We start from the raw sequence: 144,179 nt of genomic DNA on the forward strand, positions 1-144,179 counted from the left end.
CTTGAACTCACAAAGACCTGCCTGGCTCTGCTTCCTGAATGCTTGGATAAAAGTTGTGTGCTCCCTGCCCAGCCTAAAAGAGTTTGGGTTTGTTTTGTTTTTTGGTTTTTGTTTGTCTTTTTTTTTTTTTTTTTTTTTTTGGTTTTCGAGACAGGGTTTCTCTGTGTAGCCCTGGCTGTCCTGGAACTCACTCTGTAGACCAGGCTGGCCTCGAACTCAGAAATCCGCCTGTCTCTGCCTCAACAGAGGCAGGAGGGTAGTTCAAGGGTAACCTGAGCTAAATAACACCTTATTTAACAAAACAAAACACAGAGAGGGAGAGAGAGAGAGACAGAGAGAGAGACAGAGAGAGAGAGAGAGAACTAGAAGAGTCAAAGAACTAGATCAGACTAGCCTTGAGCTTGTGATACTTTGACAGTTTAGCATTAAAAATCTTTAGAACCTGATACTTTAGAACTAACTTAAGGGAGGTGGAGAGATGGCTCAGTGGTTAAGAGCACTGACTGCTCTTCCAGAGGTCCTGAGTTCAAATCCCAGCAACCACATGGTGGCTCACAACCATCTGTAATGAGATTGGATGCCCTCTTCTGGTGTGTCTGAAGACAGCCACAGTGTACTCATCAATAAAATAAATAAATAAATATTAAAAAAATAAACATATATTTAAAAAAAAACTAACTTAAAACTTGTGGACAGGTTCAAAGGCAGGATTGAAGGAACTTCAGACAGGATCAGAAAGACAGAACAGAGAATAGCAGAAATTTCTCAACCTAAAAAAGAGAGAAATTATTAGCAACTTCAGCCTATGGCTGCTAGTTCCATCTTTTCTGAGACTGTGGTAAGGGATGTGTCAAGGGAGAAGAGCATGACAGAGCAAAGCTAGTTCCTGGCCAGGAAACAGAGTCAAGATCCTTTGTTCAAAGTCACACCTGCAGAAATCCCCTTCTTCAAACTAGACCCTATCCTCTTCAGTTCTGCATCTCAGTGGTCTACCTGAATCTATGATTAAAGTCGATCTTTGATTAGGTCAGAATCTAATCAGCTCTAGAAAACCTCCAGAGGCACCCTCAGAGGTGTGCTTCATTAATATCCTAGGTGTTTCTTAATCCAATCAAGCTGACAGCCAAGATTAACCATCATAGAGTTTTGGTAGAAGAAGAGAAAGAGGACAGATGAAAAACACTCAAAGGAACCACCACTGAGCACCCTGGAAATATGACAAAAGGCATATGTGTGCAGACTCAAGACAGTGAACACAGTTCCAGTGAGCATGGAGAAACCAAAACACATGAATGCCAAGAAACCCTCTCTCTGCTCGGAAGTTCCACTCTCCACTTCCTGTCTAGCTATTGTCCATCAGATCTTTACTAAAGCCAATCAGCAAGTGAGGAAGGTGAATATTTACAGAATAGAAAATCCAGTGATGGGCCACAGCTCTACACTGGTACAGAATTAACAATGGAACATACAGAGACACACCTTCACACAGTGCACCCCAACGAGTGGTCGTGTCTATACTTATCAAGTCCAAGGTTTTGAGTTGTTTTCAGTCCCAGGGACAACACGAAACAAGAAACAAATCAATCCAGAAGCCTTGGTCTTTTTGTCAAATGGTGCTGGAACTGCTAGACACATGTGGCCAAAAAAGAACCCTGACCTTAACTCCACTTCTTATACAATTACTCAAGATGAGTCACGGGCAGAATTAGAAACAAAACAAAACAAAACAGATAGCCAACCGCAAATGTGGGAGGGAGCTGGGCCAGTGTCGCAGCCCAGCAGGTAAAGGGACAGCGTGAGCCTGACAACTTGAGGCTTGGAACTGAATCCACAGAGCTGCCCTTTGACCTGCACATGTGTGCCGTGGCATGTGCGCCCACATATACATTGCACACGCGAGTGCGGACACACACACGTAGAGAGGAGCCTACTTGTTGGGGGTTGGACACTGGACGGACACTGATGGATGTGAGAGAACATAAAGAGGGGGTTGTCTGGTGAAGAGAGATGGTTGAAGGGCATGCACATGTGAAAAGAGCTCAAGGGAACACATTCTTTATACAGGCCCAGGGGAGCGGGTCTGCTGTGATAGGTAATGTTGAGCGTCAATAAGATCTAGAATTATCCAGGAGACAACCTTGGGGTATACCTATGGCCGGAGCTTTGTATAGTTTAAAGCTTGGAGCTTGGGCCTTTTGCTGGGGCAGTCTCCCAGCTAATGTTTAAACTTAACCCAACTATTTTAGCCTACTACTCAACACCTAGTTCTATACCTCCCTGCGCTGGTCTGGGCCAAGTCTAGGCCCTTCCGTCTCTACTCTCTGTTCTCTTGTGACTCCATGTATCACTCTCTCTCCTTGGAAATTCTGCCCAGTACTTTCTGCCCCAGCTATTGGCCATCAGATCTGTATTACAACCTATCAGCAGCAAGACAGCATCTGATCCATCATTTAGATTGCCTTTAGGCAGGTGAGGAAGGACAAGCATTTACATAATGGAAAACCTGGAGATGGGCATAGAAATGACAATACCAGAATCCTGCCAGCAGTTAGCTCTCTGCAGTACAGAATTAACAACTGAAAATTCAGAGACACACTTTCATATGTTGTAAGAACAGTCACTGCAACATTCGCCTGTAAGGGAGTTTCTAGATTGAGCCGCTTCACACTCCTGCCACCATGATACCCTCACACTGTGAGCCAAAATAAACCTCTCTTCTTTAAGATGTTTTGGTAACAGTGATGAGGAAGGGGATGATACTCTTACAATCCTAGTTACTCAAGACTTTGAGGTGCACTAAGACCAGTCTGGAAAACTTACTATGTCTCAAAGCTAAAAAAAAAAAAAAAAAAAAAAAAAAGGAAAGTTTTGCTGAGTGTGGTGGCTTTAATTCCAGTACTCCAGAGGCAAAGACAGGTAGATCTCTGAGTTCAAGGCGAGCCAGGTTTACAGAGTGAGTTTAAGACCAACCAGAAGCCGGGCAGTGGTGGCGCACACCTGTGATCCCAGCACTTGGGAGGCAGAGGCAGGCGGATTTCTGAGTTCGAGAGTTCGAGGCTAGCCTGGTCTACAGAATGTAGTTCCAAGACAGCCAGGGCTACACAGAGAAACCCTGTCTCGAAAAAAAAAAAAAAAAAAAAAAAAAAAAAAAAAAAAAAAAAAAAAGACCAACCAGAGATACAGAGGAAAAACTAAACTAAAAAACGAAAAACAAACAAACAATAAATTTAAAATTAGGAATAGGATCTTTAAAGAAATGTCAAATACAAGTATACTTTTTCCCCCAAATACTGTATAACTTATGTTAACAAGGAAGATATATCCATTTATTTATTTATTTATTTATTTATTTATTTATTTATTTATTTATTTATTTTTTGGTTTTTCGAGACAGGGTTTCCTCTGTGTAGCCCTGGCTGTCCTGGAACTCACTCTGTAGACCAGGCTGGCCTCAAACTCAGAAATCCGCCTGCCTCTGCCTCCCAAGTGCTGGGATTAAAGGCGTGCGCCACAACCGCCCGGTCCTCCTTTTATTTTTTATTTTTCTTTTTTGGTTTATTTGAGACAGGGTCTCTCCATACAGTCCAGCTGTCCTGGAACTCACTGTATAGACCAGGTTGGCCTCAAATTCGCAGAGGTGCAACTGCCTCAGTCTCCTGAATGCTAGGATTAAGAGTGTGCATCACCGCTGGGCAGTGGTGGCACACGCCTTTAATCCCAGCACTTGGGAGACAGAGGCAGGCAGATTTCTGAGTTCGAGAGTTCGAGGCTAGCCTGGTCTACAGAGTGAGTTCCAGGACAACCAGGACTACACAGAGAAACCCTATCTTGAAAAAAAGAAAAAAAAAAAAAAAGAAAAAGAAAAAAAGAGTGTGCATCACCATGCCTGGTGTTAGATTTTTCGAGAATAGTTTAAACAGATAACGCCAGACCAAACGGTTCCACGAGGGGAGGGGATTTATTCAGGGTGGAGGATGGGGCGAGAAACGGGAGGAATGGCAGAGAGTGGAGAGAGAGAGAGAGAGAGAGAGAGAGATAGAGAGAGAGAGAGAGAGAGAGAGAGAGAGAGACCGGCCGGCCACGACCACGTGAAGAGAGAGGGAAGGGAAGGGAAGGGAAGGGGGGGAGGGGGCAGAGGAGAACCTGCAAGCGCAGGATCGAGGGACTAAGAGAGAGAGGAGCCTCAAGCAGCCCCCTTTATAGTGGGCAGGCCTACCTGGCTGTTGCTAGGTAACTGTGGAGGTGGAATTTAGACAGAATACTAACACCTGGTGTCAGAGCACCTTGTACTAGAGTTACAGGCGGTGGTGAGCTGCCAGAGGGTGCTAGGAATCAAACCCTGGTCCTCTGGAGGAGCAGTCAGTGGAATTAACTATGGGGTCATCTCTCCAGCCCGAAATATAAACCTTTTATCTTTCCCACCTAGCAAAACTTTTATGCAAATATTTTAATCTTTTCTCTCTCAGCCAGTAAAGCCTTTGTTTATACAAAGGCCTGATGTACTAAAGGGGTTGACCCCACCCTTTCTTTCTTTTTTCACTGAGCCTTTTAAAACTAGCCAATCTCGAAATACTGTGAGGTTGGATCGTAGCCAATGGGGAAAAGACTGTCACTACCAGAGCAGGAAAAAAAAAGTGCACTTCTTGCCTCTGCGTGTTTGCTTTTCTCGGAATACCCTCTTGATCAGGAGCAAAGTTTTGTCTCATTGAGATACTTTTAAAAATGTTAGTTGAGCTGGGGAACCAGAAAGCACTCAGGGACTATTTTATAGTTATATTAACAGCCACTGCCTGCCTTACATTTCAAACAGATCTAAATACAGATGCATGGCTTTGTGCACTGGCCATCTGTGCATTGCCTTGTTGAGTTATAGAAACCTTCCAATTTTAACATATTTTAAGACGTGGTGTTAAAAATTATATAGAAGGGCTGGAGAGATGGCTCAGCTTGCAGGCTGCTCTACCAGAGGTCCTGAGTTCAAGTCCCAGCAACTATATGGTGGCTCACAATCATTTATAATGTGATCTGATGCCCTCTTCTGGCACACACGTGTACATGCAGATAGAGTACTCAGACATAAAATAAATAAATAATCCTTAAATATATATTATATGTATTATAAATCTTTAAATATATAAAAATATTATCATGAAGCTAATCAAAGACAACATTGCAATAATAGCAGTAGATACAACTTTTCCAAAATGTCCATATTCTTATATTTTCTCACAAACTTTGAATCTGCATGATAGAAACTCCCAGTTGTCTTCCTTGAAGCAGCAACTTTACCACTTCTTCCTCTTGTTCTTCCTCTTCCTCCTCCTCTTCTTCCAGACAGGTGTAGCCCTGGCTGTCCTGGAACTTGCTCTGTAGATTAGGCTGGTTTCAAATTCACAGAGGTCCCCCTGCCTCTGCCTCCCGAGTGCTGGAATTAAAGGCGCACACCATCACAGCCAGGCCCATCACTTCTTTTTAAATGTTTGCCAGACATTTGAGTTTGTAAGCCAGTTGTCTTTTCACAGAGAAGTGACTTGGTGTGACACAGGAACTGCACAAGTGTATTTCATGTTTCTCGAAATGACATTTGGCTTGGCTACCTGGGTTTCCCTTTCCCTCTCATACATGCATTCAGGCGTTAACAAATTAAGTCATGTTGCTTTGTCAAGGGTGTTCTGAAGAGAACTTGGAGGTTTGTTCCACATGCCCATGAGGAGCCATCTGAGGAAGCATAGGGCCACACTGTGATGGAAAGGCTGTATGGCTCCCAGCAAATAGTTCATACACAAAATACAAGCAAAGTCTTTTGTTCTGAAAACTGACATGACCTTATTGACCCTGGACCAGAACTCAGAGACCGAAAGGGTCTAACAGGTTGTTAGAATGCTCCTGACCACTCCATAAATATGGGCTGTGTTAATGTGGCTAACTCCAGGACTCCCATGCAGCCCACCACAGCCTGAATCTTTGTCCTGAGAAGGTTAGACTGATTCCATGACAGACTTCAGATTGGCATGTAAGGAGACTAGGCCTAAAAAGCCCAGGCAAGTCAGTTACTAACAGAGAAGACTCCCTGTGGACCTTCATGCCCAGGTAATGGAACGTCCAGCCACCTGGCCCGAGGCAAGGACAATGGGTCAGCAGCAGTTTCCAGACTTCTTCAGCTACTTCCTCAGTGAGAGTTCCAGAGCTCCCCAGCAAGTTTCCAGCCCCCACACCCTGGTTATGGAATGTCTGTTGAGATGGCCCCAACAGATTAACACAAAGGTCACCTACCCAGGAATTCCCTAATGTGCTTTAAATCAGGCCTGCAGGTTCACTCGGGTGTCTCTATCTTGGTAATGGGGGACCCAGTATGCTGGACTTCTGCAGAATAAAACACTCTTTGCCTTGAGTCCGGGTGTCATTCTTCAGCAAATCATGGACCCTTAAGGTACCAGTCTCCTCACCTTCCCAGAACCCAGCCAGTCACTATTTCTCCAAGCCTGTCATTAACTGGCTCCCTTATTCCCTCAGGGGCTGTGGGCAAGGCTGAGAGAGCGCTCAGTCCGGCCTGCATCCTTCCTGACTGCTGTAGTGGAGGCCCTGACGTGGGCATGTGGGACAGCTGTTACCTGTCTTCCACTTCCTTTCTCTAGGGGCCACCTTTGACTGTGTTCCTTCTATCATGTTACTCTTTATTTTAATATTTATCGACCTTTATGATTTATTTTATAGGCGCATGTCTTTGTGCCTGAGTTTATGTGTACTCTGTCGTGTGTGCTGTGCTCATGGAGGCCAGAGGGCACGGGATTCCTGGGACTGCAGTTAAACGAAATTGTGAGCTACCGTGTGGATAAATTGAACCTAACCTAGGTTGTCTGCAGGAACACTTAGTATTCTTAACCACCGAGCCATTTCTTTACCTCACTGTTTTCTTCCTTCATGCTGATTTTCCTGGCTTCAATTACCTTCGAGGGCCATGTGTCTAACCGCAAACTGCTAATGCCCTGAATCTTCTTATCCAACCGATTGCCTGGATACCTGTCAACTCCTGGCCCATGCTCAGCCACACGCCTTCTCGCTGCATTGCTCTGTGCTGCCCTCTGCTGCTGAAAACGATGCATGAAAACTCACTTTATTAGGAGAGCCTGACACCTCGCCCAGACTGTTCACTATTTCCGTTCTTAACCGGAAGCCAGTGGTGGAAACCCCAGGGCTTTCCCTTGTGTCAGGCTGCTCAGCAAGCAGTATACATGCATGTCTATGTTGTACACATGCACTGTTTTGTCTGACTTCACTGTAAGACTCTATCTTTTTAAAAAAGAATTATTCACTTATTTATTTTTATTTTATGTGTATGGTTCTTTTGCCTGCTCGCATGTCTGTGTAGCATGTGTATGCAGAATCCAGATCCCCAGGAACTGAAGTTACAGGCAGTTGTTAGCTGCCATGTGGGTGCTGGGAATTGAACCTCTAAAAGACCAACCAGTGCTCTTAACCACTGAGCCATCTCTCCAAGTAACTGCAGGGCATTTCTACATAGAGCTAGGGAGGTGGGGCCAGGTAGACTCCTAGACTTGATGACCAGCCACCAGGCAGGAGATTCCACAGAAAAGGAGAAAATCTTTACATTTGAGAGGATTAGTGTCTAGAATCTATAATGAACTAAAAAAATTAAACACTAAGAAAACATACAATTTAAAAATGAGTTATAGAATGAAATATAATGCTCTCAAAAGAAGAAAAAGGCTAGGGAACATTTTTAAAATGTCCAGTATCCTTAGGCATTATGGAATGCATATTAAAATCGCTTTAAAAATCCATCTGGGGCTGGAGAGATGGCTCAGTTGTTAAGAATTACACAGAGGACTTGGGTTCAATTCCCACATGGTGGCTCACAACCATCTGTAACTCCCATTCCAGGGGATCCTACACTTCTTCTGAGTCCCACAGGCATGCACATGTACATGGTACACAGACATACATCCAGTCAAACACTCCTAAACATAAAATCTAATTAGCTGAGCGGTGGTGGTGCACACCTTTAATGCCAGCACTTGAGAGGCAGAGGCTGGTGGATCTCTGAGTATGAGGTCTACATAATGAGTTCCAGGACAGCCAGGGCTATACAGAGAAACTTGACTTGAAGAACAAAATAGAAAACTAAGAAATTCCGTCTGACCTCATTCTGAATGGTTTTCAATGCCCCTTTTGCTCCCGAGTTGTTTCTACATGCTCTCTAGTTGGTTTTAGCTCCTGAGGGAAGGTGCAGAGACCTTTATTGTCTATTAATAAGCTGTTGGCACTATTGGCTGTTAGAACTGTTGGCTGGGCAAGTTCCAAGCCATTCTAACCCTTTAAGGCTGCTAATTCCCAGACAAATGCCCCATTACTTGCCAATCTGACCTTGCCCTGGCTTGCTCTGATCCATGTGTGCCTCATGGTGACTCGTTCATCGCAACCTCATGGCAATCCTGTTCCTACCACACAGTCTCTCCACGTCTCCTCCTCTCCCCGTGGTTCTTCTCTACTTCCTCTCCACTTGGGATCCCTGGCTAGGATCAGAAGGCCAGCTAATTGGCTGATCAGCTCTTTATTGACCTGAAGATGATAGAGGAGAATGTTTACAAAACACCAAGACTGGTGATGCTTCATAAAAATAACAGTACCAAAGTCCAGTCCGGCCTGTACTCAACACTCTGATGCTACAGAAATCGGCATTTGAATAGTACAGAGACAACCCTTACATAGTGCACAGGGAGATAGTCCCAACAGTGTCTATCACCAAAACCACCAATAACAGAAAATATTGCCATATATGCGGGGATTGAGAACCCTTATACATATTTGATTGAACATAATTTAGTACAGTTACTTTGGAAACCAGTTTGGAGGTTTCCCAAAGTTAAAAATAAGTGGCCCTGGCGAGATGGCTCAGCAGGGAAGGACACTGTCTGCTCTTCTAGAGGACCTGAGTTCAATTCCCAGCAACTACATGGTGGCTTACAATCATCTATAAAGGGATTTGATGTCCTCCTCTGAAATGCAGATGTACATGCAGATAGAGCACTCCAACACTTAAAATAAATAAACAAACAATTGAATCTGTCATATGACCCAGACTTTCTAATCCTGGGCATACACCCAAGGGACTTCCAGCCTACAAGGATACCTGCACGACTACATTCCTTGCTGCCCTATCTGCAAAGGCTAGGAAGTGGAGGGAGTCTCGATGCCCGATAGCTGATGAGTGGATAATGGAGAGGTGGCACATATGCATAATACAGTACTATTGTGTCCTACTTAGCAAACTGTCAACATGACAGTATAGAATCTCAGGTGTGGAGGGGGGTTCAGTCTTCTCTGTTGCTAGGAAGTAGGCAACTGGAGGGAAGATGGTTTACATCTTGAATGGTCAAGTGTTGGACAGCCAGAATCAGTCCCCATGGAGACTGTCTTTCAGAATAGATTTCTTCTGGGGAATAGCAGAATGTGTGTGTTTTTCCAAAACTCTTGCTTCAGCAAGATGTGAAGAAGAGACTAGGGGAGCCCCTCTGATTCCAGATACGATGATGGAAGAGAGCCACCAGGAAACCTCCGGATCAGTCACCTCGTGGCCCCAGCCCTCCTCCAATGGCTGGCGGATGAGGAAGGTAAACATCTGCTCTGAGAAGCAGACAACTAGACATACACACGCGTGGAAGGAGGTCATCAGGAGGTGAAGAGCGGCTCTCGCAGGAGAAAATGGTGTATGTCCAATCAAGGATTGTTCTGTGTCCTCGAAGATGAATGAGGTCATGCTGGGAATTCCCTCTGCAGGATCTGGCCTGACTGAGATGCAATTCTACAAATGTACATGTTTGTCTCCTTATCTTTTTTTGTATAGTTTGCTAAAATAGTAATATAGATTTAAGAAGTAAATATTTTTAGGTTGCAAAACTTGATTTTTCATCTTTATATTATACCCAAAATCTTTGATCTGGAATAAAGGTCATGTATTTTTTTTTTTAAAGAATCTTAGGTGTGGAACTGTCATTTTTAGATTGGTATGCTGGATACTTTTTTTTAAAAATATTTATTTATTTATTTTATTGATGAGTACACTGTAGCTGTCTTCAGACACACCAGAAGAGGGCATCCAATCTCATTACGGATGGTTGTGAGCCACCATGTGGTTGCTGGGATTTGAACTCGGGACCTCTGGAAGAGCAGTCAGTGCTCTTAACCGCTGAGCCATCTCTCCAGCCCATGCTGGATACTTTATGTCAACTTGACACAAACTAGTCATTTGGGAGGAGAGAACCTCAGTGAGGTAAATGCCTCCAAATATGCAACCTTACAGGCATTTTCTTAATGTCTAATTGATGAAGGTGGGCCCATCATCACATTGTGGGTGGTATCATCCCTGGGCTGGTGGGCCTGAGTTCTGTAAGCAAACATGCTGAGAAGCAAGCCAGTGAGCAGCATTCCTCCATGCTCTCTGCCTGGAGACCTCCTGCCCTCCGCGTTCCAGTCATGTTCGAGTACTTGCCCTGACTTTGATGAATAGTGGGCAGTGATATGGAAGTATAAGCCCTTTCCTTCCTAAGCTGCTTTGGTCATGGTGTCTTATCACAGCATTAGCAACCCTAAGACAGCTTTGTGACATGTCTGAAAGGGATTATCTTGATCATTACTTGATACAGGAGGGCCCAGTCCACTGTAGGCAGCACCTCCCCTAGGCAGATGGTCTTGGTCTAGTGGCAGTGAGTGCAGAACACTATTGAGCCAGCAAGCAGTATTCATCCTGGTTTCTGCTTCAAATTATTATTTTTCTTAAGGGTTTAAGTATATGGGTGCTTTGTCTGCACATTTGCACACCAGAAGAGGTCATTAGATACCATGGGACTACAATAATGGTCAGTTATGAGCCTTAATCTGGTGGGTGCTAGGAATTGAACTCAGAACCTCTGAAAGATCAGACAAGGTTCTTAATTGCTGAGCCTTTTCTCCAACCCCCAAATTATGTTTACTTTTAAAATGATTTATATTTATTTTACATGCATGGTTTTGCTTGGATGTGAGCTGTAACTGGAGTTACAGACAGTCGTGAGCTGCCATGTAGGTGCTAGGAATTGAACTCAGGTCCGTTGGAAGAGCAGTCAATGCTCTTAACTGTTGATCCATCTCTCTGGCCCCCAAATTATATTTTTAAAAAGATTTATTTTTATGTGTACAAGTGTTGTGCCTGTTTATATGCATGTATACCAAGTGCCAAGGGAGGTTATAAGGTGGTATTGGATCCTCTGGAGCTGGAGTTACAGATGGCTGTGAACCACTGGATGGATGCTGGGATGGAACCTGCAGCCTCTATAAGGACAAGACATGTTCTTTCTTTCTTTCTTTTTTTTTTTTTGTTTTTTTTTTTTTTTTGAGACAGGGTTTCTCTGTGTAGCCCTAGCTGTCCTGGAACTCACTCTGTAGACCAGGCTGGCCTCAGAAAACCACCTGCCTCTGCCTCCCAAGTGCTGGGATTAAGTGTGTGCCACCACCGCCCAGACAAGACATGTTCTAAACTGCTAAGCCATCTATCTCTCCAGCCCCCTGCTTCAAATTCTTTTTTTTTTAATTAATTTATTTCCTTTACATCCCAATATCAGCCCTTCCTCTCCTCCCAGAACCCCCTCACACAAGTCCTCCCCCCCCCATTCCCCTTTCCTCTTCTCTTTTGTTCTGAGGTAACCAAGGCCCTAAAGGACAAACTGCATGCTCTCTCTCATATAACTCTTAGGACGGAGTGTCTAACATGGAGTACCTATGCAAGATGGGCATTAGGGAAGGGTATTCCTGAAAGGAGACGCGATAGTAGGACACAGGCAAAAAGGAAAAGAAGAGTGCAGTAGGTGGAAACTGTAGGCGGGTGAGATGGAGTATTAGCCAGGATAAAAGGAGTATAAAGAAACAAACTGGAACACCGAGATATGTCCATGCGTGCAAGTGTCTTGAGTTGGGGGGACCTTGCAGGTACAACTGCTCTTTAAATGGATTCAAGACTCCTCCACGGGGGTGTGGAAGACCAGTGCCTGTTTTTTTGTTTTTGTTTTTTTTTTCGAGACAGGGTTTCTCTGTATAGCCCTGGCTGTCCTGAAACTCACTCTGTAGACCAGGCTGGCCTCGAACTCAGAAATCCACCTGTCTCTGCCTCCCAAGTGCTGGGATTAAAGGCGTGCGCCACCACCGCCCGGCTAGTGCCTGGTATTGTAAGCTTGGCTAACAAGCCAGCTCTGTGGAGGTAGCTGCCCCTGTGGAATTAACTAAACTGGTGTAGTAGCATGTTGTTTTCTAAATACCTGTTTAAATCGTTAGACAAAAGAGGTGCCCAACTTTCATCAGAGAAGCATCTTCTTCTTACATTGAATGATGGTGAATGAACACAGAAGGCAGATGTTTAGCTGCCCAAGATGCAGAAAAGGAGTAAGGGATGTGGGCCCAACCCTGAACAACTTACTCATGCTATTGTCTTGAAGACTCAGAACACTGCAGGGGGGAACAGGAAGTATGTGATAGCTGGAAGACAGGGTGAAAATGCCCTTTCTTAGACTTGACACCTTCATTACAATCAACCATAGTTACCTGGCCCACACAAGACCAGTCAAGGAAGAAATTGCTTCCAAGGACCCTACCCTTTCATAAAGCTCTACCCTGTTTATTAAATCCCCTTTTCTACAAAGTATATTATAATAAAAGCCAATTTGATTCTAAAAAACAAAACTCAAAAAAAAGTGTGGGTCCATGATGGCCTAGGGTACGGGATACCTCAAACATGAGGAGTGCACGAATCGGCTCCCTCCCCACTCTGAACCTGGCACCATGAATCCAGCTCCCCACCATCAACCCCAGTAGAATTTATTACCGTCAGTTACTCACTTGTTTGACCTTATAAAGTGCTGTCCCCCAAGCCCCATCCTACAGCCCCTGGGTATGCGGATGAAGTATCTTACAACACCCCTGCCTGGTCAATGGTCCATATAAACCTTGCCCCAGAGATCTTGGCCACCTTCCTAGGGGGCATAAATAAGCTCTTCTCTCCCCCCCAAATAAAACAAAACAAAACAAAACAAAAACCAAAAACCAAGCTAGTCTTCCTGTACGTGTTCCCAGGTGTCTTTACTGGCAGCACCCTTGCTGCTTTTGGAGATCCTGTACTGCACTCACCCACACCTGGCTGAGCTTCCCACCCTCTAGTCCAGTTCTGTGTGTAAAACAGCCTTGCAGACAAGCATATGCTGACCACAGGCAGATACAAACTACTGTCCTGTCCTTCCCACCTCTGAGAATAAGGGACATCATTCCTATTCCAGGACATTGTCTCCTGGGTGCTGACTGTAGTTATCAGACATGCTTAAAATCAAGATACATGGGGGTAGCAGGAGGAATGAGAGGCTGAAGGCCCAGGCTTGGGCTGGTGCTGCCTAGAAAACAAGGACCTGTATTGGGGCAAGGCTCTCATTCAAGTTGGGTGCTGAGGCTTCAAATTTCCAGGCTAAAAGACTGTCATCAAGATAAGCCCATGTGAGCCGGGCAGTAGTGGAGCCCGCCTTTAATCCCAGCACTTGGGAGGCAGAGGCAGGCCGATTTCTAAGTTTGAGGCCAGCCTGGTCTACAGAGTGAGTTCCAGGACAGCCAGGGCTATACAGAGAAACCCTGCCTCGAAAAAAAACAAAAAACAAAAAACAAAACAAAACAAAAAAAGATAAGCCCATGTGGGGGGCTAGAGAGATGGCTCAGTGGTTAAGAGCACTGACTGCTCTTCCAGAGGTCCTGAGTTCAATTCCCAGCAACCACATGGTGGCGCACAACCATCTGTAATAGGATCTTAAGACAGCTACAGTGTACTCATGTAAATAAAATAAAAAGAAAACAAACAAAAAGAAACACAAATACTATTAAAAAAAAAAAAAGATAAGCCCATGTGGAATGCAGACTGAAATATAAAATGTGCAGTCCAGAGTTCAGAGCACTGTCCAGGCAGAGCAGCTAACCTGGTTCCCATCAAGTACCTACTTATAATGGCTGCTACCCATGAGGGGGAATAGAAAGCTGTGGGGCACACATCCAGTTGGCAAACGGCAGTTGGCACCCCCACTCCCATGAGAAGACTGTTCTCAGGGAGGTGGGGAGGAGGCGGAACACAGAGCGACAGCAGACAGGCTGGCCATGATAACTTAGTTTATGGGTCAAGCCGATGCAATGCAAAGTTGGTTGTTCCTTTTTCAGTTCCTTTTTTTTTTTTTTTAACCAAAATAAATAAATCAGGTCTGTCCCTGTGGATGTCATAAGAGGGAGGAAGGACAGCTGGCCCCTTGGGACACTGCCCTTGTCCACTGATCCGCTTTTGACCTGCCTTGGCACAGCAAAGAAAAGGATTCGCCAACAGCTTCCGTGTGTTCAGGGGAACAACAGAGGAAATTAAGTGGCTGGGGTTAGGACCAAGAGGCAGCCAGTGCCTGGGGTTCGGGACCCAAGGGAGCTTCTGGACCTTACTCAGAGCCAGTCACTCCAGGCACGGTAGCTAGGGCAAATCTTCCACATACAGCCTGAAACCCACGGTGGGTAGCAGAGCTAGACCTAACATCACTGCTAAAGCCTCTCCAACACTTCGTGCCAGTCTCCAGTCACTCAGCATCTAGAAGACACCCAAACCCTGCCAGCTACCGTTCCTCCAGGAGCTCTCAGCTTGGCCCTAGCAAGAGGAAACTACTCCTAGCCTTGAATCTGTGACGATGGGTGCTGAGGACTGAGTGCTAGTACCCTGGGAAGTCACATAGGGCTTCTGTTCCTCCCCTGGAGGATTACACAGGGAGGATGGGTGGGGCCAGAGCTTCCTTCCCTAGGATGTCCTGAGAGGGCTCCCTTTCTTCATCCTGCTCCTTACGGTCTTCATGAAAGGTGTGCAGCCTGAGAGAAATCAGCACAGGCTGGGCAGTATGTGGCCTGGGGAGCAGCTGAGCACTGGAGTGGACAACTTAATTCCTATGAGAACAGGGACAGTGTGTGGCACAGCAAAGGGCAGACGTGTGGACAGTGCTGAGGCACTAATCTTTAGTTGAGAAGCAAAGAGCGTCATGGACTTGGGGGCCATGGCCTGATAACTCCAGGAGCATCTAAGAGAATTTCTTGAAGGCGTCCAGGTCAAAGGCTGTGTCCAGAAAGCGCTGTAGCTCTGTCAGGTGAGTTTTCTTGTTGCCAGTGGCTGGAGCGGCTGCTGGGTCTCGGCCAGCATACCTGAGAGAAACAGAGAGGGAGCAACAAGGATAAAGTCAGAGGAGCCTGTTCTTCTCTATAGCTTGCCAGCAGGTCTTTCAGGCCTCCCCATCAGGGACTTGGGTTTTACCAGACAGGCTTCGCACGGTCAATGGTGGTCCGAAGTCTTGGCTTGACATAGTCATAGTAGCCTTGATTCTTGTGCTCTTCCTGGCACCAGGCCAGCTCAGCATTGGGATACTTCTGTGCCTCTTTCAGCAGGAGGTCAAAGGGGAATGGTGATAGCTGGAGAAAGCAGGGTGAGATCAACCAAGGGACACTCAGAGGATGGGTAGGGTTAAGCAAAGGGAGGCTTGGATTCTAGAAGGAAAAGCTCTGCAGCTACTGCAGGTAGGAAAGGTTAGGAATCTCAGTAAATCATGTTCTGCCAAAGTACCATAGTGCAAAGACCCCATAGGTGGGACATGACACCTAGCTGCTATGCCACAGGCTCTCACCTGCTCAATCCTCGTAATAGCCACCTCCTCTGTCATGTCCCTGGCTTTGCGCTCTCGGGTGAGGTCATAGTACACCTTGCCAGTGCAGAAGAGAAGTCTTTTGACTTTGTGTGGGTCCTGAGCTGCAGGTCCATCTTCTGGGATCACACGCTGGAAGTGGGTTCCTATAAGAAAATTTCCATATCTGGGCTGATTCTTTCTTCAGATCTATTCTACAGCTGTTATAAATGAACTGAGGGTTGTCACACAGTGGCTGGAATCTACAGTTTCTAAGAGTTACTACAGTTTCTGAGGGTTAGAGATACTTCTTCTTCACAAGTTTCTGATGTCTGTGCCACTTGCTCAGACTAAGAATGATGCAAAATCAGGCCTGGGGATATACATCTTTAACTCTAGTATTCAGGAGACAGAGGCAAGTAGATCTCTGGAAGTTTGAGGCTAGCCTGGTCTACAGTGTAATTTCCAGGCCAGCTAGGGCTATATAGAGACAATAGCACAAAAAATAAAAAACAAAAACCGAGAAGCTGTACAGAAATAATGTAAACAGGACATAGCAGGTTATTTTTAAAAGGCCTGCCTATTTTATACTTTAAGAACAAATAATCTGATGGAGGGGACCTGGAGAGGTAGCTCAGCAGTTAGGAACCCTGGCTTCTCTTCCATGAGACCTAGGTTTAATTCCCAGTACCTAAATGACAGCTCACAACTGTCTAACTCCAAGGGAGCTAGGAGTTCCAGGTGATCTGATACCCTTAAACATATACATAAATATAGAAAAATACTAACGCACAGAAGAAAAAAGAAATTAAACAGCACCCCCACCCCCAACATCTGTCAGAGGGCAACAACACCCCCACCCCCAACATCAGTCAGAGGGCAACAACACCCCCACCCCCAACATCTGTCAGAGGGCAACAATACTCCCACCCCCAACATCTGTCAGAGGGCTGTAGAACTGGCTGAGGGTTAAGAGCACCTGTTGTTCTTGCAGAGGACACACTCTGATTTCCAGCACACACATGGCAGATCCCATATGGATATTCTTCTGACTTCTTCAGGTACCAGGCATCCACATGGTACACATATATATGTACATCCAGGCAAAACATTTATATTCACAATAAAATATATTTTTGTAAAAAATTTTTAAGGTTTATTTATTATGCATACAGTATTCTGCCTGTATGTATGCCTGCAGGCCAGAAAAGGGCACCAGATCTCATTCTAGATGGTTATTAGCCACCATGTGGTTGCTGGGAGTTGAACTCAGGACCTCTGGAAGAGCAGACAGTGTTCTTAATCTCTGAGCCAACTCTCCTACCCTGCTTTTTCCCCTTATTTTTTTTTTTTCGAGACAGGGTTTCTCTGTATAGCCTGGGCTGTCCTGGAACTCACTCTGTAGACCAGGCCCCCCTAATTTTTAAAAAGAGTTATTTATTTGTTTTAATTATTAAGTACATTGTAGCTGTCTTCAGACACACCAGAAGAGGGCATCAGATCTCATCACAGATGGTTGTGACCCACCATGTGGTTGCTAGGTATTGAACTCAGGACCTCTGGAAGAGCAGTCAGTGCTCTTAACTGCTGAGCGATGGCATATCTTAAAAACCAAACCAAACCAAACCAAAACCAAAACCAAAACCAAAAATAAAACAGACCTGGTGGCACACCCTTTTAATCCTAGCACTTGGGAGGTAGAAGCAGGTGGATCTCTGTGAGTTTAAGGCCAGCCTGTCCTATATACTGAGTTCCAAGACAGCCAGCACTATATATTAGAGAGGCTCTGTCTTAAACCAACTATCTAATGGCTACTTATATAAACACCTTGCAAGTTTACAAATACAAAAAAGTTAATACACTCAAGAGGGCATATCCAAACAATTGTTGCAAGAACTAGTGCTCACAACACAGAAGTGACTTAAGAGACTGTTTTCATGATTAAACATTCAACTCAAAAACATAGAGTATGGATGGAAATCCATGGCAGAAATTATATTCAATGGTGAACGACTGGTTGCTGCTCCTCTCAGGCCAAGAATGAAGCTAGCATGCCCAGTCTCATCACTTCTATTCAACACACTACTGGAAGTCCTAAACAGAACATCTGGACAAGAAAGAAAATATAAGCGGCATCAAATACAAAATGGAGAGTGAGGGTGGGTGAAATGTTTCAGTGGGCAAAGCACCTGCCATGCAAACCTTGCATGGGTTCGGTCCCTGGAACCCACATAAAGGCAGAAGACCCAACTCCTGAAAGTTGTCTCACTCCCCCCTCCCTTCCCCGACTCAGACACACACACACACACACACACACACACACACACACACACACAAATAAAAATAAAATCCAAATGATAACATTGTAGAAGAGAGCATTACTCTCTAAAACTCATATAACAACTCAAGGAACAATGAATAACCAAATAAAAATTTTAAGACAAATAAAAAATATTCAGAAGAAACAGTTTCTGCTTTCAAAACGTACTACAAAAGCTATAGTAAAGTGTGGCCCTGCCCAATAGACTGGGACAGAATAGAGTACAGGAATAAGTTCTCACACGCAAGATCAGACAACTTTTACCACAGGCATCAAGGCCACTCCATGGTAAAGACTAGTCTTGACTAATGGTGCTGGAAAACTGGAAATCCACATGCAAAAGAATGGCAGGATCTTGAAGGATTATTTGTACACCCATGTTCAAAACAGTGTTACTCACAGGACCTAAAGCCAAATGCAGATTGTCTTTTGGATAAGATCAAGTGTGTAAAGTGGGATACTGTTCCACCGTAACAAGACAGGAAATGATGGCATACACTGTATCACATGTGAATCCTGCAGACATTACACTAATTGAAACAAGTCTGTTATAAAAAGACCTGTACAAACTGAGCACTCCTATTCTTTTTTTTTTTTTGGTTTTTCAAGACAGGGTTTCTCTGTGTAGCCCTGGCTGTCCTGGAACTCACTCTGTAGACCAGGCTGTCCTCGAACTCAGAAATCCGCCTGCCTCTGCCTCCCAAGTGCTGGGATTAAAGGCGTGTGCCACCACCGCCTGGCCCAGCACTCCTATTCTTTAGATCCAAAATCTGAAAACCTTCTGAATACCAACATTACATCCCAAGTGGAGTACTCATCTGCTTTGTGACAGGCTGCAGTCACAGCACAGGTACACTGGAGATACAGAGTGACTTTATTCTATGTATACAAGCTGCACACAAAACAAGTGCAGTCTGCATTTAGACTTGAGTCTATACAAATATTCCAAAATCAAGAAAAATCCCAAATCCAAACCTTCTCTAGTCCTAAGCATTTTGGAGAAAGGTTGCTCCTGTACTCACTCTAGTAGACCGTGGATGCCAGAAGGAAGGTGTGGGACTACTTACTGGGTACAGAGTCTCAGTTTCACCTGATGGAAGTTGTAGATAGATGCTGAGATGGCTGTACAGCAGTAAGAACACTCTCTAGTTAGACACTCAACACTTAAAAAAACGGCTGACAGTACATTTCACATTATGTAAATTTTACCACACACAAAAAATAGAAAATAACAAACAAGAGGTTCACTGTATAAGGCTCTAGGGGCTTGGTGGCTGAGAGGAAACTGTCTTTGTGGCCTCATGAGCCCAGGAGCATTTTGGGCGGCTACAAGCTTAATTAGCACCTGCTTGTCACTTTCCATGTAGAAGTCTCAAGCCTCAGACTCCTGTCTCAGCAGTGAAGTTGGCATGTTCTCTCCCTCTCCCACATCTTATCCGATTCGCAAAGAACTTACCAAGGCTTGTACTCCTGTGCTGTGGTGAGCTGTTGCAGGCGCCTATTTGTGATCCTAGACTCATCGTGGTGTCTTTCTTTGTTTTTGGTTTTGTTTTTTTGAGACAGGGTCTCACCATGTAACTCTGGCTAGCTTGGAACTTGCTCTGTAGAGTAGGCTGGCCCTGAACTCAGAGATTGGCTTGCCTCTGTCTCCAGAGCACTGGGATTAAAGGCATGAGCCACTAAGGCCTGGATATTTTAATGCAGTTCCAGGGGAACTCACAGTCAGAAGTCTTTATATCATGACTAAAAGCCAAAGGAGATTGGTAAGTACAAGTCCCATAAACCCTACAGAACAGCAAAGAACTCCCAGCACTAATACCCTCCCCAGAAACACCTATGCCCCCACACCTACCTGGAAGCATCTCATCAAAGCTAGTTCTTGCCTCAGGGTGGCGCAGGAGGGATTTGGGAGTGAAGACGATTAACTGAAAGACAAAATATACTCACAGTAGACTATATCTTAAAGATTTTAGAATGATGGTCCGAGATAAAGGACATCTAAGCGGTGACCTTTGGTAGACAGCCAGGATACCCTGTCTTCCAGATCTCAATGGGAGTCTCACTCGAAAAATGCAGGAAGAAAGAGACACTAATTTCTCTGCTCTTTACCTCCTCTGGTGGTTGTTTACTCTTCAGGGCCATCATCCTGGCCTGCAGCCTCTCCTAGGTGAGCTGAGCAGCTCACAAGTGATCTCAGAGACAACACATCTTTAGCTGGTCTATAGCTGTGACAAGGCTATTGACAGGGCTGTTCTGCTTTGTGGATCTGCAGGCTACTAGGGACACAATAGTCCTGAAGTTAGCCTCAAATGACCCCCTTGCAGGATCCCAGGGCAGCAGGACTCTCCCTGTATCCTTATCCCAGGTACCCTCTTTCTGATCATTTTGTTCACTTGCACAATAGAACATAACATCTACTCATGCTTCAACAACACCCAGCTCAAGAGCTACTTTCTGAGCCTCCTGAAATTCCTTGGTCCCTGCTGGAGGCTTTTTTCAACTCTTTTCCAGTCCACAGCCTAACTACATGAAGACCTATCTTATTTCTCAGTATACCATGACATGACTATACTTGTCTTCCTTGCTGGACTGAGGATTGTATCTCTTACAGGCCAAGCTCACAAGCACATGAGGACTTAGTTCGGAGTGAGAATGTTTAGTTCCCTGGCATTCACAGCAATAGGACCTGGCTTCTGAGACCACATCTCATCCGTATTACCCTTTAGGTACCACTCAACCAACCTAAAGTAAAAGACACCAGGGCAGTCCTTCCTTGTGTTTACACAGGAAGCTGGCACCCTGGTCGTTCTGGAGACCCCAGCACTGACCGGCTTCCGGAAGGGCAGCAAGATCTGTCGTCGTAGCACATGGAAGAAGTTGCCAGGAGTGGAACAGTTAACAACAATCCAGTTGCAGTCGTAGAGCTGATTGATGTCAAAGTTTTCTTCCTGCAGGTCCTAGAGCATGGAAGGAAATGGCCAGTGGCCAACAGCAGTTGTGAGCATTCTGCCTGGGGTAACAGTTGACAACCCAGGGCAGAGAGGACCTTCTCACAGGAGACAAAAGACTCACTGAGGACAGTGAGGAACAGGCTCCACAGGTTCCCTGAGTCTGAGCCCCACTTAACCCTTGGCAGCTCCTGAAGGCCACTGCTTAGCAGTGGATGGATGGGATAGAGTAGACACAGGTGCTGGTAGAGTCAAGTCTACTTTTCCTTAGAAGCTGACTCCTAGTAGTCCCAAGTTCTTTTAAAACTGCTTTAAAGCAATGGCAATGTCACCTAAGAGTGCAGGCTGAAGTTTGTTGGCTTTCTGCAATAACAGGAAACAAATGAAGTAGCCTATTCCAGTGAGATCAGAAGGCATGGGGCCACACTGGTCCACCCACTCTAATTCCTAAGGCAGAGAAGAGTGAGCTGAACTCTGACCCCTCAGGGCATTCGAATGGAATTCTCTCCTAGATGCCCAGGCAGCTGAGTACCAGGGTCTCCTCTACTCACAGGCAGGACATCTGGGTCATCATTGCACATCTGCAGAAACCGCTCTGGGCGGGCAGAGGAATGCTCGGGACCCTGAAACCAGACACACAAATTACTTCTCGAGTTTTCACATGCTGACATCTGCTGTACTTGCCGTTTCTTTCTCTTGATGTCAGAACTCATTTGACCCCCCCCCCCCCCCACTAGCAAAGCACAGGGCAGCAGGGCACCAGGGATGAGGGAACTGAGTGACTGAAAAACAGCATTAGCACCATCTGTTTGCTCAGAGATGGCCATGCAGGATGCATGCAGATGCACCACCCTTGCCTTCCAAAGTGTTAGCTAGTCTTTCTATCTAAAATGGGTGGGAAGCACCACCATAACCCTCTGGTCTTGTTAGGGATGAGGTCCTAGACGGTCTGTATCCAGGTCTTGAGTGCTGTGGACAAGAGAAGTTGTCTCACCATGCCTTCCATGCCGTGAGGCAGCAGGAGCACAATGCCATTCTGCCGCACCCACTTTGCCTGTCCTGGGCAGATGAACTGGTCAATGATGCACTGTGCCATGTTGTTGAAGTCACCAAACTGGGCCTCCCAGAGAACCAGAGCATTAGGGCTAGCCATAGCAAAGCCCAGCTCAAAGCCTATAAAGGACAGAAAAGGAAGAAAGACATGTTCAGGACCACCATGCAAGGAATGCAGAAGACTGAGGTGGGGTTGGGGTTGGCCTTACCCAGGACACCATACTCAGACAGCGAGCTGTTGCATACTGTATAAGGGGCCTGATTTGGCCAAAGGTGGTTCATGGGGATGCAGGTTCTTTTGTCTACATTCTGATCATGGAGCACATGGTGGCGATGGCTGAGGCAGAATGACAAGATTAATAAGCAGGAGTACAGATATCTGAGGAACTATCTGAGCCTTAAAGCACTAACAGGTCCATTGTGACAGCCTGGCTTTCTGCCAGATACTGCAGGGTATCACCCTCCCAGCATATAAACAGAGCATCCACAACAAAACAGGAAAGGTGAGGGGGCCTAGACATTGAGAATCCAGTGCCTTCTGGAAATGATTCTCTTCATCTCTGGAATATAGATTCCAAAGCCCTTCCCTTCCTTTTCGAAGTGAAGGATAAACAATTTTGTTACCTGAAGGTACCCCGCTCCACATCCTGGCCACTCAGCCGGACATGGATGCCTTCCTTCAGGAGTGATCCAAACGCCATGTACTCTGCCAGGGCCCAGTCCACAGTCCGGTTTGTCACAAGCTCTCTGCGAGTCTTCAAGATCCTGCTCAGCCCTGCAGAAAAGAGCATTCACAGCACTGCAGGCCCAGCTCCTGTGGATGGCTTACTTCCTGTGCTCCAATGACAAGCACGGAATGACAAGCACAGCCTTTGCCACCCAGTGTCAGAAGAGCAACGTGGTGACCTCTTAGTTGCTTTTCTGCTTCTTTCCACGTGAAGGAACTCAAGTAGGAGCTGAGTCTATCAACATACCCATGGGCTCTGGACAGGGGAGTTTCTAATGGGCATGGCTGGGAACAGTGTCTTCAAGAGGTGCTGATCTAGGCCAAGGTTTCCACATGGAAGTGTGGGATTGGTTACCTCCATGAATAGTAAAGTTCTCCACAGGTACAGAGCTGGCCACCTTCCCAATGTGGGTCAAGACATCCTCCTCCAGGCCAGTGGAGGGGCAGACCATGCTCCTGGGCTGTCCATCCAGGGTGAAAAAGCCTAGGAGAACAAACAGATGCCATCTATTTCCGAAGGGACATCTACAGAGCAGAACAGAGCAACAGCTCTGCCTTTCTAGAAACTTCACCACAGTGCCACATGGCTTTGGCAAATAAAAGGTTAAAGACAATAAAGCCTGGATGGCCTCCTTGGGGACTACAGAGGCTCTGCTGAAATAAAACAAGCACTATGTGTTACGGGTCTCTAGGAAGAGGGTTCATGGTTACATCACTTCACGAGGAGTCTGTCTGCTGTGATGATCCCTTGCTTACCAGGCCAGGGGGAATCCAGCCAGTGCTTGATGTGCAAGATCTTTTCATCTTTGGATCTGGCGAATGCTTCCTCACAGATCTTATCGTACTTGGAGATTTCCTCCTGGAAGAGTGGGTACATGTGGCTAACTGAGTATGGCACACTCATGTCGTACAGCCCTATCGCACCCTGGCCTTCCAGTCCTTCCATACTTTTGCACACCCAACTACATCTGTATTTACTCACACTTGCCAGTCTCCAACACACAAAGCCTCTTTAACATCTAAAACAAGCCTGTAAATTTTGTTTCTCATTCCCTACATTACCTGGCTGGAAACTTTGTTTAGTCCTGAACATTCTCCTAAGAACTGGCTTTATGTGTTTTAGAAGACTGGGTTTTAGAGCTGTACCTTCAGCAGCTGTCCAATCTGGGCCCGGGTACCATCCCATGTGTCTAGAACTCCTGCTCATGCTGTCTGCATGTGACAGAGTGCTCTGTGCAGATCATACAGGATCTTTATCAAGCTGGATGGACCCTGGTTCATACATCTCTCAACCCAAACAGTATCCACAGAGAGAACCTACTGCGAGGCACCTCATCTGGAATACCTTTCTCCACCTCTACTAGATCTACCTTCTTCAAAAAGCATTTTGATATCCTAGATCTTCATTGATGTTGAAATGCTGTAGTTGTCAAGACTTCACATGTTTTCACTTGGGTCCTAATAATAAGACTGGCTTGGAAAAATCCTCTCCAGCTTGCCACAACACCTAAGGCCTGACAGGACACACCTCATATTCAGGCTGGTTGACAACACCCTGGGATACTAGCAGTTCTGCGTACTTCTGCAGTACAGGCTTCTGCTTGCGGATCTGCTTGTACATGAGTGGCTGTGTAAACATAGGCTCATCCATCTCGTTGTGGCCATTTCGTCGATAACAAACCTAGTCAGAGTAGCAAGAGAGAGCTGTGAGACTGACTGGTCTGTGGAAAAGAACCCCATTGTGTGTGTGCGGTTATCCGACACTTCATCTGTGTGATACAACATGGCTGTCACTGCTTTGCCTTAACTCACTTCCTCTACAGCTAAGATCTTGTTTTTCTCTTTTACACAGTGGATTTGCTCTATCAAATGAGACATAATGAGAGCGACTTGGGAATACAAATTCTTGATTTGTAAAGCAGTCTTAGATAGGACCGGATGGGTTATACAGCCCTCACAGAGGATTATTCAGAGGAAAGCCTGGCTCCAAACAATCTGGTATCAGAAGGATCCTACCTTAAGTATGATATTATAAAGCCTCACGTGACTTAGCAAGAGTGAGAGGACAGGCCAGAGACTCACTTACCCTGGCATCACTTACCAGATCAACAACAACATCCTTGTGGAAGGTGTTTCTCCACTCAGCTGCCACCTTGCATACATACATGACAGCTTCAGGGTCATCTGAGTTGACATGGAAAATGGGAGCATTCACCACTCGGGCTACATCAGTGGGGTAGGGAGAGGAGCGGGCCATCCGAGGGTCTGTGGTAAAGCCAATCTGTAATTATGGAACACAAGATCTGGCAACAGGGTATGGAGGACGGTAGGCACTGCTGGGCACAGCCTATACTTCCTGCTGGAGTACTCTGAGTATGTGCCCTAAGCGGTGTCGTTGCTTAAATTTTGCTTGTTTTCTCCTACTCTGATAACAAAATTCATGTATGTTTAACATAGGGAATTTGGATGAGGGACTAAGTTGTAGTATGAACATTTTTATGTTTTCCTTTCCAGATGATTTTTTTCTGGAGACATATTTATGTAAACACACATAAGTATACATTTAAGTTTAAGATCTTGCTTCACTAATGCACAAGTCTTCTATTCCTCGGCTATGCCAGGGAGTGGTAGCATGCTTCTCTAGTGTGGAAAAAGCCCAGAACTGAAACAGGAAAGATGTCAGCACACCTATGCACTTTAGAGAATGATCTCCCTTCTCACCCCAACTGCTCTGTGTGTAGCGGTACATGTGTATGGCTTGTTCTCACGTGGGGCTATGCAAGCACACTGCAGAGGCTAAACATCAGCGGCAGGTGTAACTCGATCATTTGGCTAGGCTGGCTAACTAGATATTTCCATATCGGCTTGTCTCTGCCTTCCTGATGCTAAACTCAGGCCCTCACACTTGTGTGTCAAGCATGTTACCAAATGAATTATCTCCTTACTCCCTGACTACTACTAAGTTTTAAATTTTTTTTTTTTTAAACAGGGTTTCATTATGTAATTCCGGCTGGCTTGAAACTCATTATGTACATCTAGCCTCAAAGTCAAGAGATCTGCCTGCTCTGGGCCTCCCTGCTGAGATTAAAGGTGTGTAGTACCATACAGCTCAGTATAGTTGAAAATCCACGGATATTTGTGAAAATAGAAAACTCTGAAATTACCCAGCACCCGTGAGGCAGAAAAGATCTTTATAAATTTTAGGCCAGCCTGGTCTACCTTATGAGTACCAGGCTAGCCTACAGAGAGCTAAAAACAAACAAACAAACAAACAAACAAACACAAAAAAATCCACCCCACAAAAATCAACACAAATAAAACAAAAGTTCAACTGAACTATTCTGTAAGTCAGTGCTTCCACTCATGAGTGTATAGCCAAAGGGGCTAAAGGGAGTATCCTGCTGAAGAGTGTCTGTACACTCATGTTCACAGCAGCATCATCTACAGCAGGTAAATGCAGAGGCCACTCACCTGTCTACCAATCTGATAACTGAACAAAATTTGGTATATTCCTAATAGGATGTCATTCAAACTTAAGATGAGAGAGACAGAATAAAATAGTGGTTACAGGGAGCAGGGGAGGAAACAGAGAATAGGCACCGATTGTTTCATTTTTGTTTGTTTGATATTTATTTTGTGTCTGTCTGTCTGTCTGTGAGTGCCTGATACATATGTGTGGGTACCCACAGAAACCAAAACAAGGGGTTGAAGCTGGACAATTATGAGCCACCCAATACAAGTTCTTGAAACTCAACTGAGGTCCTCTGAAAGGGCAGCAAGGACTCTTAACCACTAAGCCTCTCTCTATCCCTGGACCATGGGTATGGAGCACGTGTTTACAGAGAGGAGTGAAACACAGTACGGATGTGTTCAATACAAGAGAGCAGTTCATTAGAAATGGTTAAGATAGTAAGCTCATTATATATTTTTCTACAATATTAAAAAGGGACAAAGTTTACTAGTGGAGCTTTTTAATTATTTTAAGATTCTTCTTTGTCCTTGGTATTTTTTTTTTTTAACCTACTAATTCTTGGTCCCTCCTTCTCAATGTTCTCTTTCAGAAAATGGTAATACCACAGCTGTGTGTGGTGACGCACACCTTTAACCCCATTACTGGGGCAGAGACAGTTCTATCTCTGTGAGTTCTTGGACAGCCTGGGCTACATAGTAAGACTATGCTTGAAAAAAATGAAAGAAGGAACAAATGAATGAAAGAAAAAATGCTAATGCTAATTCTACCCCTACTGTATAGGTAACAACCCCAGGGATAAAGTTAACATGTGTGAGGTGCTGAATCTGACGGCTGATCACACCACTCAGTGGCCGCTTTGTCATGTTGTGTGGTTCCCTTTGTCACTCATCAGTCCCGCTCACAATCTCACAATGCATCTGGACTTTCCTTGAAGTGCACGCATGTGTGCACTGGGATGTGTATTTGTGCATGTGGTGGGCAGAGGACAACCTCGGGTGTTACACTCAGGACTGCTTGAGTTCACCAATTAGGCTAGAGATCCTCTTGTCTCCACCACTGGAATTATAAGTGTGTGCAATTATGTGTACCTTAAAAAAATTAATTTATGTGTATGCATACTTAGTTTGCATGTGTGTGTATATGTAAACACACACACACACACGCATATGCATATGCATTGTATGTGCCCACACAAACCAAAAGACATGGAACTAGAGTTTCAGACAACTGTGAACTGCCAGGTTCACTGTTCACTGTGAACTGCTGGAAATTGAACCTGGGTCCTCTGGAAGAGCAACCAGTGCTCAGTAATTGCTGAGCCATCTCTTCAGCCTTCATATACAGCTTTTTATGTAGGAGGTGGGGACTGAGATTGAAGTGGCAAGTGCTTCCCAGTTTGAGCTATCCTCCTGGAGCTTTCTCTGGGCACTGGCTGATGGCAGTTCAGCCTCATATTAAACATCTGTGATGGGTACACTCTCTTAAGACATAAAGACTTCCTTCCTGCTTGTCCCACCGCTGTCATTTGTCTACTGAACCTTTAAGTTTCCATTTAGGTATCAAGTACTCAGAGAATTAATTGCTGTCACCCTCTGGCCTCCTTGTCCTTCTTAGCATTCTGAGTCTCTACCGCTCAATAAATTTAAGTTCTGTGTTAGTGGAGCACAGTAGCCCTTGCTCTGTTTTATGTCTAATATGGTAATTATATTGACATACGTATATGATACCATATATTGACACCAGCACACACACACACAAACACACACTCTCACACACACATACAGGATACCATATTTATATGGTATCTGTCAGGAAGAGTTACATGTATTGGGCGAGATGACCCAATGGGTGGACAAAATAGGTAATCGATAACTGGGCAGTATTGAACTGTGAGGATTAGAAGAATATTATTAATTGACGCATTACTAGAACAAAACCCCCTAAGATTAGAAGTCTGTTTTATCAAACAATCTGTAATGACTACCTTTACTAAGCTGTTTTAAAAGACTCTGTAATGACATCAGCAAATAGTGTGGTAAATACAGAGTGGATAATAAGATGTGTACAAAGGATTCCAGTTTCTTAAAGAGAAAACCAATTACCTATAACTGTAGCTCTAGACAGAAAAACTCAAAAATAATAATGTCCCCTCCTTAAATAATGTAATTAAAATCTTTCCACTGTAAAAAGTGGCTGTGTTATTCAAAGAAATTTTTTTTTAGTTCTTTGTGTGTGTGAGTGTTTTGTATGTGCACCAGAAGAGGGCATCGTATTCTTTTTTTTTTTTTTTTTTCAAAGATTTATTTATTTTATTTATGAGTACACTGTAGCTGTCTTCAGACACACCAGAAGAGGGCATCCAATCTCATTACAGATGGTTGTGAGCCACCATGTGGTTGCTGGGATTTGAACTCAGGACCTCTGGAAGAGCAGTCAGTGCTCTTAACCGCTGAGCCATCTCTCCAGACCCGGGCATCGTATTCTTAGGACTATAGTTATAGAAGGCTGTAAACAAGCATGTAGGTGCTGGGAACTGAACTCAGGACAGCTGGAAGAACAGCCAATGCTCCTAACTGCCGAGCCAGCTCTCTAATCTCATGTGTTATCCAAACTTAATAAAAACACACTTCTGTATATAATCATAAAACAGTTTAGATTTTAAATGACCAGGAGGACATATCAGGGGCTAATCAGACACCTGGGGTTACCTGGTTGTTGACAACCACATGAACAGTGCCATGGGTTGTGTAGGATGGCAAGTCGCTGAGATGGAAGGTCTCATACACAATGCCCTGGCCAGCAAAGGCAGCATCTCCATGCAGCAAGATAGACATCACCTGCAAAAGACCCCAAATGTTACGTCTAAAAAACAAGCAGTTGAGATGAGTTTCAATTTATTATTTCTGTCTGTGTTTGAGTGCATGATATGGGACGTGCACACACCACAGTGCATGTGTGCAGCTCAGAAGGCAGCCTTGTGGAGTTGGGCTCTCTTTTTCCAAACTTATGTAGATATGGGGGATCAAGGAGGCTCCTTTACCCACACAGCTATCCCATGCAGTAATTCACAACTAACAAAGTAACAGGAATTCTGAAGGCTCCCATCCTTTCTAGCCCCCAACTTGCTATAACATTCACATATGCCACCATTTGCCAGCACCTGCCCTGAATACAGAGAAAGGCACACACCATTGCATCATTCCTTCTGCATCCTGTAAGAATCCTCCTACGCCCTACAAAACCTCCCATCCAAGAAGCAACTCCAGCCCCAGCCACTCAGCTACCCCAGGAAATGGGTTTCTTCAGCTGTCATGTCTCTGGCTGCTCCAACATATCAGCCTGGTCTGGTTATTGCCTGCCAATTTCCCTTCAAATCATCTTCTTGGCAATGAGTATAGCAGTGATTTTGGTGGGAAGAACTGTATCTGATTCCTTCTCAAATCTTCATCCAGTCTCAGCAACATGTGGACCCACCTCAGCTAGTTCCTTGAGTGGCTAAAAGACAACTGTGATGGTTTGTATATGCTCTGCCCAGGAAGTGGTGTGTCACTGTGGGTGTGGGCTTTTAATAACCTCATCCTAGCTGCCTGGAAGTCAGTCTTCCACTAGCAGTCTTCAGATGAAGATGTAGAACTCTCAGCTCCTCCTGCACCGTGCCTGCCTCAATGTTGCCATGTTCCTGACTTGATGATAATGGACTGAACCTCCTAACCTGTAAGCCAGCCCCAGTTAAATGTTGTCCTTATAAGAGTTGGTTTGGCACTTGGGAGGCAGAGGCAGGCGGATTTCTGAGTTCGAGGCTAGCCTGGTCTACAGAGTGAGTTTCAGGACAGCCAAGGCTACACAGAGAAACCCTGTCTCGAAAAACCAAAAAAGGGTTGGTTTGGTCATGGTGTCTGCTCACAGCAGTGAAACCCTAACTAAGATGACGATGATCCTGACTTGGTACTCCTGCATCTATTAGTTGGCATTCGCTCCTTTCTCCCCAATTTATGATCCTGTGCTTACGATTCCCATCTTACCTACGGGTGCACAGAAGAGATCCTTAATACCATTAGTTATTCTGATGCTAACATTTATTTCAATGTGCCTTTCAGGGTGCCTTATTTCCTGGCACCACAGCAGGGCAGCCCCAGAATGTGCTATCTATTACCAGCCCTGATTCCTCCAGTAAAGGATGTGATCTTAGAACTCACAGCTGTTTGTTTACCAACACTAGTCTCTAAGCACAGAGCTAGTAAATATATGGGTATGTATACCCATATTTATAAATTATTACTTATTTATATAAATATATTTGTAATAAATATATATTATAAATAAAATAACATAGGTTATTTCTGTGTCTTTGCATACCACACCTATCAACATCTCTCCTTGCTACCCAGGGTTCCTATTGGGTTAGCATCTCTAGTAGGAACCACTCTTTGGCTATACTGTCCATGTTTCTCCCAGTCCCTTATACCAGTCAGGGTTCTCCAAAAACACACAACCAATAAGGCAAAGATAGGACTGCTTAACTGATTTTAAGGAAGTAAGCTGGCATGCTTAAGCATGAGGCAGGGCAAGCTGCAGATATAGGGAAGAGTTGAGGATACAGTAAGTCTGAAACTATTTAAGAGGCAGAATTACTTCTCCTTTTGGTACCCCAGTGTTTAAAAGACAAGGTTTCATGATCCAAGGCTAGTCTAAAACTTGCTGTAGACAAGAATATCCTTGTGTGAATTTCCTGCCAACCAGGGGCTAGCCAACTCCCTTGACTGAGATCCTAAAAAAGACCAATAATGTTGAATACTTCTCTGCAACCTTTCCCATTTTATTCCCTTTCAGGGCACTTCTAACATTCTAAACAATGTCTGCCTGAGTGACTTTTTGCCCACATTTTCAAATGCAGAAGTCACCCAAACCTATTTACAACCTCCTTTTATTACCCAGCACCAAACATGCGGGCCAGTCCCATCACATAGCCCTAGAGTCAGTCCTACGTGGACATGAGGCTACATGTAAGACAAGGAGCCTCACTGGAGATGTTTTGTATACACTTAAAAGATTCTCTGTGGCACCACCTAGCCCCCAAACTGGAACACAGTAAGTATCCTTTATGTGCCCGTGACACTGATTATCATCAATGAGAAATTGCCTTCGGCTCCCAAAGCTATCCCAGGCCGGCTCTGTCACCTTCCTCTAAGGTGCTAAGCCTAATACTGTGATTTACAGTTTTTCTTTTTAACTCATGTGAATGTGTTTTACATACATGTGTACCACATCTTTAAGAGCAATAAGAGTTCTTAGTGGCTCAGCCTTCTCTCCAGCCCTGCTTTATAGTATTTTAAGTATCAAAACCAGGTATGGTGGCACACATATATAACCCCAGCTTTCAGGATGGCTGAGGCAGAATCTCTTAGGTGAGACCAGCCTGTTCTATATTGAGTCTTTGTCTTTAAATAAATAAATAAAAAAAAGTACTGTAGACTCTAGTGAGATGATTGACTCTTCCTACCAAAACCGTCCCCTTCTCTAGAGTACTCTGAGAGGTCTGGCTTGCTGCTATGATCCCAAACCTCTCTCCTTAATCCATCTCTGCAGAACATTCTTTTCTTCCCACCTCCCTAAATCATACTGCTTCTTCAATTAAATATTTTAGCTTTTTCTGTTTTTTAATTGTGTGTGTGTGTGTGTGTACGTGTATACGTGTGTACATGAGTGCAGGGTGTACTGAGACCAGAAGGCATTAGATTCCCTGAAGCTGGCAGTAATTGAGAGGCCTGACATAAGTGCTGGGAACTGAGCTGCAAGAGTGTCATGTATTCTTAACCACTGAGGGTCTCTCCAGCCCTGATATGTATGTGTGCGTGCCTCATTCCTCATCTAACGACTCTACATGAAATGATGCTTATTCTAAAGCGCTTCATGCTTCATTTTGCAGTTCTGCTTCACTTACACCATGTCCAGACTTCCTGACATTTCCCTCCTTTGATTCATCCCTTTTCTTCCAACAGAATAAAGCTCCTTGAAAGAAGGTTAACAGTGGCTTTTTAATTTATCAATCAATGTACACTGAATATTTCCTTTTTTCATTTTTACATCACTATTAGTAAGAACTATACAAATATAAATTTGCTACAACTAAGAATTATATCCTGAGGTTCAATAATAACAAGTTTATAGTCAGATAAGGGTTTTTCTATTTGAGCAAGCCAGCTAACCAATATCCAGCACTCTCTGTCATGCAAAAGATGCCATGACAGTTTGGGGCAGTTTATTATGCATTTTTGGCCTCACCAGTGACAAGTCTCTCCTGCTATCTGTGCCCCACACCCTTTCCTTGCAGTCCTTTTTTCTGTCCATAACTAAAATTGGCTCCTACATCAATGCTATGAAGACACAAGGTACGCCTTCCCCAGTCTTGTGATTATAAGTATAGGAAGGGCAGGGCGGTGGTGGCGCACGCCTTTAATCCCAGCACTTGGGAGGCAGAGGCAGGTGGATTTCTGAGTTCGAGGCCAGCCTGGTCTACAGAGTGAGTTCCAGGACAGCCAAGGCTATACAGAGAAACCCTGTCTCAAAAAACCAAAAAAAAAACAAAACCAAAACCAAAACCAAAACAAACAAAAAAGTATAGGAAGGAAGTGTGATGACAAATGTCCTCACAGATCTCTTAGGGGCCTCACCTTTTTCCCTTCAGTGTCTCCACAGTAGAACTGTTCAGCTTTGGTCTTTCCCATCACTACAGGGTCGGCAGCCTCTAGGTGGGAAGGGTTAGCCACCAAGGACAGAGTGATGTTTCTGTCGGTCACACGGTTGATCCTGCGGTGATACATGCCCAGGTGGTACTTCATGTCCCCGGAACCCTGATGATAAAAATGACAAGTGATGCCAAGCAGTGGTGGACACACCTTTAGTCCCAATGCTTGGGAGGCAGAGACAGGTGGATCTTTGAGTTTGAGGCCAACTTAGTCTACAGACTGAGTTCCAGGACAGCCAGGGCTGAAAGAAAAAAACTTATTTTAAAAAATCAAAAAGACAAGTGATGTTGGTTGGAGAGGTTCATTCTTCATGGCAATTCTACACATGGGATTTTGACTCCTAGAGGCTAACTACAGGAGGATGGGGAGGCTCTCCCCAAAACTATACCTCCCAGGTACAAATATAGTTACTTGGGCAGAAGGAATATTCTTGCCCCAGCAGGAGGCTGGGGGTGGATGAGCTTGGCCAATTCCAATAAGGAAGGCAACCTATAAATGGTGTGTAAGAGCAGAGCTTCAGCAAAGACATTCTGAGAAACCTGTGGCTTCAGGGCCTCTCAAGCAGGATGAGACAACCATAGTGGACTTATCTCCATACAGAACCTCACCTCATCAGCTGCCTCCAGCTTTGAGTCAAACTGACAGAATATCTGCTCCAGTTCCTTCCTGATGACATTTGCAAGCACGTTCAGTCGTCCTCTGGGACACAGGGAACAATGAGTAAGCTCCAGGGCAAAATTGCTCCACCCTGTCCTTACCCAGGACACAGCATCTCCTTGGTTTGTAGCCCAAGAATAATTGTGATTCAAATCTGATATGGATACTAACTCTCTGGCCATTGGGCATGCCGAGCCATAGCCCACAGACAAAAGAAAGGTAGAAAGTATAAAACTACTAGCCCAGCTCCCTGCTTCTCCTAAATCTCAGAGAACAGTAATTGTTACAAGTGAGACAGCAGAAACAGCACTGGGGTTGGTTTACTTATAAGACACACTTTTTTTTTCTTTTCAAAAAATTTATTTATGTATATGAGTACACTGTTGCTGCCCTGAGATCCCATTACAGATGGTTGTGAGCCACCATGTGGGTGCTGGGAATTGGAACTCAGGACTTCTGGAAGAGTAGTCAGTGCTCTTAACCACTAAACCATCTCTCTAGCCCCAAGTCACACTTTCATTGTGTAGCAAAAGCTAGTTTAGAACTTAGTGTAGCCCAAGATGGACTTCAAGTTTGTGATTTTCCTGCCCTAGCCTCTTAAGAACTGTGACTGTAGGCATACACTACCATGTCTACCTGTATTTAATTTTAACAAAACTCCCTATAGAATGAAATACAAGTCTAACCATATTTGGCTTTGATACTGACTCTGTAGTCATCCTGACGTGGAAGTGTAAGGACCTTGGAAAGCATCCCATCTTAACACACTTAGGCACTCTCAGATCTCTAGCTGCCTCTCCATGAAGGAGCAGCAGGGCCTTCTGTGCCTTCCAGACCCTGAGGGCCTGCAGTACCTGTGCGGCATCCCCATGATCACATAGTCCACTCCATTAGCACTTGACATGTCAATGATTGTCTTGAGGGCAGGGATCAGCACCTCACAGCCTTCCAGACCAAAGCGCTTCTCAGAGGACCACTTTCGCTGGAGGAACTCCTCAAACCTGGAGAGAGAACCAAGCAACGTGAAGAGGGGTATCCATAGGGCCAGCCTCAATGTAAGCATTCTCAAATACCAAGAGGGTACAATGGAGGCCAACTCTATTCTCCTGGACAAACTTATCACATATTTGTTGCTAGAGACACTTTCATGCCTGGAGGACAGGCTACCCATACCTCATAAATGGGCCTGGGAGTCTATGGCTCAAACCACACCTCTTTACCTGGTGGACCGTACAAGCCTGGCCAGCAGGGTCCGCTTCTCCTCATTGGTGAACTGCATGATTCCAGGGGTCTCAAACTTCTGCCGGATCCACTGGCATTGCTCCAAATCATTAATGAACATGAACTCCACACCAATGTGCTGACAGTAGGCCATCTGTCCACATAGATACAGGGACACAAGAGTCACTGGTGAACATGAGCTGCATTCCAGTGTGCCAGCAATAAGCCATCTACCTGTCTATCACCCTCCATACCAGCAAGGGTATGTTTAACCCAGCCACACTGTATGACAATACCACTGCCCTTTTATTCTTTTATTCAGGCCAGAAAGAAGCAAACTTCCTTTTCCCACCCAAGGTGCTATGACAGAAGGCAGAAATCAAGTTGCAATCCTCCTGCTTCGGCCTCCCTAATGCTGGGATAAACCACACTTAGCTTCTGAGATCCTTCGAACATAGTCATATAACACTTTCTTAGGATCTGGGTTATCGCACACTGAGAACCTGAGGGGTAAGGGGCCAGGCTAATGAACAAAAAGTTCATTATCTTCATGGTAAGTAGCAAAGACCATGCCAGCTTTTGGACTGGATCCTTTTCTAAGAAAGGTAGGCTGTCTTTACAGTATGTCTACCATCCATGAGAAGAAAAGCTAGTGAGCTTGGTGGCTGCTTAAAGACTTAAAACTTTTAACCTCAACTTTCTAATAATCAACTCCCCTGGACACTTCTGGTCTAAAGAACGTAACAACACAGGAAAAAGGACATGACTTTTCTTTCTGAGGCTATATAGCCTGGGCTGTCTTCGAACTCACTAGGTAGACCAACTTGGCTTTGGACTCACAGAGATTCAACTACCTCTGCCTACCAAATGCTTGGATTAAAGGTATTTACCACAACCACAACAACAACAACAACAACAACAACAATGGCATGTGACACCATGCCTGGGTAAAAGCACAGGTCTTGAATAGACCCAACAAAACTTCTTGAATCACACCTGTAAAAGGAGGTAGCGGTCAGTTCTGCAAAGGTGGAGACTAGCAATAGAGCTGGCTCTTAGGGAAGGAAAGTTAAGAAGAGAAAAGAAATAGCCTATAAAACTGGAGGGATCTTATAAATCCCCCTTAGGGATGCCTAATTCCAGTATTCTCGCACAGACTCATGGTCCTTGCTGAGGCTTTATCACCTACACTGCTATCTTGGAGGCCCAGACCACAGGTGTGAAAGCAAAATAGGAGCAGTGCTGAGCTAGCAAAGTCGACAGCAGGGTGTATGGTGCAGTAACATCACAGACCCACAACCCGTCATCTTCAGAGAGCTAGAAGCCGAACACAAGCCCAAAGGCTCCATCTGGTTTAGACAATGAGCCCAGCTGGCATTGGTAGTTAAAGGCTTATTGAATTTATGGTCAGGTGCCTGTTCTTTGACAGTGGGGATAAAGCAGGCTTTGCCCAAACTTCTGTTCACAATATACTACAGCTTTTGTAGTCAAAAGAAAAATCATATTGCTGGGAAGACTTTTGAAATTAAATGTGGTTTAATCAATCTTCATGACATTTCTTTTTCCTTTTGGTTTTTTGAGACAGGGTCTCACTATGTAGGCTTGGCACTTTGCTATTAGACTAGGCTGGCCTCAAACTGAGAGATCTTTTTGCCTCTACCTCCCCAAAACTGGTGATTTATCATCTAAGATGGTCTTAGAATTTCTAAATTAGATTAAACTATCCATAACTTCATAGCTGTCACCAATCTATTATCATGTCTCAGTTCTGCACATAACCAGCAGAGTACGGTGTGCTTCTGTACAATTCAGCCCCAGAAAAGATCTTAACACCAAGTCTAACAGAGGCCCTCTTCCTAGCACCTCAACAACTGGCTAGCTGCCTCTCACTGCCCTGTGTGGCTGCTTACAGGGTAGTGCTAAGGACAGAAGACTTCCCTTGGTCACTACTGAGCTGACTCCTGCACAGTTGTCTGTTGCCCAGGTCCATCCTTTATGCCCTTTAAGTCTACTAGGCAGAACTTCCATTACTGAACAACTAAAAGCTCAGAGAAAACCACTGAGTCATTGAGTTAAAGACTCCAAACACCAACATTCTCTCTAATTTGTCAGCATTACTTTAGCCATTAATTCAGAGATGTCCACTCAGTCCTCAGCTCAGTTCTCAGGAGAACTCAATTTGTTTTGGAAAGTTGTATGAGTTTTGGGAGCGCTTAGCTTCCTGCTCTAATGAAACTAGCTTAAGGGAGTTAAGAAGTGCTCTAATTTTTTTCAAGAGCTACCAGATGTGACAAACATTGCATTAGCAATCTGAGGAAAAGGGAGGCAGTCCCTGAGTATGCTATGGGCTGTTAACCCCTTCACATCAGTATCAAGACTATTCAGGACTCAGAATTTTATGGGAAATAAACAAGAGATATGGCCACTCTTCCATTCCCACAGAGGTGGAAATGGAGGTGCTAAAGGACCTGGAAAAGAAAGGAATAGATCCTTTGGTTTATATGAGGTGGTGTATGTACAGCTCACCAAGATTCCTAGAAAGTGACACATGTTCTTGGTATAAATGGCTTTCATCTGATTGTTGTCCTGACAGAACTAGAATAATTAAGAAAGGTAAAGGTTGGGACATATAGAAAAGCCAAGTCACTTGGGTCATAGCTTCTATAAGAGAACTGGCTTATATGGGGCATTATCTGTGTGGTTTGGATGATAAAACTTCCCCATGTCAACAAGAGCCAGTAGTAATAACACATGAGACCCCAGAAAGCCTAAGCCTAAGCCTAAGCCTAAACCATAACTGCTGTCCACAGGGCAATCCCGACTCAACATAAGGAATGCACATAAACCTCTTATTGTCATACTGGTAGTGATACTTAACTTACATGTGATGTGTACATGTGTTAAATTGTGATATAATTTAACAGAGCTAAGCAAATATACCTTTAGTAAGCTCAATTTTCCAAGTAGAAACAGATGAGATAAATTTTCCTATTTTATTTGAGCCAATATATTAAACACATCATTTCAACAGTTAAAAGTTATTCAAGCATTTTGCCCATTTCAAGTTATGTAGGCCAGGTTGGCCTCAAACTTAAGAGATCTACCTGTCTCTGCCTCCTGAGTGCTAAAATTAAAGGCGTGCACCATCACCATCCAGCTTTAAGTGCTTAGTAGTTAATAGGTGGTTCCCATGCTGAAGAAGGCAGGCTTAGACAACATAATCAGTATGGTGACATAACACACAGGTGAGACCCACAGTTAATTCACATTGGATTAATCCTTAACATTTCTTCAAGTTTACCACTCCTTTTAAACTGTTTTTCCTGATACTGATACAAGCAGTTTCTACTTCTTGCTCTTCTAAGGGTCCATAGATGAGGAAGCAAGGCAGCTCCTAGCTGAGATGCTTTTGACATGCACAGAAAGTGTCCCATCTGACATTCATATATTTTCTACCACTCGTGCTAAGTGTAGACTTGGAACACGCAAAAGATGAGCTCACTGGAACAAACATTAATCACTGGAGGATGTGCCTTAGGTGACCCAGGCTGACTCTAATGTCCAACCAGGGCAGGAGCCCCTCAGAGATCCCTGACTGTGACTATGCTTCAAGCTGGGTTCATGAAGAGTATCAGATGTTACCAGCTAGATCTGAATACTATAAGCAGTAACATCTAATAATGGATCAGGGCCTCTAGGCAAATCCACTCCCTTCTGAAACAGGCACCACAGTTATCCTTATATTCAGAACAGAGGCAATAACTTGTCCAAGAGAGATGGGCAACACACAAGCAGCCTGACACAAGAGCCGGGCTTTCAGCTGCTGCGTGTAGTCCCCTAAATACTAATAGGGTTCAGGAAGGAAGACAGAGGAATGGGAGAAACGAGAGGAAGGAGCACAACAGGAGCAGCCACCACCGTGGAGTGCAACCAGTGGCTCTAGGCCTGGACAAAGGTGGAGGACATTTTCCAGGGTGACAACTTGTACCTGAAATAAAATCTAGAGGGATCTGAAAACAGTTTTTAAATCAAAAAGTAGGTTTCTAGCTATAAAACAGAAAAAAAAGTTAACTTTTAGTTTCTTAAAAACACAGAACCAAAACCGAACACATAGCCAGGTCTGAAATCTGTTAGAGTTTTCTAAGAATTGTTCTTACCTCCAGCCGACGGATGATCTCCCGAAGAGGAAGTGCTGGCTCCTGTCCCCCAATGAAAGTGGTGGTGGGCAAGTGGAAGACCTTGTCAAGGTCAGACTCGTGTAGGCCATAGAACCCTACAGACAATGAGGGACAAGGCATAGCCATGCAGGGGTCACAGTTTATAGGAAGGGAAGAAAAGGGATACCCCAAGGAGAAAAAAAAAAAAGAAATCACATACCCTGATATGTATGCAAACAAGCAATATTTACCATCAGAACCAGAAACCTTAACAATAACTACACACTAAGATTATTACTAGGTAAACCAGAATAAAGCTATTATGCACATATTAATTAGTCTGTTTTTGGCAATTATTTACAATTTAGAGTTAAATTTACTTGAAGATCCAAAGATAAAAGCCAATTTGGGGAGGTGGAAAGAGTCAAAAGAAATCAATCAAAAAGTAAATAAAAAACGTTAAGAGAATTAAAGTGGAAAATGAGGAAGTGATAGAGAACAGCAGACCAATACATGAGCCATGTAACAGTAATGTGAGTACATATTACACAGTGAGTGACAAAGCTGGGTTTCTAATGTGAGGGAGAAATAGTCACCAGGAACCAAGCGGCTGGTGGGAGACTGTTCTTCAGGATACCACTAGGGTAGCAGAGAAAGGGGAAACAACCTTTAGCCTTAGACTAAGGGCAAGCATTCCCCTGGACTGTCCAAATTGCTAGATATTCTAGGGGTATTCTGCAATGCTAGTTAATTACAGATCTAACCCTTACTTTCCCTATCCACTCTCCCTCAAGTAGTCACTACAGGGGAGATGCTTCTTCATCTGAAAGCTGTTTCAAACTGGAAAGAACAGTAGGAGGCTCTTTTCTTCAGCATCATGCTTGTTTCATCTTGAAATCAGTAAAGGAGCAAACTATCAAATGACACCATTAATTTGTTTCAAGTTTGGCACTTACTCTGAAATAATGTATCAATTTAAGAAAGGCAAAGAACAGTGTAAGTCACTAGTACTTGAAGGCTCCAAAAATGAAAGCTGAACCAGCAGACAACGTGCAGAGCCTGACATCTGATGGCCTGAGATAAAAACAGTCTTGTTTCTGCCTGAGTTAAGTGTAACTAAGGGTTGCTGTGAGACCCAGAAATCAGGGAACCAGAGTAATGCAAGAAGTCTGCAAACACAAGCATGGACACAAATCTCCAGGGTGAATTTCTTGTTTTGTTCTCTGACAGTTGTTATTTAGCTCTGAATTTGCCTTGCTATGTAGATTATGATGTCTTTGAACTTTAGGTAATCTTTCTGTCTCTGTAGTGGAATTACAGGTGTGTACTAACATGTCTGGTTCTCGGGGGATTTATAAAAACTCCTTGTCAGTCTTCAACATCAGTGGCCCAATCTCTTCATGATTCTCATTCAAGCTAGGTTGAGAAATTACATTTTCTCCCTTTTTTTGAGACAGGGTCTTTGTGCATAGCTCCAGCCGTCCTCAAACTCAGAGATAAACCTTCTTCTGCCTCCTGAGTGCTGAGATTAAAGACATGCACCACCATGCCTGGCTGGGGTATTACATCCTTAAGTCTTAAAAAGCTAATTATATTTTTTCCAAGCCCCTTTAATCCCATTAAAGCAAAAGGGGAAAAACAAATAAAAACAAACAAAACCAAAACAACCAACCAACCAACCAAACCAACCAACCAAAAAAACCCAAACCAAACCAACCCTTCCCCAAACCCCAAGCCTGAAGAAGCCGGTGGTGAGAGTGGCTGTCTTAGGCCCACTCACTTGTTTCCTATTACTGTATCATCAATAAAGGACCAGCAGTTATGGGCGTCTGGGAACCACAAAGCTCTTGCCTCTTATAACCCAGCTTACAAGCAAAAGCTCCATGGTATTTATGGAGAAAAACTAAAATATTTTCTGTAGCTGTGGTTTTTAAGATGGGCTCATGTTACACAGATTAAACTAGCTTTGATCCATCAGCAGTCTCCAGTAGCAGCCTCCTAAATGCTTTGATTACAGGTATGCACCACCATGCTTGGTTTAATAAAATCATTTTTGAGAAACTTCTTAGGTTTATAAAACTCAGCCCAGGCCAGGGATGGTTATTGTGATCCCAACACTTTGGAAGTGAAAGCAAGAGGATCAGGAACTCAAGGTCAGTGCTGGTTTCAGGAAAACTGTATCTCACACAAGCTAGTGACAACCACCAAGTAAAACAAGACAAAATACCAGAAATCTCCAGATCAGTGCAAGATCAGTGCACCAGAGTGTCAAAACAGTACACTATTTAGTATAGAAATAGCCGGGTTGTGATTGATGTTAACCAGTCACGAATTCACCAGCAGATAAGAACTGTGCTTCGACACCATCAGCATGAAGAACTGATGAAGGAGGCATGTGTTCTCTGATGCTCCTTTAGGTATAACACTCGGTTGTAATTCACAGCTCTTGGGTCTCATTGATCAGTATCAGAAGTGTTGGACCCATTTTTAGATCTTCAGTCATTTGAGAAATAAAACCCACACACATGCTTTGGGGAGGTGGGAAAAAAATCACTCTTTTCTTTCTTTTTCTTTACTAATTCTAAGTATAAACTTCAAACTTTGTTTAAAAAAAAAAAAAAAAAAGGTAAAAGAGCCCTGTTGAAAGGGTGAAGGAAGGCAAAGATAGTCAGGGAAGTCCTGGGTTCTCTTCTACTCTCACATCGCAGACAGGGTATAGAGAATGAGCAGCAAAGAAACCTCAGGAAAGACAGACAACAAAGCCCCACAAACGCTGCTCTATGTGAAGATCAGGAGGGGGCCGCTTCACAAGACCAGGAAACTGGAGACAATTCCTGCTGCACACTGTTCCACTGTCTCTCACTAACTTGTTATAAGCCTAAGCATCCACATCGAGGCTTTAGAGAAGACCCAGAAGGAGTCTGAAACTGCCTCCTCTCTGATGATTAAACAGCAACAAGGTAGTGCTCCTGACAGAAGCAGTGTCCAGAGAAGGTCTTTTATGACAGACCTATATAAGATTCCAAAATTCACAATACTAAAGTGTCTATGTTTCTATTAAAAATTTTTCAAAACACACATCAGAGCTGGTGAGATGGCTCAGTGGGTGAAAGGCGCTTGTCACCAAGCCAGATGAAGGAGTTGATCCCCTGGTCCCATGCAGTGCAAGAAGAGAACAATGCCTTCAAGTTGTCTTCCTATGGCCACAGCATCCCTACACACTAAACAGAGCTTGGTGACCGGCATGGCAGTGTATCCCAGCACCTGGGAGGTGAGCAGGAGGAACAAGGGGTTAAGGTCAGCCTCAGGTACACAATGAATTTGAGGTCAGCCTGGACTACATGAAAAAGCCAAAAAAAAAAAAAAATACAAATAGCAATCATCACTATCACCCTACTGTGTACAAATAGAAATGGAACCTTTAAAAGGTAGGCATATAATCCCTAGCACAACAAGAAATAAAAGGAAAGAAATGAAAAGAAGCAGAAATATTTTGGCAGAAGTGGTGGTGCATGCTTTTAATTCTACATTTGGAGGTAAATAGGAGGATCTCTGTGAGTAAGACACAAGCCTGGTCTATGTGACAAAATCCTGTCTCAAACAAAACAAATCTCAAAACAAACAAACAAACAAACAAAAAACCAAAAACTAAAAGCAAAACCAAAGGAAGAATATTTCAGAATGAGTGAGAAGCAATAGCTAACAGTCATCTCAGATACAGATGTTAGAATTATCTAGGAATCAAAGTCATCACAAAACCATTTAGATGAGTAATTATAAATACAGTGACAAAAAAAGCTGACTTACAAACTGAAATTCTTAACAAAAACTAAAATCATATTAAAAACCAGATGGAAGGGCCTGTGAGATGGCTCAATAGGCAAAAATGCCTGCCACCAAAACCTTATGATCGGAGACTAGTCCCCAGATGGCAGGAGAGAACCAACTCCTACAAAGTGTCCTCTGACCTCCACAGATGTTATAGCACATGTGTGCCCACACATGTACATGTACACAGAAAAATTAGTAAATACATCTTTTAAAAAGGAAACAAAAACCTCACAAATAAATTCATTAGATGGGCTCAATGACACAGGTAAAGAGACTTAGTGGATCTGAAGATGGAAAAAACAGATGCCCACCCACTGGATGAAAGCTAACATTAAAAAGCACGGAGGCCAGCCTGGTCTACAGAGTGAGTTCCAGGACAGCCAGGATACACAGAGAAACTGTGTCTTGAAAAACTCAAAAAAAAAAAAAAAAAAGTAAAGAGGACATGTGATAATTAAAGATTTTCCATTCATGTGGGGGCAATTTTCTGAAAGAGAGTACCTGAAAGAATACTTAGAAAATGACTGAAAACGTCCTTAAATACATCAAAAGAGTTAAACTCTCATATTCAGAAAGCTGATTGAATCCATAGGATAAGGCACATATGCCACAATGTATAACTTGAGAAAATTTAAAACAAAGGAGAGTCTCCATTTACAGAGAAAAACAATACAAAAAGAGATTTAGAGACAAATCCTGGAAGCTAGAAAAAAGTAGCACATTGCTCCGTAGAAAGAATCCTACAAACAAAATAAAGAGAAATTAAGAGATTCTTAGGTAAGAAAAACAAAGCAATGTACCCCCTACCTCCAGAGAAATCAGTTAAGAGCACAAAGGTTGGCCCTAAAAGAATGAGCAAAGGAAATTAACTCTTGAGACAGAAGGAGACAAGAAAAAGAAACAATCTCACAGAGACATAAAGCACACAAAGCAGGAGTAAGTATAACAAACTCTCCTGTTCATGGGTCTGCTAAATAAGCTTTGGTAGTTGAAGCAAATGTCTAACACTGTCTGCTGTGGCTCCATTTTAAATGTATGTATAAACACATTATAAATGGAGATAAAAGGAAGTAAGCATTCTACTCTAGCTGACCTGGGGAAATAATGACAGAAGTAGACTGGTAAGTTATATCTATATACTGTAATGCATAGAGCAACTAAAAGAGCTATACAATGGACATATTCATAAAGATGGGGTTTTAAAATAAGAGTTTAAAAATTCAGGGGCTGGTTCAATGGGTAAAGGTACTTGCCACACAAGACTGACAGCGTGGGTTTAACTCTTGAATGCATGAAAGGTAGAAGGAGAGAACTCAATCTGTAAGTTGTCCACGGATCTCCACATCTGTACCATGGCTTGCATACGCCCCTCTCATGCCCCTCATAACACATTTTTCTAAAAATTCATAGTTGAACAGAAGGTAAAAGCCAAAATTCTTTTTTTAACTGTTTTGCAAGAATAAAGATATTCTAAAGTGGGCTGGAGAGATGGCTCAGCAGTTAAGAGCACTGTTCTTCCAGAGGTCCCAAGTTCAATTCCCAGCAACCACATGGTGGCTCACAACCATCTGTAATGGGATCTGATGCCCTCTTCTGGTGTGTCTGAAGACAGCAACAGTGTATTCAAATAAAATAAATAAATCTTTTTAAAAAAGATATTCTAAAGTGGTACTTATAACCCTCCCTTTGGCTTATACAAAATAAATTGGAATTTTCCCTAGGAGTTTCTTCCTGGGAAAAGGAAAAGGCTGAAGCCTAGTGCCAGAGTGGTAACTTGTCTCCTGGCAACAGATTCCAAACAGTTCTGACAACCTGTCAAAGAGCAGCCCTGAGCCGATGACAGGCGGAGCAGAGCCAGAACAGGCCTCTGAGTTACGCAGAGCTCTCGTCCTCCTACTTAAACTTCATGACTTTATGTTAGGATCCCAGAGACAGTTTCAGGAGGGTCACTGAGCCTCGTCTCTTCTCAGTGGGACCGCACTGAATAAATCTTTTTTCTGTTTCTCACCATTACTTTCTCTCTTTAATTGGTCTTTCTGAGGATGAGTAGCTGAACCTAGCTTGTTATGGCTTCCAGGGCCCTGGCTGACACTAACAACTCCAATAACAAAAAGAGAAATACAAAAAACAGGAAAGAATAAAATAGTACACTTATACTCTTAATATATCAGTAACAACACTAAATATAAATAACATTAAATAAAAAGAATTGGCAGAGTAGATCTTTAAAAACTAACAAAGCAAAAACTCCACTGAAAAACTAGGACCTAAGCACATAATTGTTTATAAGAAACTTACTTATAATGCTGTGACATGAATAGATGGAAAATATTAGAAAAGTATATTATGTAACATCAAGCCAATACAAAGTAGGGAATGTAATATCAGATAAAGTAGACTTCAGAGCAAAACATTACTAGTGCCGGGCGGTGGTGGCGCACACCTTTAATCCCAGCACTTGGGAGGCAGAGGCAGGCGGATTTCTGAGTTCCAGGCCAGCCTGGTCTACAGAGTGAGTTCCACGACAGCCAGGACTATAAGAGAAACCCTGTCTCGGGGGTGGGGGGTGGGGGTGGGGGGACATTACTAGAAGCACAGAAAGATACATTATGACAAAAGAGTCAATATATATATACTGAGAAGACAGCAATTCTAAATGTAAAAACAGCAGATTTTATATAAACTTAACATATAAAAAGCTTGTATTCCCACTGAGGAGAAGGTAGGATGATTGCTACAAGTTTAGAGGCTAGCCTAGGTTACATAGTGAGTTCAAAGCCAACCTGGGCTACACAGTGAGATCATGTCTCAAGGGAAAAAAAAAGCTACAAACCAAAAATTAACAAGAAACACAAAGGAGAAATGGAGAAATCTATATAGCTAGTTGGAAGATTTCAAAATCCTCTCTCTTAAGAGTATTTTTTTAAAAATCAGAAAATTGTTCTAGATCTAGGAGAACAAACTTCAAACAAGACCTAACTACTGTTTACAGAACACTCCACCTAAGAACAAGCAACTTTCTTTTCAAATGACTGTGGGCCACACATCAAGACAGATGATAGACTAGGTCATTAACACTAACAAAATATGTAGAAGAACTGAGATCATAACAGAATCAAATTAGAAACCAATTAACACTTAGATACTAAACAATAAACACTAAATAAACCAAAGACATTCAAAACAAAACACCAATTATGGGGTGGGAGAAGGCACCAAATTTATCAAAGCTTGCAGGAAATCTAAAGGAGTACCAAGATAGAAACTTAAAGTAGAAAAATACATACACCAGAAAATAAACAAACAAAAAGGCTTTAATCAATAATCTGTTTCTAACCCTGGCCCCGGCCAGCCTGGTCTATAGAGTGAGTTCCAGGACAGCCAGGGCTACACAGAGAAATCCTGTCTCAAAAAAACTGAAACCAACCAACCAACCAACCAACCAACCAATCAACCAACCAACCAACTAACCAACCAACCAACCAACCAAATCAACCCTGGCCCCAGGACTAGAAAAGGGAAAAACAAAATCCAATAGACAGATATAAAAATTAAACGAACAGAAATTGAGGTGGTTGGAGAGCACAAAACAGTAAAAACCCAGGGAAACAAAGGACTGCTTCCCTAAGATCTGTACACAGACCCTTTGTAAAATAATGGCAAGGCAACTTACAGGTTGTGAATGAAACATACCACTAAAGACCCTCAAGATATCAAAAAGATAAAAAGGGACTATCATAAACTCTCTAAATATTTTACAGCTTAGAAGAAATGAACCATGGAAGAACACTTCTCAATTTCCCTATATGTTTAACCCAATTCCTAACAAAATAAGGCTTCATGTAGACAGAAACACTTATTCTAAAAGACTCTAAAACTGTCAAAATAATGGTAAAAATAAAGCTTAATAGTCACAATAATCTAAATGTAAAATTGGTGGGACGATATGAACAACTAAAAAAAAAAACAACCCTGAAAATCCAAAGTAGAGCCGCATAGATAAGACCTAATGATTTTTTTTGAAAAATGTATTATGCATAGTTATTCATATGTGTGAGACATGCATGTTCCAAGGTATGCATGTGGGGGTCAAAGGCTCTCTCCTTCCACCATGTGAGTCTCAAGGATGAAACTTGGATTTTTCAGGCTTGTTGCAAGTGCCTTAACTCACCAGCCAGATTTTACTAATTTCTGAGAAAAGTGCGAATATCTCACTCAAGAGAGACTTTCCAGCTAACAATGCCAAAACAATTAGAGACTACAGGCAAAGAAAGTATTTAAATAAATCTCAATTTAGACATTGATCTTATATATAAACACATTCAAAGTGGATTCTAGACTTATTTAAAATTATAAAGCATTTATTGCCCAGGCTGGCCTCAAACTTAAAGCAACACTCCTGCTTTGCTTCCCAAGAGGTAGGATTATAGGTACCGTCCACTGAGCCAATCAAAATATATTAAGGGGAGATCTCTGGAAGCTAAGGCTAAGGGGAAAGTTAAAATTGACAACAAAAGGACAATAGTATGAAAAGTTTAATAAAGTGTACGCCACAAAATGAAATCTTTTTGCTCTGTAGAAGACCAGAAGTCGCCGGGTAGTGGTGGCTCAAGCCTTTAATCCCAGCACTTGGGAGGCAGAGGCAGGCGGATTTCTGAGTTCAAGGCCAGCCTGGAACTACAGAGTGAGTTCCAGGACAGCCAGGGCTACACAGAGAAACCCTGTCTCGAAAACCAGAAAAAAAAAAAAAAAAAAAAAAAAAGAAGAAGAAGACGACCAGAAGTCTTTACCACGTGAATCCTTTAAAACAACTCTGTATCATTTTCTATATCATTTCATTTCTCTATCATGTGATACTACTTATCATTAGAACATTAACAATGTTCTGGGGTGTCTCTATATAACCAACCTCAAAATGTTAATACTGAAGTTCGATTTTTATAGCACTCATAAAATGACAACATTACAGAAATGGAGAAGACAAGAGCAGTTCTCAGGGTGCTTTGTGGCAGGGTGAGGCTTGACCCTGGTGTGATGTGTGCTACAGTCACAGGGATCCCACGGGGGGGGGCGGGTAACTACTAAAGGTTATGAAGTCATTAACTCTTACAGCTGCATGAGTCTTCATTTGTCTTAAAATGCAAAGTTTAATATTTCATAGATATTATGAATAAGACAAAAGGAAAAAAAAATGTCTTAAGAGAAGCCTGAAGAGAAAGAAACTGGCCATGAGAGTGAGGTGTAGGTAGAGAAGATAGCAGGCAGATGGCCCCAGCCTCAACTCTGGATTCCTCAAGTGCAGTCTCCCCAGAAACAAGGGTCACAAAACACCCCCAGAAAGCGTTTACTAATACTCTGGTTGTCTTTTAATCAGAGAACAGTTTAGAAACCTTGTTCAAAATGCCCCGGAAGCAGAATCTGAAGGAATCCAGAGTCTAGCAAAACCCACAAACACCACAGAGGAGAGGACAAGGCACCATGCAGAGCTAGTGTGGCCTCAGGCTCCCAGTTGGCTCCAGCAGGAGCTAAGGGTGAATAATGCTACAGACGGAAGTTTATAGCACAGCGATAGTGAAGCATGGATCAGATGAAAATGCTCTTCAGAACACAAAATGAGCAGAAACGAGCCTACCAGGTCACGGTTCTACTTGTTGGTTAATAACTAGGTGAAAGGAAAAATATTTTAAAACAATTAAAAAATTGTAAAACACTGATAGATGTTGTGTCAACTTTCCCAAAATCACATGCTAGGAAAAGTTGCACATACTAATCAAATGAAGTCCTCAACTCCAGAAAGGTCAAAGGCTCATTATTTTCATACCTCCTACTGTTAGCATTCGAAGTCGTTCCTTGAAAACTGCAAGATCTGAGAGGCAGAGTGGGGTAGCATGGGTGAGCGCAGAAGGAAAAAGACAGGTGAGAGTTAGTTTAAAACCTCAACACCAAAATTCAATACCATCACCACAGAAATAGGCAACACAGACACTGTAATACCAACGGAGGGATGGAAGGACAGATGGTTGGACATGGAGACACACACACACACACACAAACACACACACACACACACAAAAGGATACAAGGATGGGCTCTGTGATCAGGGGCTCAATCACTGAGACCTGTTTTGGTAAATGTGGGACCTGCTGGAATAAGGTAAATCAAAGGACAGGAAGGCCACTCTCCTGACACTGGAAAGCCACTAGGCAGCATCATTTGATCCCATTGCTCTAACCTAACCTCAGGAAGCCACTGACATTTCCGCATTTCTAGATCACTATGTGGTGAAAGACGGAGGAAGAGAAAGTGAAAAGACCAGACTTGTGAAGTAGCCACCTTTCAGAACTGGATTCAGGAACAGTCGACTATAAAGAGTAAGAGGATCTTCAGTCTTCCTGAACAAGATGCCAGAACTGAAACAGAAGAATTCAACACCCTATGAACCTTAACAACACAAAGCTATGCACACCTTACACTGCCTTCAACCTGTGAGCTTTCAGGCATTTCTACCCCAACTTTCCTGGACACTAGTGAACTCAAAACATATACCAGACATATAAAACTCTTCATCCAGATCCGTGGTCAGGGTGTGCAGATGAAAGGCAGCCAGGTTCAAACTTCAAGCAGAGGTTCAAACTGACTGAACAGATCCCAGTGAACAGGCAGTCTCATTAAGACACCTATGCTGTGCAAACACCAGGCAAGGTTCTGCCTTCTCCTAGGGGCATGCATCTAAGACCTGAGCACCCAAGCTCTGCACAAAAGGAGCAATGATCTTCTTACAGTGAGGGTGACAATTTTACAATTAGAATCAAGACAGACCAGACCAACAACCTGATCCTGCAGACACAGGGGAGGGCCTCAAAGGGAACTGAAATTGTTCATTCTTGTTAGAAAATCTGAATACCATATGGGATAGTGCTCCCTATCTGGGTATTGTGTTTGTAGATACTTTTCTTTTTTTGTACTTTGAAAACAAAGACAAAGGATACAACCAAAGAGTGAAAGAGAATTACTGTGTTGTCATTTATAGAAAGCACAACTGTCTCCCAGCATATCTGAGTACTTTTAAGTCTTCTCAGCAAATACATTTAGAGTGTAGACATGTCACTGTAGACAGCTGTTAGGGATACAGCTGAGTTACTTCTAAAAGATAAGGATGCACATGGGCTAGGGGTGACAGATTTACCAGTTCTTAGGCATACACAAAGAATCCCTGTTAACACCTAGCGGCTTTGATGCCCTTTGAATACAGCTCCAGAAGACTTGCTTGTAGTCACCTAAGGAAGGTTACTGGCTACTACTTGCCAGCGATCTGAGGTTACACAGCAGGCAATGCTAAGCAAACTGCTATTACTCCAAAATTTTGATTAAAAAGCAATTCTGATTTTAGGGGCTGGAGAGATGGCTCAGCGGTTAAAGGCATTAACTGCTCTTCAAGAGGGCCTGAGTTCAATTCCCAGCATCCATATGGTGTCTCACAACCATGTGTAATGGGATCTGATGCCATCATGGGATCTGATGCTCTCTTCTGGGGTGTCTGAAGACAGCAACAGTGTACTCATATAAATAAATTAAATAAATCTTAAAAAAAAAAAAAGCAATTCTAGAACTAGGTGGTGTAGCAAACACATGAAGTCCCAGCTACCTGAAAGGCTGAAGTAGGAGGGTCATTTGAGCACATGGTTTTGAGATCACTCTGAGCAAGAAGAATGACTGCAGCTCAAAAACAACTCTAGACAGACTGGAGGTTCACACTGAGTTCCCAGCTCATTCTTCTCAATGCAGCAAGAAAGTCAGAAGGTACAGGAATGCTGACATCCTGTGTCCAATGCCACAGTAGACAAATGCACATTCATTTAAGTAGCTACAATTCTGACATAATTTTGGACTTAAAATTGACTTTTAAACTAAATGTAAGCTCATATCCTAAAACTATTAGGAATTTACAAACACTAAAGGTACCAGTATGTTTGAGAATTTTCATATTTTCCTTATATTTGTTTACAAAATGTTAATCTGAATTTTTTAATTATAGAATTAAAGTCTCAGATTAGGAAAAATAGTCATTATGTCCGTGTGAGAAGTTACCATGGAACATATAACAGAAGTCACGGATGATGGCAGGTTTTTTTTTTTTTTTTTTTTGGTTTTTTGAGACAGGGTTTCTCTGTGTAGCCCTGGCTGTCCTGGAACTCACTCTGTAGACCAGGCTGGCCTCAGAAAACCACCTGCCTCTGCCTCCCAAGTGCTGGGATTAAAGGCGTGCGCCACCACTGCCCGGCCGGATGATGGCAGTTTTAAGCAGGAATTTAGTTTGAGTATAATATGTGAAAAATTGAGGACAAAAGATAATGAGAAGAAGATGTCAACTCTTCCTTCTTCATGCCAAACTGAGCAAGAAAAAAATGACTAGCACAGAGTGCAAAGCCTGAAACAACAGGTGCTACACTGCAGGTAGCAAGTGCAGCTGACTGGTTTTTGATTAAGCTGTGTATCTCCAAAGAGAGACGACGACGACGACGACGACGACGACGACGACGACGGAGGCTCACTGTCTGGACCTGCCCACTCATACCAACTCTGTCATTCTGAAACATACACTCGTTTACCTTGGCACCTAAGGCCGTGAGCCTTCTTTACCATCATCTTGGAAAAGCCTCAAGGAGCCTCCTGCCAGGAGACCATGGGATGCCTTACCTACACTACAACAGAAGCAGACAACACATGGAGCAAACCATGTGGAGGACAGGAAATGTGTCCACAAGGGAAGTCCACAACCTTGTACACATGAAAAATGTGTCTCTAGTCCAGATATCATGAGTACAATCATGGAATATAACCTATAACTAAGTAACTTCTAAAATTAATCTTTAAATTTGTAACGAAAAGCCTGTAGTCCTAGTTATTAAAGAGGATGAGGCAGTAGGGTCCTCTGAGCCCAGCCTAGGTGAGGGGTCCAGGGGTCTGGGGAGAGAGAAGTGGAAGGCATGGAGACAGACAGGAAGGAGAGAGATACCAGGTATGCTGGCTCACAAATAAAAGCCCAGAATTCCAGAGACAGAAAGATCATGCTGGCTGACACAGAGACCTTACAATATAGGTATGTTCCTCTATGCGCAGCTTAATTCATTTTTTCCCCCGCCAGAGCTGAGGACCAAACCCAGGGCCTTTCTCTTGCTAGGCAAGCACTCTACCACTGAGCTAAATTCCCAACCCCAGCTTAATTCCTAATCTTAGGTGATATCATCACATCTGCCTTAAAGACGAGGTGATTTGAGACACAGAAAGGTTAAGCATCTAGCTTAAGGTCATCCAGTCAGGGATTACAAAGCTTGTATGAATAAAAAGGAGAATCTGGGATTTGCGTGCTGTCTAAACTTACAGAAACCACCCATGTACAGCAAAGGTGGTTGTTCAAACTACTTTTCCTTCCATTTCAAACATCTAACAACTGACACCTTTTTAGCTTACAGATATCTTTATGTCACATTATTTAAAATTCAGAGATTCAGAGATGGGATGTAGCTAAATGTTAGACTATTTGTCCTGTTTACTAGAGGCCCTGAATTTGATGAGGTGGGATTTAAGAGGAAGGTAACCATGGTGGCAAAGGGCTGCATTAACCAACACTTAGAAAACCCAAGCAGAAAAACTTTCCAGCCAGGGCTATATAGAGTATAAGATCTGCTTAGGGGTCTATAATTTTTCTTATTAAAGTAAGTAAAATTTACAGGATCAGGTGGCACATCTTTGTAATCCCAGAGCCTAGGAGATGGAAACAGGAAAACTCAGGAGTTCAATGCCAACCTGGGCTACAGGGCAAGTTCTATGACAGCTTGGATGACATGTGACCCTATCTTAAAAACAAACCATACAACATCAAATGTGCTTTTCTCAGCCCTGACTGTTAGCTCATCCACATGCTCCTGGTCACAGGGAGTTGTCAGAGGATTGCAGAAAGCTCTGATTAATCCCAGCACTTGGGAGGCAGAGACAGGCGGATTTCTGAGTTCAAGGCCAGCTTGGTCTACAGAGTGAGTTCCAGGACAACCAGGGCTACACAGAGAAACCCTGTCTCGAAAAACCAAAAAAAAAAAAAAAAAAGAAAGAAAGAAAGAAAGAAAGAAAGAAAGTTCTGAGCCATTTCTATATACTTGAGCTTATGATTTATAAAGTCTTCAACTATGATCCTCACAGAAGCACAAAAACACTGAGGACATCATTCAAAGTGGATATGAAGCAAGGCCCCAAGAAAGGGGCAGGGGGAAGGTAGGGCTGACTACTACAATAGAAACTCAGGAGTTGGACTCTATTGGAATTCCTTAAGGTTTTCAACTCTTCAAAGACTGCTAAGCTTGCCTTGACCTACAAACCTGAAGGGGAAAAGGTAGCTTGAAGGCCCCCAATTATTCTAATGCACAGATAGAGTGGTACATTTCAATGCAGGTTCCAGTAGTATAGAGAGGGCCAGTTTTTTCCTCTGCTTCTCTCTAGTACATGTTTTATCATAAATGGAAAACTAGCATTTTGTGGTCCCTAGCCTGACTGATATAGGAGGTGCTCTTCTGAGGAGGTTCCTAGAAGGTCTCTGTTCACAGGGAGGGTAAGAAGTCCACAGGCAATGGCTCACTCTGAACCAAGCACATGGAGAGGACACTATAGGTCTAGAAGGCTTCAGAGTATTCACTGAAATGATGTGATACAAATGGGAGAATGAATTGTCTTAGGATTCCAACGTAGTGGAAGGACGACACAGAGAAGGCACTAAGACCACTAGGAACCATGCAAAGAGACCATGTCTAATGAGCACAAAATTTTCATCACTTGAATCCCAGAGCAAGGTTGAACTCACACCCAAGTCTACATCCAGAACTTGGCCCTATTCAGTCAGATTCAGAGGAGTTCCTTTACTTCACTCCAGCGGTATTTTATATGCATGTTTTTGTCCATGGTTCCTACCTTACAACTTTCTCCCCAAGTTAGGCCACAGATACTAGAGTTCCTCTTTCTCAAGGCAGAACAAAGATCCTTAATCTTCCCCAGTCTTCCTATCACAATTGACCATAAATTCTTTGATCTACTCTCTGATTGCAGTTCAGGCCTCATTTCAGAAGGTTCCTGCCCAATGCCTGAGAGGAAGGAATGCCAAGAAAATGGTAAGCATTAAGTCCCTGGTATCCAACTGCATTTTAGCATGCTGGTCCTTGCTTTGATCACACCTGTGCAATAAAGTCTCCACAGAAGCCCACAAGGATCACATACTGCAGGCTATGTACGGTGAAGCATGTGACAGCTGGACAAAACCTTGTCTATTGCCGAGATGGTGGTGCACTCCAAATCCATGCTACAGCGTGTCTGAGACACTTCTAGGCTTGCCCTAAGCTTCTCTTCACCTGACTGATTATTTGCATTCTTAAAATAGCCTTTATAGTACATGCAAATATTTTGCTGGGTTCGGTAAACTATTTGAACATTCAGAGTATGGTGACACAAACCTTTAATGCCAGCACTTGGAAGGAGACAGACTTGGGAAGTAAGGCCCCATCATGAATTTGATTCCAACTCCAGAAACACAGAAGTTAGATTGTCTTTACATTTACTTGTATGTCTGTTTGTCTGTCATCTAAATGACACCTTGGATGTCTGTCATCTAAATGCCTGTCTGTATGCATGTACAAACCACCATGTGAGTGTCGAGGTCAGAGTACTAACTTGCTGGAGTATACTTTCCCACCATGTGGGTTCCAGTGACCAAACTCATGCTGTCAGGCTTGGCACCAAGCACCTGCTGAGCCATCCAGCTAGCCTCAAATAACTGGTTTTCATCCATGATTCCTGGCTCATCATTTCTTCCCTAACACAGGCCACTGAAGTTAGAATTCTTATCCAACATGGATAATAAAATCCTAATCTTTTTCCAGACTTCCTGTTTTAACAAATAAACAAATTCTTTTCATGGAACAATGTATCAGAACTGAATTAAATGAGAGGAAGCTAGTACTGATTGCTTATTTGCTGGTGGGACAAAATCTCTACACCCTCTTCCTCTCTGGTTCACTCAATGTGTGTGCATGTGTGTGTACAGAGTAAGTCATTGAGTATCTCTGCCTTATTTCCTCGAGATGGGGTTTTTCACTTAACCTGGAGCTAGGCTAACAACAACAAAACCCCAGTAATCTTCTTCTTCTTCTTTTTTTTTTTTTTGGTTTTTTTGAGACAGGGTTTCTCTGTATAGCCCTGGCTGTCCTGGAACTCACTCTGTAGACCTGGCTGGCCTCAAACTCAGAAATCCACCTGCCTCTGCCTCCCAAGTGCTGGGATTAAAGGCATGTGCCACCACTGCCTGGCTCCAGTAATCTTCCTGTCTCCACTTTCTACAATGCTTGCACATGTTCATGTGGTCTTGTACGTAGCTTTGCATAGGGCTTGTACTTAGGTCCTCATGCTTGCATAGCAAGTGTTCTTAGCTACTGAGTGACTGGCCCAATACTACCTTGGAGATCACAAGTGTTTTTGTATAGATTACCAAGAAAAAGAAAAGGTTTGCTTCTCTATGTATTTCCTAAGTCTGCCAAAAGGGTATAAAATATAGCGGAAATCCTATAATATCCATTAGTGTTCTTGAAAACTAAAGAATAATTTATAAACTGCCAACGCCAATTCCAACGTCAATAATGTCCACTGTCTAACTGTAGCTGATTAATATCCAAATCCTTGGTTACACCTCGCCAATGCCTATAAGATCACAGAGCATGTGCAAAGACTCAGAGACTATTCCTCAAAGTGCCTTCAGAGACACTAATTTCATCTTCTCCCCAAGAGTATTAACAAGTTGGTGATCATCGATTCATTAGCATGCAAGGTGCCTATTGTGAACACTCTGGTCATTGGTAATTAGTTACATCATCATTTCTTTAGTACAGGTTAGCAGCATGGTGACATAAGCAAATTAACTCTGGAAGCAGCTTCAGTGAGTACTGCAATGCCAATTCACCTCATAAGGAGGACCAGGTACAGGTTGGCATATCTTCCGGCAACAGTGACAAAACCCCAGTTCTCCACACATGCACCTCCCAAAGGCCCTGGTCTCCTGACGCTGTAGGGAATGCCTCCCAAAGTTTCCTCAGTGTGATCACCAGCATTTACAAATTAGGAAACCCAAATAGTGCACCTTGCTCTGGAATTCGTTCCTTAGGAATGAACACTCTCTAGCCTGACCAGGCCCCACCATACTCCAGAATGGGACAGTCATGACAAGAGCAGCCTTGCAAGGCTGATCAGTGGCCTTACGAAAGGCAATGTTGTATAGAATGTGAAAAGCTGGAGTCAGAAGAGCTATTGTCTGAAGCAGTTGGCCAGGTTTTCTTGGTGCCACAGACCCTTCCTTTGAAAATTTTTTTCCAGATTGAGACTTTAAATAATCTGGCTGAATATTGAGAAAAATAATATCCTTAAAATACACTAAGACTATATTCCTACTGAATTTCAAGTGATCAGAACGAAGGAAACTTAAGAGTCTTTCCCCCCTGTCTGGATGTCCTGGCTAGCGCAGGCTGTGCACAGCAAGAGGAGCTCAAGCAGCGCAGCCGACTGCTCGCAGACCCTCACCAAGTTTGTCTGTGGATGAGATAATGTCAGCGGGCACGGAGGAGTCCAGATCAGCATCCAAAATCCCCAGGGGGTCCAGCTGTGCTACATGGTGCCCTCGTATCTATGAGTGGGCCAACGATGAGAGGGAAGGACACACACAAAAGGACAGGAGAAAAAAAAGAGGGAAGGGGCAAAAAAAAAAGTAAAATTACATTAAAATTAGCATTTACATATTAATTCTCACCCACGTTTGAAGAAACAGTTACCGGAGCATCATCAAAATTTACACAACTAATTCCGAGAGGATCAAGTTTTGCAATGTGGTGACCCCTGACCTGGAATAATAACATAAGCAAGTCATTAAGCAGATCCAGTGAGCTGTGGGGAGGGGTAAAAGACTTATAATTCATACAAATCTTTCTTAGAAAGGAACATAGCTCAATGAACCCATATAACAAAATTAGTTTTTTTCTTTTAATTTATTTTATGTATATGAGTACACTGTGTCTCTCTTCAGACACACCAGAAGAGGGCATAAGATCTTTTTACAGATGGTTGTGAGCCACCATGTGGTTGCTGGGAATTGAACTCAGGACCTCTGGAAGAGCAGTTAGTGCTCTTGACCTCTGGGCCATCTCTCCAGCCCCAGAATTAGTTTTTTTTAAAAAAAACAGTTTTAGAACAGTTGATTTTAAAATGCATGGCTGTGAGCTGGGCCTGGCAGCACAGACCTATAATCTAACCCACTCACAAGGCTGAGGCAAAGAATCAAAGATATAAGACCTGCTTGGGCAATTTAGAGCCTGTCTCAATTTAGAGAGCTAAGGATATATACAGTTCAAGCCCCATGGCAGAGCACTTGCTTAGCAAAACGAAAAGCCATAGGTTCAATTCCCAGCACACACACACACACACACACACACACACACAAACACACACACATGCACACACACGCACACACACACACACAACATTACTGTGTATAACTGCTCTTTTATGAGGATAAAAAAAATGAACAAATTTCTCAAGTTACAATAAACTTGGATATTTGAAAAGTGCTCCTGGAATCCTTCCAGTTTCTCTAGATCAACAGAATGAGACATGCTGGGAGAACTGTTACTTCAGTGTGGAGACAATTATTTCTCTGAGGAGGGATATGAAAGCTTAGGCTGTGACCCAAAAAGGTATAAACAAGGGACCATCTTATTAAGAGAAGGTTTACCTACATTATATTATTATTATATTATCTGTTTCATTGCTTATTTATGTGTGTGGAGGAATAAGGGTTATGGCCCTAATGACCATAAATTAAAAAAGCACTTGATTTGAACTATTTAAAAAAACAGAAGATGGGCCTAGATGGGCCTTGTTCAGCACGTAGAAGAATCTCCATATGATCCAGGTTCCATTCCCAGCACCTACATGGGGGCAGACAGCCACCTGTAACTCTAGGTCTAGAGGACCCAATGCTCTCTTCTTGTCTCTTTGAGCACCAGGCACACATGTGGTGCACATATATACATGTAGGCAAAATACACAGATACATAAAATAATACAAAATTAAAAATCAAGTAAGAGGATGGGCCGGGCAGTGGTGGTGCACGCCTTTAATTCCGGCACTTGGGAGGCAGAGGCAGGCAGATTTCTGAGTTGGAGGCTAGCCTGGTCTACAGAGTGAGTTCCAGGACAGCCAAGGCTACACAGAGAAACCCTGTCTCAAAAAAAAAAAAAAAAACAACAACAACAACAACAAAAAAAAAATTTGAAAAATGGATGGGATTTTCCCACCCTACCCTGCTGTTGTAGTAAATATTTAATCCCAATTTGGGGTTTCTATCCTGCCTATGACCATACAGTCCCAGTAAAAAAACAAAAAATGTTTACATTTACAATAAGCCTTTAAAGCACTAGAGCTGGGTAGATACCTTCTCCTCTCTTCGTGGTCCGTGCCTCTGAACCAAAACTCTCCCTAGCTCTCTTCTGCCCAGCCATATGCTGTAGGCATCTTTATTCACCCACCAGGGATAATTTGGGGGGCAAGGTTACATAGCATCACTTGGTCTAAGTAAGGATATCCTTAACCCTGAGGCAACCAGGGCCAATATTTGATATTACAGTACATAGCAACAGACCAAACCTCATTAGTTTTAAATTAAGGGGCAAGATTTGTGCAAAGGCTGGTAAATGTGAGAATTCACTTGTAGGCCTTTGGGTACAGAATTCAATATTATAAAACATAGTAACAGAACAAGCCTCAACACCATGTCTGTTTCTGTTTTGACGGTGCTGGAGGTTGTATACAGCACATAGATACACATGTGGTTTGCTCTATCACTGAGCTATACCCCATCCTCTTTTTTTTTTTTTTCCAAGACAGGGTTTCTCTGTGTAGTCCTGGCTGTCCTCGAACTCAGAAATCTGCCTGCCTCTGCCTCCCAAGTGCTGGGATTAAAGGCGGTTTGTTTGTTTTTTAAGTTCTAGATATTTCTGTCACAAATTCTTGCTAGCAATTTGAAAAGAACAGCAAGTTGATAGGCCACTGGAAAACTAGATTAAAAATGTTGCTGTAGCCAACTGTATGAAGGATATGGAAGGATACGAAGTACAGCATTTATAGCATGCTGTACTTCTCCTTCCCATGTGAGCACATACATGTCTCAAGAAAAGTCCTCAAGGAAGAGCATGGCAGGAAGAAGCCTGATGACCCAGGACGTTCCTGAGCAACCACCACAGGAAACTGAAGCATGAGGCAGAAGCAAGAGCTCAGGGCAAGCTCCTGGGATGCTGCTGCTGCATCCATTCTAGAGTAGGCCATGAGGCCTGGACTCAGTCCCATTGGAGCTTCTAGAAGGAAGCTACCTGGCTTGTTTTTCTATACTTTTCCTCCTTGTATCTATTTTAAGGTCTGAATTCTGGCTTTCCAGCCAAGGTGGGCATGGAGGAAGGCCTTTGTTTATTGTGCTTGGATAGAGGAAGGACAGGGAAAAGCCCAGATAGTCCTGCTGGCCGTATGTGTGAGGCTGGCTTCTTACTGGCAGAATTTAGATACAGCCTCCTCATTTCACCCACATTTTGCAGACTCAGTTCCTCTTCTCTACTGTCTGGCTTCTGTCTCTAAACTGTATGGATTGACTTTTATCCGGTATTCAGTTGTTAACTGAGATGGGACAACAATCCATTCATAGCACTGCCCCTCTCATGAGCCCACATCCTGACTTGCCTTGAGCTATTATGAGACAGAACATTAAAGTGGAAGATTTGCTCAACTAGATATCTTGTTTCTTCTTTCTTGTACTTGATTTAGCCTCACTAATACCAAAACAAAAAGGAAACAGCTGGAACTTGGAAGAGAAGAAAACAATGCACACCCAGAGAGGCCCAGGAAATTCTGTATTTGATATGGTGTTGCCGGCCAGCCCCTGCTCACCTGATATGCCCTGATGAGAGACTGCACCGCCAAGTGGTCCTCCACGAGTTTGTCGACGTTAGGTTGTGCTTCCACCAGGGACTGTGCATGGGCCATGGTAGCCAGGGAGCTTCGACTCAGGGAAAGGGGGCTCTGGTAGGCAGTGCCCGGTGGGGCTCCAGCATTGGTGTTTCGGAAAAAAATGTCCCATGACTAAAGACAAAAAAAGCACAGTTACATGACTCTCCCTTAAATGTCATATACAACCATCCTCTGCAAGCAGGCAACACTGCTATTTCCTCATATTCCTATTTTTATTTACTTTAGATTTCAACATTCTAATCTGCATTTTGTATTGTAAATTATGTTATTACTTAACCCACCTCACACAAGAAGTAAATTTTAAAATATTTAAAGATATATGTATTTTTAAACTTTTACTTATTTTTATCTGTGTATGCTTGCTTATCTGTATGTACACCATGTGTGTGCCTGTGGAAGCCAGAAAAGGGTATTGGATGCCCCAGAAATACGGTTCCAGGTAGTTATCAGTTGCTCAATGTGGATGTTGGGAGGCAAACTAAGTCCTCTTAGTGCTCCTAACTGCTGAGCCATCTCATTAGCCCTTATAAGTTTAGAGACAGAGATGAAGACTTATTTCTATGGAGAAAAAAATAAATTGTTAACAGACAAGTTTTTTGGTGGGGGGAACACGGTAAGTTTGAGGGCAGGATCTGACTAGGAGAGTCACTATCTAGCTTTGAATTCAAGATCCTCTTGCTTTGGTTTTCTCCACGGTGGGGTTACAGGCTTATACTACCATAACACATCTCTGAAAGATGAAACGCTGCCTTCTCTGCAATAAGAGTAAGAGAGGTGAATTTGACTTCTGTGCTCACCTTCCTGCAATCTCTGTAAAGATACTCCCAAGATAATGTTTCCAGGGTGTGGGATGTCTGTCTATCAAAAGGATTCTGTCTGTGCCTGGGGCAATTAGTAAAGATGACTTAATAAAGTAATTGTTTTATCATGCTAGGAATCAAACCCCAGACCCTAAACATGCTAGGCAAGTGATCTGCCAGTGACCCTACTCCCCACCCCCACCCTCACCCCATTTGTCATCTGGTTTTTGTAGACTTAGCTCTTTCATAATGCTATCCAGGTACAAACATATCTGATTTATGAATATATCTATAAGTTCTTGGTATATAAACCAGGAGGTTCTCTGCAACTACACAAAAGCCTGACTAACTCTTACAGAGCAGGATAGGCTCTCATTCTAAAATATTTATGAAGAGTTTTCTGAAATGCTACAGTAAGAACATATTCCTTTGGTATTCATTAAAACAATTTTTAAGGGAGCTGGAGAGATGGCTCAGCAATTAAGAGCACTGGCTGCTCTTCCAGAGGACCTGGGTTCAGTTCTCAGCACCAACATGGCAGGTCACAACTGTCTGTAACTCCAGTTCCAGGGGATCTGACATCCTCACAGATGTACATGCACACAAATACCAACGCACATAAAAATAGATAAACCTTTAAAAAGGAAAAAAACAATTAAAAACAAAAACACCACAACCATTTGGGCTAAGCAGGTGGTACATATCTTTAATTCTTGCACTTCAGAGGCAAAGGCGTGATTTCTGTGAGTTACAAGCCAGCCTGGACTACAAAATGAGTTTTAGATAAGCTAAGTCTCCACAGTTAAAAACCTTCTCTCAAAACCTAACAAGGAAACGAAAACCACTGGGAATATGACTACATAGCCTTATGAATATGGTAAAAACACTGTATGCTTTAAAATGACACTTATACTATATAAACTATACTACAATGAAAAATTTATAACAATTATAACTTTTTTGGTTAATTATGGAACTGACTGGGGAAGAGAGATGTGATGTTATCTTCAGATACCTACCATGAAACCTACTATAGAAACATTCAGACATAAGCTGATTGTTGGGAACATCAGACTTACAACTTTCCTTTCAAAAGATCACGTGTTTGCAATTTCAGGATGTAAAACCAGGATCTCAATCTTCCTCTATCAATTTGGCTTCTACCAAAATTCACTCTGGCTCTTTCTTTAATGTGAGAGAAAACAATATTTCTACTGAGGTGGTGGTGGTGGGGAATAGAACAGAGGACTATTAGCATCCCACTCAGACCCTGTCAGATTCTACATAGGATACTAAAAGATGACTACACATGAAACTTGATGGATATCCCTATGTGCATCTGACTTCATGGAGCCTTTCCAGCAGATCCAATGGACATCCCTATGTCTTGGAAGCAGAAATGACCATTGACAGCATACTCTGTCTGTCCATCCTTCTTCTGGAAGCAGACATTAATAAAGACTGCATACCTTGGCTATAGCTGCTTGTTCTAGAAGCAGAGATGACCAGGGAACCTCAACTGTCCATCCTTGTACTAGAAGCAGAGGTGATCAATGACAGACAGCACATGGGAGTGTCTATCCTCATTCTAGAAGAAGTGACCATGGACCAAATGGTTTAGTGGTCCATCTTCAAAATACACAGTCCAAGAAATCATTCGATAGTTCTCCCTGGCCTACACCAAGGCCTTCAGTAAAAGCCTCTCCAATGCAGCAGCAAACTGGGCAGGAGATAATCCAACCCTATCCCATCCCATCCCAGCACTGCATGAACTAACAACAAGCAGCTCTTTCCACATAGAACCTCAGGAAGGCTCTATCACTACAAACAAGACATAGAAACGGGCTTACTTAGTCCAGACAGCAAGTAGCCCATGAAGAGCAATACAACTCAAACCATCTTCTTTTTACCTTCATAGTACCCTGCAGGGCTGAATCAAACCCAGGGCCTCTTGCATACTAATCGGGCTCTCTACCATTAAACTAAATCCCAAGCATGATTTTTTTCATTTATTTTTTGACAAGGTCTCATATGTCCCAAGCTGGTCTTAAACTTGCTGCACAGCTGAGGATGACTTTGAACTTATCCTCTTGCCTCCATTCCTTTAGAGTGCTGGAATTCTAATGGTATACCACCATGCCTGGTTTCACAGGCTACTCAGAAGACTAAGAGACAGGAAGACGAGTTCAATACTAGAGCTGGGCATATAGCTCCACTGATACACAAGCATGAGAACCTGAGTTTGATCCTCATATAAAAGAGCCATGTAAGATGGTGTGCACCTATAATTCTTGTGCTGGGGAGGGGAAGATCATCTCTGAGGCTTGCTAGCCTGCCAGTTTAGTCAAATAGATCCTGTCTCAAAAAATAAGGTAGGGAAGCTAAGGTCAGGCCTCGGTGCTTTTTGCACAAGCACGAAGACCTGAGTTCAGATCCCAAGCACACATGTAAAAAGTAGGGGACAGTGGCGTCACAACCAGCTCTCTGTGACCTTCTTTTGTGTTTAGTAAAACTCCAGTGATTTTTCAATAAGACAATAGATAGAAACTCTGCTTGTACTAGAGCCAGGCAGGGAAACAAACCAACCAACCCAGGTTCATACCAGTTCTCTTGAGTTTCCAGTAGGAAGAGAGCTCCACTGGCTCTCTTCTCAGACAAACGGGCACTAACAGAGTGGCTCCCATACTGGGTTGGGACTGCCCGTAAAGCTCCCCTTTGCACCATGACTGGGGTAACACTAATAGGTTTTCTGAGGTGGGTAATCATCAAAGGCTTCAGTAAGCAACAAACTGACGACACCAACTTGGCAAAACCCACACTACATACACTGAGTAAATTTGAACAAGTTAGAACTTCTTAACTGAAAGTAAAGGCCATTATTTGGCCCACATGAGTGGCCACAGATAGCCAAAACACACACACATGTTCAAGGCCAGAAGCACCCTACCTGCTGACCACACTTTTGTCCCAGCAGCCTTAAACAACTTCCTTCTTGGGAAGGTCAAGGCCATTCCCATTTCTCTCTTGCCCCTGCAACCCTGCATCTTAGCCATGGTTCTCATTCCCCAGCCCTACTTTCATTTCTTCCACTCTGCTGCCATCATCCATGTCACTGTCAATTAATATCCTAGCTCTGGGTTTGGGGTTCCCTGTAGACTTTAGAGACCTTACTGACCACCTACTTCTAGATCCTCCATCGCCTTTCCTACGTTGTCCTGAGATGCCCAGTCATTCACCTCACACAGGTGGACTGCTAACACCTGCACTTATCCTATCTTGAAAAAGGTTTCCTTTACTCTAACATTCCTGCTGGACTCCTCTATGTATTTGTCATTAGTTTGTCCCCATGCTGCCACTGAGTGCCCAGCACAAGAGGAAACCTTTGTAAATGTTCGAAAACCTTAAGGGGAAAATGTCAACCACCCACCCCCAATCCCTGCTCAGTGTGAACCGGAGGACTAAGAAAAGTAGCAGCAGTAGCGGCATCAACAAGAATCTGCCCAACCCCAATCTTCTGGTGAGTGAGGAAAGTAAGCCTGAACAACTCACTTCAGTTCTGTTCCTCTGAACCAGTTACTCCCTCCTTCACTACCTCTGCTACCACCTGAACAACGCCCATGGTCAACATTAAAAAGGGCAGCAATGTCTACTTTCAAAAATGTCTCCATGTACCTGACAGAAGCTAAAAGGAAAGCAGCAGATGCCCCTGGGAATGCAATTTCAAAGCACACAAGCAAACACTTCCTACAACAGGAGTGGTTTCTTGTCCACGAGACAAAGATGAAGTTGGACTTTGGCTCCAGAAGGATCAAGAGTGGTGGTGGAGACTTCTGAGTAATGCTGACATGTGCTCCTGTCCCCAGGTCCACCACACCCATTTCTAAGGTCATCTGCCTCTCAAATCTCTTACTTGGCATGTTTTGCAATTAATAAAATCAGGAAAACATCTGTCTCTTTGCCTAGATTAGTAGTAGACTGTACAAAGTTCAGAACACTCAAATCTCATGGGAGATGAAGCCATTTATAAAAAGAAAAAAGTTAAAGTATCACATAGTAGGTGGGCAACATTACAAATGACACTCAAGGGATAGGAAGCTGTCAGGAAAATGAGGTCTGGACAAGACGGGGACTACAGGTAGAAGACGTGCCTTTCTCAGGGCACCAGTCTCTGCACCTAGTAAGTGGTTTTGGAATTCTCAGAAAATATACATAGCTGTTTTTCTTGAGCATGGTACATGTATGCATACATGATCATGTATATGCAAATGTAGGTCATGTGTTTGCATGGGGAGATAGGAATCAGGAGTATCATCTTCCACAAATGTTTTTTATCACAATCTTTTCAGACAGTCTCCCATTGTACTCTGGGCTAATTGGTACAGCTAGGCTCTCCACCTCCCCTCCAGGTGTGAAGGGACTGAAGGTGTGCACTGACCACAGTGCCTCTTTTTTACATGGATATTAGGGAATCAATTCAGGTCTTTGCTCCACTAACTGAGCCTTCACACTAATCCAAAATACACATTTTTTTAACTTAAAAGAGCTGTACAGTGTGTGTGTGTGGTGGTAGGGCGGGCACTATTTTTGTTTTGAGACAGGGTCTCACACTATATCCCAAGCTGGCCTTGAACTCAGGGATTTGCCTGCCTCTGTCTTCCAAACATTGGAATTAAAGGTGTATACTACCATGTCTAGCAAAAACATGATTTAAAAAAATCCATTTCTAGAGCCAATGATACGGCTCTGTGGTTAAGGACATTTGCTGCCAGGCCTGGCAACCTGAGTTCAATCCCTGGAACTCACAGTGGAAGGAAAGAACCAATTCCCAAGAGCTGTCCTCTGACTGCCACATGTATATCATAGCACCTACCCCCACTCTCAAGATAAATGTGAAAACAATTTTTAAAAATCCATTTCTGGTCCAATTCAAGAAACACCCATTAAAGGCTAACTATCTACATTGTGCTCTAAGGTTTTGGGAACAAGAAGACAAATTAAAATGAGCTTCTTACTCTCAAGAACAAGTTACAAGAAAAGAAACTATGTGAATTCACAGCATGTACAATGCATATGAATGCAAAGAAGAGACGGCAGCCATTTAAAGAGCATCTCAGGCCCTGAGGCTTGTGGAGCAAGTGGTTCCTAAGGAAGCTGAAGGTAGAATGAGCACATGCTGAAGAACACTGAATAGCAACATCAGGAAGGGAAGATGATATTGAAGGAAACTGCTGATACCAGGTCCTGGAACACAATACTTGGGGGCACATGGTTAACCACCTCATGGGGAGCCAGCACTGAACACTGGAAAATCTCTGTAGCCCAATGCTAACAGGAGGAAGCCAGCAGAAGAGGAGCTCATATCTTCCTGCCAACCTCCCATAAGTGGGCTTAGGGTCATAACCTTCCTGCCAGGATGACTTAAAACAGGGCAGATTTCAAATGCAAATAATTTTAATACTATGGTTGAAATAAAATGAAATCCGAGCTCCTACTTTATTTACAGAAAACCAAAAGCACTTAGTAGTCCTGTACTGGTGCTAGCCAAGTACTAACCAAGAACATGTGACAATAATCAGGGATATGGGTGGAGCAGGCTCAAAGGCCTACTCAGCATTGACAAATTTTTGATAAAGCCCAGCACTATCAAATACACCCTCAATTACTAAGTTCAAATACTAATTATACTTATTGTTATCAATATAAGCTATAGGAGAATGAGTGAAAGCCAGAAGAAAGCTTCCTTTTAGCTTTCTGAACCAATGAAAAGGCAGGCAGATAGATGTTCCCTAAGTGACCCAGTAGCCACCCAACGTCATCTACCTATAGGATGGCTAGTGCTACTTTGAGGGGCAAGCCCTGCTGTCTTAGTCACAACATGCAGGCAAGGTTGGATTCATGCTTTCTATCCTCCCTCCAAATCTATTCTGACTTGTAGGCCCTTGAGTTCTTCCATAAAATGTCCTGGGAATGATTTCAAATGTGAATATGTGACTACCTTATATGAACATGTCTCAGACCAATGTAAGAGTAGCCAGAGAAAAGACAAACTACAAATGTTCAAAAGAATTCAAGAGGAAGAGCTGAACCTGGGACACTTCTAGCCACTCAGTCAGTTCCTAGGCAGGAAGCGTCTTTCCCAGCCAGGGCAGGACTACTGCCCATTACCACTCCATCTCATGGTATGCTATGATCATGCTTACTGATACCCATTACAAGCAGCCAGTGAAAATGAGAGACCTGATGGAAGCATGCCTGCAATCCTACTACTCTTGGGGCTGAGGTACTGTTACAAAGTAGAAACAAACAAACAAACAAACAAACAACCAGAGCAATCATAATTAGATGTCAGTTAAAAATACCAAATGAATGTAAGCACCAATAACATTGTTGTTTTTATAGTATAGTACGGTGACAGAAGTTTCCAAGCTTTCTGTCTGGGCATGTGAATTAAATTGTAACAAAGCAAAGCTGCCTTAGCTCTGACCTACAGGGTGCACTGTAAGTATAAGACATGCTGTACTAAACTATAGGTGGCCACAGTGAAGCAGGCTGGCAGCTAGCCAGTCAGTCCTATACGCTCTTCCATCCATCCATATTCCTTGCCTCTTCATCTCTCAGGAGTACAGTCTGTCTCTCAACATGTTCCCGAAGACCTGAGTCCAGATCTCAGGGAATTTCCAACCACTCCTTATCACTGGAACTTCTCTACGAAGCAACTGAGGAGCAGGCCAGCAATTATTACCAGCTATGACTGAGGCTTTCACAGACCTTACCTGGAGATATCTTGGCTACTTGGGACTACTATGAGAGAGACCAGAGCCTTCAGCTGATTCAATCAAGAAATATATCACACTGATACTACTCAAGGGCCTAAGACCTGCTTCAAGAAAGCCTTGAATGGGGGGAGGAAGCCAAAGTATAGGAAGTCTCAAGACTGAACAGGCTGGCTGTCCAATGTGCTATCTTCTTCTTTCTAAACATTGACATTGGCCCCTTAGGAAACCTCTCCTAGTCCCCAGGCCATGTGGAAAAATGAGCTGCTTCTTGGACTTACAAAGCCAGCTCTTCAATTTTCTCATAAGGAGAACATTCTGGCTGCTCAAGGATAAACTGCCCTTAAGCAACTCAATTCTCTTTACTCTTGGTGCTTACCTTTCCCTTAAGATCTATTTTGGTTTCTCCCTTTCTATTCTGATTTTTTGTTTTTATTTTGCTTTAAAATATAGTATAAGGGGACAATAAAAAAAAAAGTGTATCCTGAAAGATGTAGTAATCTTCAGAGTAGCTTCTCCATTTCCACTTGGCTTGAATTAGTTCTCAAGGCCATCCTGGCCAGTCTCACTCTCCTACTGAAGAGGGTTCACACACTCATGGCACCTAACAAAATACAAAATAAGCAAGCACCTTTTGATTTACCTGTGAAACTTCTTTTAGATTCCTTTAGAACCTAAATATTATCCTGTCTGAGGGTCTTTCCTCTCAACCTGCCACTTGCTGAGGTTATAAGCCCTTGCTTGCTAAGTCCCCCATCTCCAACCCTGCCCGCCCTTCCTCATCTCTCATAGCTCAGAACAATCTGTACTTCCCTTCAGAAGTTCAAGGGTTCTCCTCTTTGCTGAGCCAACTCACACATACTGCTCATTAACAGATACCAGTCAACATAGTTCTTACACCAACAAAGTGGCCATGATCTGCAAACTGACACACAGGGGAAGAGGCTGCTTTACAATTCTTGCTGCTTTTAAGAGTTAATGGGTATCCCTAGTTGAACCACAAATGCATACCCATTAGAAGTGCGAATACTGTGTACTAGTCTGGGCTGGTGTAGTTTAACACAAAAAGCTACAGTTGTTGAAACCACTCTTGGTAGAAGTTGTTGAAGATCATTGAGAGGTAGCTTTCAAGTCCTGATTGTTGAAATTCTATTTAAGTTGACTACAGACTTTAAGTATATATTATTTTCATAATCATTCAAAATCAACTACAACCTGAGAAGACAGCTCAGTCAGTAAAGTGGTTATGGTGCAAGCCCGAGGACCTGAATTTGATCCCTATGTCCCATACAAAACAGAAAACAAAGCAAACAAAACAACAAAAAACAAAACAGGCAGAGTGGCACCCACCTATCTCTAGCATCAGAGACTTCAGGGACAGGAAACCTGGCACTCACTGGCCATCCAGCTCAACCTATTCAATGACCTCCAGGAGACTAAGAAACCCTATCTCAAAACATACGGTAAATGGCTCCTGAGGAATAATACCTGAGGTTTACCTAACTTCTATACGTATACTCATATGCATATGTGCACATATATAGACACATGAGTAATATACTTAAAAATAAACTGGGTCTCGGGCTAAGGGCAGAGCTCAGTGGTACAGTACTTGTCTAGATATATAAGGTACAAGGTTAAATCCTTAATACCACAAAGTAAAGGGGAAGAATATGTACCCAAATGGTAGAATGCATTCTAGAGTGCATACTCAATTCCTAGCACCCTGTAAATAAAAACAAATCACAAATAAAACAAAAAATCTTTAGGGGTCCAGGAGATGGCTTAGAAGATAAAATACTTGCCATGCAAGCACAAAGTCCTGAGTTCAGACCCCTAGCACTGATTTAAAAGCTGGGTATGGTAGCACATGCTTATAATCTCCACATTGGGAGGGAATGGGGTTGAGGTAGGCAGACATGCAGAGCTCACTAGCCAGCTAGTCCACACAATCAGTAAGCTCTGAATCTAGTTTGAGACCTTGTCTCAAAACAAGATAGGCAGCAGAAAAGATCCCAACACTGACCTCTGACCCACATATACACACCAAAAACAAAATAAACAAACAGAAAACACCCCAGAAAGTGCCTTTTAAATGCCAAAAGACATTACCTAAAATGTTTTCTGGCCAGGTGCAGTGGCATACGCCCTTTAATCCCAGCACCCAGAAGGTAGGTAGAAGCAAGCTGATCTCTGTGTTTGAGGCCAGCCTGCTCTACATGGCCAGTTTCAGTCCAACCTGGGCTACATAATGAGACCTCACTAAAAAATTTTTTTAATTAATTAATAAAAAAACCACTTTTCTGAATTCCTCCTAGAAATAACCAGTAAAAACAGCACTAAAGCAGTGCCCTGAAGACTGTGTGGCATAGCCACTCCCTTTCAAAAGAGCGGTGTAGGAAGCCCCCTCCACCACCATGTACAATGAACATACTGACTGTAAGATAACATGGAGGTCCCTGTCCTGAGCACTCTCAAGGCAGCACAGAAATGGGCAAACGTGTATCAGGGATAGAAATGGCCCTATTTTCCTAAGTGCAGTCAAAGCAGAGTCACTCTGGTGTAGTGAAAAGGTAGTGGACTCTGACTTGTATCGTTCCCCTGCTGCTTAGTTTACCCACAGAAAATTAGAAAATAATTGTGTCATGAGCATGGAAGAATGGGCAGGCCAGAAAGGGCAACAGGCCAAAGGAAAGTGATGGCTCTCCACCTAGTTCCTGAATGCAGAGTTCCTGACTCCTGCAGCAGCCACCTGAACCATGGTTCTTATTGGACTTTAAAGAGTGGACAAGCAAGACACATGAAAAACACCAATAAGAAATGGAGAGCTGGCTGGGCGGTGGTGGTGCACACCTTTAATCCCAGCACTTGGGAGGCAGAGGCAGGCGGATTTCTGAGTTCGAGGCCAGCCTGGTCTACAGAGTGAGTTCCAGAAGAGCCCGAGCTATAAGAGAAACCCTGTCTCGAAAAACAAACAAACAAACAAAAAAACAAAAAGAAAGAAAAGCAACAAACAACAGGGAGGAGAAGAAGGGAGGGAAGGAGGGAGGAGTGTCAATTAACCAAATTAGAGAGAAGGGAGACTTTGTGAAGTGGGGAGGGTCCACCAAGACAGGAAAGGGGTAGAGTGCTGCAGTCCTGAGCTGTGGGAAAGCGCCATGGCAGGGTGGGCAGGAAGGGGAAAGCAGGACCAGTGACCAGCATCTTCAAGACAAGTGCTGGAGCACTAAACAAAAGGCCCAGGTCCTTCTACCCTTTCAGGACTAAACCTATATTTATCAGCCAAGCAAGAACCTGGTAGCTGTGTAAGAAAGATCTAGACACAATACTGTAGCTTGGGTATTGTCTCTACAGAGTAAAACAAGACCAGGGGCTTGGCAGTGCTCAAGTACCTGCTTGTTTTAAGACTATTGAGATCACACACATGTCATTATGCTTGGCTAGTTCTGTTTTTAAAACATAAATGCAGATGTCATTATTCTATGTGTCCCCAATATGTTAAGATATTAAAGGAGCTTTAAATGCTAATACAGGCCACTACCAAAATTCTTAAATGCCTACGATAACCTAGAACAGATAGTCTCAGAGAGGGCCAAATTCAGAACAAAAGGACAGTAGACCCAGTACAGAGGTAGATCAAGTTAGAAGACAGAATACTGTGGAGCAGTACAGGAAGAAGGGACAGAGAGTTCTGACTCACTGCCATACTCTGACCACAGACATAATTTTCCCAATCACACATACTTCCACTTTTCTGTGGAATGCTGAGGACTGCTAAATCAGGGCCTCATGTATGAGTGTCAAACATAGTACAAATGAACTATACACACACTAGCCATCTTAAAAGTTGTTTTAAATATAGATGGTCAAGCATGCTGCTTCATGTCTGTAATCCCAGAGCCTGAGAGACAAAGGTATATGGATCTCCCAGTTTGCAGTCAGCCTGATCTATAAAGTGAGTTCCAGGATAGTAAGGGCTACACAAAGACTCTTGTCTCAAACCAAACCAAACCAAACCAAACCAAACCAAACCAAACCAAACCAATCAACCAACCAACAAACAAACAAACAAACAAAAAAAACCCTTTCTGGTACTGGAGATTAAAACATTCTTTTTTTTTTTTTTCTTTTATTTACTTTTGTGTCAGGTCCCCTGGAACTGGACTTACAGATGGCTTACAGATGGTTGTTAGCCAATATGTGGCTGCTGGGAACTCAGGTCCTCTGCAAGAACAACAAGTGCTCTTAAACTACCGAACCATTTCTCTAGGTCCTTTATTTAAAAACAGTTGACTCATGTATCCCTACCTGTGCTGTCCTCTGACTCTCTAGTAGCCACGATGCCCTTGGATTTCTGATTCTCTTCCCACTATCTCCCATGTATACACTGAGGTCATTATCTGTCATCACCATGCCCAGTTTACAAAGTGCTGAAAGGACTGAAACCAGGGATTCTACATGGCAGACTCTACCAACTGAGCTATACCCTAAGTATTCTTTTGTACATGCGTGCATGTGTGTTTTCATACACATAAATGTGTGTACAGAGGCTAGAAGCTGACATAGGGTATCTTCCTTGACATTTTCTATCTTATTTTTTAAGGCAAGGTCTTTTACTAGATGGAATTTGCCAGTTAGTTAAACTAGCTAACTAGGCAAACTCACAAGGACCTTCTAATTCCCACCCCAGCACTGGAATTATAGGTACATGCTGCCATGCCTAGCTTTTTATGTGGGTGCTGGAGGCAGTGTGTGTGTGTAAACTTAGGTCCTCATGGTTGTACACCAAGCACTTCACCCACTGGATCATCTCCCTAGCCCCAAAGCATTTTTAATAAAATGAAGTATTTCTAAGGACATAACATTCTAGTCATAGGTATTTCTGAAAATATCACTTAAATTACCGGTCATCTCCCTCAAAAAATATGCATACACCATGTGTGTACATAATTTGAAGAGGACTATTTAGCTGTGATGTCAGTCTACAACCAGGATCTCTAGTGGGCCCAGCCCTTCAATCAGTCCTCTTGCTCCTCCTTCCACAGATAGAAGGGGCAGAGCAATGAATGCCTCAGTCTCTAAGAGTAACCCAAAATCTTAGTAACAGATACAGGCATAAACTCTGCTCCAAGGACCTTCAACCTGTACACATCTTCAATTAAGAACAAAATCTTGCCGGGCAGTGGTGGCGCATGCCTTTAATCCCAGCACTTGGGAGGCAGAGGCAGGCAGATTTCTGAGTTCAAGGCCAGCCTGGTCTACAGAGTTAGTTCCAGAGAAACTGCACTACACAGAGAAACCCTGTCTCGAAAAACCAAAAGAACAAAATCTCTTATATGTATACTCTTCACCCTCCCAACAGTGTTTTCAAGAAGCGCTCATATTGACCCCAAGACTCCAATCCTGCCACCAACAGTCTCTATGGGGACCATGCAGATGGTAGCTGAGCATTCTTGCCCCACTCTCAGTGTCATGACAGACTTTCTTCAATATCCTGTCACCCTAATTATCACATGCTGCTGTTTCTAACAACCTTAACCATGCAGGGAGAAGGGAAAAACAAAACAAAACCCTTTTCAAGGAATACTGTCCACCTGTCTAGAGAACAAAAGCTATTATGCCCCACAGAAATCTCCTCCTTTAGTAGGTAGGCATGCCAGTGTATGCCCTGCAATCTCAGCACTACAACAGTAAAAGCAAGAGGATTCAGAGTTCAAGGACAGCCCGGACAACCTAACACATTTCAGGCTCCCTGGCTGTACTTCCTTCAAAGTCCACAAGGAGAAAATGAAGAGGGTTGCTAGGAATTTCAGAGCAGTAACAATTTAAAAGTTTGGGGGTAAATAGGTAAAAGTGTGGTATAGAAGGAGCTAAGGTGGGAGGAGTTAGGAGAGGAAGGTGAAGGAGGAGGAAGTCGATGGAGGAGCAGGAGGTGGAAGGACAATGGAGGAGAAGCACATGGCCTGGAAAAACCACAAGTTATAAGGGATCTCATAGCTGGGGAGTAGAGTAGTGTAATGGTAAATCTGCCCAACCTAGGCGTGCAGTTTATATCCATAACTATTGAGTTGTGTTTTCCTTGACTGGTCTTATTTGGACTTACTGTATCAGTGTAGCCCTCCTGTACAATAAAGTCCTGAGTTTAAAACAAACAAATAAATAAACAAACAAAAACTAAAAACCTAATCACAGGTCAATGGATACAGGATGTCTCTGGGTAAGATGACTATGATTCAATAGTGTAAATAGGCCCAGTCCACAGTAAAGACAAACATCTTGGCTGAGCATCTCCTCCATGAAGATGACCTCATGACTGTGCCATTTCCTTCCATTCTCCCAAAGACTTAAAGATGAGAGCAGGTTGGGGGGAGCTGTGGAATATATACTCTTACCATTGCACCACACTGCAACCCTGCACCAAGCTGGCTTCCATAGACTAAGAAATGACCATCAAGACCCATAAACAGTCATTGGCCACAAACAGAACAAACCAATTCTGGCACTACTAAGATGCCGGGACTAGCCTAGGGGAGGTGGATACAATGTGGTAGTTTTGGGGCTCTCTAATTAAGCACAGCACATCTCCACATAGTCTGAACTAGTCACCCTCAGAAAGGATTCAGGCAAATATTGAAGAAAATAGTCTAAGAAGAAAAGTGCCCACGTAGATGATACAGAGAAATCAAAGACAGGAGAAAAATAGAAACACAAGGATCTAAACAGCTGTTTATATAGAAGGTACATGTGGTATATTTAAAATGTCACAAATACACATGTTCTCTCATAGTAGTCAGGATGGAAGAGCATCTTGAGGTCCCATTCTTTCCCACAGACTTTCTTTCTTCAGAGAGCTTCATCCTAAAGCAACCTTCGGGGAGATCCTGGAGGGCCAGTCGTGTGCTTCCTCACATGTTCGCAGGATCACACTTGTATTTCCTTATCATTGTGTGCTTTGAGTGTTGAGCTCATTGCTGGATATAACTCAAGAGGACTGTGGTTTCCACTGAGGCCACTGAGTCTGACGCAGTTGACATGGTGGATGGTGCCGGATTCTAGTTGCCTGCCTGCCCACTGACTCTTCTGGATACACTCACTTACCTGGAAGTCAGTGAGCACCTGACCAACATACAGAGCAGAGGAACTACTCTGTGAGCCTTACCTTATGTACACTTTTGGGATTCTCCAACCAGGCACAGTACATTTCCTCCACATAGTTCGAACTAGTCCCACTAAGAAATGGTTCAGCAGCTACAGGTGCAGAATAGCACCGAATCTGTTGAAACGTCCTAATTGCTGCTGGTTTGTTTTGTGAAAATGTCTTAACAGTCTGGGAGGCTGTCAATGGCCTTAACTTAGCAGCACAAGTCCTTAAATGAAACATTTTGTCCCGAAGCCTTCCACAAGTACCTGTTTGAAGAAAAAAATAGAAAAGTTTAAAAGAATGTTAAAGACAGTAGCTTAAAAAGTATTCATAACAGCCAATGACTGTTTAGAGCCTAGCCCAATGCTCAAGAGCAAGACAGAGCATGACTGTCAAACTGGCATACCCACATCCCCTAAGATGCCCAGACTAGCCCCAGAGATGTAGGCACAGAGCTGCAAGCTTCACCATCTGACTGAGGATCTCTACATTAAATAAGACAGGAAATGACTGCAGAAAAGACAATAAGGATTGCTTAAGGATTAACGTTAACTGCAAAATGGCATTTTTTAACATATTCAGAAACATTGAGTATTCTCTGCTCTTAGTATTCTTGGAAGTAGAAGAATTTGACTTTGCTTATCCTCAAGTAAGTTACTCCTTAAGAAATAAATATATAATGCCAGAGAAAGCTTGGCTCCAAAAGGACAAATACCTAGAGAGCTTCAACCCTCCTTAAAATGACTCATCCTAAAGTTTGCCCTTTAGCAAATGGCACAACAGTCTAGCTAAAAATGACCAGAATACCTGCTTGTTATCCACACTGAGAGTAACATTCCAATCAGCTTAGTATATGTAGCTTGTCCTTCAGCCTTCCCTCTTACATATGTGGTAAGAAAACTGTGGGCAGGTCTTAAGACACAATTCCAGGGGCTTTGCCTAATGTATGAAGAACAATACATTAGGGCTGGAGTTCCAGTATTGATATGGTTCACAGCATTCTGTGACTCCAGTTCCAGGGGCTCTTGTGTCCTCCTCTTACCTCACGGCAATAGGTATGCACATGGAACACATATGTACATGCAGGCAAAACAAACACATAAAATTTTTAAAAACCTAAAAAATTAAAATAAAAAGAACACATCCATAGGGGAGTGATGGTACATGCCTTATTCCCAGGAGAAAGCAGAAAGAAGCAAGTAGATAATTGAATTCCAAACCATCTTGGGCTACAGGGCTACATAATGAGACTCTGTCTCCAAACAAACAAACCTCAAATAAATAATAAAAGAGAAAAAGAAAAAAAGAGGTAGAACCCTTTACATACAAAATTGAAAATGGATCCATGACTTAACTGTAAGAGGTAAAATTGGAGCTGGAGAGCTGGCTCAATGACTAAGAGAACTTCTACTGCTCCTTCAGAAAAATCAGCTTTGATTCCCAACACCCACAGGGCGACTTACGACCACGCAGATTCAGGGAATCTGACACCCTCTTCTAACCTTCACAGGCACCAGACATATACATGGCATAAACACAGAAAAAAATTTAAAGAGAAGATGCATTTGGGGGGAAAAAGATAAAAAAAGAAAGAGTGGTCTAGGCTCAAAGAAACAGTGCTTGTCTAGCATAGGCAAGGCCTTGGATTAGAAATCAGAAACCTATTGCAGTTGGGATGCTGATATATGAGAGAATAAAAAAATGAAAAGAAAACCAAGAAAAACAGATTTTTAAGTGTTAAATGGCATAACCTTAGGAAAGATAAACTTAAATATTTAGGCGTGTCAATGAGCAGACAGACCAGTGAGGGTAGACATAAAGAGGCAATTTCAAGAGGTGTTGCATAAAAACCAACACCTGTAATCCCTGCACTCTGGAATCTGAGACAGGAACATTTAAATGTTATTATATGTATTATGTATATGGAAAATATACTTATATATTAAATGGGCATATGTTAAATATAAATGTGTACATACAGGTGCATGCACATGTGTGTATAGGCCCAAGGTCAACCTCTGATGTTATTCCTCAAGTGCTGTACTCTCTTTTGGAGACAGTAGCTCACTTGTCAAATGAACTAGGCCTGCTGGCAGCAGGCCCCAGGGATCCACCCTCTTCTGCCTCCCAGCCCTAGGATTACAAGCATGTACTACCACACCCAGGTCCTTGCCCAGTAAGCACTTTACTGATAGTGCCACAGGTATCAATGACACCAACTTGCTATGTAAGCATTACATACTAGGCCTGACCTGTTCTGTCTCTTTGAACCAGAGTAGAGACAGTAATTACTGTTTTCTCTCTCATTTTTTTTAAAAAATTATAATACAAACATTAAAGTACTTTGTAAACTTCAAGTATTTCTATGACTAAAGAATTATAACTTAAAAGAAACCAACAGAGATGTCTGAGAAATTTAAGGGTCCAAGGTAAGTAAACATCAGCTACCTTGGTCTGACAATTACTCTAACATCTAAAACATTAGTAAAGTGTCTCCATTATTTAGCAAACCAGCCTACTTATTCCATTTAACTACAGGCTTTCATCCAGAAGCAAAACCAGACCAAAGTCAGACCACTGAGCAAGTTTCTTTAGCTAAGTCTGAAGACTGCTGTGGTCTTTCTCTAGCTGTGGCTCTGCAGCATCAGAGGTACCCAAGACTGCAGAGGTCTAAGCAGGTGGACTGGTAAGGGTGGGAGTGGAGAGGAACTATTAGGAGGTGTTGCATAATGGCGCATACCTGTAATCCTAGCAGTATAGAGGCTGAGGCTGGAACATCTGGATTTCCAAACCAGTCTGAGTTACTTACTTGGACCTAATTCAAAGACAACCACAACATATGTTCTTAAAGAGTGAAAACTACGAAGTCTTTATAGAAAGCATGATAATTTGTCAACATTTTACTAAATGATGACATACAGAATTTCTATTTCTTGATAAATTCAGCCCCAAACATAAATGTTAAATTTAAAACAAAAGTCTCTGAAAGGTTTGACAAAAGAAGTAAACTGACCTGAGCCTTGAATCTTGGAACCTGGAGACACAGAGAGAGCACTCCTCTTGTGTCACATGTCTCAGATTAATTAGTAGAGACGCTCTAAGACATGTCAACAAGGATAGACAAAGGAAGCCACAAAGCCTATGCTCTCAAGCCAAAGAACAGTGACAGATGAAGCAAGGTGGAAAATTTAAACAATTGTCCTAACACCATAATCCCATCCTCAGAGATGTCAAAATACAAATCAGGAACTTAATCTCCACCTCTACTCCAGCAACAATCAGCTGGGAGCCTCACTGCAGCAATGAGGGCACACTCCTTACTGAGTGGGAAGCTCGTAACTACAGTAGTAACAAGCTCTTAGACACAAGACAGCATTCCCTGCCATTTAGCAGTCAAAAAGACCCTGCTCTACTTTGCTTAGAAATTTAAGGGCCAGGTGTGGTGATGCATGCTTTTTTTCCCTAGCACTAGGAGGCAGAGGCCTCCTAGATCTCTCCTAGAGGTCACCGAGTTCCAGGCCAGCCAGAGATACACAGTGAGACCCTACCTCAAAAATAAATAAATAAATAAATAAATGAATAAATGAATAAATAAATAAATAAGAAAGATAAATTCTCATAACTTCTCGACTTTTATTAACACCAATATATGACAGCTGCTAGGACTACCAGATAGGGCCAGGTTGGGTAGTGAATGCTTTTAATGCCAGCAGTTGGGTGACAGAAGCAGACAGATATTTGATTTCCAGGCCAGCCTGGTCTAGAAAGCAAGTTCCAGGACAGCCAAGGCTACACAGAGAAATCTTGTCTCAAAAAACCACAAAACAACAACAAAATTCCCTAATTTGGTAAAATGTTTAAGCATACAGATTCAAGAAGATAAGTAGACCCTAAAGCCAGGCCCTATAGACATAGCAAGTTATGAAAATCTTGTGAATCACTACAATAATGCATTATGCTCACAAAAATAAAATTAAAATGAAAAGGCCTAAGGAGACTGCTTAAGCAAATGAGTGTATGTGCTCATGTAAGCATGAGGATTTGAGTTCAAATCCCTAGAACCTATTCTATGGGAGGCAGAGAGGGGAGGACCACTGGGGTTTGGTGTCAGTCTAGCTCCTAGTTCAGTGTGAGAGATCTTGTCTCAAGGGAATAGAAAAACTTAAACAATATAATTCTCATCAGAAGCTAGAAGAACAAGAAAAACTGACACAGTTTTCAAATACTAAAGAACAGAACTGTCAATCTGAAATCAACAAACAAAAGCTGCCAAGAAAGCACAACACTTTGATAAAGGCGCTGTCCGGTACGACAGCCCAGACCGGATCCCGAGGATCCATGCTGGATCTCCTTAGAAGTAAAGTGACTTTCTAAAGCTGTCCTCTGACCTAGACACACAGTGCCAGGTATGGTGAGGCATGCCTGCAAATCCCAGCATTTAATAAGCCACGGCAGAAGGATAACCATGGATTCAAGGCCAGCCTGGGCTGTATGTGTGTATGCTAAAATAACCCAAAGAAAGTCAGTAGAAAGAAAAGAGAGACATGATACTAGAAGAAACTAAGCAAAATGGAAGATTTAAATTTTAACATATCACTATAAATTCTAACGTGTCGTCAGAAGCCCAAAGGGCAGGGAGATAAAGTATATGCTTGTCTACAAGAGTCTTATTTCCAAGACAGCAAAGTAGAGCTGAAAACACACATTTCATGAAAATACAAACCGTATGTCCAAAATAGCCCCATTATTATTAGATAAAATAAATGGCACAGAAAAGGCAATTACCAGAGACTGAAAGGCATATAAATAATGAAATGCTCAATCTATCAAAGAGATAAGCAAGACTAAATGTGTATATACCAAGAAAGAAAGTGGCGGGCCTGCAAGATGGGTCAGTGTCACCAAACCTAACCACCTGGGGTCAGTTCCCAGAGGCCACAGGATGAAAGGGGAGAACCAGAGCTCACAAGTTGCCCTGTGACATCTACATAAGCACTGTCACACATGCATGTCTCCCTACCCACAACTAAATGTAAGCTTTTAAATGAAAAGAAAGGAAAGCTGGATAATATGTGATGCAAAGTGACAAGGATAGAAAAAGAGAAAAAGACAATTATAGTGTCACTCATTCTAATGCCACTTACTAAAGTAATCTACCTGGTTCCACCTTCAAGGGCAAGGCTAGAGGATCAGACAAACAGGGAAACTCCAACGGTGTCCTCTGCTCAATGTCAGAGCACAGGATGCACAGACACAAGTAGGGCCTGTAAGAGTAATGAAATCCACAGAAAAGCTGGGGAAAAAAATTTACTTCTGTTTTTAGTTACACGTTTCTACGTAAGGTCACGAACACTCACAATGGCTTCACTATATACTGACAACACTTACGTCTTAGAGACTTCACTTGAAAACTGCTTGACCCGACTGACCCTACTTGGGCCTGTAGGGGTGTTCCTTGAGTGACCTTTTGACGTCAAGGGTCTAAAACTCCACCCTCCAATGATGATTAACGCCGCCATTTTCTGATCTTACAGTCAGGAAGTCGTGTTACGCATGCGCACAGTACCTAGCCCATCGCTTCTCATTACCTTTAATCCCCCTTCTCCACACCTCACCCTGCTCCTTCACTGTGTAGATACTCCTATGCCCTACCCTCGACTCTCCTGTCTTAATACTTGTGTCCATGTGAGGATTCTTCCCGAATTTGTCAATTTAGAGACTGGCACACTGCTCGGTGGGCAAAAGGAACATGATCTGGTAACTCATGCGAGGGCACAGTAGCAGGCTTCCCAGTCACTCTGTGGGTAACTCACATCTGCCACACACTCTCGCGAGGAAAGCGGTGCGTGGATGGTGTTTCTAGGGAAACCAGTGTCACCTTGGCCGACAGCCTGGTTTACCTCATACCGGCAGGTGGGGCTGCCGCAGGCACCAAGGTCAGCGCCGTGACCGGGCGTGGCGAACACAAGGACGGCGGCCTGCTGGGGCCAGAGCACGCAGGACAAAAGAACGCGCGCGGGCCGGAGGAAGCGACCGGGCCACGTGACACGCCGCGACCTTGGGACTCTCCCGGACCGCCGGGCCACCTACACCCTAGCCCGCCGCCTTCGCGGCTCCGCCGCCAGAGCCAATAGCGCTCGGCCCCGCGACCCCCGGCGCGCGTCCGCGTCCGCCAATCTCCGCCCGCCTGGCGGACCCTGCCACGCCATTGGCTACGACGCCTGTCCGTCAGGCCTCGTCCCCCGCCCATCATCGCCGCCCTCCGCCAGCCCGGCTCTGTCCGGCTTCACACCCGTCACTCAGGCACTCCGGCTGCAAGGACGCATAGGCCTCACCCTCAGCCGCGAGCACCGGGTGTCAAGCGCCGAGCCTCCCAGCACTGGACGGAGCCCGTCTGCCGCACAAGGTTACCTGTCTCCCGTTCAGCTCCACCCGAGTGAGGCGCCGACACCCCACTCCGGGCTCCAAACTCTCAGCCCCGCCCTGGCGTGTGGCGTCAACGCGTAGCCCGGCCCCAGAGGAGCGGCCTGCAGGACAGGCTGTGGGCGTAACATGACGTCACAGAATTGGGTTTCAGTCGCTCAGGCTTCGCGCCAACGCAGAACTTTGCATCTAGCCAAAGTCAGCCTGTTGCTCACTGCCTTTCGGCTGTCATTAGAAGTTACACGTGAGAAGCTTCCAAAGCTTGTTAAGAACCTGGTAAATTCAGGGCGTGTGATGCAGTCTGATAATTGCAGCGTTTGGCGGACCGAAGCAGGAGTGTTGTGACTTTGAGGCCCACAGGCGTTGTATCCAAAACAAGCTGCACTAAATCATAGTTGAGTTGATAAAATTGATAACTGCACAAAATAATTAGAATAACAAGATCAACTATTTTGAACAATTGTTTTTGTAGCAGTCTTTGTGAAGATTAGTTAGTGAGGCCTAATGTATAGTAACCTGTGACTTGGGTGTTAGTATTCTGACAGGAAGCTGTGCTAAGATCTCCCTGAATCGTCCTGGCTCCGGAGCCTGCTATAAACAGAAAAAATCCACTAGTTAACATGCTGCACTTCACTAATATGAAATGTTCCCCATGTCAAGATGTTCAGCCAGAGCCTTAAGTCCCAGCACTCAGGAGACAGAGGCAGGCTCAACTCTGAATTTGAGGCCAGCCTGATCTACAGAGAGTGTTTCAGGGACACACAGAGAAACCCTGTCTTAAAGAACGAACAAACACCAGCACTTGGGAGGCAGAGGCAGGTGGATTTCTGAGTTCGAGGCCAGCCTGGTCTACAGAGTGAGTTCCAGGACAGCTCGGGCTACACAGAAAAACCCTGTCTCGAAAAAAACCAACCCCCCCCCCCAAAAAAGGAGGAGGAACAAACAAACAAAAAACCACAACCAAACAAAAATATTCAGCCAGGTTTCAAGATACACACCTGTAATTTCAGAACCGGGAAAAACTGACCATATGGATGTCAAGATGGACTTCACAGTTTTTGCAGGCAGCCTGGGCTACATAGTTGGATTAAGCCTCAAAAAGGAGGGTGATTCATTTCATACTCATGTCTTTCGTTGTTGTTTGTTTGAGACAATGGCATGTAGCTCAGGCTGGCTTCAAATTCATAATGTAGGCTGGCCTTGACTCCGGTTTCTTTTGCCTCCATATACCAAGTGCTGGGACTATAGATATAAGTCACCATACCCAGCTTCATGCTCATGGCCTTTAACTCCCCTCTTGTTTCTCTTTTTAACAGAAACAGTGCAGTTTATAGGCTCAAGGTTTTTGATGGGTAGTAATAAAGACTTTATGATTTGAGGCAGTTTATCCTTGCTATGTATGGCAAATGGCACCAGTGCTGAGTGAGCTGGCTGGGGAGTCTTTTGCCCTACAGAAATAGAAGTCACGAGTATGCCAGAAGCTCTTCAAGCTTTGGTAGCAGTGACAGGCCAGGGTACAAGGGCAGAGAAGCACCAGCAATGGTACACATGAGTTGTCTTTCCATGGACTTTGAGTATATCGCCCTACAGGTGATATTGCTCTTAGGCAGGCCTAAGAAGCCAAGATTCCTCAGCCCTTAGTTAGAACTTGCCATTGCAGCTTAAAGGCAGCCTAGGTACTCAAATTCCTCTATCCGGATTGCATAAAGAATTATAGAGGGGCTGGAGAATTGGCTTAGCAGTTAAGAGCACTGACTGCTCTTCCAAAAGTCCTGAGTTCAATTCCCAGCAACCATATGATGGCTCACAATCATCTGTAATGGGATCCAGTGTCCTTTTCTGGTGTGTCTGAAGACAGCAACAGTGTACTCATATAAAATTAAATAAATCTTTAAAAACATTAAAAGAGTTACAGAGAGGTGTTGAGTCTTTATGGTGGAGGGTCTTCCAGCCCATACTGTAATACTGGCTGATACTGAGGGCTAAGGAATCCTGCTTTCCTAGGCCTACACGAAAGGCTTTCTTTGTGTTATAGTCTCAGTCCAGAAGTAGTCAAGAAAGGACCACTCAAGAGAATCCTTTTAAAATTTGGCCTGACCAAGCAATTGTTTCCAATACCTTTAATCCCAGTACTTAAGAGCAGGAACAGGTGGATCTATGAATTGGCGGCCAGCCTGATCTATAGATTGAGTTTTAGGACAGCCAGAGCTACACAGAAACCCTGTGTCTTATGTAGGATTTTCATTGCTGGGAAGAGACCATGACCAAGGCAACTTTTATAAAGGACATTTAGTTGGGTCTGGCTTACAGTTTTAGAGGTTCAGTCCATTATCATCATGGCAGAAAACATGACAGCATCCAAGCAGACATGGAGCTAGAATAGCTTGGTGTTCTACATCTTGATTCAAAGGCAGCTAAGAGAAGACTGTCTTCTAGGCAGCTAGAAAGAATGTCTCAAAGCCAACCCCCCACAGTGACACACTTCCTCCAACAAGGCTATACCTACTCTCCAATAAGGCCACACCTCCTAATAGTGCTACTTTCTGGGCCAAGCATATTCAAACCACCACACTCTGTCAAAAAAAAAAAAAAAAAAAACAACAAACATACATTAAATAAAACTGGGTCTGCTGTTGCAACAGCACGGGATAGCATCTCCCAGTGACCTTGGGAAGGGAGCTTGGGCATCCTGCTTAAGCAATACATAGGGAGTGTTTGGTCCAATCCTAGCCATGCTTCTTACCACCAGCCACTGAACTTGTGTTTTGAATCACTCATCCCTTTACCTCCCTACCACCATCAAGCAGTCCTTCCACTGGGCCACCAGGGGAAATGCTCCCCATCTGACCTACTTGGAAGTGGTTTTACGGTCATTTAGGGTTCACTAAGGCTTATGATAGCAAAGCATGTGGTACACACTGTTCCAAACAGCCCTGCCTGCCTCTGGACCTTCTCAGGTCAGTTCAATCAGCTAGAATCATTGTTTAGTTTTCTCAGGGTAGCCATGGAGTGTTTCAGATGGCTGATACTGATAAACAGTGCTAGGGGAGGTGGCCGACCTTGTAAAGTGCTTGCTGCCCAAACGTGAGGACCTGAGTTCAGATCCTTAGCACCCACATAAAAAAGGGGATCTGCTCACTCATGTCTTCAACATTAACATTACAAAGACTGAGACAGAGGATACAGAGAGCTCCACGGTCAGGGTCAGCCAGTTTAGCCAGTGAGTGGGTGCTAGTTTCAGTGAGAGATCCTATTTCAAAAGATAAGATGGGGGGAAATGAGGAAGAGAGCCAACATCAGTCTCTAGCTTCCAGAGTGTCACACAAACATGCAGGCACACACAAATATAGCACAGATATATGGACTTCCCTGAAGGCTAGTGTGATCAACTACCCTTTCAAGTATTTCTTGGCCCTCCCCCCTTTTTTCCATTTGTATATATTCTATTCCAGGCTCTTGTCAGAATTCAAAACTTGTAGTTTTTGTCCTTTCTTTGTTGAGTTGTGGAAGTTATTTACATGCTTTGGGTATTTAAGCCCTGCCAGATATGCGATTTGCAAATATTTCCCACTCCCACCCCCATTTTGTACGTTGTCTTCATTTTCTTGATAATGTTCTTTAAAAACAAAACTAGGGAAGGTTTTTTTTTTGTTTTTTTTGTTTTTTTGGTTTTTTTTGTTTTTTGGTTTTTTTTTTTGTTTGTTTTTTTACCTGTTTATTTATTCTTTGAAGACAGGGCTTAACTATATAGATGGCCTAGACTGGTCTGGAAGTCCTGATCCTCTTATCCTTGACTTTTTTTTTTTCTCGAGACAGGGTTTCTCTGTGTAGCCCTGGCTGTCCTGGAACTCACTCTGTAGACCAGGCTGGCCTCGAACTCAGAAATCTGCCTGTCTCTGCCTCCCAAGTGCTGGGATTAAAGGCATGTGCCACCACCGCCCGGCTATCCTTGACTTTTAAAATTGAGATGGGTCCTACTTTTTAACCTAGGCTGTCCTTCAACTCCTGGACATAAGCCATCCTCCTGCCTTCATAGCTGGCACTTCATGCATATGCTCACACTCGACTAGTTTTTAAACCTTTGTTCTTACAGCTTTCATCTAGTCAGTCTGGGAGAGAGGTGAGCCCTGGCTTAGTTTGCTTTCTTTTTTTTTTTTTTTTTTTTTAAAGATTTATTTATTTATTATTTGTAAGTACACTGTCGCTGTCTTCAGACACCCATATGAGGGCATCAGATCTCATTGCAGATGGTTGTGAGCCACCATGTGGTTGCTGGGATTTGAACTCATGACCTCTAGAAGAGCAGTCAGTGCTCTTAACCGCTGAGCCATCTCACCAGCCCCTTAGTTTGCTTTCTATTGCTATAATAAACACCATGACCAAAGAGAAACACAGAAAGAAAGAACTTATTTTATTTTACAGCTGTTGAAAGGAAGTCAGATTAGAACCTCAAGGCAGATACATGAAGGCAGAAACTGAAGCAGAGACCACAAAGGAACAGTCCTTACTGTCTTGTTTCTCATAGCTTGCTCAGACTGCTTTCTTATACAACACCTGCTCAGGAGTGGCACCACCTGCAATGGCAGGGACCCTCCCACATCAATCATAACTCAAGAAAATGCCCCATAGGCCAGTCTGATAGAGGCATTTTCTCAATTGAGATTCCCTCTTCTAGAATGGTTTGGGCTTGTGTCAAGTTGACAAAATATAACTAACACAGCCCACATCTAGAAGTTGTTTCTGGACTTCTTGGTGGGGAAAAAGAGTTCTCTTGACACTGAAAAACCCATTGGGCAGTTGGAGCTTCACAAAGAGAGTGGACTTATTTGACAGTAGCCAGTGGAAGTCTCCTTTGCCTTCAGAATGTGACTGGGTTATCCTGGCAATTGTCACTGTGCAGCCGCTGCGGGGACAAAGTTGTTGGTGCTGTTTTAGGAGGTAGTACAACCATTTCATCTGTCCAGGTTCTACACCTACAAAGAGCATTCTTCAACACCTGCTTGTAAGGATATAATTTTCTCCAAAGACTCCATTCTTGACCAAGATACAAAGTTCTAGAGGCCTAAAAACTCACAGTAAAAAACCGTGTACAGTTGGGAATGTGTAGGAAGTGCTCAATTTCTTAAACGTCATCTCTCCATGTTTGTTGCTAAGCATAAAAAAGAAGTTAAAAATTTATTTATTTATTTACTTACTTACTTATTTATAAATAGAAAGGCTTTATTTGTAGAGGAACAGGAATTTAAATAAAAAGCCAAATCCTGTGCCATCATCTGACTCCTCAGATTCCTCCTTTCAGTCTTTCTTTCCTGCTACAAGAGGCAAAAGAAGGGGAGGAAGAAGGGGACGAGGACAGATGGAGATGGACACACCAACAGGGACACAGACACGGATGGCTAGTATCCAGCTGCAGGAACTGTGCAGCCAGAGACAGCAGAAACAGCCACAGCAGCAGGCATGCTGGCAAGCCTGCCAACACTCCGGATGACGACATCTTCAATGCTTTTTCCATTCAGTTCACTAATGAGCTTGTTGCTGCTCATCATCCCTCTTGATCCCCAGCTGTCTAGGATCTCTGATATCTTTGGTCTTGGAGGAGAAGTTGCCCCAAGGGCAGCCACCAGGCAAGAGGCCATGTATCACATGTTTGTCAGCTGGGGCTGACAGGTCTCACAATGTCTGACGTGTAGGGAAGCAGAAAAAAAGAAAAAAATTTTAACTGCTTTTTAAAAAATATTTATTTTAGTTATATGAATACACTGTAGCTGTCTTCAGACACATCAGAAGAGGTCATTAGATCCCACCTCTCAAAAGATCTTAGAGCTTGACAGGAAGGAACTGTATTGACTCTATAGATGACTCTGGGTGGTACTGACAGATGACATCTTAGCACTGGTGAATTTTCCAGTCAATGAATTTACGATATTTTTTCGCCTCCCTTTATTAGGCCTTCTTTAATTTTCTTTTTTTGGCAATGTTTTATAGTTTTTGCTTTACAAGTCATTTACCTCTTTTGTTGAATTTATTTCTACGGAGCTGTGATATGATTCTGTGATAGAATGCTTACTTAATATCCAGTAAGGAGCAGGCTCAGTTACCACCACACCAAACAACTTTTGTTATTGTTTCTTGAGAAAGGGTTTCTCTACGTAGCACTGGCTGTCTTGGAACTGTATCTGTAGACCAGGTTGGCCTTGAACTCACAGAGATCTGTCTACCTCTGACTCCCAACGGCTGAGATTAAAGGCATGAGTCACCTCTTGGCCACCGCAAATTTTTTTAAATCTCCCCTGACTCCTTTTTTGAAGCAGAATCTCACTGTGTAGCCCTAGGTAGCCTAGAACTCACTGTGTAAAGCAGGCCAGTCTTGAATTCATAGAGATTCGCCCACCTCTGCCTGACTGTGCCTCCCAAGGGCTGGACTTAAACACCTGTGTCACCAGACCCAGATTTGTAAAAGTCCTTTACCCCAAGATGCTTTACCCTTTCCAATGGATTTACAGGTGGAAGATCTCTTCATTTTCCTTTTGGGTTGGTTTTTATTTGTGTATTGATTTTGGGGTATAAATGTGTGCCTTGAAACTGAACTTACAGGGGCTGGAGAGATGGCTCAGCTATTAGGAGCACTGACTGCTCTTCCTGAGATCCTGAGTTCAATTCCCAGCAACCACATGAAGCTCACAACCGTCTATAATGGGATGGGATGCCTTCTTCTGTACTCATATAAATGAAATAGATAAATTAAAAAAAAAAAAAGAAACTGAACTTACTAGTTTTAGCAGGTTTTTTTTTCTTTTTTTCTTTTCTTTTGTTTTGTTTTTCGAGACAGGATTTCTCTGTGTAGCCCTGGCTGTCCTGAAATTCACCCTGTAGATCAAGCTGGCCTTGAACTCAGAAATCCGCCTACCTCTGCCTCCCAAGTGCTGGGATTAAAGGCGTGTGCCACCACTGCCTGGCCTTTTAAAAAAAATTCTTGAATTTACTATATATAGGATGATTCCAACTGTGGATAGAAATAGTTTTCCTTTCCAGTTGGGATGCCTTCTGTTCTTGCCTCTTACCTGATAGTTCTGATTAGAGCACCCATCCAGTACTGAGCTACAGTGAAGTGTGGGTGCTTATCTTGCTCAAGGCTTTCATTCTTTCACCTGGAATTTGCTTTCTGTGGGATCTTCATGGATGCCTTTTAAGAAAACTTCTGGGTATCAGGCATGAAGCAGGATTTAAAGAAAACAAAACAGGAAAAACTAAAGGGACATGGGGTTGGGGGGCAGGAATCCCCTCATCTGGAATTCAGTTTAGGTTTTCTTCTGTCCAAAAATCAAGAAACTTCAACACAACTGATAAAAACCAAAATTGCCTACAGAAAGTGTGCCCTTCCCCCACTTCAAATACATCTCAAATATGTGTTTAAAACAGCAAGCTAGGAGCTAGAGAGACAGCTCAACAGTTAGGAGTACCTGGTACTTGTTGGAAATTGGTTCTAATGTTTTGTCTTTTTTTTTTTTTGATATTTTATTTATTTACAATACAGATGACATCCTCTTTCCCCATTTCCCCTCCCTAGAACCCCCATCCCATCCCCCCTCCTCCTTTATGCTTTTATACCATTTTGATTACATGCATGTATTAAGGTTACTTCTAGCAATACAATAAATGCAAATAATCAAGGAACAAGCAAGACAATAAACACAAATAGTCAAAGAAAAAGCAAGGCATTAAACCCAATTACATGAACACTCCTGTGATCACTGTTTCTAAGGGCCTATCAGGATGACCAAAGTATCTGAGCCTATTTCCCTGTCCTAGCCCAAGGTCATTTTCAGGTCTGAAGCCTACGTCCTTGTTCTAGACTAAAATTTAGATTCCTGTCTGAAATTACTTCTTTGTTCTAGCCTAATATTTAGATTCCTACCTGAGATTACTTCTTTGTTCTAGCCTAATGCCAGATTCCTGCCTCAAGCCTACTTCTTTGTCCTTGGCCAATGTCATATTCCTGCCAAGCAACCCATTTCCTTGTCCTTGGCCCATGTCAGATTCTTGCCAAGCAGCCCCAAAGGCTCTCTGTCTCTCCCCCTTTTTTATTTCATTAACAAAACTGACCCTGTCTTAGGTCATTTTGACAAGAATGCCTTCCTCACCCATCATGGAATATACATTATCAAAAGCAATGTACTTCTGTCTTAGGTTACTAAGGCTCTGTGCAGAATCTTACCCATCTTTGGCTTGCCAGTCTGTTAATTTAATAACTCTGTCTGGGGGGGTCTATTTTCAGGTTCAAACCATGTACTTGGCTGCCAACATGTTGTTAAAGAAAAGCTTTAACACAATGGGCAGGAATAAAAGTATTCCCACGACAAAAAGGGTTAGCATGATCAAGCTATATATGCCATTTTTGAAGCTTGACCAAAATAGAAATACTGACCTCAGGCCATGGGTAATTTTATTTGCAGAATCTACTGCATCAACGTTCAGCAGAGCAGCATTCTTGAAATTCATAACCTCCCTATGTATTGTTAAAACATCCTGAGAGGTGTTAGAATTATGCCAAATGCTCCACTATCTTCGTAGCAGCCTTATTTATATTAGCCAGAAGCTGGAAAGAACCCAGATGTCCTTCAACAGAGGAATGGATACAGAAAATGTGGTACATTTACACAGTGGAATATTACTCAGCTATTAAAAACAATGAATTCATGAAATTCTTAGGCAAATGGATGGAACTAAAAAATATCATCCTGAGTGAGGCAACCCAATCACAGAACACATATGGTATGCACTTATTGATAAGTGGATATTAGCCCAAAATCTCACAATACTCAAGACAAAACTCACAGACTACATGAAGTCCAAAAAAAAAGAAAGAAAGAAAGAAAGAAAGAAAGAAAGAAAGAAAGAAAGAAAGACAGACCAAAGTGTGGGTGCTTCAGTCCTTCTTAGAAGGAGTAACAAAATACAGGAGCAAATATGAGACAATGTGTGGGGTTGAAACTGGAGGAGAGATCATCCAGAGACGCTCCACCTGGAGATCCCTCCCAGATACAGTCACTATATGTAAACACTGTTGTGGATGTCTGAAAGTGCATGCTGATAGGCTCCTGATATACCTGTCTCCTGAGAGGCACTGCTAGAGCCTGACAAATACAGAGGCGGATGCTCACAGCTAACCATCAAACTGACCACAGGGTTCCCAGTGGAGGAGTTAGAGAGAAGATTGAAGAAGTTGAAGGAGCTTGTGGCCCCATGAAGAGATCGACAAATACCAACCAACCAGAGCTCCCTGGCTCTAAACAGCTAGCCTGGGAACACACATGGAGGGACCCATGTCTTTAGCTGTATTTGTAGAGGAGGATGGACTTGTCAGGCATCAATGGAAGAGGAGGGCCTTGGTCCCTTGAAGACTGGACACCCTAGAGAGGGGAAATTTGAGGGAGGGGAGGTGAGAGTTGGGGGCACACCCTCATAGAAATAAGAAGAGAGAGGATGAATTAAGGGGTTTCTGGGGGTGGGGAATGGGGAAAGGGGATAACATCTGAAATGTAGATAAATAAAGTACCCAATAATAAAAAAAGAAAAACAAACAAACAAACAAATAATGGAACTGGCTATGGCAGTTGAACATTTGAGACTCTCTAGCAGCCATTTAACATTACCGATATTACGGGGATTCCTAATAATTGTCAAGGACAAGAGAAGGTGGGACGGGCCCATGGAACTCAAAAACAATATCTTCATAAAATAAAAAAGGGGGGATAGATCCCTGTATACCACACATTTATTTAAATCATATTCTTTTTATTTTTTATTTTAAAGGTTTTTTTTTTTAATTGGATGCTAAGGAACTTTCTGCTGAGTGTCTACTGCACTCTACAACTAAGCCTACTTATGCATAGGTGAAAGGGAAGGATCCACTTACTGGCATAAGGCATGATCCTGATCAGGTATTAAATATGGGGAAAAGGGCATGTTTGTGCTTTTTCTACAGGATGCTGTAGGGGCATGGTGGCCACCAGAGTGATGGGTGAGACATGCTGATGCCAGGACAAAGAATGATGCTGACCTGTGAGCTTGCTGAGTGCCCTGACAATGGTGACTGGGAAGCTAATGTTTTGTCTTAATTTGGTTCCCAAAAGTCGCCCTGCCAGACCTGAGGGTCCCTGCCTCCAGCTGGCTTACTTGGTAAAAAATAATTGCCGTTCAGCCAATGGCTAGGCAGGGAGATAGAGGCGGGACTTCTAGATTGCGAGGTCGTGGGACTGAGAGAAAGAGGAAGAGGAAAATTGCCATGACTTGGAGGGAAAGAGATCAGATTTAAGATCTTCAGGAAAGAAAGCATCCAACAGTGTAGATGGAAAGGGAATGATACCCTATGGGGGTCGGGGGGAGTGCCCAGAAGGTAACAGAGCAATGACCAAGCAAGCAGCTTAGTCAGTCAACAGGGTCTCGAGGGAGGGAATGAGGATTAAAGAAAGAAAAAACAATTAGACAACATTATGACACGACTCCAGTCAGTGCTGAAGCTGAAACACCTATATTTTTTCCCAGTTTGCTTTACCATTCTAGGTATATGTAAAGAATAGGGTCAGTTCTTAGATCAAAGACAAAGTAGTCAAACAAAGCAATAAATAAAGTCCCATGATCACTGTATCTAGGGACTTATCAGGATACCAAGATGAAAGGTATATCATACATTCCTTGGCTCTATTCACCTTAAACCTAATTTCTTGTCCTAGCCCAATGTCAAATTCTTGCCAAATTCCTAGAAGCAGCATCAAGGGCTCTCCCCAGGGCAACAAAGATAAAATATAGATTTAGAAGGTTGTTAAACCAGGAATAGTGGAGGGAAGTGTTTGTTAGCGAGGAGGTTTACAACTCTCCACCCATTGAGCTGGTCAAGTCATATCAAAATTAGTTGGCGTGTATGTGTCTTTCATTCTTGAATCCAGAGAGGTCTTGAGTGAGTGCAGCACCTTCCACCTGCCTGGAGCCAAAGTGGTTTAACTAATTTACCACTACAGGGGCTCTTGCAGAGAAACCAGGTTCCATTCCCACATCCACAGCTGGCACAACGGTCTCACAAACACCTGTAACTCCATCTCCAGAATACTGTACTCCCTCTTCTGGTCTCCATATGCTCCTCATCCACATAGCATGCGTAAGGACAAGCAGGTAAATGTATATAAACATAAATAAGGACATAGTCATAAAGCATCTCACCGACATGACTGCCCAAATGTGAACTGAACAAGGACACCAGGAATGGACAAGCCAAAGTGGTGGAGAGACCATGAGACCTCAACTCTACACAAAGAGCTACAGGCAAGGGAGAAACTGTTTTCCTCAGGGAAGAGCACGTGGTTATCCAACACCAAATGGTCAGCCCTTGAATCATACATACAAATAACATTGTACAGACTGAGCAGGTTATATTTAGAAAAAAAAATATATGTGTGTGTATTGAATAGAGACGCAATGGTGAACATTCTGAGTAGTTCTCTACTGAACTGCTAATAAGACTTTCTGCCCCAGATGTGCTCAGGGGACAGAAGGTCTCATGCCAAATGAGGGGTATTTGCATAATATCCTTTTTGCTTTAAACTTGGGAGAGGAGACATCTTACCTGTCGCATATATATATATATATATATATATATATATATATATGGCAAAATATATATGTGTGTGTAGAAACCCTGTCTCGAAAAAAAAAAAAACAAAAAAAAAAGAAAGAAAGAAAAGAAAAGAAAGAAAGGGGGTTGGAGAGATGGTTTAGCAATGCAGGCCAAACATATTAATTTGAAAGAGTTTATGGGAGTGTTTAAAGACAGGAAAGAGAAGGGAGACATTTATAGTTAATATCAAAAGTTAAAGCTGGGAGTGCTGCTGAGTGCATTAAATCCAGCACTTGGAGGCAGAGGCAGGCGAATCTCTGTGAGTTCAAGGCCAGCCTGGTGTACAAAGAGTTCTAAGACAGCTAGGGCTACTCAGAGAAACCCTGTCTCAAAAAGCAAAACAAAACAAATATTTAGAAAGGGGGCTGGCAGCCGGGCAGTGGTGTTCCACGCCTTTAATCCCAGCACTTGGGAGGCAGAGGCAGGCGGATTTCTGAGTTCGAGAGTTTGAGGCCAGCCTGGTCTACAGAGTGAGTTCCAGGACAGCCAGGGCTATACAGAGAAACCCTGTCTCAAAAAACCAAAAAAAAAAAGAAAGAAAAAAAAAAGAAAGAAAGGGGGCTGGAGAGATGGTTTAGCAATGCAGGCCAAATGCCAATGGACATAAAATAAAAGATAAAAATAAACTATAAAAATCAAAAAAGAGCCGGGCGGTGGTGGCGCACGCCTTTAATCCCAGCACTTGGGAGGCAGAGGCAGGCGGATTTCTGGGTTCGAGAGTTCGAGGCTAGCCTGGTCTACAGAGTTCCAGGACAGCCAGGGCTACACAGAGAAACCCTGTCTCGAAAAACCAAAAAAAAAAAAAAAATCAAAAAAGATATGAACATTAAATTAAAATAATTACAAACTGCTTACTTAGAGCCAAAATATCTGTGGCATTGAGTTTAATTGTATTAGCGCTCCTCTCTCATCCATGCAACTCATGAAAACACCTCACAATTTCAGTCACAAAATTAAATTATTTTAAGAAAAATAAGGAGAAGCCAGGCGGTGGTGGTGCACGCCTTTAATCCCAGCACTTGGGAGGCAGAAGCAGGCAGGTTTCTGAGTTCGAGGCTAGCTTGTTCTACAGAGTGAGTTCCAGGACAGCCCGGGCTACACAGAGAAACCTTGTCTCGAAAAACAAAAAGAAAAAAAAAAGAAAAAGAAAAATAAGGAGACCAGACCATATATTTTTCCTTAATTTTTAAACTTTATATAACCCATAAACTTTAATGTAAATGACATCCTTTGACTAGTGGAACTTGGACAGCCACGGAGTTACACACATAATTTTTTAAAGGACACCTAAGTCTTTCCCTCACAAACTCTGAACCTGCCAGGAATGATGGGTGGCACATATCTTTAATCCCATCACTTAGAAAGCAGAGAAAGGTAGGTTTCTGTTAGTTCCAGGCTAGCCAGGGCTATATAATTAGACTCTGTCCCAAACAAACAACAGAAAAAAAAAGGAAAGAAAGAAAGAAAGAAAGAAAGAAAGAAAGAAAGGAAGAAAGAGAAGCATAGTATCTTTGGTGTGTACTGATTTTCATATATGTCTCTCTATAGGTCACATTTAAATCTAAAGTGTGCACTAACTCATTACTACTTAATAAATTTTCTGACTCGATTTTACTTCTTGACATTCTCTTCTGTGATATAGTTTAGGAAATGGCTTTACTTAAGGTCTGTAGCCTGCATATAATATAGACTTTCCTACATTACCCTACTCTGCTTTCTTAGATCCTAGTTACTCCCTGAGGAGGAATGCCTCCATCTATGCAAGGAATGCCACAGGTAAGATGTCTCCTCTCCCAAGTTTAAAGCAAAAAGGATATTATGCAAATACCCCTCATTTGGCATGAGACCTTCTGTCCCCTGAGCACATCTGGGGCAGAAAGTCTTATTAGCAGTTCAGTAGAGAACTACTCAGAATGTTCACCACTGTGTCTCTGTTCATGCTTTGAACCCCGAGCTATCTTGAAATAAAAGCTTCAAAGAATCCACCTTAGATAATATTCTATTGCTGTGTAGAGACACCATGACCAAAGCAATTTACGGAAGAAACAGTTTATCGGGGCTTACAATTTTAGTCAGGTTCATGACCATCCTGGTGAGGAGCATGGTCACAGAAGGTAGCCATGGTGCTGGAGCAGTAGCTGAGAACTTACAACCTGATTCACCAACAGAAGGCAGAGAGAGAGAGAGTGCTAACTTGGAAAGGCACATTGCTTTTGAAACCCCAAACTGACACCCCTCCTCCAACAAGGCCACACCTCCTAATCCTTCCCAAACAATTCCACCAACAGGGAATCAAACATTCAAATTATGAACACAGGAGGACCATTCTCATTCAAACCACCACAGAAACCCAGTGAAAGGTTCTTGACAGCATCACCAAAAGTTACTTGGTTCTGTTGAAGCTGTAATTCAACTTTAATTCCTCTACACTGGTCGCTGGTGAGTCAAGACAGCAGTGCCTAGCATGGAGTGCTTTAGGCTACTGGTGGACGTGTTAGGCTGTATCTCTCTGCCACTGCTGACAGCCATGATGGTAGTTCTAGTACTAGAAGATTGAGTCAGAAGGATCACGAATTTGAGGGCAGCCTAGGCTACAAGTTACAGACCAACCTGAGCTGCATAAGACCCTATCTCAGAAGGTAGACAAGGAAGAGAAAAGAAAAAGAGAATTAGTGAGCTGGCATTGTAGTTCAGTGGTAGAACACATAGATAGCACATGAAAGGCTCTGGATTCTATTCCCAGCAAAAGGGGAAAATTCCTCTAATCTTAATTAAAATTTTAGAGATTGATTTTTTAAATTATGTGTTTATTTGTGTGTGGTGCTTGGTTTGAGTTTGTCTTGGTTTGGTGTGGGAGTTATTTGGGGTTTGTTGTGTGAGAGTAAAAATTAAAACAACTCAGCAGAGACCACCAACAGCTTGCTGAAAATAGCCATAATAAAAATATCAAGCCCCTCTAGGGACAAGGTGACCAAAAATGTAGAAACAACCAAGGACATATCTTGACCAGTCTAAACATGCCCAAGTGAGTAATGGGCCACCTGGTGTTTATCCTAGAAGGTCTAAGGTTTCATGATCAAAAATAGCAAGTCATCCTGCCCGCCAAAATGATTGCTTACGCAAAAGTGCTGATGTTTGAAATATCCAATTATATGTAACTGCACCAGAATTTCCTGCTTTCCCCTTCCCCCTTGCACTGTTCCCTATATAAGCCCTGAGCTCTTGGGGGTCTGGATCGATTCTCTCACCTGCGTGGGATGAGTTTCGATCTGAGGGCCCTCGTTAGTATACTGCCTTTTGCCATTTGCATCAAGTCAGTCTCTCGTGTCTCCTTGGGTGTGCGCTGATCGTGACTTGAGTTGGGGGTCCTCTTTGGGGGTCCTTACAGTTGTTGTTGTTGTTTTTTGTCAACCTGACCCCAGCTAGAGTTATCTGGGGAGAAGGAACCTCAAGTGAGAGAATACTTCCATAAGACAAGTCTTTGGGGCACTTTCTTGGTTAATTATTGCTGCAGGGGAGCCCAGACCTCTGTGAGTGGTAATATCCCTGGGAAAGTGGTCCTAGGTATATAAAAATATAGACTGAGTAAATCTCTTCTCACCAAAATATAGTCAGGTCTACACAGCAAAACCCTACTCCTGGTACCAATTTCTGTCTTAGTTATGGTTTCTAATGCTGTGATAAAATACTACAACCCAAAGCCACTTGTGAAGAAAAGGGTTTATTTTATCTTATAGTCCTCAGGTCATACTGATCACCAAGGGAAGTTAGAACACAAACTCAAAGCAGGAACTTGGAACCAGGAACTGAAGCAGAAGTCATGGAGGAATGTTGTTTAATTGTTGTTTCCTATTGCTTACTCAGCCCTACTTTTTCTTATAACTCAGAACCACCTCACAGGGTTGGCATCACCCATGGTTGGCTGGGCCTCTACATCAATCACTGATCAAGAAAACACCCAACAGACTTGCCTTTAGGAAACTCTTTTTTTTTTTTTAATTTTTTAGTTTTTTCGAGACAGGGTTTCTCTGTGTAGCCCTGGCTGTCCTGGAACTCACTCTGTAGACCAGGCTGGCCTCGAACTCAGAAATCTGCCTGCCTCTGCCTCCCAAGTGCTGGGATTAAAGGCGAGTGCCACCACTACCCGGCTGGAAAATCTTAATAGAGAGCTTTTCTCAATTGAGTTCTTCTTTCCAAATGACTCTAGGTTGTGCCAGGTTGACAAAATAACAAGGACACTGAGCAAGTCAGAGAGAACAAGCCAGTAAGCAGCAGCATCCCACTATGGTCTCTGCCTCAGTTGCTGCCTACAGGTTCCTGCCCTGAGTTTTCTTCATGATAGACTATAAACGTTAAGCTGAAATAAACTCTTTACTCCCCAAGTTGCTTTGGTCATTCTCTTTATCATAGCAATAGAAAGACAAACGAGAACAGTGTGCATGTGTATGTGTGAGTATATGCACATGAGTGCAGTCCCTGCAGAGGGCAAAGGTATCAGATTTCCCTGGAAGTTGAGTTCAAAGCAATTATGAGTTGCCAAATGTAGGTCCTGAAAACTAAACTGAGGTCCTCTGTTTTGGGGTCCAGGAATAGCCTCATAAACCACACAAACACCAATCTCAGTCAGATAGTCAAACTATCTCAGGGGATAGTTTATTGAGCATATGCCCCAGAACTGGCCAACTGGGGCCATAGTTCAGATTCAGGAGCTGAACCATGACATTGAGTTAAGATTCTACAGGGTTTTAAAGCCCAAAGTCCACAAACATCTGTGCCAAATCAGGATTTAAGGATAGGGGATTTTCTTAGAAACATCTCTTTTTTTTGTACATTTATCCTACTCCCATTGGTTGGGGTATTCAACTGTGGCGGGGACTTGCCTTGTCTAATATTCATGTCCTAACTTGTCCACCAGAATGGGACTCTTGTAACATTGATGTCTTAACTTGCCAACCAGCATGTCAGTTTCTGCCAAGTAGGATGTCAGTTCCCAGGGAGGTCTTGGGAACTTAAACTTTACTTGACCACTACTCAAAATGGAAGTCTTATTTCAAGTAGTTTCTTGTACTGATGCAGGCATCTCTCTTATGTTGGGGGTCCATCCCAGGTATAGCTTATAAAAGCAAATACCATAAAAACTTACACATAGGTGCAGGAAGTGCTGCGGGTTAGTTCAGGGCCAAATTTATTGTGGGTAACTATACAAAACAGTTCTGACTTCTATCAAGATTGGTTTCCAAGGATACAGAACATAACAGGCTATGTAATCAATCTTGGCATTAGAAAGTTTCCTAGTAACAGCAGAAATATATGATAAAGTTTCCTTATAATGACTAGCTGGGTAACTGTTCCTTAGGCCTTAACATTTACCTAAGCCTTAACATTCAATTCAGGCTTTAATTTTTTACGTAGGTCCTAACTCTGTAAGAGCAGGAAATGCGCTTAACTGTAGTGACATATATTTTTGAGAATTCTGAAATTTTGATTTTATTTTAAAAAGACAAACATATACATAGAAATAGTCTAAGAATGTGCTTCCATTGTAATCCCAGATGTAGGGATGTGGGGTTGCTTCCAACTGTCTGCAGCAGCTGACTACAATTGCCTTGTGCTCTAGCAGAATAGTGGTTTTGCCAGCTGCAGAAAATTTCTGCAATTGTATGATGTTCGGAACACTGGAAATTTTCAGAGGGTATATAAATGCTAGATCCCTGCTGCGAGGCAGTGTCAGTCAGTGGTTGTTGTTCATTTAAGGGGGTTGGTTTCAGTTTGTTCATAGCTGTGCTCAAAGAAACAAAAGGAAAGAAATTAGGTTCAGGATTTTCTCTCTCTCTCTTTTTCTCTCTCCCCTCTCTCTTCCTCCCCCCTCCCTTCTTTCCTCCAGCAACAAGAAGAACCCATAGAGTAGCAAAGACCAGCTATACCTAACCACTGAACTGTCCCTCCAGTCTCTAATCTTAACTTTTTTAGTATTATTTTAATACTTCTCTTAGTACCTTTACATCACTGCGGCCAAACATCGGAAGCTATTTTAATGGAAGGAATTACTTATTTTAGTTTACAGTGTCAGTGATTTCAGTCTGTAATCTTCTTGGACTCCTGTTGAGGCAGGAGCCTGTGGAGGAAGTTATTGTTCAGTGTGTGTGTGTACTCGTGTGCATGCACATGTGCATGCATGAGAGAGAGCGAGAGAGAGCAAAAGAGCAAGAGAGCGAGAGAGTGAGAGAGCGAGAGCAAGAGCGAGAGCGAGCGAGAGAGAAGAAAGCACCAGAAGTCAATATCTGTTTTGACACAGAGTCTCTCTACATAGTCCTGCCTGGCCTCAAACTCACAGAGGTCTGCCAACCTCTGCATCCTGAGTGTGGGGATTAAAGATAAGCACCATCACGCTCAACTTCATTTTTTTTTTTTTTTTGAGAAAAGGTCTCTCACTAAACTTGGAGCTCGGTGGTTCAACAAAACTGGCTGGTCAGTGAGCCCCGAGGGTCCTCCTATCTCTACCTCCCCAGTGCTGGGATTACAGACGCACACTGTTGCGCTTGGCTTTTGATGTTAGTGGGGATCCCAACTCATGTCCCCGTGCTTGCACAGCAAGTATTTTACCAACTGAGATATCTCCTAAGCCTAACTGGGCATCTTAATAGGAGATAGGAGGCAGGAATGAAGACAGATTTAACCTTCAAAGGCACATCCTTAATTTCCTACTTCCTCAAGCTGGATACACATCTAAATATTTATACAGCTTCTGAAAACAGAACCACCAGCTAGGAACCAAGCCTTCAACATATGAACCCCCGGGGGATTTTTCATATTCAAACAGTATTAATCATGAAGGATTATTGCATTGTGTCCAGTGCCATTTCTTCATTAGGTGAGATAGACATGTGTTCCTCTCCTTTCTATAAGGGTGATATATCATGTTGATTTCTGTGCTGGGTAGTCTTATTCCCACTTGACACAAGCTAGAGTTTTCTGAAAGGAGAGAAACTCAAATGAGAAAAGGTTTCCATAAGATCCAGCTGTGAGGCATTTTCTTCATTGATGATTGAAGGGGAAGAGCCCAGCCCATTGTATGTGGGGCTATCCCTGAGCTGGTGGTCCTATCTATAGGAAAGCAGGCTGAGCATGCTATGGGAAACAAGGCAGTAAGAATCAACCCTCCATGGCCTCTGCATCAGGCCTTGCCTCCAAGTTCTGGCCTTGTTAGTATTCCTGTGCTGGCTACCTTCAAGGATGGACTACTGAGGGACCCTCACAGCTTCTCCAGTATCACACCTCCTTACAGCTTCCCCCTCCCGCCTGGCGTCAAGGCTGGGCCAAGTTCCATTCTCCACTCACAGGATTATTCTTGAGTAAAACATTCTCAGAATGTACTGAATGATAGTCACCTGACCCTTTGGAAAGTCCCCGGTTGAGTTCAAATGCATGTCATGCTTGCTAGCCAATAGATTTAAGGGTCAATATGCTTAGCCAATAAGTTTGAACTGTAACCTTGCTGATGTACCCCTACAAGGTATAAAAACTGCTTGTAATAGCCATTTGGGGTCGCCTTCAACTGATTGAGGGTTGACCCCGAACACCCCTGGAAAATAAACCTCTTGTTTTTGCATTGATCTGCGTCTCAGTGTCTCACTCGGGGGCATCTCGAAGTAAATACCACTGACCGAGACTGAGGGTCGGGGTCTTACACTATAATGTGGAAGTGTAAGCCCAATAAACCCTTTCCTCCCCAAGTTGCTTTGGTCATGGTATTTCATCACAGCAATAGTAATCCTAAGTAAGGCAATTTTCATATGTCAAAATTTAAGGATTGGTCTCCAGGTAACAAACTGGTCCAACACCCCCCCCCCCAACTGTAGGTCCCTAAAATTACTGTAGAATAGCCAGAGAATGCAGCATGCTGGTAAGAGGGACCTAACCAGAAACAACCTGTTTGGTTCCAGTCTTCCCTAGAAACAGGATATCCTTCAGTGTTTAGCCAAGTGTCATATGGTCCCCAGGATGGGAGGGAAATCCTGGGGTGGAATTCTTTCCTGGACTCTCAGCTGCAATAAAAACAGGGCAACTACAAATAAGACTCCACCCACTTCAGGAAGTTACCTGAGCCCAAAGGTAAACTTGTTTGCCATCTGTTGTCCCCTGGTGCTTCATATGGTTTCATTGTGCCTGTGTTTGGTCCTCTCTGAGTTCAGACAAGTAGCAACTGTGCAGTCTGAAGTGCTCTGGGCTGAAATGTAACAAACACAGGACGGACTTGATCTCATGGGGTCCTCCTACTATGCTGTTGGACTTGTTTGCTCTCACTTTGTTGGCGAGTTTTGCATTGATTCCCCAAAGAAATAATCACCCTTCTTTCCTTGTGATGGCCTTACCTAGCTTTAACCTCACAGTAATGGTGGTGCTCTGTTGGGAGCACAGCACGGAGGTCCTTGTGTGCACGGATCTCCAGAGAAACCAGGAGTGTTGAGCACACAGGATTGTCCTCTCAGAGGAATGGATATAAAACCTGTTCTTCCATCCAGAAGGGTGGGAATTGCAATTAACAATCTGGAGATCTGTGTTACTATTGGGCCAGGCCATATCAAGTTCCAATAGCGAGGATCAGAGATTCTTAGTAATCTAAATGACTCTTACCTCTACAGCCCTAAAGCTCCCACAATCAGGACCAGAGGTGGTAAATAGCCCAAAAAACCTCTAACTATTTGTGTAACCAAGATCAAGCCAAATCTCCAGAACCCATCTTCTTGGAAGAAATGACACGTGCTCTGAGTTGAGTTTCAAGGTAATTATGCTTCCTTGTGCATTGGGGATTGTATTATACAAGGGAACTTTTTTCCCCCAAATTATACTGTGTCTTAATTTGTTGGGAATAAACTGCCTGGCAACAGACCACCTGAAGTTTGATCTAGGTTAATGAAGTCAATTTTTTTTTTCGAGACAGGGTTTCCTCTTAATAGCCCGGGCTGTCGTGGAACTCACTCTGTAGACCAGGCTGGCCTCAAACTCAGAAATCCACCTGCCTCTGCCTCCGAAGTGCTGGGATTAAAGGCGTGCACCACCACTGCCCAGCAAATGAAGTCAATCTTAACAAAGTTTTAATTCTCATCTCTTTCTCATTTGCATCCCTGTCTGCTGTGACCACCTGCAGTCCCCCCCCCATCAGTGTTTTCTCACCCCTCTTCAAAAAGTTTAGAAAAGATTGATACTGTTTCTTTGATAAATGTTTGGTGGAAGTCACTGGGGAAGTGTGTGGTTTGTCTTCTACTGTTTTGCCTGTTGGAAGCTTGAATCTTTTCCAGTGCAGCTAGTGAATAGAAAAGTTTTGCTCGGTATGGTGGTACATGCCTGTAATCCCAGTGCTTGGGAGGTGGGGTGAGGAAGATTAGTTCAAAGTCATCCTCTTATTTGTAGTGAGTTTGAGGCTAGCCTGGACTACATACATGACAGCCTGCTCAAACAAAATAGTTAGAACTTAATGAGGGATTCACAGACCAATTAAGAGTGCAATCAATCCCCACACCTCTTTTTCACTTCCTGGTTCATGTTGTAATCTTTCTTTTCCATGTGCTCCCATCATTTTGGGCCCATCCATCCTGAGTCCTTAGCAGAGCTGAGCAAGTACAACTTGGAGTCAGACTTGCTAGAACTATGAACCAAACAAACCTTTTTCTTATAAAGTTACCCACCATGCTCACTTCGGCAGCACATATACTAAAATTGGAAGCATTCAGAGAAGATTAGCATGGCCCTGTGCCAGGATGACATGCAAACTTGTGAATCATTCCATATTTGTGAACCACCAACCAGAGAGCATGCGTAGGACAGACCTAGGCCCCCTACACATAGGTAACAGACATGCAGCTTGGTCCTCATATGGGACTCCTAACAGCAGGAACAGGAGCTGTCTCTGACTCTGCTGCCTGCCCTTGGGTCCCTTTTCCCTGTCTGGGATGCCTTGTCTAGCCTCAATAGCAGGCAAAATACCCACACACATAAAATAAATAGATAAATATTTAGTTAATAGTCATCTGGGCAGGGGAGATGGCTTATCTTGGCACTTGACTACCAAGGCTGATGAGTTTTACTCTTGTATCCTACATGGCAGATAAGAACGGATTCTCACAAGTTATCATCTGACCTCTGTGTACACAAGTGTGTGTGAACACACCCAACACACACACACACACTAAATGAAAAAGTGTTTGGGGGTTTCATATCCAAGGGTATGTTTTGTGGTTCACCGTATAATGTAATGTACTCTGTTTCCTTCTCTGTGCCTTGGAAGTTATCTATGATTATCCATAGATAACTTGCTGTGTATTTATGTATTTTCTTATGTATCAGCAGATAAGAATTGAGATTAATGCATATGAAGGAAGACTTCTGTGTCCTGGTCACCACTGTTTCCCTTGGACAGTTAGGTACTGCACATGACCTCACCTCGCACATTGGCTGGATGAGAGAAGGAAAGAGCCAGCCTGGACATAGAACCTCAAAGGACATTGAGCAAGGTTGCTCCAGTCTTTGAAGAAAATATAATTTCATTGCCTAAGGTAAATTTTCTTCTTATTTGTGTGTATGGGTATATGTCTATGTACATGTGTGTGTGTGCAGGTGCATGTGAACAGCTGTACACACATATGCCTAACAGCAATTGCTGTTTCTTCAGGACTGCGTTTTGTTTCATCTTTTAATTTCTTAAATTACATTTTATCTCTTTAGTGTGTGTGTCTGTGTGAGCACATGTGTATGTGTGGATGTGCCATGGCCCACACGTTTAAGGACAACCTTCAGGAGTTGGCTCACTCCTTCTAGCATGCGGATACTGGAATTTGAACTCAGGTCCCCTGGCTAGGCAACAAGTGCATTAACTTATCAAACTCTTGAACAAGGTCTTTGACTGGGATCCAAAATTGCCAATTTGTCTAGACTGGCTGCCCAAACCCCAGAGATCTCTGAGTCTCTGCCTCCACAGAGCTAGGATTACAATCATGTGCTGTCAGTCACACTCACCTGCTTCCTCCTCTTCTCCTTTTCCTCCTCCTCCTCTCCCTCCTCCTCCTCCTTTTAATGATTTATTATTTTGTGTACATTGGTGTTTAGCCTGCGTGCCTATATGAAAGGGTTGGATCCTTTGGTACTGGAATCATAGACAGTTGAGACCTGCCATGTGGGTGTTTGAGAATTCCTTTGGAAGAGCAGCTAGTACCCTTAACTGCCAAGCCATCTCTCCAGCCCCTGCCTCTGCTTCTTCTTTTGTTTTTTGGGGTTTTTTTTTTTTTTGAGGCAGAATTTCTCTGTATAGTCCTGGCTGTCCTGGAACTCACTCTGTAGACCAGGCTGGCCTCGAACTCTTGAACTCAGAAATCTGCCTGCCTCTGCCTCCCAAGTGCTGAGATTAAAGGCGTGCGCCACCACTGCCCGGCCCTGCCTCTGCTTCTTAAGTGGTGGTATTAAACTCATATACCAACATTTATAACTTTGTCTTACTTAAAACCTTTGAGATATTATTTTATTATTATTATTATTTATTATTATTATTATTGTAGTAGTAGTAGTAGTAGTAGTTTTTTGAGACAGGGTTTCTCTGTCCTGGAACTCTTTTTGTAGAACAGGCTGGCCTCAAACTCTGCCTCTGCCTGCCTAGTGCTGGGATTAAAGGCCTGTGACACCATGCCCAACTTGAGGTTTATTTTTATTTTATCTGTGCTCTGCCTGCATTTGTATCTGTGCATCACATGCTCATGGCACTTGAGGCCCAAAGAAAATGTCAAACCCTTCTGGAACTGTCCTCCACTGGATTTTGACAGAAATCACAAGTGGTCCACCCAGTTGCTTTATTTCACTTAAACTTTACTAATTTATTATTATTATTACATATTATTTATTATAGCATTAATAATTATTAAATATATAACATAATTATTAAGTATATAATATATAGTAATATGATAATTGTTGAGGATGATGATGTTTATTATTAAGATGGCTCGGCAGTTGAGAGCACTAGTTGCTCTTCCAAAGGTATGAGGAGGTCAGAAGATAACTTTTGGAAGTTGGTTCTCTCTCTTCACCACAGATTCTGAGACTAGAACCTAGATTATCAGGCTTGCCTGGTGGCCATCTTGCCAGCTCTACTTGATAGCAGGGATTTTAGTTTGTTTGTTTTATTTGACAGGGTCTATGCAGCCCTGGCTATCCTGGAACTGGTTATGTAGATCAGACTGGTCTCAAACTCTCAGAACTCTGCCTGCTTCTGTCCACTAAGTGCTAAAATTAACTGTATGTGCCACCAGAGCCAGTCTACATGATTGCTTTTAATGTTGGCTACATTGTGTTTTACTGTTCATTCCAGCAGATAAAAGCTGAGTTAGATACATAGATGTAAAAGTCAGAGGATTTTATGTCAAAATTCAAACCAGTAGTTTTTTTTTTGTTTGTTGGTTGTTTTTTGTTTTGTCTTTGAGACAAAACTGATATTTTATCTCTATATAAAACTGATATTGTGTAAAACTGTGTGTTTTGGGCTGTATCTTGCCTATTCATCTTATGTCTGTAAATGTTTGGCTCCTTCTTGAATGTAACTGCAGAAATATGATGATTCTGTACCTCATTGTGCACATAAACATTACCACCTGCTTAGTACCACCCATGAAACATGGACCATAAACACCTATTCCTAAAGTACCATCTATAAACTTACCCAAGTAGATTGGGACCATGTGAATGTACTGGTATGTAAAAACAACATCAGACTCTCAGCCTTAGTGCCAACTTCCTTAAAACTCCTTGGCCATGAGAACGAAGTGGCTGAGGAAGCTAATGAGCAGGCTGAAGCACAAGAGAAGAAGGATGAGGCAGAGGTTCAAGTGCACCCTAAGCCTGCAGGAGCAGAAGTAAGGGATGCTGAAGGCTGGAATACTGTAGAAGTTGTTGGATGAATACTGTATGTTGCTGTCGATGATAACTCTGATGGACCTTGAAAGTCATCTCACCAAGATCACCTGGGAAACTGACTGTCTTTCTTACAACTAAAACAGTCCCACTAGCCCTCTGCCCTGGACCTTTGGCATTCTGGACTAATTCTGTTCTCACTTGTGGCCAAGTGTTTCTTGTGTACGATAAATTCTCTTATTCTCAGCTGAAGAATCAAAGCAAACAGTATCAGAAAACCAAGGACTGGGAACTTACCAAACATATCAGACTGAGCCAGGGTCCAACATCCTTAACTTAACCCCATATAGAGGACCACTACTAGCCAGACAGTGGTGGCCCATGCTTTTAATCCCAGCGCCTCAGAGGCAGAAGCAGGCAGATCTCTGTGAGTTCAAGGCCAGCCTGGTCTACAGAGCAAGCTCCAAGATAGCCAGGGCTACAGAGAGAAATCCCAAAAAACAAAACAAACAAACGAAACAAACAAAGAAAAAAGAAAAAAGGAAAAAGAAAAAGGGAACTCTCTTCATACTGCAAAGGCAACTGCCCTATTGACCTGCTTTCTTATTATGGGAGTGTATTTCAAGGGATTGGCAGGCAAGGGACTCCTGAATATCCCCCAGCATTCAGCTCAACTAGGTCTCTGCTGCTATTCATTTCCTTGGTTCATCTGGACCCAGTCCTAAACTTTTAATCCATGGTCCTGTGATCCCACATTTCAGTTCTGCTCCTGCTTGGCTCGACTCTATGACTCACAACTCTATGAACAGCTCTGTGACTAGTTAAGTTAATCTAACAGAAACCTCTTTGAAGTCCTTGAACTATTGTGCATCCTTTTAAACCTTTCTGTACAGCTTCTCTAACACATGCGCACACACACGTGTACACACACACACACACACACACACAGAGTTCTAGTTTGCTTTCTGTTGCTATGACAAACGCCATGACCAAAAGTAAATCGGGAGGAAAGAGTTTATTGGTTTACAGTCAATACTGAGAGAAGCCAGGGTAGGAATCCATGGCAGCAATGTGGAAGCAGAAACTGAAGTAGCGACCATGGAGAAGTGTTGCCCACTGGCTTGATTCCTCTGGTTTGCACAGCTACTTTTGCTATACAACCCAGGACCATCTGCCCAGGGATGCCACCATCCACAGTGGGCTAGGCCCTCCGTCAATTAACAACCAAGAAAATGCCTCATAGACAAGCTCATAAGCTAGTCTAAGGGAGGCCAGTCATCAGTTAAGGTTCCCTCTTCTCTGTTGTGTGAAGTTCTGATGCTAGGACATATACATAGACATAATCATTGTATGATGTGTAATGTATGACCTGAGGGCTAGTATTTAAAACCGGATAAAAGAACCTTTGTTTGAGTTGGTGGTAGCTCAGTTGGTAGAGTGCTTGGCCAGCTTACAGGAAGCTCCATCCTTAGCACCCAGCAGCACTAGGTGTGATAACACACTGCTCAGAAGGCTGTGTAAACTAAGATAACTGTGAATTTATTGTAACTCAATAAGTCCTGCGATTGTGAAATGACACAATGTGTTATCTTCTGTAAGATGCTCAAAAGAAAGGTTTATTTTACTTCAGGTGCTGGGGACTAGAAGAACTCAGGCTGTTCAGGTTAACCATCTCAAGTCGCCTAGCACCCTCCACCGAAAAGTACTCTTGCTTCGCCTTATACAGGGCGCAGGCGCAGAGCGGTGCATAGCAAGGACATTCAAGCCCAAAGACAAGGGACAGAAGCCATGGGCAGCTTCCCTGCCCAGGTTTTTTCCTCTCTGTAAGGCTAGTCTACGCTAGGAGTCGCTCAGGCGCAGAGCAGTGCAAGCCTAGTATCGAGGAGTGTACAGTGAACTGAGCTGGTTAAGGGAGCTGCGGGACTACTACACTGCGCAGGCGCACTTTCCGTTTCCAAGCCGGTGCGCAAACGCTGAGCAGTGCGCAAGTGTGCACATGCGCAAGATTGAGACGCGATGGCAGGTGTCGGGGTCCGACCGCTGCAGAGGATGGTGCGATTTGTGCTGCTGGTGCTTACTGTGTGTGCTGCGGGTGCCCGTGGGCTCTATTTCCACATCGGCGAGACTGAGAAGCGCTGCTTCATCGAGGAAATACCCGACGAGACCATGGTCATCGGTCAGGGGGCTGAGGGTGGAGAGGCCCTTTGTTTTCACCTGGCCCTCGGAAGCACCCCTCCTTCCCTGCTCGACCCTACCCTCCATCCTGAGGGTGCCTTGAGGGCACCAGGTCCCCTGCACAGTGCCCCGGGGCCATTTGCTAGGGGCCAGATTGTGACTGTGTGTTTACCCCATAGGCAACTATCGAACTCAGATGTGGGACAAGCAGAAAGAGGTCTTCCTGCCATCGACCCCCGGCCTAGGCATGCACGTAGAGGTGAAGGACCCGGACAGCAAGGTAAGCCCCCCACGTCCTCGCTGAAAAGGCTCTAGCTGGTGTGAGCTATCCGTTAATGTCTTTATGGGATGTAAAGTACCACCGTAGTCCTGAGAAAAAGTCTTTAGGTACCTGGTCTTGCATTTTGAGAGATCGTTGAAAGTTGGGGCTTGATGCATATTCCAGGTAGTACTGTCCCGGCAATACGGCTCCGAGGGCCGTTTCACATTCACTTCCCACACACCCGGTGACCATCAGATTTGTTTGCACTCCAACTCCACCAGGATGGCTCTCTTCGCTGGAGGCAAACTGGTAAGAGGCCCAGCCTTAGAGTTTCTCACTTGATACCAAAGTTGATTTATTGCCGTCTTTTATTTTTTTCTTTTAATTTTGCCTTTTGGGGGGAGTGGGTGGATACAGTTAGAACTGGAGGCTTGCCCTTCTTCCTCATTCAGCCGGAGACAAGAATTGGACTCCATAGCAGTAACAGATGGTGGGCGGCACCCCCTCATTCAGTCCTGTTTCCTTGTAGCGTGTGCACTTGGACATCCAGGTTGGGGAGCATGCCAACAACTACCCTGAGATCGCTGCTAAGGATAAGTTAACAGAGCTACAGCTTCGTGCTCGCCAGTTGCTAGATCAGGTGGAACAGATCCAGAAGGAGCAGGATTATCAGAGGGTAAGAGATTTACACTTGGAGGCTGTGATTGACCTTTAAACCCACTGTGCAATGTGTATGCTGGGGCCTCCTGTACTCGGGAATGATGTGGGAGTTACCAGTCTACATAGGTGAGGTTTGGGTTTGGTTTTCGTTCCTAGCTTTCTGTATATGTCTACAGTGCTAAGAATTGAACCCTTGCCTGAATGTTAGGCAAGCTCTCTACCATGGAGCCACATCTTCAGTCATATGTGTGTGTGTAAGTTACATATGTATACACATACATAAAATTTATTACATTTACTATGATTATATGTTATATATAAGTATAACAATTTATATACATATATATGTGTATATGTTCTAAAAGCTTACACCACTCAATATTTCCAGGTGGTCTGCCATCCAAGTACTAACCAGTCCTGGCTCTTCTTAGCTTCTGAGATCAGATCTCAAGTGTTCAGGATGATGTGGCTGTAGACCCTTTAATATTTTTGTTTGTTTGTTATGAAATACATATAAAACTTACCATTTTAACTATTGGTAAGTGTGCAGAACTGTGGCAATACATAGATTCATATCGTTGTAACCATCACTACCATCGTCTGTATAGCCTTGACCTTCCCAGAGACTCTGACCCCGTTAAGCACTCCTCTTCCCTAGCTGAGGTTTGGATGTTTCCTCTGTGACCCTGATCAGTGGTAAACACTGACTGCCCACTTCCCGTGTTCTGCTGCAGGTCTACTTTTTGCCTGTGGTCTTGATCGCTAACTCAGCTGCATGGAATCCTTTTGTGACTGTTTTAATTCATTTAGCACAATGTGTCCAGGGTATACCTGCCTTGTAGTTTGTCAGAACTCCTGTTTTTCATATCTGTTTATTTTTACAGTGTTAGAATTTTTTTTTTATTTTTTTTTTATTTTTTTATTTTTTCTTTTTGGTTTTTCGAGACAGGGTTTCTCTGTATAGTCCTGGCTGTCCTGGAACTTACTCTGTAGACCAGGCTGGCCTCGAACTCTTGAACTCAGAAATCCACCTGCCTCTGCCTCCCAAGTGCTGGGATTAAAGGCGTGCTCCACCACCGCCCGGCTTCACTGTTAGAAATTTAACCTACCTAGGTCATCACACATGCTAGATAAGGGCTCTGAACCCCGTCATGCCCCATGCCCTAACCCTTTAAATATTTGTCTTCTTCTCAACTATACGTATCTATGTATGGGTTTATGTATGTGTGTGTGCAGGTATCCTGTGAGTTCAGAAGAGGGCTTCAGATCCTTAGGAGCTGGAGTTACAGGCGATTTCCAGCTACCTGACATGGGCACTGAGAAATGAGCTCAGGTTCTCTACAAGAGAAGTATGAGCTCTTAAACACTGGGTTATCTTTCCATCCTGGAGAACTATCACTGTCTCTCCCTATCCTTAAGACAGGGGTTTCTCTGTATAGCCCTGACTGTGCTAGAGCTTGCTCTGTAGTCCAGGCTGGCCTCCGCTGCCTCCTGAGTGCTGGAATTAAAGGCATGCATGCACTACCACTTTCAGCTATAGAATTCTCCTTTCAAGGTTGAATAATAGTCTGATGTATGTATAGACCTCATCTTGGTTTGGATAGTTATGTCTAAATTGTATGAACCAGTCTAGGAAGAACAGTATACAATCTAGTGATACCCATGTTTGCTTGTTTTCCATGGCCTCTTGCTGGAGAAAGCATGATATCAGTCCTAACAGAAATGGTTGTAGAGAACGTAATTTCCTTCCTAGGGGCAGTCTCAGTGGAAGGACTAGCCTCCAAATGGAATTACAGGTGGTATTCCAGAGGCATTTGGCCTAAAGTTGTGCAGTCACACAAATGGAGGGCCTTGTAATAGCAAGTTCTGTTTTCCTACCCATTCTAATTCTTTGTTCACTGTCCCATGCAGTATCGTGAAGAGCGCTTCCGACTGACCAGTGAGAGTACCAACCAGAGGGTCCTGTGGTGGTCCATCGCCCAGACTGTCATCCTCATCCTCACTGGCATCTGGCAGATGCGTCACCTCAAGAGCTTCTTTGAGGCCAAGAAGCTGGTGTAGGGATCTTGCTGTATAACCTTTCCCTTTTACCTCAATTATTTGATAGTTTCCCCACCCAGCCCCTTGTCCACCTGGATTTTGAGGAGGAAAATGAAAAACAGTGTGTCATTGGTATCATGGCATTAAGCCATTCAGATCAGCTACCTTTGACCTTGGTTTTCCAAGAAGCAGACGTTGGTCTAAGCTTTCAAAACCTGCCTTAGGGTTTGGGAGAAGTTGGAATTAACCCAAGATCAAGTCATTTCTTTTGCCTCTGGTGATTCTCCTCTGTTTTTGAAGAGATGACCAAATGCACTTCTGTTTTTTGTTTGTCTGCTTGTTCAGTAAGCAAGTGGCATGCCCATGGAGGAGACCCTGCGTCAATGTTCCTGGGTCAGTCCTGAGTTCTCCCAATGGCTTTGTGAATGTAAATAAGGGGCAGTTTGGGGCCCTGAAGGATTAAGATGTTTTTCTATATTTTAGAACTATTTTTGGATAAATTATATATTTTCCTTCCTGATTGAATCATCATCATCACTGCCTGTAACTAGCCAAAAACACCAGTCCAGACCTTATCCATTCTACTTATTCACACAGTTTTAATAACTGCCATGCAGTGATTTCAGCAATCTGGGGCCAGAAAGCAGATCCATGTCAGAAGGCCAACAAGAGTTCTGTTGAATCCTTGTGAGTCCAATCCCACAGGGTCACAGCACAGGAAAGAGAGGGGCAGAGTAACTCGGAGCTGTGCACTCTTTCCTCAAGTTTCACTTAAGCAGTGGTAGATGTTTGAAGGTTCGTTTTTGTGTTGGAACTCCGTATGTAGCCTAGGCTAGCCTAGATCCACCGTGTATGAGAGCCTATGTGATTAAAGAGACATGCGCCACCACACCTGACATAAACATTTTCTTTAAGGGAACCAGAGTTTGGTTCTTTATGCAGATTTTTTCCAATGAAATAAACATAGTATGAAATAATAGGTTGTGGGGTGGATATGGTGAGGCCAAAAAATGGTGGGGTGGTGGGGTGGGGGGAAGGAAGGTTGCTACGAGACTGCTTACCTTTGTCGAAAACCTGGAGTAGACTTGAATGGGCATTCATGCTAAGGATTGGCCTGGGAATGGGTGGGATGATTGGTTAACCATTCTGAAAGGTCACCCTAGTAGATGTCAGCAAAGAATAACAACAACAAAAAGAAGTTGGCTCCTGAATCATAAACAGCTCTGACTGAACTTCACTCACCCACTTCTATAGAAGCCTCATGCAATTAGTTGCCCATTCTTGATATTTTATTTCATAGTTTTATTAAATATTTATTTGGAATATTTATTAAATTTCTTTTTCTGACTTATAGAACTAAATCTCCCTTTGGTTTTTTTGTGTATGTACTCTACCATATATGCAAACATATTTTCCACTTAGAGTATATGCAAGTTTTTTTGTTTTTGTTTTTTTTTAGTTTGTAAAGAGGAAGCAAAAAAGTGAAAAAAATTCTACATATCCCTCTTATTTCTATTCTAGATGGCCACTTAACCACCAGAAAACTTCCTCTGGTACTTAAAATAGCTTTGTAGTTTTCTTCAGGTTAGAGTTAGTATTAGAAGTTAGGTGTTAGAATTATTTTGTTTTTAGTTTTTTGAGACAGGGTATTTATATATATAGCTTTGGTGTATGCCAGGGTGGCCTTAAACTCACAGAAATCCACCTGCCTCTGCCACTAAAGTGCAGGGATTAAAGGTCTATACTACCATGCCAGCAAAGAGAATGTCTTGGATTGTTCTTGAGACCATCCTGAGGTAGAACTTTAAGTCAAGATCCTCTTGGTCCTGCCTCCCAAATGTTGGGATTTTATTTGTGTGGTAATGTGCCCAGAAATAAGATCTCTTTTGAATGACTTGGATGTGTAGATCCATAACATGAGGCTCTTGAGAAGGGACATGTTTCTGCTCTGATTTCTCAAGAATTCTAGCCAGCAAAGTAGACTGGACCTGAGAGAGCGAGAGGCTAGAAAAGGCATCAATAGGGGTTTGTCCACAATAAATCTGTTGGAGTACATATCTCTGAACAAGCAGGATTTTTCTTGCTGATTCCTTTCCATCACCCCCCTTCAATCCCCCACCTTGGAAACTTAAACAGATTTCTGGTAGCACTCATTTGTGGCCAGATGCAGGCTTGTATATGAGGGGTATAGTAAGCAAGAAAATGACTGACTCAAATGTATCTCCATCCTAACACCTGAAACTAGTGAATGCCATCCAACATGGCAAAGACTGCTAATCAGATAACTTTAGAGAGTTAGTCTAGATCAGTGGCCCGAAGTCTGTAGGCCATGACCCCTTTGAGGATCAAATAACCCTTTCACAGGGGCCACCTAAGACCAACAGAAAAGACACATTTACATTATGATTCATAAATTACACTTGTGAAATAGTAACAAAAATAATGTTATAGTTGGGGGTCACCTCAACACGAAGAACTGTATCAAAGGGTCGCAGCATTGGGAAGGTTGAGAACCGCTGATCTAGATCATCAGGACGAGCTCGCCACAGTCACGGGTGCCAGAGTCCAGCTTTTGTAGTTAATCCCACCTTAAGTCTCCCACTTTTTCTGTCCTTTGCTGCTGATTGAGAATCTAAGGCATCATGTGTGCCAGGAAAGTGCTCTACATTGAGCCAGTTTTCCACTCAATTTTAAAGACCCTTTATTGGACTTTCCTTCAGCTCACTTCATTCCCGTTTTTAGGAGTGCTTTCCATTTCTTAATAGATGGTCACTATAAGACCCTGTTGGTAAATGTTTTTAGTCCCCACCAGTCTCTTTTCTAGTATTGCCCTAACAATAGTTAACAGAATGGCTTAAGAAAAACTTTTAGCTTTAGGAGACCAGACTAGGTGACCTTCAGGCAAGCTGTTTATTAAAGAACAAGAGAGACAAGGTGAATGAAGGGCGTCACTCCGCTCAGGAGGGAGCAGAGTTCTTTTAAGGTCTCTTGTGAAGAAAGCGGTTGAGGACCAGGGATAATGTCCAGAAGAAATGGGCTCAAGGTCGACTGACATCACGTAACTAGATGTAGAAACATATCTCTGGGTTTAGAAGGTGTTTAAGAGATCCCAAGGAAGCATGGTAGCGCACACCTTTAATCCCAACACTAGGGTGGCTAAGTCAGGTGAATCTCTGGCCTACCAAGTTCCAGGCCAGCCTACATAGTGAGTCTCAAAAAACAAGAAAAAGTTCCAAGGACATTCCCTGGTAAGGAATTCTGGAAGAATGGGCCACGTTAGCATGTGTTAACAGTGTCTGACTGCAGCCCTTCTGTTTTTGGTTTTCTGGGAAAGATGGTCCCAGGAAGGGATCGGATCAACTCGGCTCTTCTGCGAGCTTTGAAGGATTGCAGGGCGTGTGGCAGTATCTGTAAAAATCTTGATAGTAGCTGGAGGCCTGATCCAACATTTACCTTATGCTAGCAATTTGTGCCGTGATTTCTGCCCAGTGATATTTGCCTCTGTGGTTACCCACAGAACAACCCTAATTCCTCTGCGCATGTGCCTACGTGGCGGCTAGGTTTGGGATCTGCAACCCTATAGTTGCCTCTCTCAGTAGCTCCCAAAACGAGCCTTACTGCCTCCTCTTGGCAAAAACGCGGTCGGATCCTAACCATAACCTAGCAGTCAAAGTCCTGCCCACGTCACTCTGTGGGTCAGGGAAGGCTGGGGCGCCGGGGAAGAGGGACCCATAACTCGGAGACTGTCAACGGGACAACATTGCGATACACGCCTGCGCAGAGCCACACCACAAGTTGGCAACGCCGGACCCAGGAGAAAGAACTTCCAGGAAGTGACGTATCCTCCGGAGCTGATTGGTTTTTGGTTTGTCCCGCCCTACGCGTGCGCACTGTCAGCGTGGAGTCACGCCATGGAGGACCAAGAATCGCTGGGTTTTGAACACATGGGGCTGGATCCCCGGCTCTTGCAGGTATGGGGAAGGGCATGGAGCTGGGACTCGGCTTGCTTCTGCACTCTACGCCGGTTGAGCCACGTCCTCTTCCTTCTTAGGCTGTCACTGACTTGGGCTGGTCGCGACCTACGCTGATCCAGGAAAAGGCCATACCTCTGGCGCTGGAGGGGAAGGACCTCCTGGCTCGCGCCCGCACGGGCTCCGGAAAGACCGCAGCTTATGCTATTCCGATGCTGCAGTTGCTTCTCCACAAGAAGGCGGTAGGTAGCGAGAGGAGCAGTGAATATGAGGCAGGACTCTCCAAAAGGCTAGGGAAGGAAGTGCCCATCTGTGCAAAGGTTCCTATCGGTCTTTTATCTGTGTTAGGCGGGCCGTAGAGAACTTGGTCTGTTTGCAGCATAATCTCTGAGCTGAAGTTCAGGTTACTTGGCTCTCAACCCAGGCCCTGGTTCCACTGCCACCAATCTGTTGTTGAGTAAACTATTTTTATCTAGAGAGGGCTCATCAGCTCCATAGTATGATAAGTAAATCATACTTTCAGACATGCAGCAAGTTCTAAATTTCAGTGCCTGCGAACTGTTCTGTGTTGTGAAGTGGGCAGAATTAACAGTTTATCAGAACATAGCAAGTTGATTGTGTTGCAGTGCATGGTTCTGACTGTTTGGAAGAAGTGTCAAAAAGCATCAGGCAGATCCAGTACTTTGAACAGTCTTTAATTCATGCTCTTACAGACAGGTCCTGTAATGGAACAAGCTGTGAGAGGCCTTGTCCTTGTTCCTACTAAGGAGCTGGCACGGCAGGCCCAGTCCATGATCCAGCAGCTGGCCTCCTACTGTGCTCGGGATGTGCGAGTGGCTAATGTCTCAGCTGCTGAAGACGCAGCTTCTCAAAGGTGGGTGAAAGCTGCAGGCCTCTAAAGGAGGAATGCTATGCAAAGATGTGGCCTTGGTGTTGTGAGTGGCAAGGCAGGGCGGGGATGCCAGGGTTGAGGTTCTGGCTGCTAAATTCTTGCCACCCAAAACTTGCCACCTGCAGAGCTGTGTTGATGGAGAAGCCAGATGTAGTGGTGGGGACCCCATCCCGAATATTAAACCACTTGCTGCAGAACAACTTGAAACTCCGGGACTCTCTGGAGCTGCTGGTGGTAGACGAAGCTGATCTTCTTTTTTCCTTTGGCTTTGAGGATGAACTCAAGAGTCTTCTCTGGTAAGGAAGAAACGGAAGTACCTTCTAGACCTGCAAGGATCTAGGCGGGACTGGAGTGGGATGGCTGGGTTAGAGCCTTATCAGGCCCTGTTCTTTCTTTCAGTTACTTGCCTCGGATTTACCAGGCTTTTCTCATGTCAGCCACTTTCAATGAGGATGTACAAACTCTGAAGGAGCTGGTGCTACATAACCCAGTAAGTGGTGCCAAGGAGGTACTATCGTTAGGTCTGTCATTCCTAATTCTTAGTCACTGAAAGGAAGTCACTTAAAGTCATTATATGTTTTTTTTTTTTTTTTTGGTTTTTCAAGACAGGGTTTCTCTGTTTAGCCCTGGCTGTCCTGGAACTCACTCTGTAGACCAGGCTGGCCTCGAACTCAGAAATCCGCCTGCCTCTGCCTCCCAAGTGCTGGGATTAAAGGCGTGCGCCACCACTGCCCGGCTAAGTCATTATATGTTTATAGGTTTCCCTAGTCCAAACTATGCTTTGCCTGGAAAGCTTACTTGGGGTCACTGTCTTCAAAAGGAGCCAGATTCTAAGACCAGAGTTCTCTTCTTGTGTACATATCAGTCTTCAAAACCATCATGCAGGCCTTCTGTACTGTGTACTGTCACCTCCCAATGTTTGTCTTTGCGGTGTACTCTGATGCTACTATCTGTAGTGTGTTTCTATATACCACAATCGTAATGGTACTTTGCATTCTTAGGTTACAGCCCTGGGAGTGGGTTGGGGTGGGGGATGGGGTGATGGCTCACAAGCCAGAAATCATTAAAGACATGTCTGCCTTGCACTAATGTAGGTACTTTGGTTGGTGAGGCAGTGGCCATTAGAACCGCTTCTCTTTCTTTCCTGATCACAGGTCATCCTCAAGTTACAGGAGTCCCAGCTGCCGGGACCAGACCAGCTTCAGCAGTTTCAGGTGGTCTGTGAGACTGAAGAAGACAAGTTCTTGCTGCTGTATGCCCTGCTCAAGCTGTCACTGATTCGGGGCAAAGCCTTGCTCTTCGTCAACACTCTGGAGAGGGGTTACCGGCTCCGTCTTTTCCTAGAGCAGTTCAGCATTCCTTCCTGCGTGCTCAATGGAGAACTCCCACTGCGCTCCAGGTCTGCTATGGTCTGTCTTGATAAAGTTTAGAAGAAACGTGGGAGGAGAACCCAGTTGATTCTTTGCCTTTTTATGAGATGGATTTTACGCTATATACATAGTCTACGCTAGCCTTGAATTTACAGCAGTCCTCCTGCCTCAGCTTTCTAAATGCTGAGATTAAATTTGTGGGCCGCCTCACACAGCTTGGTCTTATTTCTTCTGTCCTCCCCTCCCCCCACCTCTTTGCAATGTGAGGGATTGAACCCAGAGCCTTGTTAATGCTAGATAAACACTCAGCCACTGAGTTCTACACCTAGAGAAGTTCTACACCTTGTTCCTGTTTCTTAAGCACTTGCTGGGGCCTGTACTCTCAGTATGATGACAACTCTGAAATACTTAACTGCTGCTCCATTACAAAAGAGAGAAAGAAAGAGAAAGTATTTATTGTTGTGTGTGGGTGTTTTATTGCCTGCATTGTTTGTGTGTCCCACCTGCATACCTGATGCATATAGAGGCCATAAAGGGTGCTGGATCCCCTGACGCTGGAGTTACAGATAAAGTATTAGCTGCCATGTTGGTGCTGGGACTAGAAACTAGGTCCTCTGGAGAGCAGCCAGTGCATTTAGTCGTTGAGCCATCTCTCCAGCTCATTGCTTTATTTTTCAACTGTGGAAGCTGAGGCATAGATCTGAAGATGATAAGGGAGATAAAGAGGAGAGAGTAGGGAGGGAGGATGGTTAGGATGGTTAGGATTGGGAAGACTTTCTTGTGTCTGTCAGGCTGATCATTCCTCTTGGATTGCAGGTGCCACATCATCTCACAGTTCAACCAAGGCTTGTATGATTGCGTCATAGCGACAGATGCTGAAATCTTGGGACCCCAAGTCAAAGGCAAGCGGCGAGGCCGTGGATCCAAAGGAGACAAGTGAGTTCGTGGTTCTCTTTTCTCCGAATTCCCCCAAGAGGACTGTTTTTAGAATCTGTAAGACTGAAGCCAGAGTGCGTAGAGTGAGTGGGTTGCCAGACAGTGGTTATACCTGGCAGTCCCACGGCCCTTGCTTAGCTTCCTGGACAGACATAGAGAAGCAGGGCAGTAGAGAGCGATTCCTGCAGTGCAGCACAGAGTATCAGGCTGGGCATGGGAGGTGGTCCAGGCAGCCCTGGGCATGTGGCCATGATGTACAGAGAATATGTGTCTGAGGGGGGAAAGGGACACTCTAGGTGTTGCCTGCTTGAAGAGTCCAGGGTCTCAGAGGTGGTTTATGGGTCAGTGTGTTCTGCTATTGCACAGAGCACAGAGCACAGAGGTCAGGGCACAGGTTTAGCCACAAGTCAGAACTCCAGGCCACTCATCAACACCCCAGCTCCTGGAGTGAGTCTAACGTCTGACAGTTTGGTGGTCTTTCAGCTCTGCTTAGAGTAGATGGACTAGAGATAACACCTTCCCAGAGGATGAATGTCTGTCTGATACTAGGTTATTTTCTCAGGGCCTCTGATCCGGAGTCGGGCGTGGCCCGGGGCATAGACTTCCACCATGTGTCTGCGGTCCTCAACTTTGACCTTCCTCCCACTGCAGAAGCCTATGTCCATCGAGCAGGCAGGTAGGAGGATGGTGTGGGGAGCCAGAGCATGCAGAAGGACAGACCCTGTGGGCTAGTGGTGCATGCTTGATCTCCTCCCTCTGCAGGACAGCCCGTGCCAACAACCCAGGCATAGTTCTGACCTTTGTGCTGCCTACCGAACAGTCTTCCTTGGGAAAGATTGAGGAGCTTCTCAGTGGAGGTAAGAGCCCTTGTCTGTGACAGTGAGTCTAGGAGCCAGGCTTCTTCTGTCACACCTTACAGTCAACTCCAGCATCTAGTATGGTACTGTACAATGCAGAACATGAGGGGTGAGACAGATAATGACAGTTTAAGATAATAGCAAGAGCCTTTCTTTTTCTTTTTTTCTTCCTTCCTTTCTTTTCTTTTCTTTCTTTCTTTCTTTCTTTCTTTCTTTCTTTCTTTTTTTTTTTTTTTTTTGCTATTTTCAAATCATAAAATGGTGCTCAACAGGTGGGTCTGAGGTTAAGAGCATTTGCTACTCTTTTTTTTTTTTTCTTAAGATTTATTTATTTATTTATTTATTTATTTATTTATTTATGTGAATACACTCTAGCTGTCTTCAGACACACCAGAAGAGGGCAGCAGATCCCATTACAGATGGTTGTGAGCCACCATGTGGTTGCTGGGAATTGAACTCAGGACCTCTGGAAAAGCAGTCAGTGCTCTTAACCTGTGAGCCATCTCTCCATCCCCACTTGCTGCTCTTTTAGGGGACCCAGGTTCAGTTCCTAGCACCCATTTGGCAGTTCATAGACATCTGTAACTCTAGCACCCTCTTTTGACATCTGCAGAAACCAGGCATGTAGGCAGTATACATATGTGCATGCAGGCAAGACATACAAAAAGTGAAATAAATAAATCTCTTTCTAAGTCCAAGATGAATAGGAGGAGGAAACCTTATGGCAACACCAAGTATGGTATCACATACGGTAATCCCAGCACTTGAGAGCCTGAGACGGGAAGATTGAGAGTTCTGGGTCAGCCCAGGCTACGTAGCTAGTTGGAGGCTCCCCTGGGTTATATAATGAGGCCCTGTGTAAAATGCCAAGAAATCTGTAGTGATGATGACTCCTACCACTGTCTGTTACCGTCTTTCCCTGGCGACGGATACTATGTTCTTTCACATAGTGACTGAGGTAGTTTTTCCAATGTCATGTTCACCGATTGCTTCGTAGTCAGGGACTAATTAGATACTTTGCTCTGTCTGGACTCAGATGCTTTGAGTGGGTGAAGTGTGCCTTGTCTGCAGGCAGCAGCCATCATCATGAGGGGTCCTGTGGCCACAGCAGCCTTGCCATGAGTGGGTGGTGGGCTGTGAGCCTGAGGTTGCGATGCCACATCGGGCTCAAGCACACCGCCCTGACCCAAGCATCTTGGGATCTGCTCTTAGACCAAAGTATAGTGATGCTGAGTAGCATTTCAGGGTACAGCCTCACTTCAGAGAAGAGCAGGAGGCTGCCAGGGAAGGCCTTACATGGGCCCTGCCCTCAACCCTTACTGCTGCCTTCTCCCCAGAGGGTGAGGCCCCCAGCCTGCTTCCCTACCAGTTCCAGATGGAGGAGATTGAAAGCTTTCGCTATCGCTGCAGGGTAAGCTTGACAAGGGTGAGGAGGAGGGTAGTTGAGGAATGGGCTGTGACCCACGGTTTATGTCCTATTGCTGAGCACACCCGGGTATAAGGCTGTGTCACCCTGTCTACCCACAGGATGCCATGCGCTCGGTCACTAAGCAGGCCATTCGAGAGGCGAGATTGAAGGAGATCAAGGAGGAGCTTCTACACTCAGAGAAGCTCAAGGTGAGGTTAAGCTTAGAGCTATTCTTTCGGGCGGCTGGCTAAGTCTGAGTAGTGAGAAGCAGAGAGGTGAGCAGCTTGCTGGCCTCTGGCAGGGAGAGACGAGAGACCAGCTGAAAGACAGTTGTTCTGCTGAGAGGGTGGTAGACACAAGCTCACATGTGCGCTTGGTATTCATTGTAAGTGAGCATACATAGTGTGTGTATATACAACACTATTTGGAAGCCCCATAGGGTCCATACTGGGATCCTTAGGATGTACCAGCCGGACCTAGATGTCATACAGACATGGGACAGAGTGAAGAGGCTGTTGGTGTTGGTGAGGAACAGTCTGTAAGATGATCCTAAACTTAAGGGATTCAGACTGCCGGTTTGTATCTTAGAGAAGGAAACAGATATGTCCTTGTGTAGGGGATATCCTTGTACCCGTTTTGGGGACTCAGAAGTCTAGCATCAGTGAGTGAATAAAGGTTCTAGCTGCCCCAAGTTGTGAAACTGACATGTGAGAAGGGACCACATTCCAAAGCCTCCAGAGTAGACAGGTTTCCAGACGGTAGCATTATTTGGCTCTGCTACAACATGCAGTACCTTACTTGGCCAGTAGAGGGCAGATGTACAAGCCATGAGAAGCCTGTCCTGGTTTGTCCTAGGCTGTGGCTATCAAGGAGGATAAAGAATAAAGTGGTAGGCAAACTTCACGGTGACGCTTTTTGTGCATCTTAAACCTTGTGCTCTCTGCCTGTCAGACATACTTTGAAGACAACCCTAGAGACCTTCAGCTGCTACGCCATGATCTACCCTTGCACCCGGCAGTGGTAAAGCCTCATTTGGGCAATGTCCCTGACTACTTGGGTGAGTGTTGCTGAGGGTCAGGAGCCTGTAAGAAATGGCCTAGCTTTTGGCTATCTTCCACCAGCCCCTGTGCTTGGTGCTGGGAGAGCTTGTATGTGAGAGGACCTAGAGACCCAGGGATCACAGCATGTGTGAACATGAACCACTGTGCACCATGTACTAGCTCATACAGACTTGTTCAACTCATCCATCTCATGGTAGCTGTTATGTTGTGGAGATGAAGAAACTGTGGTTATGCAGAGTTGGTGGCATATTCCCGGGTTTGGCTGAGTAGGAAAATGAGCCAGTGACTGGCTTCCTGTGTTCTCAAGAGGCTGAACATGTTTGAGGGGAGAGTCCTGGGCTCAGGACCCTTATGCTGGAGAATACCTCTGTGATTTGTAGGTAGGAGCAGATGCGGGAGACACACAGTGCCAAGGGAGGGAGGGAAGCTGTTTGAGTTAACTGGTCCTTCTCATCTCATGAAGGCTCTGGGCTTTCCCTTTGGATGTCTAGTGTGGGGTATTTTTGGCAATGGGTATCCATGCCGTCTATGCTTACAGTAAACATAAGGGAGAAGAGTCGAGAAGGTGGCTGAGCAGTTAGCGTAGGCCCTCCACCATTCCTGATCCTGCCTGCCCGGAATGGAGTCAGTCTGTTTGCTAAGTGATGTTGCTGCTTTGGAGGTGACAGGAAGGGCTGTGCAGTTGTGGTACACACTTTTAATCCCAATGCCCAGGAGGCAGAAACAGCGAGATCGTTGTGAGTTTGAGGACAGCCTGGTCTGCAGATCGATCTCTACTATGTAGAGAAACCCTGTCTCAAAGAAAGCAAAACAGAAAAAGTGACAGGAAGATACAGGAGGGACATACTAGGGCAGAAAAATGTGTAAATGTCAAAGGGCCTAGGAAAGGTAACACCAGGGCTGGAGGCGGGCTCCTAAGGGGTAGTGAGCTGGAGGAGGACCCCACTCTTGCTCTGTATCAGAAATTCTAGGAGGCTGCTCTTGGCCTAAAGCACCTCCTAAGAGCAAAGTCACTCACTAAGTATGGCCAGGAGAAAGCATGAAGTGTCAGATGTGGCCTGTCCTGACGGGGTTGAAGTGATTCTCTGAGGCTGGGCACAAGATCTCGTGGAGCTGGGGTGGATTGTAGAGGGGAGGGAGGGAGGGCCGGGAGTGGGCTAGAGATATTGCAGTTTAGGAGCTGCACAAAAAAGAATCCACCCTCCAACTTCTCTCCTTTTAAATGCCTCATCCTTGAAAGTGTTCCCTCCCTCCCTCCCTCCCTCCCTTTCTCTGTGCTGTATACTGAATATACCATAGCTTCTCTTTTCTTGTTCTGTGTCCATTGCACTAAATTTAAACACCACAGACATGACTTAGACACTGGGAGCCTATGGAGCTAACTTTAATATTTTGTCTGTGCACGTATAACAAATAATTGAGTAGTGGATACTCTTCCTCCTTCTGTCCATCTCCCCACTCCCCACCCCCTGTTTTCTTTATGGTTTTTTGAGACAAGGTTTCTCTGTGTAGCCCTGGCTGTCCTGAAACTCACTCTGTAGACCAGGCTGGCCTCGAACTCAGAGATCCACCTGCCTCTGCCTCCCAAGTGCTGGGATTAAAGGCGTGCGCCACCACTGCTGGGCTGGATTGGAGTCTGTGCTGTAAGTGTGCAGGGTAGCGCTGAGAAGGGAGTAGGCCAACACTGGAAGCCAGGTTTCAGGGGAAGAGAGGACTGTGTAGCTGAAGCTTAGAAGTGGAAGTGAGGCTGTGCTGAGGCCCAGCATCTCTTCCAGTTCCTGCTGCTCTTCGTGGCCTTGTGCATCCTCGGAAGAAGCGGAGAAAGATGCCCTTCTCTAGGAAGGCTAAGGTATGTCTCCTGCGATTCCTGGGACAGTAGCAGTGCTCCTTTCCACCTTGCCCTTCATCTTCAGCAGCCAGGGGAGGGGTAGAACTCCCAGAAACGGGAGTGGGTTTGTGGTATTCGCACAGCTGCCTGGAGGCCCTGTTTCTGCCCTCAGTGGCCTCCCTCACGTCTGCAGCAGCTAGCGGTTTCTGGCTTGTGCCACAGGGATTTGGCCAGGTGCCAGCACTGCTCACTCTGTTGGGGCAATCTGACTGATTCTCCCAATTAACTTTTGACTCTGCCCTTGTAGAAGGTGAAGACCCAGAACCCACTGCGTGACTTCAAGCACAGGGGAAAGAAACCTAAACCTCCAGCAAAGCCTTCTTGAGGTTGCCTGAGCCTGAGGACACTGAATTGGGCATCCTGGCCTGGATGGAGTGGGCTTCCCACTCTGTGGGCACATTGTGGTGCTCACTATCTGGACAGACTGTACTTTGAGGAAGCAGCTTTGGACACTCCATCTCCTTGGTACTGCTGGGCTACCATTTTGTCCATTAGCAGAATAAAGATTCCAGCTGTCCCAGCCTGTGACCCTCTGGAATGTGGGAAGAGACTGCTTTCCCAAATCTCCAGAGTTGACAGACTTTGAAAAGGTGGCATTGTCTGGGTCTGCTGCTGAATGCAGTGCCTCAGTTGGCGAGCAAAGGCCAGGTGTCTTGGTTCTGCTGGTTTAGTGTTGGGCTGTGGCTGAGCCAGAGCCCTGTATCTAGTTCCTACGGTTCTACTGATCCAGATCAGCTGACAGATGGGCTTGTCTTCTAAGGGCATTCCTGACCATAAGCCCATGGATCTTACCAGCACATGCATGTTTACATTCAGAGGGAAATGCCACTAAGCCCTGGGAGCCAAGGAAGCTAGCTTCCCTTCCTGGATGAAAGATCATGGCCGTTTGTGTCTGTTTCTGAAGCACAAGTGGTAATATAAGGAATGCACACCTACGAGATTCTTCCTCCATGTCCCAGCCCGAGCATTGGCTACAGGAGGGTTCAGAGGAGATGATTCTGCATCTTCACTCAGCGTCCTCCTACCTGTCCCATATACCACCATTTTACCCTATGGCTGTCTGCTTGTCACTTGGCTAGGCTGAGGTGGAAAGAGACACTGGGAGGTGGGAGAAGAGAGAACTGTCAAATCTAAGTGAGGCTTGGCTTATAGTTAGGGTGTGTGGCTTGAGCGACAGGATCTGAGACTTGGGGGTTTCTTTATCTTAACTCCATGTAAAAAGCTGAGTGCGGCAGTCTGCATCTCTAATTCTGTCGTGTGCCTTTAGGTAAGGAGGGCAAAAGGAGCTTGCTGGCTAGGCAGTGTGGGCAAAACAGAAAGCTCGAGGTTCAGGGAAAGACCAGATCCTAAAAAGTAAGATGGAGAGCAGTAGAAGACGATCCTGGTCTCAAAGTATGACCTCTGCATGAAAACAGCATGTACCAGCACATGCAAGAAAAGAATAAGCAATTCCTGGCCTTTCCCTCCCTGCTCTGCTGACAGCCCTGGACTGTTGAGTGTGCTGAGGTGAATGTTGCATCCATGCTGGCTGTTCTGTGGCATTGTCTATGATTCTGTCACTTTCATTAGCATGGTGAGGACATGTGCCCCAGAGCCACCCGATGGAGAGACTGGGTTTCCCCATGACAGTTCTTGTGGGACAGTGAAGCTGGTACTCTGCTGTGTAAAGTCACCAAGGCGTGGGACCAGGGCTGTGGCAATAGGTATGCAGGTTTTCCTTCCGACTTGGAGCAGCCCTTGGGAGGCTGTTCTCATGGTCTAGTTGAGGTAGCTCAGCGGGACTGGTATGGTGGCTCAGCGGCCTAGTGAAGATGAGGTCACACAGCAGGTGGGGCTAGGTAGGATTTGGAGTCTGGCCTGGTCACCAGTACAAGACCAGCTGTGTGCATCGTTACTACAGTAGCTAGAGTTCCTGTGGGTTCTGCCGTTACTCCACCCCCTCCCGTGAATGTGACCTGAGTGCTCGAGTGGTCTGCTCACACCTCCGCTAGCTCCAACAGGCCCTTCACTTTGGGATGAAATGACTTAGGTTGTGGAAAAGATGGTCCCTGTTTTCTTTATTTTATTTTTTGGTTTTTCAAGACAGGGTTTCTCTGTGTAGCCCTGGCTGTCCTGGAACTCACTCTGTAGACCAGGCTGGCCTCGAACTCAGAAATCTGCCTGCCTCTGCCTTTCAAGTGCTGGAATTAAAGGTGTGCACCACCACCGCCCGGCATTCCCTGTTTTCTAAGTAGTAGAGTATGGAGAGCTCATTGCCTTTCTTTTTTTCACATGAGAGCTTTATTGTCGGGGAAGGGGACAAAGAGGCGACAGAGACAAAGAGAGGCCTTTAGTTTTTTATAACTTAATATTGATTTGCTATTGATTCTTTGTAAGGTTCACAGCATACACCCCAATCGCACCCATCTCCTTGTCCCCCAACCCTTGCAGCCTCCCCTACAAAACACGAAATAAAACAGCATAGAAAACACTGACAGAGCTGTTGTGTCACAGTGTGTCCCCAGGGACTCCTCTGTCCACACATCTTGGGGATGTTCATTGCAATGGGTCTTTGGTCTGGTTTGAGGCCTCTGGCTCCTGTGACACCATCAATATAGGATCCTCATTGGGACTCCTCCCAGTTGTCCAAGCTGTTGCCCTGTGTCATGGAGATCCTGCAACTCTGGATCAGCAGGACTGGCCATTGCATGATCCCCCACAGCTGACAAAATGATGGAGACTTTTAAGGTGGGCCAACTCAAAGCCCTGGATCTGCGTGGACCTGAGCTGGTCAGCCTGCTAGCTCTCCCTTATCCATACCATCAGAGTGAACTCTCCAACTCTGCTCCAGCCCTGCTCCAGCCCTGCTCCAGCTAGGCCACCCAGTGCCATCCTCAGTAGGAGGCAGGATCAGTTTTCCTGCCCTCATGACTTTTGAGCCAGCTCACCCACACCCACCCATTCCTCCAGAGCCAGCTCCACTGTGCTGTGCAGTCAAGACTCGGAGCTCTTTCCCGAGTGCAGCCTGTGAGGGCTAGGCCAGCTCTACCACTCTTGCACTCTGGATGCCGGTTCACACTCCAACCCCCACATGCCTTCACCGTGAGGGCCAGCTCCATTGTACTTCCCAGGCAAGGTGTAGGACCCGCTCTTCCCAAGTCCTACAACCAGTAAAGGGCAGGGTCACCTCACCTACTCTCATGATCCAAGGACCAGCTTTCTTGACTGCGGCAGGTGGTGAGGGGCAAGAGGGAGTAGAGGGTCACATCCCACCTACATGACCTTAACAGCAGATGAGTGGCAGGGCCAGCTCAACTGTGCTCATGCCCTCTGGAACTCCTCATCCATACTCCTGCCACCAGAGCCAGCTCTACTGTCCTGCCCAGGCAAGGCCTAGGGGTCTGCTCTCCTGAGGGCTGCAGCTGGCGAGGGGCAGGGCCAGCTCTCCCAGCTGCCACAGGAGGCAGGGGTTGGAGGATGGTCACTGTTATTGTGAGGAAACCCCATAACCAAAGCAACTTGGGGAGGGAAGGGTTTATTTCACTCACAGTTCCAAAGAACAGGTCATCAAATGCAGTGAGGGCAGGAGCCTGGGCATAGGAACTGATGCAGCGGCCATGATGTATGCTGCTTACTAGCTTGTCCCTAGGGCTCGCTCAAACTGCTTTCTTAGAGAACCCAGGACCACCAGCCCAGGCATCACCCATAATGGGCTGGGCCCTCCCACATCTATCACCAATTAAGAAAATGTCCTACAGTTGTGCCCACAGTCTGATTTTATGGAGGCATTTTTATTTTTTATTGGATATTTTGTTTACATTTCAGGTGTTATCCCCTTTCCCCATTTTCCTCCCCACCCAGAAACCCCCTATTCCATCCCCCTTCCTCCTGCTTCTATGAGGATGTGCCCCCATCTACTCCCACCTTACCACCCTCAAATTCCCCCACACTGGGGCATCCAGCTTTCATGGGACCAAGGATCTCCTTTCCCACCTATGCCCAACAAGGCCATCCTCTACTACATATACAGCTGGAGCCATGGGTCCCTCACTATGTGCTCCCAGGCTAGTGGTTTAGACCCTGAGAGCTCTGGTTGGTTGGTATTGTTGCTCTCCCCATGGGGTCCAAACCCTTTCAGCTCCTTTAATTTTCTCTGTGACTCCTCCATTGAGAACCCCTTGATCAGTTCAGTGGTTAGCTGTGAGCATCTGCCTCTGTATATGTCAGGCTCTGGCAGACCTCTAAGGCTGTATCAGGCTCCTGTCAGCAGGAGGCCTTTTTCTTAACTGAGGATCCCTCCTCTCAGATGACTTTAGCTTGTGTCAATTTGATAATATCAAACTGTCCAGCTCATTCATCTTATGCCCAAATGGTCTTGTGGTGATATGCAAAGATTCAGTTGCTTTGGTTGTTAGGGTTGCCTCCTAGACTCTGGGAATGAAGTCTGTTTCATTAACCTTACAACAGCATTTCTAAACTTGGTCAGGATGAGCCTGTGGCTAGGTATACTCACAGACTCAGGAATGGGCTACCTAGGGCTAGGAGGCACTTGGCCATGAGCCCAGTAAGGAAAAAGTAGGGCTTACAGGAAACTTGACATGTCACCAAGAAGTAGAAAATCCCAGGTAGTCTTCAGTCTGGGGATGCCCTACAGTATGACATTTTCATTTACACCTTGGTGACCTGCTGTGTGTTGACAATGACCTTGTTTAGAGTCAGGAACAAGGCAGTTCGAGTGCAGGAACTTTATGGGAACCAAGAATTGGACCCCAAGCAACAGTTGACTTCATAGGTTAGAGCTTATAGAATCTGTTTTAGCCTATAGGAGGAAAGGCATTGTGTGTCCCTCAAGGCTTACATTCTAGGGTGGACATTTGGGCAGTATACAAACTGGGGAATAGTTATGGTGTGGGGAGCCAGGATGCCAGAGGTTTGAGAAAGGCCACATTTGGTTGGAGAGACGGCTGAGGCAGGAAGGGCAGGAGGAAATGGTGGTCCTGGCAGGTGACATGTACCAATTCTCTGGTGCATTTCAAGGTTGAAAGACCAGTGTTGTTGTCACCAAAACATGTGATAGGTTGAAAAGTGTTCTGGTTGACCTTGGAAATCTGAAGGACTTCTGTTAAAAAGTGAATGGAATCCTAGGTTTTAGAGGACGACACCCTGACCAAATAGTCAGATCCCCATTGACCTATGGACTTCGAACATGGAAGGCTCCATGTTCCATACTAAATCTCTGCTTGCACCTGCCAAGGATTAATGACTCAGCTTTGAGGAACTATTGTACTAAGGTACTTTGGCCTTTACAGTTGATGTCCCCAGGAGACGATAAGTGATAAGATTGAACTCCCAGGGAGACGCCTCAGTTCATGTCACTCCACTTTCCCGGGGGGGGGGGATCACTATGAGATGCCCATCTTACAGAAGGGGCTATAAACTGTTACTTTTTCCTTTTATGACTACCCCTTCCATCCTCTCTCCCTCCCTCCCCTACCCCCTCTTTCTAACAAAATTAAAGGAAGGAGAAAGTTGGTTCACTGAAGAGTGCCAAGTAGACTTACTATGTATTTGGGACACGCAGTCATTGCTTATTCTTCTTGAGATGCCTCCAGACCTGGATAGTTCCAGCTCTTCTGGCTCACCCAACTTACTGGCCACACATACATCAACAAAGCACAGGGATGGGGACTGAATGCAACAAAGGTGTCAGCAGCTATAACAGGTATAGAGCAAGACCTGTCAAGAGGGTCTTTCATGGTAGAGCAGCATCCATTCTGTGCCTGGCATGCCACAGTCACAGTGGCTTGGCCAGATTCACAGCCACTTACTGGCCATATGGCCTCATGAGGAAAGACACTGTCCTTTTTGAATACCCTGTAAATGGTGACAACATGCTGTCTGGAGAGCTCCTCTGAAGGCTAATGCAGCACAAAGGTAAGCTACTGGTGTCACCTAGTCACCTAGCACCCTTATTTGTGGCCCTACTCTGTGCTGACACCTGATCCATCTCAAGTGTTCATGCTCCCTACCACCCCCAACTCCCATGTACACCAAATCTCTCACAGAGAGATCCTCATAAAATACAGGGGCTTGGGGCTGAAGTAGGCTTGGTGATGCTTGCCTGGCATGCCAAAGATTTCAGGTTCTGTTTCCAGGGACACCAAGCGAGTGTTCATTTTGCAGATCTAGGGCAGAGTTTGGGAGTCTGTGGTCCTGACAACTCTTTTCCAAGGTGAGGCCAATCCTCTGCTGTTTAGACCGCAATTTGAGGTTTACTGCTCAGATGTCTTGCGGGTGGACACACACATTCTGATTATAGACACAGCCCGGGCCTATCATTTGTCTAAGTGATGGTAAGGGAGGGTCTGAATGTTTCTAGCCCAAAAGGTTAAGATTTGCTGGGAGTCTGCTTTTTCAGTCAGGAGCAGTAGAGACATTCACTACTTTGAAATTTCAGGAAGGGATGTAATCATATAACCATGTCCCATTCAGTATTTGGAATGTAATTACATTAAAAAATTATTTGGGACCGAGTGAGTTCAGTTGAGGAGCACTTCCCTAACGTATGAAGTCCCAAGTTTTAACTCCCAGAAGCACAGAAAGGGGAGGGAACATTGTTTTTTGTGTCCTGTGCATACATTATATTTGGCAGGTCTCGAGTGTTATTCCTTTCTCACCCAGCAAGGCTTCCTCCTTTGGGACTCCTGAAGCAGTTCTGAACCCAGTCTGTCCTTCTAATAACTGTCTCAGCTCATGAGACTTCAGTTTCCAGTGGCTTGTTCCACCCTCCTGGGGGCTCTGGAGACAGGGTCATGCCGATTTTGTGATTTATATGATTTGTGTTTATGTGATTCTGGGTGCAGCTACTCACTACTCAAAGCTTTGCCCTGACATTATCAACACCTCTCTTTTCATATCCTCCTCCAGCCCAAGGTTCTTGAAGAAAATATCCAGTTAAATGGGCAGGAGAGATCATGGAAAGGACTCTCTTCACAGGGTTGGACTCTGAACCCAGTACAGCAGTCATGACTCAGGCTTTGATGTCATCTCCGTGTCTCAGAGCTTAGATGAGAGGTCCCAACTGCACTCTTCTCAATGGCAGAGATGTGCCAGAAGCCCCTTGTTTGACAAGACTGGGTGACAGATATGGATGCCCGTATGCCCTTTAGTGCCAGCTCTTTAGTAAGCGGTCTGTCTGAGAGATCTTGTGGCAGGCCCCTTTCATGCTCCTTTGGATCCTGATGGTCCACAATGCAAGTGTTGCCTTAAGGTTAGAATGCAGTGCATTGATACAGATGGCAAGTCTGGAGTCCTTGCATGAAGGCTACCAAGCAGCCCTCAGGGCTGCTTCAGGGATTAGATGTTCCACTAAGTTTCCCTGGCCTCATCCCAGCTCAGGGTGGACACAGGACACATGGTCTCCATCTTCTCCTGGTCAGCAGTCTGGATCTACCTTCCCTTGTTCTGTGGTCCATGTGTTTAGTGTTCTTGACTTTGCCCAGGTCAAGACTCACTGCTAAAACCTATAACTGAGGAAGAGGGTGCTGGGGGTCACTGGTCAAGGTAGATAGACTGAACTGCCCACTTTCTTTTCCAAGCAGCTCTCAGGGAAGTACAAACCACCTCTCTATCCAGAGGGATGATAGCCTCATTCCTCATTGTGGGCTGGTACAGCAGACTCGTGCTGTGAGTCCCCAGAGGTTGGTGATAAAGAACCAGACAGCAGTACCGCTGAATAGATCCAACTATAGCCTTGCTCCTGGAGGAAACAGCCTTTTACATTCATGGAAATGGCCTCTTGTACAAGATAGAATCCTTATGGAAGAGGCATGCATGTGCCTTCTTAGGAGCCAGGACTTCAGTCTCAGCAACAGAAGGTTAGCTTGACCTGGGCAAAGTCAAGAACACTAAACACATGGACCACAGAACAAGGGAAGGTAGATCCAGACTGCTGACCAGGAGAAGATGGAGACCATGTGTCCTGTGTCCACCCTGAGCTGGGATGAGGCCAGGGAGACTTAGTGGAACATCTAATCCCTGAAGCAGCCCTGAGGGCTGTTTGGTAGCCTTCATGCAAGGACTCTAGACTTGTCATCTGTATCAATGCACTGCATTCTAACAGAAGGCTACCCAAGGTGATTGATAAGCTGAATGCCCAGGGAGGTGGTGGAGATCTACTGTGACACCAAGAACAGAATGAAAGAGACCATTGCAAAACCAGAGTTGACAGGCAAGATTTGGATGGAACCCAGAGATGGCCTCAGCCCCGTCCTGTGGAAGAGTTGGGGGGAGTAGATCAGCAACTTATCGAAGGTTTCCTGTGGGGTGGGCATCCTCAACTAGAGGCCCTTTGTAGCATGGAGCACTTGGTGAGGTGTGGAGACATTGTTGTCATATCTGGGTGGTGGCAGCTCAAGGGGAGTAGCTAGAGTTTGCTGCTGAAGTTAATAGTGCTCCAGCACCAGCTGACATCTTCAGATGACTGTCAGTTAAAATCTAGCTGCAAGGAGGTGGGTGAGAGAGAGAGGGAGCTAGGCTTTGGGAGGGAAAAACAGGAAGCCCCTAGGAGATCAGTAAGGAGTGTTCACAGCTCTAGAGAAGAGGAAACCCATGTCAAGTATGGGAGGAAGCTTGTCATTCTTGAAGGCCAAGTGGCCCTAGTGGTGGAAAAGTATCACCATGTGCCACTGAAGCGGGGCAGTAAAGTCTGTCACATCTTCCTGCTCTACTGTTTTTACATTGAAGCAAAATATGCATAAAATTAGTATTTTAACCATTTTTGTGTATGATTCAGTAATATTAAGGACAGTCACAGCTGGATGTGGAGATGCACATCTGTATTCCCAGCTTCTTGTGAGGCTGAGGTAAGAGGGTCATGAGCTTGAGGGCTCAGCTACAGGGTGAGACCCTGTCTCTCCCGAACCCCAACAGCAACAAAACAAAACAAAACAAAACAAAACAAAACAAAACAAAACAAAACAAAACAAAACAAAACAAAATGTCACTCATGCATCATTGCGACATCTGACTTAAGGTTTTAAGCTTTCTTTTGGATGAAAACCAATTATCAGTCTAAGGAGATGGCTCAGCAGAGGAAAATGCTTCTCATGTAAGCTTGACCACCCAGCTTCAGTTCTCACTCAGAACTCACCATGGAATGAGAGCACTGACTCCTCAAAGTTGTCTTCTGACCTCCATGGGACCTACTTCCCTACATGATGATGGCATGTGCACTCACACAGGAGCATACAGTGATTGTAAAAAAGAAAAGAAAAGGGAGAAAACCAAATCATGTGGTTTTCCTTTTCTTGTGCTTTTTTTTTTTTTTTGAGTTTTTCGAGACAGGGTTTCTCTGTGTAGCCTTGGCTGTCCTGGAACTCACTCTGTAGACCAAGCTGGCCTCGAACTAGGAAATCCACCTGCCTCTGCCTCCCAAGTGCTGGGATTAAAGTTGTGCGCCACCACTGCCCCGCCATACAATTATTATTTTAATTAATTAATTTATTTATTTTATGTGCATTAGTGTTTCCTGTATGTATGTCTGTGTGAGGGTGTCAGATCTTGGAGATACAGACAATTGTGAGCTGCCATGTGGGTGCTGGGAATTGAACCCAGGTCCTATGGAAGAGCAGTCAATGCTTTTAACTGATGAGCCATCTCTCCAGGCCCCCCCCCCATAAAATTATTTTCATTGCAACTTTATAAGTGTAATTTTGTTACTGTTAAGAATTGTAAATATCGGGCTGGAGAGATGGCTCAGCGGTTAAGAGCACTGACTGTTCTTCCAGCGGTCCTGAGTTCAATTCCCAGCAACCACATGGTGGCTCACAACCATCTGTAATGAGATCTGAGGCCCTCTTCTGGTGTGTCTGAAGACAGAGACAGTGTACTCATATACATTAAATAAATAAATAAATCTAAAAAAAAAAGAATTGTAAATATCTGATATCGGACGGCTTAGGTGACCCCTGTGAAAGTATCATTTGACACCCCCACAGGGGTTTTGACCTACAAGTTGAGAATCTGATCTAAGTGTTCTTTAGCCTCAGCTCTTGCTCCTGTACTATTTTAAAACTAATTTTTGTAAACTGTAAAGTAGGGACACGCATGTCCTGGGTATGTGCAGCTTTTCACAGTGGCATTAGTTGATAAGGCTGCCCTGAATCTGTTGGCAGTTTTTACACCATACAACACCAGTGAGATTGCTGAAGGTTTAGAATAAGCTTTGAAATCAGAAAGTAGACCTCTGGCCGGGCGGTAGTGGCACACGCCTTTAATCCCAGCACTTGGGAGGCAGAGGCAGGCGGATTTCTGAGTTCGAGGCCAGCCTGGTCTACAGAGTGAGTTCCAGGACAGCCTGGGCTATACAGAGAAACCCTGTCTCGAAAAAAACAAAAACAAAACAAAACAACAACAAAAAAAGAAAGTAGAGCTCTGACTTTGTCCTTATTTGTAGCTTGTTGGGCTACTGAAGGTCTCTTGAGATTCCATATGAATTATTTTGAAAAAGCACATTATAGGGATTGTGTTGGGAATTGTGACAAGTCCCTTTGTCCTCCCATGCATGAGTACGGGTGGCATGGCCACTTAGTTATGCTTTTTGAAATGTCTTTCAGCAAATTTTGTAGTTTTCAGTATATAGATCTTTCATTTTTTGTTTACAGATATCACTGTAATTTTTTTTTTTAAGTGCTGGAGAATTAAACCCAAGCCTCAGACATATTGGAGTTTCTCCCAAGATTTCTTTTTTACTTTACTATTATTATTATTATTGTTATTATTTTATTGTTGTATATTTTGTTTTTGTTTTGTTTTTTTGTTTTTGGGTTTTTTTAGACAGAAGTTCTCTTTGTAGGCCTTGCTATACTGGAACACACTCTGTAGATCAGGCTGGCCCCACCTGGTGCAAATCCACCTGTTCTGCTACCACTATGTCTAGCTTACTTTTTTTTTTTTTTGCTGATTTTTTTTTTTGAGACTAGGTTTATTATGTAGTTCTGGGTGGTGGTGGTGGTGGTGGTGTTGATGGTGGTATAAGCCTTTAATCCCCACACTCCAGAGGCAGAGGCAGGCAGATCTCTGAGTTCGAGGCCAATGTGATGTACAGAGCTAGTTCCAGGACAGCCAGGGCTACACAGAGAAACCTTGTCTTGAAAAACTACCACGCTGGAACTTGGGGCTTCTGGAAAAGCAAAGTATGCTCTTGCAATCTGTGCCACTTCTCCAGCCTCAATATATGGTTTTTGTATTAAATATATAATGTATCCTAGTAATTGACTTCAATGTGTTGAACTATTTTTACAATCTGAGAATAAATCCTACCTGGCCTTATGTGTAACCCTTTAATATGCTGTCGAGTTTGATTTGCTTGGGGGCATTTTAAAGGGATGGTGAGCCGTAGTTCTCTTCAGTTTTTTCGGGTTTTGCTGGAGCCCTCACTTGAACTTGTGACCCTCTTGCTTCAGTTTCCTACTTGGTTTAGAAATGTGCCCACTCACACCTGATTTGTGGTTTTCTTTTCTTGTAATGTCAGAATATCCTAAGAGCAGGATGCTGTGAGAGTAGGCTCACAGAATTATGTCTTAGTTTTTTATTACAAAATGAAATACCCGAGGCAGAGGAAGTTGATATCAGAAGGTTGTTTAGAGGTTGGAGTTAAAAGCACAATACTGCCCTGGCAGGGGATCTAACTTCGGTTTCCAGTTCAGTTTCCAGTTGGCTTACAACGCCTGTAACTCCAGCTCCGGGAAGATTCTATACCCTGAGGGCACCTGCACTCGTGTGTGTGTGTGTGTGTGTGTGTGTGTGTGTGTGTGTGTGTGTGTGTTTGTGTGTGTGTGTGTGTGTACACATGCTGCCACTCATTTAAAAAAGAATCGTAAGTGGGCTGGAGAGATGGCTCAGAGCTTAAGATGGCTGCTCCCCTAGAGGTCCTGAGTTCAATTCCCAGCAACCACATGGTGGTGGCTCACACCCATCTGTAATAGGATCTGATGCCCTCTTCTGTTGTGTCTGAAGACAGCTACAGTGTACTCATATAAAAACAAACAAATAAATAAATTTTAAAAATCTTAAAAGAAAAGATATTTGTCTTATGGTTTTAGAGGCTAATAGCTTAATGTCAGTACCGTGGGAGCTTCATGGTGGGCTACAGTGTTGAGGGCTTATTCAAAAAGGCAGGGTGGTCAAGCGCCAAACCCAGGCTTTTATCACAACGTGCTGTAAAATTCCAGTGGTGCCAGGAGATCTGTCTTTTCAAAACAAATCAAATCAAAACAAAATACCCAACTTTTTATTGATTTTTGGTGAATTTCATATCACTCGCCCCAATACCATTCATATCTCAGTCCCTCATAATCTGCCTTCAGCCTTGGCAACCCCCCTCCCAGTAACAAGCCCCCCACCTCACCATGGAAGCAGTTGTGTGTTACAGTGTGTACATCCTTTTCCCCCCACACATCTTTACTTGCAAATGTTGATTGCAGTGAGTCATTGTCTGGTTCAAGGCCTCTGGCTTCTGCTACACTATCAATACTGGCTCCTCTCAGGGACTCCTCTCAGCCATTCAGTTGCTACCCTGTGTCATAGAGATCCTGCTGCTTTGAATGTACAAGACCCACCCCTTCACTCCAGCAGATCCTAGATGAGATGGATGTTGGGGTGGGTCAACTCAGAGCCCTGGATCTGGGCCTGGCTGGTAGCTGAATTAGTTAGCCTGGCAGCTCTCCTGCACCTACACCACCAGGGCGAGCTCTCAACATTGCCCAGGCTAGCTCACCCAGTGCTGCAGCTGGCAAGTGGCAGAGACAGTTTTCCCACTTCATGACCAGCTCACCTGTTCTACGCCAGCAGGCGCAGCTCTACTGTGCTGCTTAAGTGAGATGCGAGGTCCCTCTCTCATAAGGTGAGGGATCAGGGCAGTTCTCCCACTCTCGTGCCTGAGGCTCGCCCGAGCCTTTGCCACGATGGTCATGTACTGCTCAGTCGAGGGAGGTGCCCCCTAGGAGATCAGTCTGAATTCTCTCTACAAGGAGCTCTCTTAAAACCCCCCCGGACCGCCAGGCGGTGGTGGCGCACGCCTTTAATCCCAGCACTTGGGAGGCAGAGGCAGGTGGATTTCTGAGTTCGAGGCCAGCCTGGTCTACAGAGTGAGTTCCAGGACAGCCAGGGCTATACAGAGAAACCCTGTCTCGAACACCCCCCCCCCCAAAACAAAAAAAAAAAAAACGCTAAAGGTTCTGTATTTCACCACTCTGAGACCTAGTTCTCACTCTAAAAGGTTCAAGCTCGGTTCATATCACCACTCTTCCCTTCCGGAGTCCCTCCTATAAAGGTTCCACCGCATCTGAGAACCAAACTTCCGACTCACTCAAGCCATATTCAAACTACAGCAGATGAATCAGCAAATGCTCCTTTTTCCTCAATAGTGTGGAAGCATTTCAGAAGACTCGGGGTTGATTCTTAGGTGAACGTTTGATAGAATTCACTAGTGAAGCCTTCCTGGCCTCAGCTTTTCTTTGGGGAGAATTTTAAAATCAAAAACTCAGTTTCTTTCTTCTGTATGGTTCTATCCAGGTTTTCAGCTATGTGTCAGTTTTGGCGTTAAAAGATTAGGCACTTTACTCATTTCTTCTATATCGTCCAATCTCTTGGCACTCAAAGTGTTGTGTTAGGGGGTGTGGGGTGCATACCTTTAATCCCAGCACTTAGGAAGCAGAGGCAGGTGGATCTCTATGAGTTCAAGGACAGCCTGGTCTACATAGTGAATTCCAGGACAGCCAGGACTATGTACAGAGACCCTGTCTCAAAAATAACATCTGAAATATAAATAAAATATCCAATAAAAGAATAAAAATTAAAATTAAAAAACCCAAGCAAATAGAAAAATGTTGTATTACTTATTCTTATAACACCTACCTTTGGGTTTTAAATGTTTTAAAGTTAAAATATAATTACGTCATTTCTCCATTTTCTTTCCTCCCTCCAACTCCTCCCACATTCATCTCCTCCCTTGCTCTCTCTCAAATTCCTAGCCTCTTTTTCTTTAACTGATACACATATATATTATGTATTAGGATTATATAATATATATTCCTAAATGTATAGATACACTCTGCTTAGTCTGTATAGTGTTACTTGTGTGTACATGTTTTGGGGGCTGACCTTTTTGGTATTGGATAATTGATTGGGGGACTTCTGCTTTCAGCAATCCTTACTTGCTTAGCATTCTTTTGCTACGGTTTGCTCCTCTTCCACACTAGAGTTTGGTTTCGGACCCCAGGACAGGGAACTGAGGTGCACATTTTACATACCACTGCAGACCTGGCCTGCAGGTTCTCCCAGAATCCCTCAGTCCCTTCCTGGTATACGCTTCCCCCAACCCTAAACTTTCCAGCCCAAGGGCTGGGATGCCTTTCCCTCAGAGGCTCTTCCATATATAATCCAGATATTTTGGTCTTCTCTCAATTTCTTCTCTCTGTCTCTCTGAGCGCATGGACCCTTTCTCTCTTTTTCTTCCCCCTCCCTTCTCTTCTCTCTCCCCATGGTGACTTCCCTGGCCTTGGTTCCTAGGGCTGGTGAACTCACCTGAGACAAGCTTTCCAACAAGTTTGAATTTAATATAATCTAATCTCGTTTGAATTGGCTTATTTCACCAGCGGAGAAATAACTTCATCAGTTAGCATGTCTGTTGGTGGTGTCATTGTTCACATGTAGACAGCTATGTTGTTGAGACTTCATAGGTAGAGCTTCCCTGACATTTTTAGGAGACACAATTTCATGACAGACATCCAGTTCCTCTGGCTCTTACAATCATCACATCCCCACGTCTACAGTGTTACCCAAGCCTCGTTTGCAGGAATCCTATTACAGCTGGATCAGCTGGGGCCGGATACCATGTGAACAGTTTTTCTCTGCATTTTCATCAATTGTGACTTTCTATAATCGTGTCTGTCTGTAGCAAAGAGAGGCTTCTTTTTATTGTTATTATATATTGTATATATAATTGTTTACAAATGCATATATAGTTATATATGTTATATATTGTATATATGTATGTAGTTATTATAATTTTATTTTATGTTCATGGATGTTTTGCCTGCATGCATGTCTGCACCATGTGTGTGTGTGCATCTGGTGTCTGAGGAAGTGAGAAGAGGGTGTCAGATCCCCTAGAACTGTACCTTCAGGTGGTTGTGAGCCTCCATGTGGAGTGCTCTAGAAGAGTAGCCACTGCTCTTAGCTACTTAGCCATCTTTCTTGCCTAGAGACTTTTTTTTTTTCAACACAAAATTTCTTTGTGTAGCCCTGGGTGTCATATCCTGCACATGCATATGAACATATGCACAATCATCCATGATGGAGGAGGGGGACTGAGCCCTGGGCCTTAGATGGCAAGCACACACTGTCCCATTGAACTAAACCTTTAGTTATTAAAAAGCCCTAGTCTGACAACCACTGTGCTGCTGGGCATGGTGGTGCATGCCTTTGATTCCAGTACTTGGAAATCAGAGGCTGGCTGATCTCTGTGAGTTTGCTGCAAGCTTGGTCAACATACAGAGTTCCAGGCCAGCCAGGGCTACATAGTGAGTGTGACCTTGTCTCAGATGCAAACAAAAAACCCTTACACAACAAAGTAAAACACAGCCACCCTTTATTATTGTTTTGATGTAAGAGATAGGACCTCACTTTGTGAGAAGCTGTCAGCTGTTGCCCTGATAATTAAGGTTGAAGTCTACCTTTATCTGGATAGCCTTCTGTACTCAGTGCAAAATGGTGGACTCCCTTTGTCAGGCTTTCTCTTCTTAACCTGGGGGATCCCTATGATGGTTTGTATATGCTTGGCTTTATCTCCTGGGATTAAAGGCACATACTGCCTTGCCTGGGCCTAAGGTTTTCATAGACACTGTGCTTCAAGATCCAGATCAGAAACTTGTGTCTTCCAGCCTCACAATCTGGATCACAGGTGAGCCCACCAATCATTCCAGATATAGTTAAGTTGACAACCAGGAAGAGCCATTACAACCTCAGATCCCACAACCTATACCTGCAAATAGAATGTCATTCCTTGGTTAAGACTACAGGTTCGGCTTCCTTTCTCCGGGTAGAACCCATTCAGATAGCACCTGAGATTCCTAGAATCCTTGCCTATGGTAATGAGGCATCTGAGTACCTTAAGCCTTCAACCAATGACCTTTGCTTGCCCTGGATATTCCTACCCCTTAACCCAAAACTATATAACCCTTGAATCACCCCAAGTAAAGTTGATCTGTCTCCCTGAAGCTGGTCCTGGTGTGCCCTTATTACTCACAGGGCTTCTGAGCACCGCCCCCACCCTCCCCACCCTGTCTATCCATCATCTCTGCTCCTGGCGGGGGAGGGAGGGTCACATTTAGTCTTCTTGCCTCAGCTTTTTGAATGCTGGACCACAGCCTGTCTCACCACATTTGTCATTTCTTCTTTTAGGATATATGTAGTTGAACTCAAAATTTCCCAGTTAGTATGTCTTTCCTGCACACACATTTGGTTTGCTAGGTTTTTATTTTATTTGACTTTAGTTGTTTTATCATTACTTCCTGGTACATTTTCTTTTCTTTTTTTGGGGGGGGGGTGTTGAGACAGGGTTTCTCTGTGTAGCCCGGGCTGTCCTGGAACTCACTCTGTAGACCAGGCTGGCCTAGAACTCAGAAATCTGCCTGCCTCTGCCTCCCAAGTGCTGGGATTAAAGGTGTGCGCCACCACTGCTTGGCCCTGGTACATTTTCTATATTTTTATTTCATTCCATAACTTTTTTTTAATGAGGTCTGGATACCATTACAGGTATGTATACTATGCCTAGCTCAAAGATATTTTAAATTTTTCCTTGTGTTTTATTATTTAACCTACTAGATGTTAGGAATGTGTTGAAAATTTCTCCACATTTGTGATTTTAAAAAATATATTTCTTTTTATTTTATGTGTGTTTGCCTATATATACATAAGCTACCAAGGCCAGAAGAAAGGTAGGAAACTAGGTTCGATGGTAAGGCAGTTTATATGATTCCTGGATTTAGTCCTAGAGAACAAATAAAAACCACATGGCAGAGTATAGAAAAGGAGCAGCCTGAGATGAAGCCCTGTGAAGGAATTTATGCTCTTCTTTGTCTCTGGGCCATCTTTCAGCCAGGTCCCTACGTACATATCATAGGATCCAGGTTCCTCATCTGGTTTCACTTTCTTAAGCTTTGAAGTTCTAGACAATATTTTTAAAAAATGGCAGTGCACTAAGAGACTGGATGTGGTGGCTAACACCTGAAATACCAATCTTCAGGCTACGGCAAGGGGACTGCTGTGAGTTCAGAGTCATCTCTGGGATACACAGTGAGTTCCAGACCAATCTGGTCTCCCAGAGCAAGTTCCAGGGCAGGCAGGTCTACACAGAGAAACTCTGTCTCAAAAAAAAGAAAACAAGTTTTAAAAAAGGAAGAATAGAAGGAAGGAAGGTCAGCCCACATTTTACTATTGCGAGTGGGCTTGGGAATCTGGATGCTTTGTGATTGCCAGGTGAGATCCTAAATGGCGTATCCTAAATGGATGGATTTTATCATCTTTTCTCCTAGAACACAAATAGCTGCTTTCCAACTCCTACTTGCCTAGGTCCCTTGGGCTAGGTGGCCCTTTGTAGACCTCTACCTTTAAACTCTACCCCAGGAACGGTTCTGAGTAGTGGCCTATCTTTATGCTGATCAATATTTGATCAACCCTGAACAGAAGGAGGGAATTCCTTCTGTGGTTTATTTATTTGTTTTTGTTTTATAAGACAGAGTTTCTCTGTGTAGCCCGGGCTGTCCAGGAACTCACTCTGTAGACCAGGCTGGCCTCGAACTCAAAGAGATCTGCCTGTCCCTGCTTCCCAAGCACTGGGATTAAAGGTGTGCGCCACCACCGCCCAGCTCCCTCTGTATTGTAAAGCAGATGCTCTTCTTGCTTTAAGGCAGAGGCAGGCTCTACGCTGGCGAAGAGAAGAGGCAAAGGTGAATAAAAGTACCATAAAACTGCCCTAGAATTTTTCAGGCCAACTTTTTTTTTTTTTAATTCTTTGTTTGCCTGGTTGCTATAGACCTTTATCTATTTTTTTTTTTTTTGAGTGCCTACAAAGTTCGTTCTGACATCTCAGCTTATTTTATCAATGTTTCTATGGAGAGATACTATCTCAGAGCTTCCTTGTTTACTGTTTTCCTGATGTCACTCCTGGATGGCCTATTTTAAAAATCATTATTTACTGATCCTTCAGGACCACAAGATAAGCGAGAACTCCAGATATTCTGCCCCTCTGTCTAAAGTACAAGAGGTGGGCAAGCCTAGGCTATCACAGGAGCTATGCAAGTTGCATTTAATGCAGATGTCTTGAGGCAGATCACATGGCCACTGCCTGTGACAAAGGGAGCTTCTAGTACAGGAAGCATACCTCCGTCTGAACTGTGGGCACAGTCCTTCACCAAATACGGTCTGAAGACAAGGAAGTGAAGATACCAATAGTAGGCTGATTACTCACATTCACGGGGGTCAGCAAAGATAACCTTCCTGGCCTTTTTACATAGACCCCCAAACTCTGAATGCTGCTGGAGTACAGAGAAGTCAGATTAGTGAGCTCTCTTCACATCTCCAGGGCCTGCCTGAACAGCTTTCCTTGGAGAACTACCAAGCAAACACCCTGGTCTCAGAGCACTGCCTTGCCCCAATTCCAAGCTGCCCCCTGACATAGTGTGAAATGCTGCACTGGGCTGCTGAGTGACTACATTGTAGCCAGAGATAATTGTATGAATAATAAATTTAAATTAAAAAGAGATTTCATGGCTGACTGTACAGTTTAGTGGTGTAGCACGGGCTTACCATGTGCAAGTCTGGGGTTCAAATCTCAGTACTAAGCCCTCCTTCCACAAACCAGGAGGTGTCTTCTTATCCTGCTGCAGTTGCTAAGTTAGTGAAGCCTGGCAGACATAGTTCATGACCATAAAAGTGTGGTGAGACACGATTATGATTAGGTGAGCATAGGATGAGACACTGTGCTTGCTGGCGTCATTGGTGTTTGTCCTGGGAGAGTTGGGACTGACCCTTAGCTAGATACCAGTAACAAAATCTGATAATCGTCTGATAATCCTCATATAGCTCAAGGAATGAAATTGCCAACTGTGCACTTATATAAATGCATAAATCATAAATGCACTTAAAATCATAGGTTTCAGCTCTGGGAACACATTTGAAGGAGACACATTTCAAAGATAAAAAAGAAGAGAAGGAGGAAGAGAGATGAGGGAGAGGAGGAAGAGGAAGGAGGAAGAAGAAGAAGAGAAGGAGGAGGAGGAAGAAGAGGAGGGGGGCACATCTTAGACATAAAGGGGTCAATAGACACTTATTTATAGTAATGAAATCTTGGCAACCAGCTCACCTTCCAATACTGGGAGAGTAGACCCCCATGCTGCTCCACGGGTGACAATTCCAAATAAACATGGTGATCAGAGACTGAAGGCAATTAAGTGTTAAAATCAAGAGAAAAACAGCAAGCGTGCATGCTTGTGTCACATGTTCATGACTGAACTAGTGTGCCCTGGCAAGGCCCACAGGGACCCCTACACAGGCAGTGACGTTAGACTGGGTGGCCCACTCGCCTCTAGTGTGACTGTGTGTTTCTCATGCTTTTGCAGGGCTTCAGAAAAGAGCTCAGACCACAGATCTGGACCCTCATCTCCCTGGGGTCTGGTCTGGGAACAGCTGGACAACCCTCATGAGAACTGATGTGGAGAAGGCAGGGCTTCAACGCCCCTCATTTGGGCTCTTGAGGTTTTTCATGTGACGACAGTCTTTTTTTTTTTTTTTTTTTTTTTGAGATGGGGTTTCACTCTGTCACTCTGGCTATTCTGAAATTTGATCTGTAGACCAGGCTGGCTTTGAACTGCCTCCCTCTTCCTCCTAAGTGCTGGGATTAAAGGTGTGTGCCACCATGTCCCTATCAGTAATTCCAGGAGTGTCCTCAATCAATGACTAGGTGCGGACAGTGTCACACCCTCATCCACTGGTGGGGATCTCCTAGGGCAGTTCCCACTATGTCCTGGAGGTCTCAGGGACAGGAGCTATTCTTGAATACATCTTGATCATCACATCTTATGATTCTTTGTCTGCTCAGCCCCTGCAGTCACCTGAAGTCATCTTCCAAATAACCCATATCATTTGTCCTAGGATACTTGTCTCAGGGTCTGCATCTGGAGGAATCAAATGAGAACATTTGAGACAAGACAAGAATAGGAGTGGGTGGCATCCAGGGAGCAACAAGGGAAGCAGGTGATGTCGTGTAGGGTTAGCCCTGCACAAGATCAGGCCCTGGGGCCTTCTCCTCAGCCCCTCTTGTTCCCTGCCTAAGCTTGGGTGGCTCCCCTCTGAGCTCACCAGAGCCCCTGGGACACTGGTAGAGCGAAGTAGGAACCCTTCCCTGCAGCTGTCTCAACAGGTAGCCTCATGAGCAGCCTTGAAACAATTATCAGCAGCTCAGTCCTGGCAACAGGGGCCAAGGTCCTGGCCTGTCTTGGTGATAGCAAGAGCCCAAGGAAAGACTGGAAGTTTCCTATTGGAAAGAAGCAGAAGGTGAACCATGTACCTGGGCCCAGGTTGGGTGGGACTTGCCACTCAGCTACTAGCCAGGGTTGTTCAGAGGACTAGGCCAGGGCCAGGATCAAGAAAGAGATAGAGCAGGCATGAGGAAGAAGGGCAAAGGGATCCAAGGAATCTCTGGTCCTGTTCCCTGTCAGAACTTTTGTCATGGAATGACTCTGTCTTCGTATCCCTGTTATCTGGGCACTAATAACAACTATTCAGTTGCTAGGACGACAAGTGAGTCTGAGCCTATCCTTGATGTTGATCTCAAGAGGCGATGGGTCAGACTGTAGATTGGAGGCCAAGTCCAGGACAATGTTGACATTTTGCAGCTATGTTAAGCCCCCAAGGTCAAAGCCAGGCCAGTGTCTGATCTGGGCATCTCTTGCCCAGTTGGCTGTAACCAG

At 44.1% G+C, this 144,179-nt stretch overlaps 3 protein-coding genes, 1 non-coding gene and 1 pseudogene across 7 annotated transcripts; 4 read left to right on the forward strand and 1 right to left on the reverse strand.

Moving 5' to 3' along the window:
* The first annotated feature begins 9,361 nt into the window (after positions 1–9,361).
* On the forward strand, positions 9,362–9,636 carry LOC114630897 (annotated as a pseudogene).
* Positions 9,637–14,170: 4,534 nt separating this feature from the next.
* Ogdh (oxoglutarate dehydrogenase) lies at positions 14,171–81,180 on the reverse strand. Of its 4 annotated transcripts, none has more exons than XM_028776942.1 (23): positions 81,072–81,117; positions 74,679–74,926; positions 59,866–60,057; positions 56,457–56,559; positions 39,018–39,133; positions 34,860–35,014; positions 34,494–34,640; positions 33,591–33,681; positions 32,908–33,087; positions 28,945–29,073; positions 24,866–25,045; positions 24,293–24,445; positions 23,521–23,623; positions 23,120–23,248; positions 22,662–22,812; positions 22,247–22,374; positions 21,979–22,157; positions 21,536–21,607; positions 20,865–20,993; positions 19,889–19,961; positions 15,720–15,883; positions 15,353–15,507; positions 14,171–15,243 (listed from the first exon to the last, which is right to left on the reverse strand). In XM_028776942.1, the coding sequence occupies exons 2-23, from the start codon at positions 74,898–74,900 to the stop codon at positions 15,123–15,125; spliced, it is 3,072 nt and encodes a 1,023-aa protein (XP_028632775.1). In that variant the 5' UTR covers positions 74,901–74,926; positions 81,072–81,117; the 3' UTR covers positions 14,171–15,122. The 4 variants fall into 4 exon arrangements, with proteins under 4 accessions (XP_028632775.1, XP_028632781.1, XP_028632770.1 ...); XM_028776948.1 differs by lacking the exon at positions 56,457–56,559 and adding an exon at positions 56,683–56,773 and having other exon boundaries at positions 15,123–15,243; positions 81,072–81,180; XM_028776937.1 differs by having other exon boundaries at positions 15,123–15,243; positions 80,996–81,107.
* Positions 81,181–102,441: 21,261 nt separating this feature from the next.
* On the forward strand, positions 102,442–102,547 carry LOC114631035. Its single transcript, XR_003712895.1, has one exon. It is a non-coding gene; the product is annotated as a U6 spliceosomal RNA (small nuclear RNA).
* Positions 102,548–107,650: 5,103 nt separating this feature from the next.
* Tmed4 (transmembrane p24 trafficking protein 4) lies at positions 107,651–111,762 on the forward strand. The gene is made up of 5 exons (XM_028777953.1): positions 107,651–107,824; positions 108,003–108,103; positions 108,269–108,394; positions 108,615–108,761; positions 110,657–111,762. Exons 1-5 carry the CDS (start codon positions 107,665–107,667, stop codon positions 110,804–110,806), a joined length of 684 nt encoding a protein of 227 aa, XP_028633786.1. The 5' UTR covers positions 107,651–107,664; the 3' UTR covers positions 110,807–111,762.
* Positions 111,763–114,687: 2,925 nt separating this feature from the next.
* On the forward strand, positions 114,688–125,642 carry Ddx56 (DEAD-box helicase 56). The gene is made up of 14 exons (XM_028777444.1): positions 114,688–114,756; positions 114,837–114,998; positions 115,470–115,630; positions 115,774–115,944; positions 116,048–116,138; positions 116,803–117,047; positions 117,835–117,954; positions 118,517–118,630; positions 118,717–118,811; positions 120,149–120,222; positions 120,339–120,428; positions 121,171–121,276; positions 123,056–123,129; positions 123,416–125,642. Exons 1-14 carry the CDS (start codon positions 114,697–114,699, stop codon positions 123,491–123,493), a joined length of 1,641 nt encoding a protein of 546 aa, XP_028633277.1. The 5' UTR covers positions 114,688–114,696; the 3' UTR covers positions 123,494–125,642.
* The last annotated feature ends 18,537 nt before the right edge of the window (positions 125,643–144,179 follow it).

Source organism: Grammomys surdaster, unplaced genomic scaffold (assembly GCF_004785775.1).
Source record: "Grammomys surdaster isolate TR1022 unplaced genomic scaffold, NIH_TR_1.0 67, whole genome shotgun sequence".
Classification (NCBI taxonomy): Eukaryota; Metazoa; Chordata; class Mammalia; order Rodentia; family Muridae; genus Grammomys; species Grammomys surdaster.

Coding starts and splice junctions, on each gene's coding strand:
- Ogdh (XM_028776942.1), bottom strand. CDS start 74,900: ATGTTTCATTTAAGGACTTGTGCTGCTAAGTTAAGGCCATTGACAGCC. Junction 15,884..19,888: donor CTTTGATGAGATGCTTCCAG/GTAGGTGTGGGG, acceptor ATTTTCTTATAG/GAACCCACTTCCAGCGTGTG. Junction 15,508..15,719: donor CTATTACGAGGATTGAGCAG/GTGAGAGCCTGT, acceptor TGCTTTCTCCAG/CTATCACCATTCCCCTTTGA.
- Tmed4 (XM_028777953.1), top strand. CDS start 107,665: ATGGCAGGTGTCGGGGTCCGACCGCTGCAGAGGATGGTGCGATTTGTG. Junction 108,104..108,268: donor TGAAGGACCCGGACAGCAAG/GTAAGCCCCCCA, acceptor TGCATATTCCAG/GTAGTACTGTCCCGGCAATA. Junction 108,762..110,656: donor AGGAGCAGGATTATCAGAGG/GTAAGAGATTTA, acceptor TGTCCCATGCAG/TATCGTGAAGAGCGCTTCCG.
- Ddx56 (XM_028777444.1), top strand. CDS start 114,697: ATGGAGGACCAAGAATCGCTGGGTTTTGAACACATGGGGCTGGATCCC. Junction 118,631..118,716: donor TATGTCCATCGAGCAGGCAG/GTAGGAGGATGG, acceptor CTCCCTCTGCAG/GACAGCCCGTGCCAACAACC. Junction 120,429..121,170: donor TACACTCAGAGAAGCTCAAG/GTGAGGTTAAGC, acceptor TCTGCCTGTCAG/ACATACTTTGAAGACAACCC.